The following is a 144,179-nucleotide window of genomic DNA, read 5'->3' on the forward strand; positions in this document are numbered from 1 at the left end:
TCCCCAATTGTAGAAGAAAATTTCGGCCAGAGGTAATTATTTAGCCAAATCCTAGTTTAGCCTCTATGACTGGTCCTGCCACTGAGGACCAGCATGTTTAATTTCCCAGTGTGCATGGTGTCTCCAGTTACCGTGATGGATCTGGGCTCAAGTGAGTATGTCACCACACATCAATCAAACCCTATAGAACACACATTGGGTCACATTATGGCCCTTTTTTCTTCTCTCTCTCTCTCTCTCTCTCTCTCTCTCTCTTTCTCTCTCTCTCTCTATCGTTGCTTCCCTGCTGTTTCTGGCTCAGGATCAGCGATTTGTGCCTCCAAACTCAGCGCTATTTAAGGCCATTTAAAGTACGTCCCTGACCTCTGAAATGGACCTGTTTGAAAAATCAGCCACACTTTAGAGACACAATTTAGTGGAAATTATGAGACAAGGAACTCCATTATGCAAATCGTGAAGAAGTGTGGCCATGCAAATGCCAGCACACACCTAACCCCCGCCCCCCTGTTTCTACTGCTGGTCCTGAAACACACACAATGTTTTGCAGAGCAGTATGTTTTGACAGGGTGAAGTGGATGTGGGGCATTAGAGAGAGAGAGAGAGAGAGAGAGAGAGAGAAAGAAAGAAAGAGTGAGAGAGAGAGACAGAGAGAGAGCACTGTTTTGGAAGGAGCATAATGCATTGGTGTAAAAGATTCCTTGCATCATCATAATCGCGCACGTAAAAGTGTGCGTCATAAACATGATAAACGTTCACTGGCTTTTAATATCATAATAAATAAGTAATAATGCATTATCACGTTACATATAAAGCACCGATTTGCTCCTTGTGCACGTCCAAACAATTACTGGTGTGAAATGTGTTTATGGAGGTTTGTAATTAGGTACACAAAACAATAACAACAACAACAATAACAACAACAGCATGTTGTTCTTGTTCTTCCTCACTCTATTATTATTATTAAAAATATTTCTATATATTAATATACAGCTATCAATGCAACCAGCAACAACAAAACAACAATGATGATGACAACGACAACAACAATAATAATAATAATTTTAAAAAATGGAATACATAAAAATTTTATGCTTTTTCTTGTTAATATTATTAAACACAATAAATCATAATCATATACAACAAACAATACCACCTCATTAGTAATTAAAAATAAATAAATAAATAAAACAAAATAGCAAAACAACAACTATAATAATAATAATAATAATAATAATAATAATAATAATAATAATTATTATTATTATTATTATTATTATTATTATTATTATTATTATTATTCGTTTATTTTTATCATCTGAAATGATCTCTGCCACCTTTCCGTCACAGCTGCATGTCTGAATAAAGACATTTGCCTGAACGAATACATGATATTTAATACGAAACAAAGGATTTAAAGCTCACTCTCTGGCTCATAAAGCGTGCGGCATGTACCCAGCAAATGAATTTAAATTAATCAGAACCCTGTGTTTAAATTAGTAGTGTAGATATATGAGCGTCTTGGGCCTTGCAGTGTTCTTAAGTGAATCCCATTGCTCACTCTTTCTCTCTCTCTTCCTCATGCTCTTAATCATTTTGGCAGATAATAATGAACTCTTTTTAATTGTCATTAGATCTGCTTCTTAAGGAGCATTAATGAGGCCTTGGGACTCGAGAGCAACACATACAGACGCTAGTTTTCCGACTGATCCGTGTTGCACTTTACAGTGTCAGAGAAACCATTGGTGGCAAAGAAACCTTCCCAAGTTTAAAGCCGTAATTAATGACACGAGAAACATACAGTAGGTGACAAAACAATGTAATAATAGGTGTGTAAAACACGGTGGTCTACAAGGGGTTAACAGCAGGCCTCTCGCTGCAACCATCATTGATCTCTGAAGACTAATTAAAGCACAGCTGGGTCTATTCAATTAATCTAACAAGAGTGAGATGCCTTGGCTTGAAATGCATTGTCCCTTATGACTCTCTTACATACAGTCATATACAACAGAAACCAGTCAGTAAACTGAGGATGGACATGGAAAAAGGACATAACATTTGTGATATATGAAGGGCAAACCTCCATCATGAATAGTTTGCCACTACAAATATCTTTAAAAGTTTTTACCTCCACCATCACCATCAGCCTAGGCTTACTGTACTGGTCTGGAAGGAGAATTCTTTTATTGTTCTTTATAACCAAGTCTTAAAGTCTAAAAATCATATTAAAACCAGAAAAGGTATTTATAACTTCTCCCAAAATACTTTCTGGCAATATGTTGCATGTAATAGGATATAATAGGGTGCCAAAATTTATGGGTTAGCCATAGAGTTTGTGATATCTGTTGGTCAGTGATATGGAGGCACCTGAAAACAAGGGGAAAGGAGAAAGGGCGTACATTTAATTTTTATATTTACGTACAGTTACTTTTGCTTTATGTCTATATATAAAGGTGAACTTTGACCTGATCAACCAATCAACTGGCTTTGCGAAGAAATACAACAAAGGATCGGTCTCTAGACACAAAAATAAGCGAGTACTAAAATATCCAGTTTGAGCCTTTCACAAAACCTCCACCAAGAGTAGTTTGGAATTTTAAAACCGAGCCTGCACAATAAATAATGATGATTACTTCTCAAGATAAAAATAAAATAAATAAAACATTAATGGTGCTGTGCTTTACGTAAGATGTGCTGAAAAAGTTTTACTCAACACGCTGCTTTTCAAGAAACAAAGTAAAAAAAACGATGGACACAAATAACTGGAGCACATAACAGCAAGTAATAAAAACAACTGTATAAAAAAGGAGCTCCTTTTTTGCCTCCTTGCAGAAAAATGTCGATGCACAGACATGTTTTATTCTCAGAGCCTTCATTTTACATGCTGACAAATACAACGTGTGCTTTTTTTTTTTTTGTAAAGAAAAAAATCCCTTACAGCCGCTTTAAGCTCGATCAGCCTTGTGTTGTTTATTATGTCAGACTTCCTGCAGCTTTCGTGGCAAACCACCGGCACACATTATTGTGAGATGTGCACATTAATGAAATCTCAGACTGGGATGTGGAATGAATACCGAGCGCCGGCGAACGCATAAGGGCCGGTAATACGTCCCTCAGTTCTAACAGGTCTCCATTCTCCTGTATACCCGAACAGAGTGAGTGGATCCTGAATGTCTGGCCCGGTCATGCCCATCCCCCCCTATACGCCCCATTTTCATCAATAATGCATTGGGCAAGATGTAAGGGAAATGCTCTCTTATCAGCACTGCCAGGCCACGGCCCACATCTCCTATTTCCTACGTAAAGCGCTTTAATCTGAGGATCCATTCCCTCTGTGCATCAGCCAGCAGGCCCTGCATTTGCTAGCTTTCACTTCCCTAGGCCTCTCTCTCTCTCTCTCTCTCTCTCTCTCTCTTCTCTCTCTCTCTGCTTTTCATTTTGGCCAAATCCTCACAACCTGTCTTCCATATTGAATCTAGCCGTAGTGTCCACACAAGCATCTGTTGTCATAGTTACACAATTGAACTGGTTTGGTGATGCCACACAGCAGGTGCGAGCGTTATTGCGGGTGTAAATTGGTTGGTTAGGCACACGAGCCGTAATCAATTTGAAATGTCATTGAACCTTTCAGTAGTTGATGAACAGGCTATATGAATATCAGTGCATGAATGTGCTTTGGTTACTTTCACGCCAGTCTTATTTGGCCCACAGCTGCATATTTCCGCTACGCGTCACATCCAGTGTGCATTGAGATTACATTTCGAGACATTCAGAAACACTTCTGGCGTGCTGTAGTTAACAGAGGCGCCAGGTGGAAAGTGTTTTCTCTGACAGGATACTCAAAAAAAGCAATAAATAAATGCATACATGTGTTAATATATAAATACTTGCACATGTTTCAGTAAGATACTAGCAGTACAGTTGTGCCTAATGCTGTAAATTTATATCCTATATAAAGTCTGCTACCGTAAAATAAACTCTTTACTGGCAAGAGCTGCCAAAAGGAAGCTATACTGTTGCTAGGTTTATGTAAAATATACAGTTAGATTGTTTTAAAATATACAGTTAAGTTGATGCAAATTCAACAATAAGGTTGTAAAAAAAACATACAGTTAATTTGAATATACCGTTAGGTTGTTGTAACATAAACAGTAGGTTGTTTTAGAATATACAATTAAATTGAAGCAAATTGTACAATTAGCTTGTAAAATATACAGCACATTTAGGTTGTTCTAAAGTATAGTGTATTGTTAGAATGTTGTAAAATACATAGCTAGGTTGTTGTACAATATGTGGTCTAGTTAAGTTGATACAATATTGTTAAGTTCTAGTTAATCTAGTTAAATTGTACAATATATGGTATAATTAGGTTGTTGTTCAATATATAGTATAGTTTGTTGTACAGTATATAATTTAATTAGGTTATTGTAAAATATATAGTATAGTTAGGTTGTTGTACAATATATAATATAGTTTGGTTGTTGTACAATATATAGTATAGTTCAGTGGTTGTGCAATACAGAGTATAGTTTGTTTGCTGTACAATATACACTACAGTTAGGTTGTTGCACAATATACAATATAGCTAGGTTGCTGTAAAATATATAGTATAGTTTGTTTGTTGTACAGTATATAGTTTAATTAAGTTGTTGTAAAATATACAGTATAGTTAGGTTGTTGTACAAGATATAATATAGTACGGTTGTTGTACAATATATAGTATAGTTTGGTTGCTGTACAATATACAGTATAGTTTGTTTGTCGTAAAAACATTCAGTATAGTTAGGTTGTTGTAAAATATACAGTATAGTTAGGTTGTTGATCAATAGTATAGTTTGTTTGTTGTAAAAACATTCAGTATAGTTAGATTGTTGTAAAATATATAGTATAGTTAGGTTGTTGATCAATAGTATAGTTTGTTTGTTGTACAGTATATAGTTTAATTAAGTTGTTGTAAAATATATAGTATAGTTAGGTTGTTGATCAATAGTATAGTTTGTTTGTTGTAAAAACATTCAGTATAGTTAGATTGTTGTAAAATATATAGTATAGTTAGGTTGTTGATCAATAGTATAGTTTGTTTGTTGTACAGTATATAGTTTAATTAAGTTGTTGTAAAATATATAGTATAGTTAGGTTGTTGTACAATATACAATATAGTTTGGTTCCTGTACAATATACAGTATATCTAGGTTGTTGATCAATATATAGTATAGGTAGGTTGTTGTACAATATATAGTATACAGTAGGTAGGTTGTTGCACAATATACAGTATAGTTAGGTTGTTGTACAATATAGTTTAGTTCGTTTGTTGTATAGTATACAGTGTAGCTAGGTTGATGAAAATATATAGTTAGGTTATTGTACAATATACAGTATAGCTAGATTTTAGTAAAATAAGGTTTTTTTTTTTCAGGCTGATAAACAAACTCTGAATGAAGGACACTGTTATATATGGACAAGACATTTCAATCACAGGACCTGTAGAAACACAGTACAAAAAGTCAAAATGTTTGTCTTCAGGGCTTTGCACTTACTTTTTAAACATGACCAAGTGCATTTTTGTCTTTTTAAATTCAGAAGAAAACAAAATAAAAATAAAAAAACGACTGGTGGAAGAGTGAATGTTAGCTGTGAACTTATTTCACGGATGTTCAGCAACAAAGAAATGTTGTTCATGATTTAATTAACACAGTTTTGTAACGGAAGCGGGCCTTGATTATTTTCCTATAACAGCATGTTCTAAAGTGTGTTATTCTTTACATAGCCGCTATGCTTTACAGACTAAATAAAGCAGGTAAATTGTGACTAGCTCTCCACAGCTGGACGTGTCTAATCTGGGTTTGAGCATACAGTGATGAAGGCGGACTTGATGCATCCTCCACACTCAGCCCTTCTTATTTCTTAATCTGCTCTCCTCGCTGTCAGTCGGACAGAAACATTTGCAGCGTGCATGAAAAGAAATTACCGGGCACACGGCCAAAGACATGCATCGAGAGCGATGCAGGAAGAGTCGGCGAGACAGACAGAGATTGGGCTTGTGGCTCGGTGTGGAGCGTGACAGCGGGAGAAATTGCCTTGCACACTGCTGTGTCGAGCGACGATGATCAGGAGCGAAGGATGATCCTGGCGGCGTCTCTAACTGGAGAAAATAAGTCATGACAACATCCAAATCACATGTACGTCCGTTCTCAGCATGTACGTTTATGCCAATTATATGTCTGAGACGGAGAGAATGCATCTCTATTTAAGAATCATCTTCTACCAGCAATCGCAGGCCACATGCGGTTCCAGTGAAACAATATTTCTCTCTTTCTCTCTCTCTCTCACGCTCTATTCTTTCTCTCTCTCTCTCTCTCTCTACACAGCAGAGAGAATCATGTTCGGACAGGAAAGCCAATGATCACCTAAGAATAGCTTGCTTTGTAGTATAGCATGGACAGAACAGGTGAACTTTTTAGAAATATGTGAGAAAAGTATTGGAGTGAAAGTGTTCAGAAGGAAAACCAAAGATTGGAAAAGAAATGAACAAGACAACGATAACAGGCCTGGGGATCTGTTACGCTGTAAATATTTAATACGGGCGAAAAGATGGAGAATGAGAATAGACTGAATAGAATAGTTTTGCTTTAAATGGCATCCTAGACCCTGCAGTCCTCCTCCAAGTCCAAGTTTTGTTGAAGTTGGGATCTGCAGTTGCCAAGTCCTCAGGGCCAGGATTGTTTTTTAACATCTTACTCAGCTTTCATTTGGTCCAAATGCTAATAATATACCAACATATTTCTTTCCAGCAGCTGAAAAATGTTAGTTTCTTGCTAGCTGTTAATGTTTGTTAGCTTAATACTTCCTTTTCTAAATACCTTCTAATGGCTAGTTAGGCATTTTCTGCTTATCTGATTTAAAAATCTTGGTAGACTTAAGTGCCAAAAACAACCCTGGTTCAGTTTGTAAACATATATTGAAATGCCTGTACTTTCTTGTCTTCGGTGTAGTGCTTGTGTGATGCGTCACCGTTTTAAAGATATTGCTGGAGAACATCACAAACTCACACCACCATTACTCACTAAATAGCTTGTGTGGATGTGTCATTCTGAGACAAATGAAGTTCTGAGTGAATTTCATTTGTCCCATCACTAAAACAGGAACTAGACAAGATCAATACAAATGATGTACCATCATCATGTGGAAAGAAGAAGAAGAAGGCTGGTACTGTATACACCAACAGTGACCAGACAAAGTGGCAAGAAGTTTATCATTTCCAGTGAAAGCTAATAATTTCTGGTGGACCTTTTTTTTTTTTTTTTAAATAAATGTGTGTTTTTGGTTTTTACATCACAAGAGTTTTCACTGCTTTATTTGAATACCTTAAACTATTTAAACCCACCAAATACGCAGCAAAAATCATGAAGAACGACACCTTAAGCTTCTTCAGACCTTGTTTGTCAAGCTTGTTTTTCTTAGGCTTATCCTTACAGTAATACACTGCATACATACATTATATTCACAAGAATTTCCTTTCAGATCTTATGTTTTTTGTAGGATTTGTGGTCAATATTTTGTATTTATTTTATAGCTAATTGTCTGTGTGGATATTACTAGCCTGGTGGAAGCATGACAACGTGCAAAAAAGCTAAACAGAATCTCAAACAATTTGCTCAAAACAATCTAAAAAAATAATTTGTTACCTGAAAACCTCAGGATCCAAATACGGCGGAACCTCAGCGTACCAATTTAATCTGAATTGGCATACCAATTTCCAACGCTATTATCATATTTTTGCAAGCATTCCATGTCAAGGATCCTCACAGGAAGTCGTGCAACCAAGCTTGGGCTAAAAATAGAACAGACCACCCATGCCACCAATCTGTCAACAAATAAACGCACGAAAAATCACCTAGCTTTTGAACGCATGCCGAAGGCAATGTTGGTATCGTGGGTTGACTCGCTTTCTCTGACTGAAAAAAAATTGTAAAATTCGTAAACTTGCTTTGGTTGGCTTTGCTAGGCTCTTCACTGACGCAAATAAGTTTTGAACAGCTCCCGGACGTACCCGCAACTTAGCGGTCTCTCGATTCGGTTCGGTTCTGGTTTGTATGCCAAGAATGCTTCATATGCCAATGCAACTTTCTTGCAAAATTTAAAAAAATCATAAGGGGCAGCATTCGTATGTCCACTGAACGACCTATTGGTTAAGTAGCCATTTTTTGCATCTATTTTAAAAATCACATGGCCCTCTAGTGAGGACCTGAGTGACCGTCAAAGCAAAACCAACCCTGCTTCAGAGTGTAAATGTGTAAAAATACCTGCCTCCATACAGTATTCAGATTTTTTTGTATGTTAGAGGCATTTTAGGTTCCAATCTGGAGTTCTTCATCTGAGAACATGTTTTTACCTGGAATGTGAGTAGAAATATTCCAAACATACAAATTACTGATGTTACCTTTAATAATGAGCACAGAAAAAAAACGTGTTGTGTATTGGATGAACTCGTGCTCTGTACACAACCCCGGCTGACACACTACATCAGCAGCCCAAGCAGGGTCAAAAGAAGTTCAGCAGAAACTTACTTCTGTTAATATTTAGAGCACATTTACAATATACGCAAGCCCTAATATTTCAAAGTGATGAAACATACAGGATCCACACAGCAACCAGAGATAGAACAGCACACATTTGTGAAGAAATATGTGATTCAGGGTAGCCTTGCTATCCCTGCATGGTACACTTGCGGCACATTTTATTGCTTACCGCACTGTGTTTGCTTATTTATAGACCGCAAGTCCTTGGAGTGGAGATTTTACAGCAGTGCATGTGTCAGGCTCAGCATGTTTTCGCGTGTCATGCCAGTCAGCCTCGCCACCTCCCACCCCTCACATACATGCCAGAGTTAGGAGACAGGCACACAGGCCAACTCAATCACATGAGCTGAAATGTAAAAGCTTATCCCTTTATTCTCTCTCATCTGTCACAGAATTTTGAGTGAGCCATTGTAGGGGGAAAAAAAGGAGGAAATGTCAAAAAGTCCATTGATCACTGTGGATTTCGACTCATTGTTTTCTCGCTCCCCTCCGTTTCACACTCTATCCTCTATTTCCTCCTCGCTCTATCCGTGTGGTATCGGCCTGAGCCCAAATCGCTCAGACGACACCTTTGAAATGCAAAATGGTTTCCAGGTGAATCAGCCTGGCCTTTTTTCACGCCTGTCTGCCACCGATAACAGCTTCCACTGTGCCCCCTGAGTTAACAATCTCAACTAATAGACTTCTCTCCCGTCAATCAGACCTCAAAATGCCTGTAAAGTGCATACAGACCCTGATATACACACACCTCATACACGTACTTATTCTTCACTCCCATTTACTGATCAGAGCTTGTCTGAGGTGCTGAAAAATTGGTACAAAGCTTATGAAAAGTATCTATCTATCTATCTATCTATCTATCTATCTATCTATCTATCTATCTATCTATCTATCTATCTATCCATCCATCCATCCATCCATCCATCCATCCATCCATCCATGTCCTCTTTTTTTTAATTTCATAATCACCCATAATCCATTCATTATATAACATTCTTATATAACCACAGCATTGCTGCATTCTCGAATATGATTGGTTACAAGGTTGGCGACTAATTTCCTAGTAGTTGTTTATAGCAACAGGATAATTATTAAAATGATATTTTATAATTTCTGCAGTAACAGCTAAATCATAGTTGCTGGAATTAAGCCATATAACGATAATCATTAAAAATGATTTAGTGAATATAGTGAATATAGTGTATTTATAGTGTAATATATACACTATAAATATAGTGTATAGTGAATTTTAGTGTAATATGTTTATTTTACGTTCATGAAAAGATTCAAGACGTAAACTTGGTGGAATTTTCCGGTTCCTCATTAACATGACAAGCTGTGTTTTGTTTTTTTTTTCCTTATCATCTTCAGAGAAAGGAAGAATGAGAGGTGTAAATAAACCATGACTAAGGACAGGACACAAGCGCATATGCTCCGCATGTGTTATATTTTTGTTCATAAACCGAGGAGAAAGTATGGGTTGAAATAAAAAAGGAAACAAGAAACAAGGAAAATGGAAGGCTCTTTAACACGAAACAGGTGAACACATTCAAGTAACACACCAATGACAGGACCAGAAACAAAGACAGAAATTGAAATACAAGCTTGCTGTACTGTTTTATGTTTCTACCACTTGCTCCTCAGACGTGAGTATGATGTTGCCTTTATAAATGTCAATACAAGGAGAATGGATTAATGAATTCATTTATTAAGATTACAATGTGCATTCTATATATATATGCAATGTGCATTTATATATATACACATATGTCTGGGGTAATCAGGCATTATTTGCTTTCGTGTCAATCTGTTGACTGCAATTAAAAATATCAAAGAGCAGTGTGTGATTCCTACGGTGGAGAGCAATACCCAGCTGCACGCAGTCACCCCAGTCAAGCATTTCAATATTACAGATTAGATTATCTCGGCTAATGAAATGAGTTTGGGAAGGAGAGGCATGTGGTGGTAGACAAACATGACCTGCTTTAAGTACTGCATGAAGCATTCCCTCGTCTCTCTCTCTCTCTCTCTCTCTCTCTCTCTTTCTCTCTCTCTCTTTTGCAGAGGACAAGCTGAAAGTTTTGTCCACACCATATTTACTTTATACTCCAAGAAACCAAAATCAATCTAATAGGGTGACTGAGGTAGGAGATATATGAGGCTCACAAATCTCATTAAAATCCTAAAAGTCAATTCCGAACAATGATTCCTAGTTCGGATTTAGAATCTTAAAGTTAATTTCCTATTAGTCCGTTGCATAGGACTATACCCACATTGACAGCTAGGGACAAATTAGCATAGCAAATCCACCTACAGGCATGTTTTTGGGAGAGGAAAGGAAACTTGATAACTCTTTTTCTGATGACCGCTGGGATAATAAACCTTTTATTGATTTATTTTCATAGTCAAAATCTTTCGCAGTGATTTTACGTGCCTAATGCTGGCACGGGATTCGTCTTTTAAACTCCTACCAGTGTAGACACATATGTAATTACTTCCTGTGATAACTGTACTCATGTTTGACACCCATGGATCGAGGAGGGCTTTGTCTGAATGCGTGCTGTGATGATGTCTACGATGAATGATGAATATTCAAAGACTTTTGGAAGATTTGGGCCAATATGCATCATGTGACGTCATCAACAACAACGCCTTCAGCTATAACCCTCTTCAATCCACGTGCATCAAACATGAGTGCAACTATCATCGAAGGTTTTTACGTACTGTATGTACCTTGACTGGTTTTAAAGAAGAATCACGTGCTTGGATTTCTTATGCTAATTTGTCCCTCAGTAGCAAAAAAACATATGCATGATTTTATGTAGATTTCTGTTATTACCTGTTATTATAATCCTGTATTAACAACATAAGTTTACCTGAGACAGTATCTCCAGCGATGAAACTTCTGAGCCATTTTGCCATCTCGAATCTTAATATCCGAATAAAAATCAGGTGTAAAGATCTTCCTCACATCATGCACATTGTTGTTGTCATTATAGTTCCTCAAGTTTCAGCTCAAAATTGATTTAATATTGAACTTTTGTTCACCATATGGGGCCTTGGTTGGCTTGCTGTGCTTTACACATTGACTAATGACAGATTCCCGACACATTCATTAATAATCGTGCAAATGGATCTGTAGCTGATGTGTCCTCACTAAAGAACAACCATTTTTTATGCAATAATGGAGCTTGTTTGGGGACGAGCAATAACACAAAACAGAAATCTCCTACACTATCATCAAATGTTTTGGGTTTTGTACAAGCTTGTCTCTTTCTTTATATTTGAGCATAGTATCCAGGCATAACATTATGACCACTGACAGTCGACGTGAGTAACACTGATGATCTCCTCATCATGGCACCTGTTAGTGGGTGGGATATATTAGGCAGCAAGTGAACATTTTGTCCTCAAAGTCGATGTGTTAGAAGCAGGAAAAATGGACAAGCGTAAGGATTTGAGCGAGTTTGACAAGGGCCAAAGTGTGATGGCTAGACCACTGGATCAGAGCATCTCCAATTCTTGTGGGGTGTTCCGGGTCTGCAGTGGTCAGTATTTATCAAAAGTGGTCCAAGGAAGGAGCAGTGATGAACCGGCGACAGGGTCATGGACGGCCAAGGCTCACTGATGCACGTGGGGAGCGAAGGCTGGCCCATGTGATCCGATCCAACAGACGAGCTACTGTTGCTCAAATCGCTGAAGAATTTAATGCTGGTTCTGATAGAAAGGTGTCAGAATACACAGTGCATGACGGGTCAGAGCTGTTTTGGCAGCAAAACAGGGACCAACACAATATTAGGCAGGTGGTCATAATGTTATGCCTGTTTAGTGTATATATAAAAAAGGATAAAGTGCTACTGCATTGCTTTCATTTAGATAATAATTGACAAAATGCTCCTTTTTTAAAAACTTGTGTTATTTTTTTCCAAGATTATTTCCCCACTGAACTGCTGCTAAATTCTGTTTCCAAATCCGAGACGTTTGAAAACTTTCTCATTCTCCTTCTCGTCCTAAGCACCGCTGTAGGTCTTGCTGAGATGGTTTTATGCCAAATGTTTCAAAGGATATGCAGCTGCATCAGAAGCCACCCACTGGTCTCTGTGGAAAGCTGTGCAGTGAAGCGTCCGTGGCTTCAGATAAGACTGAAGGGAGGATTCGGGGTGTGTTTGGAGATGGGACGGCAGCCGTTTAGCTTTGAGGTTGTTTACACACAGAACAAAGAGTTATGTGCGTGACCATGCCATAGTCCAGGAGTTCTGTATCATTTATTTCTTCGGCAGAAGTCTGGAGGAAGACTGGAAAAAAAGAAGAAAAAAAAAAGAAGCATAAAATAGAAAGGCACATTTTGGACTAAAGACCCATAAATTCCCATTGTACGGTAGTCATTTGTGCCACTTTTCCTTTACTCGGTCCTATGAGCACAGTCTATCCCTAAAGCCATTTCACTCTCCAAAAGCTAATGCACCGAGAGATTTATGATGCAGTAGATATAGATGACAGGATTTTTTTTCTTCTTCTGGCGAGCTGATCCTGAAGGATATATCAAGGTATATCAATAGGAAAGAAGGTAAAGAAAAGTTTGCATGAAATCCTTTGTGAGTGTGGCTGTTTCGTTGTTTAAACACTCTTGTACCGTTTCTGCTTGAGTAATATTTGGCACACGGGTGTTTTGACAACCCAATTCTCCAGCTGTGAAAGGGTTTTATTGCCTCACCAAGATGCCAAGGTACGTACAGGAAGAGCTTATAAAACTGAAAGAGTTTATAGAGAATATATGGAAAAAGGAAACGAGGAATATTGTCTATGACGCTTTCAATGAAGGTGCAGTTTTTTCGTCAATCTGTGCCCAGTGTAGCTTCAGATACATGTTCAGACAGGAGTGGAAGCGGATGCAGTCTTCTACTGTTTTAGAACATCAACATGTTTTGTGATTTGTGACACTTTTCTGCGCACCGTGCTTGTAAAGAGTGGTTGTATGAGTTACTATAGACTTCTGGTCAAATTAAACCAGTCATGTGACTTCACGTCAACAAGTGAGGTCTGATCTCTTTCTCTTCAGAGAGATTCTTATATGTAAAAATCCCAGGAATTTCCAAAATAACTAACTAACTAGCTAACTAACTAACTAACTAAATAATTAAATGCCTAAAAAGGTAGATTAAATGAATATATGCGACACGTTACTTCAAGCTCAGATAATTGTTAACAACTTAACAACAATCAACAGCCGTGAACTTATTTTGTAACATATTGCTATATTAAAAAACATCTGCACAGCTGTTACATAATGTGCTAAGCAAATAATGATTTTATAAATGCATTATTAACATTGCTATAAACCATACGACCTTTTTATGAATAATAATAATAATAATAATAATAATAATAATAATAATAATAATAATAATAATAATAATAATAAAAAACACTATACTGTAGAACTGCAATATTAAGGGTTAACAAAGATATTTTATTTGATATAATAAGACAATTTATTTTTATTAAAAGCCAATTTATTTTATTAGCAACCAATGTATTATTATTATTATTATTATTATTATTATTATTTATTTTTTTTTTTTTTTAATTAATTAATTAATTAATTAATTTATTATTTTTGTTCTACTCATCTGTGAGGTAGACAAATGATCATTCCTCACTGTAAGAAGGAAATAAAAAGAGCACAGTGTGTATTATTTTGTATCCACAACCCTTGAACACGCTACGCCATACATGCTCACGTTTACCTTTTTTCTCTCAAAAAAAAAAAAAAATTCCTAGCCATTTTGACAACAACAACGGTGACCTTTAAGTTGGCAGAGGCAGCATGGCTCCGATCACAGGGACTGGAAACAGAGCCAAAGTGAAATGTCAACCGTCCCTGTGGTTCCAGCGCTGACGCAACACACCGCTGAGCTACGGCAAAACCGAGGAGACGGAGAATGAGAGATACACGTGTGTGTGGGGGCGCATCCGAGAATACCTAGTGTGCATGTGAATGTGTTCGCTGGAGTGTGTGCATCTGCCCTGGGCATTCATGATGTCTGTGAATATGGGTTTTTTGGTCAGTGTGTGTATGCATTTGTGTGTGTGTGTAGTACAGGGACTCACCTGGCATGTCAGAAAGCATTAAAGTAGGACTACGGTTGGAAGAACTGAGCTTTCCCAAAGCTTTCCACCAGAAAACACACACACACACACCATACCTAACCAGCCCTGTGAAACACACACCAAGCATTCACACAGAGTACAGCATACCACCATTTACATCCAAATCAGGAACAGAAAATGCTTAAAAGTCATTATAACACCACTTTCTCTCTCAAGACCATGATATTAATATTTTACATTAATAAACATCCACAGCATGGTTACACGTTACACCTCCTTTCTGACTGGTCAGCATAACGGAATAAAACACAAGAATCAATGACGAGGTGTAGTGATTTGGGTCAGTGCATGACCACTGTTGTTGTTGGGTTTTTGTTGTTGGGAACAGGACATATAAGACGTGTATTCCTCATATAAAGCTTCAATTCTATTCAATTAATAACTCTAGGCACTGGTGGCTTAGTTGTAGGTTTCTCACCTACCATGCGGAAGGCATGGGTTCAATTCCCAGCCACTGGATGCAGTGCCGGTCCCAAGCCTGGATAAAATGGGAGGGTTGCATAAAACCTGTTGTTGTGCGGACCAGTTGGTCTGCTATGGTGACCTCTCACACAGGGAGCAGCTGAAAGATCAACAATGTATTCAATTAAACTGCCAATTTCAGATTTGCTCATAGAAAATGACTCAACACTCTCTAACCAATCAGATTCAATCTTTCTGGATTGAGAGAGAGAATCGCTTGATTGAGACATACCTTTATTAAATATCAACATACACGTCATCCCTGTCTATGAGGCGTTATAGAAACGATAACGTATTGAATTGAACTGCCAATTTCTGATTGGCTTATAGAAAATGACTCAACACCTTCTGACCAATCAGATTCACTCGTTCATCCATCATCCATGCATATGGTACAAGCCGTATTAACGTCTAACATGCAGCTTATTTGACTTGTTCTTGTAACAGTGTTCATTTAATACAAACAGTATCTTTGACTGATCGTTTCATTCCCACCATCTATATCGCAGCCTGTCGTTAATGCGTTTCACACTGCACTTCTCCACCTGCTTCTCACCTGTCTTGCAAAACCTTGAAAATGTGCCGAGCAATTGATTACAGGCTTTTTTTCTTTTTCTTTTTTTTTCGAAAGCAAGCATCCCACTGATGGCTATTGTTAGTGTCTTTTCTTTCCGTCTTACCGTCATTCTCTCCTGGCACGCTACACAACAGCTGCACCTCTAATGAAGCAAACTGAAATGATGGAGCGACAGGGAAAGAGTGAGAGAGGAATGCCAAATGACCTCAGTGCTTAGGTGGAGAAAAGAAAGGTAAAATAATAATGTAATAATATTAAAAAATAGCCCTGTATATGCATTATACATGTATTGAATGAGTGAGTGAGTGAGTGAGTGAGTGAATGAAGGAATGAATCCGTTTTGCTCTCTGGCATGTTAAATGGGAGGCACTTTTCTGTGCTGTTAAGTGGCTGTGAACATAATTAATGCCTCTAGTGCTGTGTGCATTAGTGTATGTTTGCATTAGTAATGCAAGGTTGTCCTTACAGTGGTTCCCCCACCGGGCTTACACCCACTGCTGCCTGCGGCCATGGGAAGCGTTTCATGAGCTGTGTTTTAAACAGGTACTATAACTCGATTAAGAAAAAAAAAGTATGCTGGCCACAGTGGATGCCATTTTAGAATTACTGCCGCAACTGAAGTGAAATTTGATTTAAATCAAATGATTCGGCTATTTTATTTTATTTTTCATGTGAGGATTTTTCTACACATAATCTATTTATTTTCATGTGAGTCCCTCCAAATGATACATTTACTTTCACGTGTGATTCCCTCCTAATGATTAATTTATTTTCACATGTGATTCCCTCCTAATGATTCATTTATTTTGACATGTGATTCCCTCCAAATGATTCATTTACTTTCACATGTGATTCTGTCCAAATGATTCATTTACTTTCACATGTGATGCCCTCCAAATGATTCATTTATACTCATGTGATTCCCCCAAATTATTCATTTACTTTCACATATGATTCCGTCTAAATGATTAATGTATTTTCACATGTGATTCCCTCCAAAGTATTCATTTAATTTCACGTGATTCTTTTCAAATAATTCATTTATTTTCATATGTGATTCCCTCTAAATGATTCATTTACTTTCACGTGTGATTCCCTCCTAATGATTCATTTATTTCCACATGTGATTCCCTCCTAATGATTCATTTATTTTGACATGTGATTCCCTCCAAATGATTCATTTACTTTCACATGTGATTCCCCCAAATTATTCATTTACTTTCACATATGATTCCGTCTAAATGATCAATTTATTTTCACATGTGATTCCCTCCAAAGTATTCATTTAATTTCACATGTGATTCTTTTCAAATAATTCATTTATATTCGTATGTGATTCCCTCTAAATGATTCATTTACTTTCACGTGTGATTCTGTCCAAATGATTCATTTACTTTCACATGTGATTCCCTCCAAATGATTCATTTACTTTCACATGTGATGCCCTCCAAATGATTCATTTATACTCATGTGATTCCCTCCAAAGTATTCATTTAATTTCACATGTGATTCCTTTCAAATAATTCATTTATTTTTGTATGTGATTCCCTCTAAATGATTCATTTACTTTTACATGTGATTCCCTCCAAATGATTCATTTATTTTCACATCTGATTCCCTCCAAATAATTAATTTACTTTCCCATGTGATTCCATCCAAATTATTCATTTACTTTCCCATGTGATTCCCTCCAAATGATTCATGTATTTTGACATAGGATTCCCTCCAAATGATTCATTTATTTTCACATGTGATTCCCCCAGTGATTCATTTATTTTAAACTTTTTAAATCATTTATTTTTATTTTCTTGTGTTATTTTCTTTTTCAAATGGTTCATATATATTTGCATCATTGTCTTTTACAGGATTCACAGGAATCTCTTATTTCCACACTTGACTTTCCTTTTCACAATTCATTTTTCCCTCACACGATTTATTGATTTTCTCATATATTTATTTTTCACATGCCGATTTATCACTTATTCACGTGCCATGTTACAACAACTGTAGAATCTCATTTCTGATATTTTTGAAATCCTCCTTGTCCTCTGTATCTCCTGTTTGTCCACTTGTTTCCTTTCTATCTCTTTTTCTCGGCACGCTTCGGCTGCCATTAGCGAGGCGTCCGCTGTGGCCAGCCTGTTTTGACAGATGTTTGTTCTGTCCAGGAGCATCTCACAGGACGTTATGGCTCTTGTCATCCTGATAAGAGAGGACGAAAGCGAAAAAGAAAAAGAAAGAGAACCGATTAAAAAAACAAAAGCCCCTTTACTTACCAAGGCCACGTCCTTTTCTTTCTTTCTTTCTTTCTTTCTTTCTTTCTTTCTTTCTTTCTTTCTTTCTCCTTCTTATCCTCGGGGCTTATTAAAATTTTAGCAGAGTGAAAGAGATAACAGTAATACACTGAAAAAGAAATGGACAGTGTCTTCCTTTGTGACAAACGATTCTTTATCAGGGTGATAAAAAGTGAAAGGTGTGTGTGTGTGTTTTGTAAAATGCAGTCTCTTACCTTCTTTTCACAGTGAAGGTTCACTAGATGCTCGGATCCAGATCTATATGAAAAAGTGCTTTATTGTCTACTTATACAACAGTCCACTAATTTGATTGGACGAGAGATGTTCTAAAAGTGCCCATATTTAGTACAACACTACTGGAACTTTCACTCCGCAAACAGCGCTTACAGTTAAATAAATACAGTATAACCTGTGACCAAAAATCTCAAAGCTTGTCAGATGACAATGTGAAGAAGAGGAAGAAGGGAAGCCAATTTCACTGGAAATTTGAACACAACCATGGTAACCATGGATGATGGACTATCCTTTTCCTTTCACATGCTCATGTTCATTTTTGCTTTACAGCATCAGAAGTCTTCGTCCACTCAGGTGCTCGATCAGCAGCTACCACACAACTACTGTAGCTCATCTTCTGAGCCCCATTCAGAGTAGTGTGTGACAAAGATCTCCCATACCACCACATCAGGTTTAAAAGCCAAAAACAGACCAGTACCCACTTACCTCCACGCCCTTATCACACCCTGCCCCGCACCATGCTGGTCTGATCCCATTGCCTCTCAAGGTACAAGATTCTTCTCTGTTCTGGCACCTAGGCGCTGTAATGATTTTCCCCTAGATGTCCGAAGAGCCGAGTTCTTCAAATGACATCTAAAAAGACCTACCACTTCTGAGAATACTTAAACTAGCACTAAAGAATTGTTTTGTCTGTGTAGTTTTTTACTGTATCACCTCCTCAATAGAGTTTTTAGAGACTGATGGTACTCTTAGTCCTCGACCTACTAAACCAGTATTCACTGAGAGAGAATTCAAAGTACTTCTGCACATCGCTTTGGATAAGGGGGTCTGCCAAATGCCATAAATGTAAATGTAAATGTGAATGTGAATGTATGCAACTCACTGTTACCACTTGAATGCTGATATTGTCCTGAGAAACCGGTGTGCTTTTGATCACTGATTTGGTCGTCTGTCCCAGTTTCTGTGTACTGATTGTGTTTGAATTTGTGTGTACACTTATGCTGTACATGTGTGCCTCAGGCGAGGTTTTCACATTTGATTCCCTTCAAATCGTTCATTTATTTCCACTAGTAATTGTCCCCAAATGATTCATTTATTTTCACATGTGATTCCCTCCTAATGATTCATTTATTTTCACATGTGATTCCCTCCAAATGATTCATTTATTTTCACATGTGATTTCTTCCAAATGATTCATTTATTTTCACATGTGATTCCCTCCAAAGGATTCATTTATTTCCATATCTGATTCCCTCCAAATTATACATTTACTTTCACGTGTGATTCTGTCCAAATGATTCATTTATATTCATGTGATTCCCCCAAATGATTCATTTACCTTCACTTATGATTCCCTCCTAATGATGCATTTATTTTCATATCTGATTCCCTCCAAATGATACATTTACTTTCATGTGTGATTCAGTCCAAATGATTCATTTATATTCATTTGATTCCCCAAAATGATTCATTTATTTTCACATCTGATTCCCTCCAAATGATTAATTTACTTTCACATGTAATTCCGTCCAAATTATTCATTTATTTTCACATGTGATTCCCTCCTAATGATTTATGTATTTTTACATCTGATTCCCTCCAAGTGATTCATTTACTTTCACATGTAATTCTGTCCAAATTATTCATTTATATTCATGTGATTCCCCCAAATTATTCATTTACTTTTCTTGTGTGATTTTCTTTTTCAAATGATTCATATATATTCGCATGACTCTCTTTCACAGGATTCACAGGAATCTCTTATTTCACTCTTATTTTTGCAAATGATTCATTTTCACATGTGATCCCCTCTGAATCATTCTCTTTTTTTGCTCAATTTTTTTGACTCTCCCCAAATGATTTATTTATTTATTTCCATATGTGATTCCCCCCAAATGATTCATTTGTTTTCACATGATTCCCTCCAGATTATTTATTTTCACGTGATTCCCTCCAAATCATTCATTTATTTTCGCTTGTGATTGTCCCCAAATGATTTATTTATTTTCATTTGTCATTACCTGCAAATGATTCAATAATTCATTTATTTTGTTCTCTACATCATTCATTTATTACATGATTCCCTCCAAATTTTCACAGGTGAGTCCCTGCAAATAATTCATTTATTTTCACAGGTGATTCCCTCCAAATCGTTCATTTATTTTCGCTTGTGATTCTCCGCAAATGATTCATTGTCTAGATGTGATTCCCTTCAGATAATTTATTTTCATAGGTGATGACCTCCAAATCATTCATTTATTTTCACATGTGATTCCCTTCAAGTGATTCATTTATTTTCATGTTATTCTCCCTAAACGATTCATTTATTTTCACATGTGATTCCCTTTTAATGTTATCTGGAATTTCAGTCATGTCAACTGGACTGGACTTTTTTCTAATTAGATCGAAACATTTCACTAATTATCTGAGCAGCTTCTTCCCTTAAATAAATATATGATATATAATATAATAAATAAATGATTCATTCATAGATATATATTCTTTTTAGTATAGATAGATAGATAGATAGATAGATAGATAGATAGATAGATAGATAGATAGATAGATAGATAGATAGATAGATAGATATGTGCATGGCTTCTCTTAGAAATCTATTATTTCCACACTTTTTCAGATGATTCTTTTACTTTTACAAGTATTTTCCCACACAAGATTCATTGATTTTCCCAATTTGTGTGTACTCTTATGCTATCTACTGTATATGTGTGCCTTAGGGGAGGTCAAAGCTATGTGTTCTACCAGTTTGCACCCCAATTCTCGCCCGAAGCCCATTCACACATGACACAAAGGATCTCCATGACCGGCCTCTGGGTTGAAGGTGAAGCTGGTAGTCATGTAACAATCTGTTACATCGAATCAGGACACAGGGGATGGTTCCACTCATATACCTGGACACGGCTGGGCTCTGTGGAATACAGACCAGGCAACATGGCTTTCTCATAGTTTCACAGCTATGTTAAGTAATATGAATGCATAATTAATGACTGGTGTCCATCTGTGGTCAATTAAAGTGTCATGTGAGTATTAATCTCAGTAGAAATAAAGCTGTTCTTTAGGTTTACTTCATAAAAACAAATAGCATCATGAAAAACAAGGAGGCGTCAAACGGTCAGGGTTTAGTTGTATGGTAATGTACAGAGCAGGAAAAGCTGTCATTTAAAATGGGAAGCATTACATGACATAAGCAAACGTCGGTGTTGGATAAGGAAGAGGTTTGTAGAAATGAATCATGTATACAAACAAACAAAGAAAAAAATAAACATAAATAAAAGTAAAAATGTGAAAATAAATGAACTTTGTAAAAAAAAAAATCCCTTGTAAAAATATACATGTAAATATATATAGGAAAATATGTGAAAATAAACACATCATGTAGAAAACATGATCGATGATTCATGAAAAAATGTGAAAATCAGAAATTCATGGAACAAACGTGAAAATAAGTGAACTGTGAAAATCCTATGTGAAAATAAACATGTAAAAATTCACAAGTAAATAACTGAACCATGTCTATAAATAAATAAATAAATAAATAAATAAATAAATAAATAAATAATGTACAAAAAAAATCACAGCAGAAAATATATGTGTTAAGAAATCATGACTACACATAATGCAGAAATATTTTTTGTGTGTCAAACAAAAATCAAATGAAAAGAAAAAATGAATCATGTATAAATGAGTAATGTGATTATTCACACATAGGGTTCATATGACTTTTTTTCTTGTTTTTAATTTTGATAAGATCCCTACGACTGAAAATTCCTTCACCCACTGCTGATCTATAGCTCAGTATCCAACATGCAAACACACAACACACACACAACACACACACACACACACAGGGCAGAGTGGGCTTGGCTGTGCTTCAGTAACGCTGAATCACTCAGTCTGGGCATCTGTCTAGGGGCAGAGACAGCCCTTTATGCCTGAACACACACACACACACACAGACACACACACAGACACACAGTGAGAATGAGAGAAGAGAAAGCAGGATGAAAAGAGATATAGATTTGAAAAGAACACTCTCGGTCCACACTGTTAAAAGTACTTTTGCGGCGGCCAGACAAAAGGAAGTTCCGTTAAGATGGAGGGCAAAAATGAAAAGGTGCAGGTCAACTTCATCTCTAGCTCCTACTCTAAAACCCATTTCAACTCAATCTGGCCAATTCAGGCTGCAGGCCAAACACTCCCATTCAAATTCCAAAACCAATCTCCAATAGTGAATTCCATCTCAGCGGGTTCTGCCGTTCACAAACAGGTTACCGGTTCACGCCGCTGCACTCGTGCATTCGCTTCCATGAAGAGGAGAATCTTCACTTCTCTTTCTCTCTCTCTCTCTCTCTCTCTCTCTCTCTCTCTCTCTCTCTGTATCTCTTTGTTCATATTCGTATTATTCTAGAGCAATAAGGCTAGTCACACATTGTGTAAATCTTCTATAAAGCAGTGCTGAAGGATTTATATCAAAACTGGCGAGGCACGTGAAAGGAGCACACTCAAGGACTTTCAATCATGAAATTATTATCAGCCGTATTCAGAGATGAGTTACACATCAGTAGTGAGGAGTTTCGATCAAAAATGTGCATATCAGATCTTATCCAGGGTCAAATGTTGAAGTCGAGACCAAGTTCAAAAACGATGCGAGGAAAATTTCTCACATTCAGAGCTTACGCACATGCTTAAGCTGAGTTTCTGTGAGATTAAAATCAGCTGGGTGTACTGCACACCTGTGAGGTTGCCAGATATTTCTTTAGATGTTAGAATTTGCAATAGGTTTTAGACCACCACCTTTACGGAAAGTACTTGTCTTTAAAGTGGGATAGAAAATACAGACCGAAGAAGAAGGAGATCATTTATTTATTTATTTATTTATTTATTTATTTATTTATTTATTTATTTATTTATTTATTTATTCTGCCAGTTTCTCAACCTCAGCACCATCCCTCGAGTTTATAATTTGTCCCAGCTAGCGATAAGAAAATTGCTCAACACAGTTCGATTTTGGTGACTACCTAACCAATTTCTAAAATTCTAACTTTCTATGCTTTTAAAATCTCCTGTGTATACTTCACACTTTCAAGGTTGCCAGATTTTTCTTGAATAGAGGTGAAAATTTTAAATAGGCTATAGACCACCACATTTAAAGAAAGCACCACTTTTTAAAGTGGGATAGAAAATACAGACCGAAGAAGCAGATTATGTTTTTTTTTATTTATTTTTTTTTATTATCTTTTATATTTATTATTTTTTCTATTTGTTAATATGCAAACACAAATGGTAGAAATCGAAGGCACTGTCCATATAATGTGTAAAATACTTGTTCTGACAGTTTCTCAACCTCAGCTCCAGCCCTGGAGTTCATAATTTGTCTCAACAAGTAATGAGGACATTTTGGTGTCTCCATAACCAATTTCTAAAGACAACTTTCTATGCTTTGAACTTCTATCACTTGGGTCTACTTGAGGTTGCCAGATTTTTCTTGAGCAGATGTGAGAATTTTTAATAGGTATTAGACCACCACCTATAGAGAAAGGATTAGTCTTTAAACTGGGATAGAAAATACAGGCCGAAAAAGCAGACCATGTTTTTTTTATTTTCTATTTAGACAATTTAAAAAAAAAAAAATAAACATGTACACACAGACAGTAGAAATCCCAGCACTTTCTGAATAATATGTAAATACTGGTTCTGACAGATTCTCAAACTTAGCTTCATCCCTCGGATTAGTAAAATATGCCTATGGCTTAATAGTTTTTTTTTTAATTATTATATTATTATTTGTAATCATATAATAAGTATTAGTAGATATATTTTGACACAATCCAATATATTATTAATTGTCAACATTTTTTGTACTATTCTAACAAATTCATTTGCTTTCGTTTCCCAAAATATTAAGACGAATGAATGAATGCTGTAAATGTGTGTTGAAAAGTGTAGCTGATATTTGACATATCTGTCTTTTTCCTGACTTTTTCCAATATATCTCACAGGATCTCAGTCCAGTTGTTCACCTCTAGACTCAACCAGATGTCTCAATCCTGTAAAGCTTTCTAAGCAAAAGAAAAAAAAAATATATATATATTGGGCCTCCAATTCGAATCTGTTTTATCTGTTTGGACGTTATCTGTACGAATGCAGTCGTACTTGGTTGCATGGTTATCTGGCAGGATTCAGGCATCTGTGGCATGAATTAATGTAAAATGTAAATGTGAAAAATGGCATCGTATAGTGAAAGCACTCGCGATAAAATTGGGATAAAGAGGGGTTTATAATGACTGTAATCATGTCAGGGTTTTAGTGCAAGCTGCTGTATGGAGGCTGCACTCTCCGCTGCTGCAAATCACTAAATCTATCTGCTACAGTCCGGCATGTTATAGCCATTTTCCCACTGGTCACAGTGTGATATAGCAGATAAAGGCAACACACTCACACACACACAGACACACACACACACTCGTATATATATACAGACATTCTCAAATTCTCTGCGGCATTGAATCCCCCGCCGGCGTATATCCACCTCCCTCCGAGGGGAATAGTTGATGCAAAGTCAGGGCAATTCCATTTCTTTTCTCTTTTCCGTTTTGCCGGAGTTTCAGGATTCACTGTCTGCCTCATAACTCAGGATGATGTATCTGCAACAGATCTGCCCGTGTATATGGTGTGTGTTAGATAAACTGTTGCAGCCGTGACTGTTCTGTTGCTTTTTGATGAACTGTTCGCTTACAACCTCCACCTTCTCTTCTTCTTACCCCCCCACTCCACCCAAATCATCTTTGCTCCACAGGATGAGATGTGCCAATCTCGTTCTTTAAGTCTCTCTCTCTCTCTCTCTCTCTCTCTCTCCCTCTCTCTCTCTATCAGTGTGTGGGTGGCTGGTCTTTGGTGCAGCGCCTAAAATAGATGTTCTTTCCTCGTAAAAAGAAGGCTGACAACAGTTCAGGAGGGTGGGGTGTATGTTTGTGTGTGTGTGTGTGTGTGTGTGTGTGAGATCTGTGTTCTGAGGTTAAAAAGAATTATCAGAAGATGAACGCTGAGATTTAGGGATGAATATTTCAGGCTTGGGGAGAGGAAAACTCCAGGGGGTAAAGAGGAAAGAGCAAAGCGTGTAAGCCTCAGCACGGATGACAGAAAGACAAGACACCTGTTTTGACAGAATGAGGCAGGGCTCAGATCAGGAGGAAACACGTGGGAACCCCTTCAGAGCAGCACGGAGCGCGGTAGCATGCATGAAAAAATGCTAATCTGACGATAATATAATGCGAGCGAGTATGACCGGTGTTAGCGTTGCTGTCGTTGTGGTTATTGCTATCATTATTGTTACGGCAGCAGTTTAATATGGAGTGGATTTCCAAACTCGTGTTTATGTGATATGATAAATCTTGGTTGATGGTTTGGAAGAAGTGCTTCTGATATCCTGATGTTTTATTTGTTTATTTGTTTGTTTGTTTAGTTATCAGTTTGTTTGTTTATTTATTTATTTATTTATTGCTGTTTTAATGGCTGTCCGTCAAGCTAGAGGTCGCATTTTGTTATTGCCTGCTCAAGGAATGCTAGAAACCTACAGTTATTAGATGTTTAGTAGCATTAAGTAACTTTCATTAAGTTACTTCAGCACTGTTCAGTTGTTTTAATCATTTTATGATTCATTTTTATGACAGAAGTTCTGATAATAATAATGCTGTAGTTCAGATCACAGGTTTATAATCAGTGTTAGAATTAATACGCCATTGTTTCTATAGTAAATACTAATCCACAGAAACTTCCATAATAAAAAAATATGTGAAAAAAAAAAATACTTGTTGATGTAAACAAATGGAAACATCTATTGAACATCACAGCTGGCCCGTGTGATCCGATCCAACAGACGAGCTACTGTTGCTCAAATTGCTGAAGAAGTTAATGCTGGTTCTGATAGAAAGATATCAGAATACACAGTGCATGATGGGTCAGGGACCAACACAATATTAGGCAGGTGGTCATAATGTTATTATGGCTATGCTAACCTAGATCCACAATAATAATAATAATAATAATAATAATAATAATAATAATAATAATTGTAATCTGTGCTGCTTACAAGACATGTAACGATCGGCAAAGGAGTCTCCCTAGCAACTTATAGACAGAGTTGGTTGGAAAAAAAAAGATGAGATAACAGTGCTACAGCTGGAATGGAAAAGTGGAATAATTTCACAAAAATTGAGAAAAAACCCCATAAATTATCCAAAAATGATTGCCTTTTTGACTGCTGTTTCTCTAATCCCAGAAAGTTTAAAAAGGTTGAAGATATTACTATAGAGCACCGAATGTATATGGTTTAATTTTTTTTTTTTTCCTGCTTCAACTTTTTTCATTTTATGTTTCAGTGTAAATTTGAAATATAAACATTAAATATAAATGTTAAAATTAAATGTTATATATAAATGTAAATGTTAAATGTAAATGTAAATGTCAAGTATTCAAAAAAAAAAAAGTCAGATAGTAAAGAGAATTAAACTTTTGAGAATTAAACATTTGGCATCTCATAATAAAATGACCTTTACGGCCTTCGGATTTCGCTGCCTGCTATCACACCAACAAATTAAGCTTCAGGTACAATAGATTAGATAGAAAATTCAGCACAAAATCTTTCTTAATAGTAAAACGCAAGGTACAGAAAGTAAGTTGTTACTGATAGAGAGAGATTTATACATAAATAGTGGGAAAATATATGTTTTTATGTATTAGACTTGAGTAAAATAGTTAGAGGGGGATTACTGGTGGTAACTAAGGCTTTGTAGAGTGCAGACTACCCCCCCCAAAATCCACTATTTTAATAAGGCTGAATATAAACAGCAAAAAAATCATTACTTTAATAGGGCTGAGTGTAAACTAAAAACAAACAAACAAACAGACAAACAAAAAATGCTACTTCAGTAGGGCTAAGTAAAAAAAAAAAAAAAACTAATTTACTAGGGATGAGTATAAACCCAATACCACTTAATTAAGTCTGAGTATAAACCAACAAAAATAAATAAATAAATAAATAAACCATTATTTTAATGGGGTTGAGTATGAAACAAAAAAAAAACAAACAAACACTACTTTAATTGGGTATAACAAAACAAACAAACAAAAAACACTACTTTAATAGGGTTGACTATAAACAAACAAACAAACAAACAAAAACACTACTTCAATAGGGCTGAGTATAAACAAAACAAAACAAAAAAACACTACTTGATTACTTGCTATGATTACAGACCCCCCCCGACTCCCCCCTTTTTTTAAATAAAAAAATAATTAATAAATAAATAAATAAATAAATAAATAAATAAATAAATAAATAAATAAATAAATAAATAAATACATAAATAAATACATAAATAAATAAAATAAAAAAATAAAAACCTAACAAACACTGCATTAACAGGGCTGAGTATAAACAACAACAAAAAAAAAGAATACTACTTTGACATGGGTTCTGAGTAAGGGTAAGGGCAAAACAGTTGTGACATGTAATGTAGGCAAATGCTGATTTAGGTATAACTTCGACATTACCAAAATATTTATTAGGCATTAAGAAATATATTGGCCAAAAACAGACAAAATGTCCAATTAAATTTTCATCCAAACAGAAAAAAATAAAAATAAAAATTTTGCCTGGGAAAAAAAAAATCACAGCATGGCTTTAGGGAAAGTGTCTCAGGAGATGAGAAGACTGAGAATAAGCCTTGAGCTGCTCCCTGCTTCTCATGCTAGAAGCCCCATTGGGATTCACACCTAATAGATACTTCTGTAATCACAAAAACTGTCCATTTTGCTTTTAAAGCACACAGAAAAGGAATGATTTGTAATCACATCACCCAGAAGAGAACAGCTGTCTTTTTCTCAATCCCGAGGTTTCTTCCTTATCTTCACAGAGAGTCACGGGTAAGGGATCTGACTCTATGTTTGGATTCCTTTAAAGCTGCTTTGTGTCAGTGTCTGTTGTAAAAAAAAAAAAGTGCTGTATAATAATTCACACTGAATTGAATTGATTACAGGAAAAAACAAATGACCAGATGGAGGGAAATAGCCTTGGTCCTGTGCTTCACTCGGAGTGTAATGAGACAAAACAAACGAAACCGAGAGACTAAAGCAAAGTCAGATGACTAGACGAACGTCAGGAAGAAGTGAGGGATTATAGGCCATATGGTACAAGACAAACAAAGTAATGGAGCCTATAAATGGAGTATAAATGATGACTAACTTTATCAACACACTCCACAGTCTCTGGTGAGGGAGGCTAAAAGTGGCTTTTAATGGACATGTATTCACACACTCCATAATAGGAGCTTAAGGCTTCACTAGCCTGACTTAATTATCAATCAATGCTCATTGTGTCATCAGGGAGGCTGCAGTAACCACGCTTCTCTCAGCATCACACCGCTTCACATCCCTTGACTGGCATCACATACTGTACGCTTTCCAGCTTTTCCGCATGTTTATAATCCAATAAAACAATTGCCTTTCCAGGATCTCTTGGGTGTTATCTCCAGAAATTTTGGCACCCTTTGACAAATGATTAAAAATTATTTTATAAAACAAACAGAAAACAAACAAAATAAAACAAAAAATGGATTTAAATATACTTTAAATATACTTTAAACTGGATTTAAATATATAATATCTAATAAATAAATAAATCAGTACATGTGCAACAAGCTTTGAATTATTTATTTATTTATTTATTTATTTATTTATTTATTTATTTATTTATTTATTTATTTATTTATTTATTTATTATTTTAGCTCTAACAAATGAGGATATTATAAAATTAAATCCATTTTTTTTTGCCCCTAAAAGTCCATTTTTAAGACAATTCTAAATGTGTAATATTCAAGGTCTTTTTCCTGTTTTCACCATCATCAGGACTGTACAGGAGGACAGTATGCTCATGCTTCCATGTCCTATGAGATTTGTGCTTGATGGCATTTTTTCTTTTATCCGTAACCGGATTTGTTTATATCAGTAACCATCTTTCTGCACTGAGAGTTCTTTCACATTATGCTCTTTCGTTTGCATCTCCATGCGTCTTTTGTTTTTGCCCTGTCTTCTTATTGCTTTGCTGCTCTGTTGTGTTCACCTGTATCGTGTGTACAGTAGTAAAGCATCTTTGAAAACATATTCCGTGAATTTGTTACCGTTAATCTAAGTCTTATCTCCACATTCTAGTTTCTCTTTGAGTTGATCTATACTTATGTGCAGATTTACCTTGTCTGCTTGATTAATATACAGATTATGATTGGCCTAAATAAAGCACACATTGGATTTACACAAACCAGGCATAACATTATGTCCATTATGTAACATTTTGCTGCCAAAACAGCCCTGACCCGTCCTGCACTGTGTATTCTGAAACCTTTCTATCAGAACCAGCATTAACTTCTTCTGCAATTTGAGCAACAGTAGCTCGTCTGTTGGATCGGATCACACGGGCCAGCCTTCACTCCCCATGTGCATCAATGATGCTCATCATTGTTCATTCCTTGGACCACTTTTGATAGATACTGACCACTGCAGACCGGGAACACCCCACAAGATCTGTAGTTTTGGAGATCCAGTCCAGCCTATAGCCATGACTTGTCAAACTTGCTCAAATCCTTACGCTTGCCCATTTTTTCCTGCTTCTAACACATCAACATTGAGAACAAAATGTTCAATTGCTGGCTAATATATCCCACCCACTAACAGGTGCCATGATGAGGAGATACTCAGTGAAGTTATTCACTTCCCCTGACAGTGCTCATAATGTTATGCCTGATCGGTGTATATTGATACACCAAGAAAACAGAACATAGTTAATCAGATAAATGGACTTTGTTTTCGTCAAGAATGATTTGTTTGCATATAATTTTTTTTTTTTTTTTAAGATCTAATGGGAATGATTTTAGATAGAGAAAAGCATAAATAGTTTATTCTATGGTTCAAGTAGAAAATCAGAATTTAATGTACTAATGTTTATTTTATATAATCATTTTTGCTTACCTTTTTAGTTGGCAATAATTTTAGAGGGCACAGCATACGGGACTACAATAAAAACTGACTTGACCTGACTTTCAGATATGGAATTTCTCCTACACTGCAGTTTCCTTTCTGTGAAAGAAAAAAAAGAGAGAGAGAGAGAGAGAGGAAAGCCATGTTATTACTTCTCCACCCGCTCTCTATTTATTTGCCTTTTTTTTTATTACAAATGTTACCCAATACAAAACATTTTCATTTGAATTATATAATCCATGACTAATGCTCCCATTTTTTGGTGGAATATTCATAATGCATTTGCATTTTCATACACAAACACTGTTTAGGATTTAAAAAATAAAAAATAAAAAATCAATGGAAATGTGAACATTTCTGCCAGTGAAAGGTCCCCCTTTTTTCCTCTGCGGAACAGATATGCATATATTTTATGCATTTCTAATATGGAGCGCTTTTAAGCAACACCCCTGCACAATAATTGAATGCATTTTTCATGGTCAGGGGTTGAAAACTCCAGTGCGGCTCACCTAGAAACCAAGATGTAAAGTCGTCAACGTTCGGGCACAGGGTTCATATTCAGAATCAACCGGTGAATCCGCAGATCAGTTCCACACGAGACATCATATTTCAGACATGCCTCATGTATTCCCTTTGAAGCATATGATTACACTGGGTCATGAATATATTCCTCATACATAACAAAACACAGTGAGCTACTGTAGGTTCTGGGATAAAGAGAGACTCTTGCTAGTTGCTCCATTCGAATCTTGGTTTTAGGACCTCTGCTGTATGAAGACAGACATAAAGGTTATCTAACGGACTTTATCTTACACTGATAGTCCATGTCCTTTTGTGGTTTAGCCGACAGCTGAACAGTTGTTCAACATTTTCAGTGCTGGAATCTGAGGAGTTTGTTTTGCTGTAAAAGCATTATGTTGCAAAACTGCCATATATATTTATTTACATCATTAAATTAATTGATTTATTTAATGCCCTATTTATTATGTTAAATCATTAATAAATTAATTAATTTATTTAGTTTGTTTATTTGCAACTAAATGTATTTAATTATTTCTCTTTGCAAATGGTTTTATTAATCCTTTCTTTCTTTCTTTCTTTCTTTCTTTCTTTCTTTCTTTCTTTCTTTCTTTCTTTCTTTCTTTCTTTAGTTTGTTTATTTGCAACTAAATGTATTTATTTCTTTCTCTTTGTAATTTACTTATTTATTTATTTGTTTGTTTGTTTATTAGTTTGTTTATTTGCAACTAATGTATTTATTTATTTTCTTTGTAAACGGTTTTATTAATCCTTTATTTATATATTTATTTATTTATTTGCAAAATAGTATTTATTTCTCTTAGTAAATAATTGTATTCATCTTTTCTTTCTTTCTTTAGTTTGTTTATTTGCAATACTAAATGTATTTATTTCTTTCTCTTTGTAATTTATTTATTTATTTATTAGTTTGTTTATTTGCAGCTAATGTATTTATTTATTTTTCTTTGTAAATGGTTTTATTAATCTTTATTTATTTATTTATTTATTTATTTGCAAAATAGTATTTATTTCTCTTAGTAAATAATTGTATGCTTTCTTTCTTTCTTTCTTTCTTTCTTTCTTTCTTTCTTTCTTTCTTTCTTTCTTTCTATATTTATTTATTTTTTTTGCAAAAAAAAGTGTTTATTCATTACTTAATATCTTTATTTATTGATTTAAATGACCTTATTTACCCCGCATACCACGTTTATTTATTATTTTGTTCCTTTGTTTGTTTGTTTCATTGTTTTTTATGAACAAAATGTACATCAGCTATCGAGCTTATTTTAACAAATCTATGAGAACTTTTAGTTTTAAGCCTCAAGGTTGCCTGTGTGTGCTGTTCACTTTCACTTCAAAGAATATTTCATATTCATATAAATAATGAAATTAATTGGTGTTAGATTTTCTATTTGCCAGTGTGTGTGTGTCCACGTGTGTGTGTGTGTGTGTATGTGTACATGTGTTTGTGTGTGTGTGTGTGTGTGTACATGTGTGTGTGTGTGTATGTGTGCACGTGTGAGTCTTTATGTGGGCTACTGTACGTGTAAATGATAATAACAGGGCTGCAAATGATGCTGAGTAGACACCATTAGCTGCTACTTTTTCTTTCTTTTTTTAACTTGGAAGGGTTAAAGACACCTTCATGACTACAAAATGCATGTAAAGCAGGATCTATTTTTATAAAATGCAAGCAAATCATTTTTGTTTCAAAGTGCCTGTGATTATGTATGTAACGAAACTGATAATATCTACTATTCATGTTTAAGGATCATCCACTGAGTGAACAAGGCTATTTTTTCAAGGCTGAGGTTTTTTTTTGTTTTGTTTTTTGAATGTGATGGGGGGAAGAATAAAAAAGACGAGAGTACAGTAGTACAGTACAGGCATTTATTTTGAGCACATTTTGCATCCAGTTAGGTTTAATTCCTATTCTTTGCATATATGTGCAACATTTATTAATCATTTTTTTAAACACATAATATTTTAATATTGTGCATTAATATAATAAAAAAATTTAATATTTTTTTTCTTTCTTTCCAGCTAAGGCAAGAAGAGCGATGTGGTCTTTAATATATATGTGTGAAAAATTGAGATGAGAAAGGAAGAGAAAGAAGGAACAAGGATGTACCTGTGACAGTGTGGGTGAGAGAGAAGAAGAAGTTAAATGGAGAGAACAAGAGCGGCGAGAGGTGGAGTGAGAGAGCAAAAAGGATAGAGAGAGAGAGAGAGAGAGAGACAGACAGACAGATAGAGAGAGGAAGAGCAATTCAGCAGCGACTGGAACATTTCTCCTCCCTTCAGATAATGACATGGCACCCTGTCAGATTCTCGCTGTGCGTCGAGGGAGCAGCAGAAGGAGGGGACACATGGAGACGACTGAAATGAAAAAAATATATGTATATTTCCGTGGTTATAATATACCAGGATGTATCCGAAACATTCCACTGTTGTTCATGCGGCTACAATAACAATAAATAAGGAAATTACATTCAATTCAGTTCCACTATATTTGTACATCCCTTTTAATTTTAACAATAGAAACTGTCACAAAGCAGCTTTACAGAAATCTGGAGTAGATTTATATTTAGATCCCTAATGAACAAACTAGAGGAGACTGTAGATGAGATGACATGTTGAGGAAACCTTCGAAAGGAAGCAGACTTCGAAAGAAGTGACAAAAACTTGGCCAATGAATGTACAACTTTATGAAATTAAATAAATGAACTTTTTTTTTTTTCATAGGAAACACAGGTACAAGCCTCGGGGCCTAGGGTCTCTCGGAACGATGGCACAATAAAGCGCAAATACTGTAGAAAGGTCGAGATTTAGATGATAGAAGACACATGGATCGAGGCTGGTTTTTGCTTCGGTCTAGAAGTCTCACAAGAAAGTTCTGGATTTGTAAAGATTGATAAATAAAATAAACGAAATAATGAATGAAAAAATGAATAGCTATCTATCTATCTATCTATCTATCTATCTATCTATCTATCTATCTATCTATCTATCTATCTATCTATCTATCTATCTATCTATCTTTTTCTATCTTTTATTCTAGTAATGGTAAGCTATTTTCACATAGCTGTCACCTTTCTTTTTGCTCACATTTTTTCAAATTTAGTTTGGATTGTATTCCAAAAGTAAAATGCACACACACACACACACACACACACACACATACACACACACACACACACAGCCAGAATGGGAATAGTGCATTAAAATGTTTCACACCTGAGTTTATCTACAAGAATCAACTCATTTAACCTTCCACAGATCTCCTTTAAATGAGTTTGTGTGCGTGTTTGAGAGGGAGAGAGTAATATACAGACCTGCTGTGTAGGTATTAGTCATTCTCCCCTGCAGTGAACAGTCTGCTCAGCACACTCCAATCCAGTCTACAGAAGAACAGAACAGATGTTTCTGTATATGCAATGCTGTCCAGTGTGTGTGTGTGTGTGTGTGTGTGTGTTTAAGAGTTTGTAAGGACCAAACAAATGTCCTCATAATTATAGTGTAGTGTCACATAGACAAAAAGTGTTTTAACAAACAAACAAGCAAGCAAAACACAATAAGTTTGATAGATGCTATTGTGTGTACCTGTGTGTGTGTGTGTGTCTGTGTTTAAGAATTTGTAAAGTCCTTATAATTATAGATTAGTGTCACATTTATGAAAAAGTGTTTTAACAAACAAACAAACAAACAAAACACATTAACAGCCAGGTGGATAGGTACATTGTGAGGACCTGTGTGTGTGTGTTTAAGAATTTGTAAAGACCCAACAAATGTCCCTATTATTATTGTGTAGTGTCACATTCACAAAAAAGTGTTTTTATAACAAACAAACAAAACACATTAACAGCCTGTTGGATAGGTACATTGTGAGGACCTTTGTGTGTGTGTGTGTGTTTAAAAATTTCTAAGGACCAATGAAATGTCCTCATAATTATAGTATAGTGTCACATTCACAAAAAGTGTTTTAGCAAACAAACAAACAAACAAACAAAACACAATCGGAGCCTGTTGGTTAGGTGCCATTAGATGCGTTTACATGGACACTTTTTAATCAGATCGGACTGAATTCAATCAGATTGACGAATCCGATCGCAGCGTTTACATGAACACGGTATAAAGTAATCAGATTGTTATGTGCGTTTACATGACACATGATTAGAATCGGATTAGATCTTTTGACATGCGCACAGTCAACGAAAACAGGATTCCCGCCATTTTGCTTAGCGCCCGCCATTTTACCTACGACAACATCCGTACGTCATACGTCATTCTTGCGTCATTGCACATGCGCAGAACTTTCCAGGAACATATTCCCTCCGATTAAGTGTTTACATATCCTCTCGATCGGACTAAAAATGGTTTAAACCACCCCTTACCATCCGATTGAAATTTTAATCAGATGTGGCAAATTCCATCCGATTGACGTGTTTACATGACACTTTTTTAATCGGATTGTGCTTCTAGTCCTGTTACGATCGGATTACGAGTGTCCATGTAAACGCATCTGTTGTGAGGACCTGTGTGTGTGTGTGTGCATGTGTGTGTTATTTTGTAGTTGTTTATTTTTACCACATTTGTATGGAGCAATACCCCTGAATGTCCTTACAATTATAGTGTATTATCAAATGTCCTCACAACATCAACAAAATAAACCAACACTAATAAGCTAATAAACACCAGGCCTGTTAGTTCTACAGCATTCAAAAACATTCTACACATTTGTGTGCTTTGTTTGGTGAGAGGCTTACACATGAATGAAGGATGTGAAGGTCAGGTGTCCACGAATGTCTGTAAAGTATTACACTAATTAGCTATACAATGAAACATCCTCACAAAGATAGCAATTATATTTAAAAAATCTTTCAAAGGACCTCTCTCTCTCTCTCTCTCTCTCTGTGTGTGTGTGTGTTTGCGCACCAGTGTAGGATGCCTGATTAAATCAACTCAGCAGTGTGCCATTACAGGTCTATGTCATGTAAGTTAATCTAAAAAGTCAATCAATGACAATCAACATCATGAGTGGTTATATCTTCTTCGTGTCATGTCCATGGAAAAATCCTACTTTCTGATTAGTAGGCGGTTCATGCTAGCCTGTGGGAGGCGGGATACAAGTGCTAACTAAAATAAAAAAAAAGTGAGTTTGTTATAGATGCTTTGCGTGCATCTCTTAATGTCATGGATATCAAATATAAATGTAGCTTAAATTGTGCAACTGTTACGTTCAGCAGACACTGCCTGAAGCGGGGCTCAAACCCGGCTCGCCATTGGTAGTTGCTATGAAACGCACACAGTTCATCAGAAGGAGAAATTAAAAGCGCTGCCTTATTAACACAACTAAAACAAGACTGACACAGAACACTGGACAAATACAACGCGAGTAACAAAACATAACGATAACATGGGAACCTGGAAACACAACGGTGTCTGACCAAACAACAAACAATGACTGACAAGGACATATACAAAAGGGCTGGTATATATAGGACAAAACATTAGGGTAAATAGGGAACAGGTGACATGGAGGGAAAGCAGAACAATTGAAAGGGAGTGGCACAACACAAGTGGGGAATACAAAAAGCAGTCTATGGTGAAATGCCTGCCAGCACTCCCTCTGGTGGTCTGGCAGGGAACTGTCCCAGTAGCTCTTCTGAGGCATGGCTCCTGAAGCACTTCCAGCTTAGCTGGGCGAATGGCCCAGGAGAGATCGAGAGGCGTAGCAAGGCGCAAAGGGGGAAGAACGAGAATGGCAAGGCCATGGGGAGAACCGAGGGAAACCGTAAGCCAATAAACAGGGTCCCATGCGATTTATTCTTTATTATAAATCGCTTCTATTTATTTATTCTACTTATACAGCAACAATTTGCCAGTGCTTTTCAACTCATCATACTGTTTTTATTCGTTTATAGATACATTCAATGTCTAGTTATCACTTATGTTATAACCAGTTGTTTCTTCTCCAGACTGTCTTTGTTTCATGTGTAGAATAATGAACGCAGAATTACTTTTAGTATCAGAAAACTTTACTTCTGACTATTATTCTGACAGAGATCTAAAAATGGAGACTCCTTCCGTAAATAAAAAAGTTTTTAAATGAAATTTACTCATATGGAGCGTTCACTTTACCTTTAAGCTGTTACTACAGAAATTATTGTATTAGAACGAGGACTTTAAAATCTAGCCCTCATAGCCGAAATTACTCAGAGCTTCTGTTATAGCAAATTATTCAACACCTTCTGACTAATCAGGTTCAAGAATCCCAACGCACTGATTTCTTATCCATTTTGCCTGGTAGCATTAACAATTCACTCCAAATACAAGCACACATAGTGGGTCAGAAAAAGCAAAAACGATTTAAAGGAAAGAAGAAAAGCCATTTCGGCAGCAGCTCATAAATATCACCAACCAAATAGGGTTGTTATGGAGGCAGTTAGATCTCTGCAGTCCATGTCACCAAGACAACTGGCGTCGCTCCTCCGGCTCGGAGTACGACCGCCGAGTGCATTATCACTTTTCATTCGCTCTTTTTCCCTTTCTGTCTCTCTGCTGCGACTTCATTCCAAAGTGCTTAGCCTCTCGTTAGAGCCGTGCCATTAGAAGGGGCATTAGAGAATGCCTGCCAGCCATCTTTTCTGTAGTGGAATTGTGCCCAAATAGTGTGGGTGCTTAAGCTCCCTCATGATCTAGTGCTCGGCTAGAACTGAAGATATTGTTATCGAAGTGGTCCCACTGTGTACGGGGAGGGAGTGTAATGGTTTTAGCTCTTTAGGTCGCAAACATCAGTTATCTTTATTAAGGGGACAGTCAGCCAAGCAAACCGCATAGATGTTTATCATTTAATTGTCGAGCATAAGGCGCAAGACTCATTCACTCTTCTTTCTTCATCAGCTGCGAAGCTCTAAAAGCCCATTGTGTTATATTAGCAATAAAACTGTATAAAGTTACTAGTAATTATTCTCAAAAGATTGCTATCTATCTACCTACCAAAATGTACTATATTGGATAGAGTGTGTAACTGATATATTTAACATATTTAACAAATGTATCAATGACATGAGAAAAATTATTCTTAATCAAACAATTAAATTCCGCTCTTCTCCGTGGAAGATTTTCTTTCTTTTTCAATTTTTAATATCTGGAATTAAACACATATTAAAGAAGACAAGGTGATATGTTTGACCTAGGATTTTAAATGCATTGATTGAATTGAATCAATAAATCAAATCAACAGAATCAATCTAACCTGATTCTGATTCTTTTCAAGGTTATATGCTTGCTGTAGGAATTATATACATTGATTGAATTGATTCAATATATCAAATCACCTGAATCAGTATAATCTGATTCTGATTCTTCTTTATGGTGATATGTTTGTCCTAGGAATTTGTATACGTTGATTGAAATGAATCAAAATAAACTGATTCCAATTGTTTTTTAAGGGGATATGTTTGCTGTAGGAATTTATATATATTGATCGAATTGAATTCGATATGAATTGATTCTGTTTCTTTTTAAGGTGATAAGTTTGCTGTAAAAAAAATATATGCACTGATTGAATGGAATCAATATATTGTGTCAACAGAATCAATACAAACTGATTCTGATCCATTTTAAGGTGATATGCTTGCTGTGGATATTTATATGCATTGATTGAATTGAATCGATATATTGAATCAGTTGAATCAGTATAATCAGATTCTGATTCTTCTTTGTGGTGATATGTTTGCTGGTCAGTTCTACAACTTTTAGCATAGACAACTGGCTTGCGTTTAACATGGCAACATTAAAGGTTAATAGCTTTTAATGCACAGTTGAAAACAAATTTTTGTGCTATTGTCTAAATAGCGGAGATGTGAACATGGTTAAGCTACTTGGATGTAGAACATTTTGTTCAAACTTTTTTTCTTTCCTGTGACACGGGCTTGTCATAGAGCACAGAGCGGACAGAGACAGAGACAGAGCAAGACATGGCACCTGCTATGCTGAAAAGTTCACCAGCGGTAAGCGATCCATCAAGACGAGGGACACGTTCGCTTCTTGAAGATGGCGTTCGCCATGAAGCTGTATTAAAATACTATACATAAAAATGACTCTAAAAAGCCTTGGTGACAGAGCCAAGAAGTGCCCTCAGCCCTAACAATAAAATCATCTTCTGCCTCCAGTCATTTCATCAAATGGCAGCTATAAAGACAGAGACTGCTCTTTATTGTTTTTAGATTGCAGGCACTTTGTGAGTGCTCGCCATCGCATGTGTCCTGGATAATGTAAATATTGCAGATATAGGCACTCGGTAATGTATAAAAACAGATATATAATGCCAATAAAGAGGCATAACACTTTGCGCGTGGCCCTTCCGAGACCCTGGCTCTGCCGTCGGGGCGGATAAAGCATCGATTCTCATCTCATATTGTGCTCGAAGGCAGCGAGACATTTCTGTCCCTGCTTTTGTAACCTCGGCATTGACGCAGGCCTGCCAGTTGCTATCGATATTGAGGCTATTGACTCGGTTTAAATACAAAATTCAGACGGAGAAATCAGCGGAGTAATTGACCTTTGCAACTGCATTCTGTTTATTTAGCTATTTGTTATGAGAAATGGATTGCTCTTGTTCGATATTAACATTTCACGTAACTCGTAGTGTAAAGATTGGCTTTGTTTAGCATTTGTTTCTCGGGAATACATGATTAATGCTGTTGTGTAAGGTCATTGTGAAGCACAATAAAACAAAATTAGTGATGTATGTATAGGTTACATTTAAACCTAGGTTAGATTTTGGATGCTGTATTAGTCTTAAAGACTGCAACGCAAATACGTGGCATGTTCTCAGTTTATAATCCATTATTAATGGACATAAAATGATTTACGGCATTTACGGCAGACACCCTTATCCAATGCGACTTACATCGTTATCTCATTTTATACAGCTGAGCAACTGAGGATTAAGGGCCTTGCTCAGGGGCCCAGCAGTGGCAGCTTTAGTGAGCCTGGGATTCAAAATCACAGCTTTCGAATGCCACATAATGTAATATATTTACATTCATAACATATGAAACGTATGTTGTCACAAGTATATAACTGCAGTCATGTGACATAAATGGATTATAATAGCTGTTCATATGGACATGTTCATATCACTAGCACATAAGTGTAATGCTGTTTTAGGAAAATAATCAACCATTAACAGGTTGGTGTGACGCAATCACACAGGAGCATTTCTAGTTATTTTTAGTTTTGAAACAAGTTAGTTGCTGTTATTACTTACTTTGTAAACTGTGTAAAGACAAGTATCTTTTAACACTTGTTATTGCCAATGTTATATTATGTCGAGCATCTGCCATGGAATTATGTACATGAACTGTTACTACAGAAACAATAATGACTTAAAACAATTCATATAATTATTACATTACTTATATTAATATAAACTTGTGATTTACCTCGCACCTGCTGTTATAAGAACATACATTAACACTTATAATATTTTATACAGATTTTGCCAGGTGTTATAAGACATTATACATTATGCTATTTATGACATTAAGGCATTAAGACATTATAATACATTATAAATGTGTAGTTGTTAGTGAATCCAGAATGCTATTGTAACATTGTAAATTCAGTGTGGTCAATATACGGGAGGGAAAGTTCAAAACAGGATAAGCCATAATCAAGAACAGAACAGAAAACCTGAAGAAACAAGAACATTTATGGCATTTAGGAGACACTCATTACCTGCATAAGCTTCATAATAGTCTGGAATCTCCAGCTTATTCATCAGGGTTGTTTTTGTGAGTTTCCTTGAGGAGAGGATGAAGGTTCAGGTCTTGTTAGGGTTAAGCGTTATCACACCAACCAAAGGATACTCATTACAGGAGCCTCCTTAACAACTACAGCTAAACCAGAATTAGTGATGCTTATCAATAAGAGTCATGTCTTCTGGCCTTGAAATTGCCCAGCCAACGGTTTAAACAAGCGTACTACAACGAATATGGAAATAGCAAGAGTAAAGAGAGTGGCAGACAATGCCGAGCGAACAATCCACAGCTGAACAACACAATGACAAATTGCCGCCATCAGAAGCCATTACGTGTGCTGGCATCAATTTCCAGCTGATAGAAGAAAAAAGGTGCATATAAAGAAAATGATGATTGAGGAGAGTATGTGGACGGGTTGAAAAATAATGACTAAACAGACATTATCAATTGGGAAAACGGCGACAGGGGACATTAATACTTTTTGTTTGTTGCTTTTGTTTTTGTAAGTGTCACTTTGTGCAGCTTTTCCTTTGAACAAACTTAATAAATGGTATATGATCTGACATCAATTATACATGCCGCATTCGCAGAAAGAAATAAAGACACAAATAGAGAGCGGTATAACTGAGTGCTCATGGCATTTTAGCGTTTCAGCGAAGCCCAGAAATTGAAATAATAATAATAATAATAATCTACGCTTTCCTGCAAGATTGATAAAAACATCCCCTTATGCTTACATAAGTAATGTGTTTTTTATCATACATATATTACATATACAAATATACAAATATTAATATTTTTATTACAATCTTGAATGCATCATGAAACTATTCAATCATCAGCTTTATATATATATATATATATATATATATATATATACATATATATATTTTTTCTAGAGGAAATAATATCAGCTTGGATTACTGTAAATACAGGTATCCCTCAAGGCTGTATCTTATTCCCTGGTTTACTTGGTTTTAATATAAAGAAACAAAACAAAAAGCACCTAATATTAAGAAGCCTTTATTTTTATCACATAAACATTACAGCACAGTGAAATTCTTTCTTCACATCTCCTGACTTTGGACCTTGGGGTCAGACATGATACAGTGCCCCAGGAGCAGAGAGGATAAAGGGACTTGCTCAGGGGCCCGACAGTGGCAGCTTGGCAGTGCTGGGGCTTGAACCCATGGGGATGTGGAAGCTTAAGGTTTAAGGTGTTGGGCTACTGATTGGAAGATTGTGAGTTTGAATCTCAGATCAGGGGCAGCTTTGTGGGCCCTTGAGCAAGGCTCTTAACCCTCAATTGCACAAATGAGATAAATTTTTCAAGTTTTAGTGCAGGTATCCCACTGTTATCCAACACTCCCTATTCCCACTTTGGGTCATATCATACAGTGTTTAGAGAGTAAGATGGTTGAAATACTAGCTAGAATTTTCCATTAATTACACTTTAATCACATAACCTTTATGTCCGCCATGGAGGTCGTGTATGCCAAAGCCGTGTCAACGATAATTTCCGGTCCTCTTTTGTAACAGACAATAAAGTTTTGCTGATTCTGATCTGTCCGGAGTAAATCTCCTCTCATGTCGAGAGACTTAAATGATGTGAACGAGAAGCCGAACAGGCAGGTGGATTTACAGGTGTATGACCCGGACGTCTATTCTCTTTATCTATCTCCTCTTTATCGCTGTGACCCTGAAATTGCCCGAATCGGCACTCGCTGGAGAGGATATGGTGGCAGGAAGGCGAAACTGCAAATGCTTATGTTCTTCCCCCCTTCTGTGAAAGCGAGGAGAGAAAAAAAAAATCCTAATCTCCAGTGTCTGACAGGAGGCTTAACCACTCGATTGCTTTTCTGCTCACGTTGCGCTCCCATCATCTTTCCTTTTGCGTCTGTGAGAGGGAATCTGGGCCACAACACACACACACACACACACACACACATTCACATATACATATAGTAGGCTGCTCTAGAGTAATAAATGATGCTTGCTTCTCATTGGCTCCCTGTCCATGCATGTTCAAGAAGATGCGCTTGAATTTAACCAGAGAAATGACAGACCATTCTTTCACGAGGGCCATGTTCTAAGAGCAGGCTGCGGTAACGAGGGCTTCATAATTTATGACGTGCACAGAGTTAGGAGGGATTTGTGGTGAGCGAGAGGGAGAACGAGAGAGTTATAAAGACATGCTCACTATAAACCCTCACAGTCGTACGCAATCTAGCTCAGATCATAAATACGCTTGGCTCTTTGAAAGCACAAAGACGTTTAGAAACACACTGCCTGCCCTGCACCAATACATTCTGTAAAAACCTTTAAAGATTATATCTAGACTAATTGCAATTTGGCACAACACCACCTCTCTGAACAACATATTAACTTTCACATCCACTTTAAATCTATAGACTCCGTTCAATATGGGCTCATGGATTGCTGAAGTGGTTCTACTAGGGACCATCTTCAATAAAGAAAACCTCTACTGTTTATTATTATTATTATTATTATTGTCACTGCGGTTGCCGATGCCATACAATGCAAAGCTGAACGAATTGGTAATTCTCACTTAGTGAGTCACAATTAGTTTGAATGAAAATGGAATGCACTTTAACATCTCTGGCAAAATGGTGAGGATTTTCAATGAGCGTAATGATGCTCATAAACAAGCAAGTATGTTAAAATAAAATCAAATAAATAAATAAATAAATAATACATTTTATTTACGGAGCACTAGTCATTTTAAAAAAGTAAATAGTTATAGGTCAGCAAGTCAGTTGCAAAAACAACAAGAAGAACAATTTAAAAAAAAGCACAGTAAACCAGTAGCAAACAGAATTAATCGAACATTAAATCCAATCAGGAAAAGATTAACTTTGAGTAATGTTTTGAACTTGATGAGACTGGTCCAATCTCGTTTGGGAAGAAAGTTCTGGCAACAAGTTTTAGCAGCAGAGAAGGAAAGTGATGGATGGAAATGTTTTGTAGGTGTAAAATGTCAGATCTAATGATTTAAGCTAAGGTTACTAACACATTAGCAAACTATAAACACTTGTTAAACTGTTTATTGGAAGGCAGGCCAGTTTTTTGATTCCTTTAGTTTTATTCATTAATCACAATAAGCTAACGATTCATAATGATGATAGGATGAATCTCAAATTTTGCCAATGGGGTTCATTGGGGATCCCACAAAGGTCCTTCCAAAGATAGAAAGCTAGGATACAAAGGGGTAGCTATGTATATTTGCGTTCAGAGCCAACCCGTTTGCGAGATAGGACACAATGGAGTAGTTATATTTTCTATGAATGCTGATTCATATTTTGAACCATGCCATCCCAATAAAATCATTGGGCATAGCGTGAGCACTGATTACAAACTGGATCTGAAAATCATTAGCTGTCATAGAAAATGACTTCCAGTCCCTATATCTGATGGTGTGAAGACAAAATTCGGGGTTTATAGATTAAACCTCGGCTCCCAATAGACTGGTGTCCTATTCACACCCAGCGTTCCCAGGACAGACTGTGGATCCACTCTGTCCCTGACCCTGATAAAGTGGTTACTGAAAATGTATGAATCAATGAATTCATTTAAAAGATAAGATAAACCCCGAAGAATATTGCAACAATTTAGACACTTCTTAAAGAGAACATAATCTTCAAATCACTCCTGGAATAAAAGGACTGGTCAAACACCTCATCTGGTGGAACAAAAAAGAAAGAAAGAGAGCAGACTCCACATTTCAGACTGAATCTCCCCTGCGATAAATTGGCAGATGACACAACTAAGAGTTCAACAAAAGACAGAACATTGGACTGGGATCCTTCAGAAAGAGGCAGTGCAATCTCTCCCATGGGAATTGTGTCTGAACCATAAGCCATAGCCAGTTATCCATGTGGCCTGAGATTAAGAGGGGAAAGGTTTAACACTTTCAATGGGTCCAATGAATAATGTGCTCCACATGAGATACATGATAATCCTCTAGGATGGTGGGATGGTTTGGAATGCTAGACAACAAAATCCGAGGATGGATCTGTAATCTGTAAAGGTAACTTGGATCCATGAATAGAAATCAAGTGAACCGTAGTAAATGCTTTTTATTGTCAATCTTACGTTACAGTTGTCTTCATAAAGTAGTGTGTTGGGTTTTGGTAAATCGGTTCAAATCTATTGACACATTTCCATGATTTTGGGTGTATGAAAAATTCCCAAATTCCAATTTTATGTCTTTATTTGAATTTCAAATCTTGTAAGAATTCAACTACTAAACTTCACTTACAAATTCAACTAAAGTGGATGATCTTCCCATTGGTTGAATTCCACGGGGTACAAATTGAGTGGCACTGATGTGAGCCCTGTAGATTCAAAGGCTCATCAAACTACAGCCAAGATCCTCCTCGAATGCAGTGCTTGATCTTCATGTTCATTGACACCTTTTCCCATTTGATTCCTTTTTTTATCTGTATCAAGACCATCAAAGTGAAGTGTAACATGCTACAGTATAGGAGTGTAAATACAGCATGTCTGTACAAATGACATGATGAATTCTGTTGGATGAACATGATAATGAAGGATATCATTTCTTACGTACAAAATCGACTAAAGAAAATCAAAATGATTTTTGGCTCACCAATTGGATATCAGATCAATTTCTCTTCTCACCCCAGAAAGTTCACATAATCCCATTTCCTTAAATGACTTATTTAAGGAAATGGGATTATGTGAACTTTCTGGGGTGCATTTTCTTGGTCAAAAGAATATGTTACAATTAACATTTTATTGGCTATTGGCTGTTATGGTTAAAAAAAAAAAAAAAAAAAAAGACTATCCAGTCAGGATCTTGCATTTCTACCATTTCTGTTCCTGAGCTCAGGAATTTTGACATTTTCCATTATCAAACCTTTTTCCACAAGAACATGATTTTTGGTGAAAAAGGACCTTTATTAATCAACGTGATGCCAAGATTGATGGTGATTGTGCCTTAAATATTCGTCCAAATTACTGCTATTACTACAAATGCAAAACTATATCAAGCTTTTCATTTCAAGTATACAGTTAATGCTGTGATTGAATATTTTGTCATCTCTCCTAAACACAACTTAATGTGAACCTTATTTTTGGAGAATCTTGCTGTTCTCATGGTCCACTGGAGGGGCAGAACATATACATGCAACATTAACGTCAGGATAATACATAACTGTAAATGAATAAAGCAGGCCAAACTATAATGATATAGATATAGAAACACAAGGATCAGAAAATCATGATCATAAAACAATGAGCAAGTTTTGTAAAGCTATTAAGCCACAACAAGGTATAAACAGACAAACTAATAATGGTCTCAACACTGAACAGGTGAACACAATAGGGTACAGAGACTGGAATAGAACCAAAACAAAGGCACATGGACAGGCAAATAAAAAATATGCAAGATAGATTAATTTGACTTCTTAACACAATACTGCTTGTTGTCATCAAAGGTAGACCTGGAAATTCACCCAGATATAAAGGCAGTCTTTCCAAAGCTAGCAACAAAAATAAAACTTTTACATTTTGCAGACTTTATTATCCAGAGCAAGTTACGGTTGAGCAAGTTGCCCTTGCTCAAGGGCACAGCAGTGGCAACTTGGTGAACATGGGATTCAAACTCACAACCTTTGTATCAGTAGTCCAACACCGTAACTACCGAGCTACCCCCCCCAAGACATAATAGGAGCAAAATTAAACTAACCAGATTTTCCATTAATTACAAAACACTCTGATAAACTCTAAATGAATTGTAACCAAGTTATATTATTTCATGAACGTTGGTTTAATCAATCGACTCAGATTAAGGGGAAAAACTATCAAAAATACCAGTACTAATTTGTTCACTGGGCATACAGTATGTTACGACGATGAGTGGTTTATATTAAAATACATTCAAAGTGTACATTTAAATAGTAGATATAACTGCTACATTTACAGCACAAGGCCTTTAAGACATTTTGTGTGGGCGTATAGAAAAAAATATCTCTTAAAATTGCTGTCGTATATGAGACGTAGCTCTCATAAATCAACTTTCAAGGTTACGGATATTTAAGGTTTTAAGGAAAGTACGATTACTTAATCACATTTTCTAAAAAGCCTTTCTTCAGTCATGCTGAATGCTTCGAATTGAATTTAAATTGAAGATGGCCATATACATGGCTGCTATGTGTCGAGGGAGAAAATTATGAGAAATTGGAGATGAGTTTTTTTCGCCACTGCTGAAAAATCAGCCTTGACACGCTCATTTCCTGTTGAGTTGACTTCAAGACCCTCATTATATGTTGACAAAATTAATCTACCTTTAAGAAAATGGCACTCAGCTATGGAATTCTAGAGAATTAGACCTCTAGAAAGCAGAACTTTAAAAAAAATAAAAAATAAAGGAGGACATTTAACAGATTAAAGACTCAGGTAGGAATTGCTGTGAATGGCCGGTCAGCAACAATTCCCTATAGCCGTGCTAATAAAAACACATCAATACACATCGTCCCTCTATATTTGCAAACTCTTAGCAGCCATGAGCGTCTGGGGTCAAAACTGAAATTACAAATAAATTAGTCCCGTGTGAATGAAAAGAAATGCTTACTATGTCATACTGGTTAATTGACTTCACTCAAATAGATCTCAAACACAATGCCACTACCGCCATCTACGTAAATTTGCTTAAGGCTTAAAATATTCATGCCTCGAATCATTATCAGAGGTGGACGTCATCTATAGAGGAGGATTTTTTTTTCCTTTTACCACTAAACCCCAAAAAACAACACTGAAAAATATGAAAAAAAAAAAACAGGGATGCTGGGGAAAAAATAAATTATTTCTTATTCATAAATTATAACAACTAATAGCAGTTTACGGTGCATAATTATATCAACTCCTGGACCAGAACTTTCTGGCGAGCTTTCTTTGATCTTTGATCTAATGTAGCTGAGTTAGTAAGTTAGCTATGTTTTTTCATAAGCAGCAAAGTCACCCCCCCCAGCTAAATAAAATTATAATAAATAAATAAATAAATCTTTACAATTGCTGTTGTGTATGAGACACATCTATCACAAGGGTATTTAAGGCACTAAAGAATGTAAGCTTATTTAATCTTAAACTCTCTCTCTCTCTCTCTCTCGGTCCACATGTGGCATTATTTTTGCAATGACTGTTTAATTTTCCAGGATTTTCTTATAATAAAATCTGAGATTGTGAAATATAGAGTGATGAAAAGATGTGCAATGGGTTTACTAGTGAATATACTGTATATATAAAAATTTGGGCCGGTTTGTACAGGAAAAGTCAGGGTACAAGGAGGGGCACAGCAAACTATTCAGCTTCTATACATCTATTTCTCCATCCATCCATCCATCCATCCACCCATTCAACTATCCATCCATCCGCCCATCTGTCCGTCCATCTGTCCATCCATCCATCCATCCACCCGTCCGTCTGTCCGTCCGTCTGTCCATCCACCCATCCATTCATCCATTCATCTGTCCACCTAATCCATCCACCCGTCCATCTCCCCGTCCATCCATCCATCCATCTATCCATCCATCCATCCATCCATCCATCCATCCATCTACCCGTTTTCTCTAGGCCATATCCTACACAGAGTTACAGGGAGCCTGGAACCTAATCCAGACAATTCAGACACTCCAGACAATTTAGAGTCGCCAATCAACCTACAACACACGTCTTTGAATTGGGGGAGGAAACCAGAAAAAAGCACTGGGAGAACATGCAAACTCCGAAGACATAGGGGAATGAATCAAACCCCCTATCCTGGAGGTATGAGACGATACATACTTAGAGTACACATACTACAGTCACTTTAAAAAGTACAAAAATTGTCATAATGGATTACTTCATTTAGTCATAAATGAACCAAACCTACACATGTTCCCGATGTATAGCACATGGATTAAATCTGGATCCCGGTGTCTTCGATCTGAAAGGACTTGTTGATTTACCACCTGCTTCAAGCAGCAATCAAGCAAGTAATGTCATTCCATATATATTGCGCTCACTTCTTTGTTTTTTGTTTTTTTTGGTTTTCTGGGCTTCATTACACAGAGTGTGCTTGGAGTGTCACTTAACACAAATTGCTGAATACTTTTCAGACACAAGGGAAAAGAAATCACACTGAAATCCAGGCTAAGGAAAGGACTGAGGTTTGTAGCAGTGTTCCCTCGCCTCCTAAAGGACCTTGCTATCCATTTCTGTTTATATCACATAATCAATTTTTTTTTCCAAGTAATCAATTCTGTTAAACACACTGGTGTATCAATCAGCCCAGTTAATTGGGCTTCAACTCCGAAGCTTATATCTGTACTACATGAAATTACATTTTCCACCAGGACACATTAAGTTCCGTCAAATTTAGTTGCAGTTAGATGGGCATCAGTGAGCTCCAAAATTCTGCTAATTTCAGGGGGGAAAGGTTTCTTTGTGTTTTCCTGTGTCAGCGCTTTTTTAGCAAGTGCACTTTTGTTTTTTTTTTTACCCTTTTCGTTCACTGGGTGCCTCATTTGCTCTGCCTGATTGTGCAGGTCCTCAGGACCCTCTGCTTCATTTAACTGTTCTGATTTCTCAGGGTATGAACCACAAGAAAAACCTGCTAATAGGGCAATCGGTCTAACCAGACACACACACACACACACACACATTTTTTCTGAAATTCTGTGATATGAATATGAATTGCTTTCAGATAGGAAATAATCTATTCTACAGATTAGAGAGTGTGCAATGGTGCTGTACAGGTGAGGAATAAAACAAGACAGCATGCTGAAAAAGAAAAATAATCACTGTCAAGGTGATATGATGTGGCCAGATCTGAGGCAAAGTTACTATTAACAGCCTAATGTTCATTATTTCTTGTCACGCTATGTCCTGAATGGTTTTGTTCCTCTTGTAACACAGTAGTTTGAATATGTTCCTTATTACCACATCATCCATGGAGAATTCCATTTACTTTGCGGAATGTCTTTCTTTAGATTATGTGTCTTTATTTCCTTTAACCACAGAATTTAAGACATTTCAACTTCGAAATGGAAGTTCACCTGCTACCTTAAAAACGTGAGTTAAGCTTTGTTTTACTTCATAGGTAGTCAAGCTGATGGATTACTTAAAGTTTCGTCTTTGAAAACTTGACAATTGGTGTTTAAGACATGAATTAAATTAATTAGGATATCATGGTTTACATTACAAGAATATGAAGCCCCTATGAATTAGCTGTATAAACTATAAGCTATAGAAACAGTAATAAAGTGTATACAGTAATGGAACAATTCAATAATCCAAAAATGTATTAATATAAACCTGTGATTTGATTGACAGGCCACACATCAGAATTCAATAGTGCTGTGATATACAGTTTAATGAATAAAAATACATATGTTTTTCAGAATATAAATTATTTAAAAGTGTATTTAAAAACCATTTAACACTACAGGATATCTCTGACAGAATCAGAACACTCTGGCGCCCTATAGACCTAATACCTGGTACAGAAATAGAAAGCCTTTCAGACCTTTCAGATGCCTCATTAGCAATACACAGTACATGCAGTCCTTTCTACAGTATATATTATGTTTTGCAAAGCTGCTTGCTGCACCAGTTTTATAACAGTCACATCCTAAAAACCCCCTTCAAACTGTCCCCCGTCTTTCTGATCTTCCTGGGTTTAAAAAAAAAACTAAAAGCGAGACACTGAAGTGCTGTTAGAACCCGAAATAAAAGCGAGCGAACAGAAAGACTGGCGAGCGGGGAGATACCGAGACAGAAAGATGGCCCTAGGCAAAAACTGTCAAAGTGAGACCTTTAGCGTGGTCCTGCCAAACCAATCGGCAGAGCGTTCAAAACAGCTCCATCTGAGAATTAGACGGACAGCCGGCTCCGGCTGGAATATACAGCACTTTATCTACAGTATGCACGTTTGCTTCGATCATTATGTAGGATCAGAGGTGACAAGTAAAATATTACAGACTCCTTGGCAAAGCTTGTATTATTAATGTGCTATTCCTCAAGTGGGCTCTAATAAGAAAGCAATTGTAGCTTTGGTAGCTTTAGAATTTAAAGACTGACCCAAGGGATAATTATATTTTCGAACTTTCCAGATAGCGTCGCGACATGAAAATGTTTGTTAAGCTGAACGCTCTGTTGGGTAATTTAAATGGCCGGTGCTTTTGGGGGATTTTCAGCTCTGGGTGTTTTTTTTTTTTTTTTTAATTACTTTAATAAGACATAAACAAATAAGTCACGTCACCTAGAAACTACCAAACTCAAAAAGCCCACAATCCTGATAGCCGATTGCCAATTTAAACAGCTTTACCTCTGACAAATCAGACACTCAATACTTCCATCCTTCCATCTGTCCATCTATCTATCCATCCATCCATCCATATCCTACACAAGGTCATAAAGAGCCTGGAGTCAATTCCAGACAATTCACACACTCCAGACAATTTACAGATGCCAATCAAGCTACAACACACGTTTTTGGATTGGGGAGAAAACCAGAGAACCCAGAGGAAATCCCATGGACATAGGGCGGAGTCTGGAATCAAACCCCCTGTAGAAACCTGGAGTACCTGGAGGAAACCCATGAAACCCATGAATCATGGCAGAATCGGGGTAAACCCCAAACCCATCCATGAGTCAAATGCTCAAGGAAGTTAAGCAAACCAACCAATGGTTTTCTAGCTATCATGCACTTTTTCTTTTTTACAAATAGACACCAAAGCTAATTTGTATGTCTTAGGCTCATGCTGTGTAGTATTATCAGGTGCAGTTGCATCCATGGGAACAGAATCAGACTCAAATGCAGGGATAAAAGGCAGGCAGGGGAAATTATTAACATTCACATTATCTTATTATATACAAATGATCAATTGAGGGTTAAGGGTCTTGCTCAGGGGCCCAACGGTGGCAGCTTGGTGAACCTGGGATTCAAACTCACAACCTCCTGAGCATCAGACCAGAACTTTAACCACTAAGGAATTAATCTGGCAACAGAAAATACAGAAACACGAAACAGGATCCAGGAAACAGAAAATAAAAATCCCCAAAACAGACAAGAGAAACCAAAAAAAAAAAAACAGGTCTCAAGAAGTAAGAGCTCAACAGCAATTAACGCAAAACATCAGGTATGTGTAGGGGAGGTAATTAGAGACATGTAAGGAACAGGTGTGCAGAGGCGGAATCGGGATGAAGATCAGGCGGGGCAAACACACGTGAGAACATAAACAAAAGCAAATGGCATAGGATATGATAACAAACAGAAGCATCCTCTGGTGTTATGGCAGGGAACTGTCCCAGCTGCCTGTGACAAGTATAGATGACTTAGAAAAAAATAGATTATTAGATATATCAAACACTGTGGAGGTGCTTACACAGGGTTGGTCAAACCTTCTGCAAGGGATTGTGGGGTTTTCAAGAACACAAAAGTCTATAGAAATGGCTGGGATTGGGTTAAGAGATGCTTCGATGGATTGATCCTAGGTGCAAAGGGAAATTGTGAATCTACAGCATACAAAGACTTGGAAAATTTGGTGCTTCGAACATGGTGGCAACAGTTTGGTGAAGAATGTATGAATGTGATGAGTGTGCTGGTCAGGTGTTCATTCACTTTTAGTCATTTGGTGAGTTGGAATGAAGTGCAACATCAGTTCTAGATGGTTCTTCATCAGGTCCTCGTGCTTCATCAGGAATAACTAATTAGAAAATTTGCCTGGTTGAAGTCAGAACAGTTTACTTGCAGGTTTTGAGCAGAGATTTTATCCTTCTTTAGCGATATCTAAAAGTTGTATATTTGTGTTCTTATAATTTCAGAATAAACAGAATTTATAAGTAGGCATATAAAGATGTAAATATTTTGAAATCTGTGGATCACTTTCATTTTTAGTGAGTTTTTTTGTACTTTATTTGCTTTAACACAAATCCGGAATTGGAGCACAGTACACACACACCCACATTAAAAACCCTTGTGTCACCCACTCACGGTGCAATTTTTACAACCCAGTTTGCTAAAACAAGCACACGCCTCCTACATACTGCTCTGCATTACATCCTTGTTCAATTTGCAGCCCATTGTGTGGAAAACAAAGATAAAAACACAGAAGGAAAGAATTTATGTCTTGGATTTTGGGAGAAATTCTTCAGTTTGGGTAAAATGTGATAAGATGCATCTGTGCTTATCAACCTGCTTATTATCCTTTTCATCTGAGCTGCAGTTTCAGCTGCCTCTCATTTTCAGAACTTTTTTATTTTTATTTTTTTTAGATGTTAGAAGCTAGAACATATTTTCTGCTCCACATTCTCACACCTCCATGATTTAATGTCTGTATATCTCAGCAAGGGTTTCTCTTAGTGTTTGTTTGTTTGATTATTTATTTGCTTATTTGTTTCTTCTTCTTCTTTACTTTTGGTTTTTGTTTTTCTTCATCGTTATCATCATCCTCATAATCTTTATCCTCCTCCTCCTCCTCCTATTCCTCCTCCTCCTCCTCATCTCCTCTGGTTCTTCTTCTTCTTCTTCTTCTTCTTCTTCTTCTTCTTCTTCTACATATTTGGTTTCTCTTCTTCTTCTGCTCTTTTGTTATTATTTTTCTTCTTCAAATTTCTCTCTTTTGGTTTTTCTTCTTCTGCCTTCCTCTTCTTCTTATTTGGTTCTTCTTCTTCTTCTTCTTCTACGTATTATTATTATTATTATTATTATTATTATTATTATTATTATTATTATTATTATACCTTTTCTCCTTTTTATTTCCGGATTTTCTATTACTCCACTTGTTGTTGGCATTGTTCTTCTTTATCTACCTTCTCCTCTTTTATTTCCCATTCTTCTTTTTGTTGTTAACAACTCCTTCTTCTTCTTCTTCTTCTTCTTCTTCTTCTTCTTCCATACAGTACTTGTACACATCACACATTAATCGTTCTCTTGTGTTAAAGACTTAATTAACACTTAATATCGAGCCAATTAGCACGGCTCCTCTCACCGTTGGATGTTAGATGTTATCTCTGCTGTATTTTCATGATTGCTATAAAGAACTACTTTCACTGTTAACTCCTAAAAACAAACTAGCAAGAGTTTATGTTGTCTCTTGCCATTTTTTTTTTAACAGCTGATTAATGCAAACGCTGGACTCAAACTCCCAGAATGCAGTGTGTAGCCATTTCATTGTATTGATTGTCTTTGGGGACACAGGAGCATGAAGACAGGCTTGGTCAATGTCACAGATGTGAGAGATCTGAACATTTACTTTGCATTTACTTCTGAACCTAATCAGAAGGATAGTGACTGGGATCATGGGAATGCAGGTGGCTTCTGGGATTGGGAATTCAGGGCGGCCATGTTTCTAGGCCATAGTGTGACATAAAAATGTAATTCTAGATTTTTTAAAAAATTGTGTTTGGTCAAATGACCTTGCACTTATTTCACAGATCACATTTCTGGAGACATGACAGAGGTTTGATATTTTAAAAAAGAAGTCATTCACATGCTCATATTGCAGGCTCCATTTTAGTGCTAGAAATAGCTCCAAATAAATTGGTTTATAACACACACACACACACACAAAATAAAAATTACACCAAAATAAATTTCCTTGGATGGACTTTGGGATGCTAATGGAATCATTGCTCAAAACACACATGGGTTGTGTTCCACAGAGGGAAAGAGAGAGTCCTGGAAATGTTTGATAAGACTCTATAATAATAATGACAACAGTTTTCAGGAGCTGGTTAATTGAGACTCTTGGAGTAATTGCTTCTCATCCCGCGGGCTGACGCCGTCGTTAATGCCGAGGACTGTCAAACTGACAAACAACGAGTTGCGCAATATGGATTTTTTTTGTGTGTGTGTGTGTTTTTGTGTTAATAACCATTATCAGAGCATGGCCACGGGAAACTGTCAAGATGGCGTCAGTGATAAAAATGTTAACATGTGACAAAAAACACCTGGCTGTGAGAGTGACATTTCTATTTGCGAGCGCATCGGTAAGACTTTCATGAAGCGCTGTTAAGCTCTGCCTGAAGGAAAGGAATATTGATTAATGTGAAGAAAAAAATGGGTTTCTTATAAGTTTTACTCCTTCTTCATGTCCTCAGCTGTATACCATGCACTTTACAAGCTTAGCTATTCATCATGATGCAGACAGCCACATCGAGTGGATAAAAACATAAATAATAATAAAAAAAAAGAACAATGGACCTTAAATTGACCTGTGAAGACATCCAAGGGTTTAAATTAAAGTTACAGTGAAACTATACAACATGTAGGTTTATTCTCATGCCATAATTAGGCCAGGTATGAAAGGACAAGGTCCGCTTGATCAGAAGATGAGGAACCTGACAGCACTGTCATGAAGAGCGTCTGATGGAATGCTGGAGACATTTCTTCCTCGTCTCCCCAGACACCAGGTGTTGTCGAGGTGATCTAGAGAATGCAAATAGGCCCCAACAACTGCTTCAGATGTAAGCCTTCTTCATTTGTCATAGAATATGTTCATTACCCACTGCTCTGGTCCTAAAATTAGTGTCAGAACAAAACATCCTTGCTGGGTGATGAATTTATTTGCCGCACGCGTTGCCGGAGCTTTTCAGTTCCGAACGTGATGACGCCTTCTTCTCTTCCTCCTCCTCCTCTTCCTTTTTCTCCTCCTTCTCCTCACGTGCCTCCTGCATGTCCTTCACATCTCTCTGGCTTCGTTCTTTTTCTTCGTAGAAATATTAGTCAACAAGTCAGACGCCGAAGCCCCGACCGTGCGGCAAAGGACGCCACCCTCCAGATGGTGTGTTAATTTTTGTGCTCAATATCAAGGTGTTTCATCTCATAATACAAGGAGGAATATCCGGCTTTAAGCGAAGCGTCGCTCTAACCTTGCTGGTTAATAAATGAATAACAAGTGCGATGTCATGTTTCTCCAATGTTTCAAAGACAGTCGAAGATAATGTGCCACTTTAGTTTGCATATTAAAAGGAATTCTGAGGTGGATGAACTACGATATCATGCAAAAGAGCAAATGAAAGAATTAAATGGAATACAATATGGTGAAAAATGATCACAGATGGAGTGGCATGACGTGAAACTATCCCAAAGTTCTCAATAATAATAATAATAATAATAATAATAATAATAATAATAATAATAATAATAATAATAATAATATTTTATGGTTTATGGGTTTTTTTCTCACACCCAGATTTTTTGTAAACATCCAAATGAAAAGTTGCTTCCTGTTATCACTTACCTTATGTCAGCTATAAACACTTGTTTCCTCGTCAGCTTTTGAAATTTGTTCTGCTGATTTGTTGAGAAACAGAATCACACAAAAAGTACAATTATTGCCTGATTATTGCACTGAGACTGGAGACTCCTTCCAAAAATATGCATCTCCATATGGAATAATTCACAATATAACACTATTATGTTTATGTTTATGGTAAACATTTGTTTACAATGAGGCTTAAATTGTTTGCCATGCCCACTAAACAAGATCCTGTGAATTAGTCATTACTATAGGATGCTATGATAAGCACAAGAACAAAAAAAGAACTAATTTGAGAGATTTTTGATTAGAGATTTATAATACGATATAGATATAATATATTATAATATAGTTTTTCTGTGTTTCTGAGTAAATGCCCTTTACATAAACTAAGGCGAATGTTCCAGACTGACTGAAGGACTGAAGTTTACAGTGCAGTAAGAAAATAGAGGACGTTAAGCACACAGCTCCTCCTGCCAATCATGTCTCATCCTCCAACACACCGAGGCATCCAGACAGACATCCAGACTGACTCATAGCAGCCAATTCTCTAACGATTTTTATGACCTCTGTGGGCCCATTACAGTCTGCTTCCCACACCAACACCTGTTCAACAGCAACACTAATCAGTGCGTCCAAAGGAAACATCCCTACAACTCCCACCAGTGATCAACTCTCAGCAACAATCCATCTGTGTGCACATTACAGCCTGGTGGACAGCCAGTGATGATGGAAAGTACGCAGTTACAGCATGTAATGGTAGCAGAGAGTGATTACAATGTATATTCATATACCTGATCAGTGTTATAAATCATGATCATAATTAATGTATAGAATATTAGGGAGCATGCGGGTACATGATAATAATTCATAATTTTATCATGTGACAATACACAAATAAAAATAAATTAATAATATAAAATAAAAATCAATCAATCATCATACTCTTATTCTTCTACAAGATAGATCAATGAATAAATAATATGCTTTTTCTTTTCCTTCTTCTTAATAATAATAATAATAATAATAATAATAATAATAATAATAATAATTGTAATTATAATAATTATAATAATAATAATTATTATTATTATTATTATTATTATTATTATTATTATTATTATTATTATTATTATGATTATCTTCTTCTTCTTATTTAAGGTAAATAAATAATTTTAAAACATAATATTTCTTCTTCTTTTTAATAATAATGATGAGTAAATAAATGTATAAATAAATAAATAAATAAATAAATAAATAAATAAATAAATAAATAAATAAATAAATAAATCATGTCCTGAACTGTTTTAGTCCTCTCACTACTTAGGCTATCTATTAATGATAAAATGACAAATAATAAAACTTCAGTCACACACAGTTTCACCTCAGTGTCACGGTTTCCATGATAACAAACACAATGTGCTGGTGTTTGTTTCAGTTTCTGTTCCACCCCTGTCCTCTCATCAGTTTGTTACCTGACTGTGTTCACCTGTTCCATGTTAGTCCTTGATTATTTCATATATTAAGTATTTATAAATTCATATTATGCATTTTGGACAGAGCCTTGATTAACTCATTTTTTGCTCATGTTAAAAGATTATGGTGCATTCTTGTTTGATGTTGCCTGATAATGTTATGTCCCATGTATTAGCCTCGCTTGCATATTCTTAGTATTCTCACTTACATTTATGGAATTTGGCAGACGCCGTTATCCAGAGCAACTTACATTATCTCATTTATACAACTGAGGTTTAAGGGCCTTGCTCAAAGGCCCAGCAGTAGCAGCTTGGTGTTCCTGAGATTTGAACTCCTAACCCAATACCTGAACCATTGAGCTACCACTTCTACCATAATCTTCTCTCATACTGGTGCACATCATAGCTCTCAGCTATAGGTCACCTTATGGCTACTTACATATTGTTATGTTTGTATATCCTGCCACATTTATTTTGGCTTATCTCCATATCCCCAATGATGCCTTATCATTGGTTTCCTCCCATATTATGATTAATTTCACTTCATTTTAGTTTGCCTCTTGATTAGTTTCTGTATTTAAGACCTTGTAGTTCTATGTTTATGGTGAATATATGCTTCTTGTTATTCTGCTATAGCCTTCATGGACATGGCCACATTGATTCCTCTTGAATTCCTGCAATTGTGTCCTTCCTCTTGACACATATTACACCTCCAACTACTTACATATTCAATAATCAGTGTCATGATCATAGTTCTTGATCATTAATCAGTAATCTTATATTAGTATTTAAGCTCCAGCGATATTTTTTCCCCTTCAGATTTGACGGATGGTCCTTAGAAGAAATCCTATTGGCTGGAATCTTCATCCTGCGTACTTAATCTAAAATATTTTTTCAGTAATGGGAGGATGAAATTACAAGGGCATACAACCAGTACCGTAGCTGATTGTAAGCGTAATTAATGCAAAGATGATCACCGTGTAAAGGAGCGCAAATGAACACATTATTAACTATCGTAATCTTTCCTCTGTCACAGTTTAGGAAGAGATCCTTGGCAGTCTCACCAGGCAATTCGAATAGGATAAAACATTTTTGGACAGCTACCCAACCATTAAGTGAGATCCATTTCAATGCTCACTGGAGCATGTGGACAAATAGATCTATATAATGGTCAGGCCTAAAGTAAAAAAGAAAGCCTCTGCTGCAGGCCTGAGTTATTGCATTATAGCTCCGCGGCATTGTGATTTTACGCTCAGCCATGGTGCACATAAAGATCAGGCCACAAAGAGAGAAGGAGAGAGAGAGAGAGAGAGAGAGAGAGAGAGAGACTGCAGTTTTCCATTCCTACAATTCCACGTCTAAACTGGGCACAGTGCTGCTTTAGTTCAGCCTGAGGGGCCATTCAGTGGCAGGTGAAACACCTCAATGACTTCTTTCACACCTTTGGCGTTGCTGTCACAGTGTGAATACCAGACCCGCTCGAGCATTTCCACAAGACCTTATCTGGATAGCACAATGCATGCAGTACATGGATGTCTGGATGCCTTTGTCCCTCCATCTGGAATCCCGGTGAATGGTTTTTCTTATAATCAGTTGCACAAGAGATAGACTTTATCTAGTTCAGAGGTTTCACAAGTTGGAATGGGAGCCATCCCACATGTCAGATCTAATACCATCCATCAAACACAACAAATTTCATTCATTTCTCTAATTTCTAAGTTCTCTGAAACTAAAGTGTACAAAGAAACTTTACTGACTGCTAAGTCATTTAAACAGACTCCGACTCAGAGAAATGTTTCCTCTTTATATGTTGAATCAGTGTTCTGCCATGATCACACACTGATATTAATATTGCTGTTTCAAACTTTCACTAGCTCACTAAAAGTCATTTTACTGTACATACAAGTTACATAACCATGGCCATTGTTTGAGTACGCTATTTGAACAAACAATTTTTCACATTTTATGAATATTCAACGCAGTATCCATAGTGAAAAAAAACTCAACTGAAGGAGGGGAGGTGCATAAAACGCCTCTGAATAAGAGGAACTCATATTAAATAAATAATATTTCTTCTTCTTAATAATAGTAATAACGACAATAATCACATCCTGGAATTTTTCAGTTCTCTTTCTCCTTATCAGTTAAAAAAGTATTTTTTTCCATTTCCGTTTTCATTTCACGTAAAAACTTTCCCCGCAATAATGACATAAACCTTGACTTCAATTTCTAATTATTTGACATAAAAGTCAACTCGAAAGCTGCAAACATTTACTAATCGGTTCTAGGTTCTTTATTTGTTTTCAGTTTGCCTTGATTTTTGTTATTCTGTTTGTTATTATACAGTATATAGCATTCAAGGTCACAGCATCTTGAATCCATGCAATTGTGTCCTTACTCTTGACAGATATTACAACTCCAACTACTTACATATTCAATAATCAGTGTCATGATCATAGTTCTTGATGGTTAATCATATCTGTATCGCTACATGTATATGGCTAGTGCTCTAAATGTTTATATCCTTATCTGTAATCAGAGGGTGTGGCCTAAACCAGTCATTTTTTGCCCACTTGAACAATTCCTTCTCCTCCTCCTCCTATTACTAATATTGTATTATAGGGTTATTATTTATTTGTACATACCAACACTCTATGGCCATTACAAACTCATGATCATTAATATTGAGTTGTTCCCCACTTTTCCGCTAGTACAGCCTCCTCTCTTCTGGGAAGACTTCCCACTCAATTTTAGAATGGAGAGTTGAGTGTTTGTGTCCATTCAGCCACAAGAGATCAAGAAATTGGGAAGATGTCAGGTGAGCCATTATTCCTGTCCATCCCAAAGGTGTTCAGCAGAGTTAAGCTCAGGGAGCTGTGCAGGACACTCGAGTTCTTCCACTTCGCCCCTGACAAACCATGTCTTCATGGATCTCAATTAGTTCCAGTGACAGGAAACCTTCTAAATAATTGTGTGCCTACACATGTGATCATCAGGTTTCCACATACTTATAAATAAAGTAGAAGTTTCCACCAGTTAAGGCTCTGGGTTACTGATCAGGAGGTCAGGGTTCAAGCCCCAGCGCTTTAACCCTCTCTGCTCCTGTATCATGGTTGACCCTGTGCTCTGACCCCAACTTCCTAACAAGCTCACATATATGAAGAAAAGAATTTCACTGTGTTGTAATGTACATGTCACAAATATTTAATGTAGTCTTTCAATCTGACCCCTGACATGAGCTCAGCTGAAAGTAAAAACGTTTTGCTTATTTATTTTTTTTGTTATAAATGCACACAAACAGTATACCTCCTCTTCCTTTCTATATTTATATTTGTTCAATGTTTTCAGATATTTCATATTTTTCCTAATACAAACCCGGATGTATAAATGTGCAGAAATATTTGCATTTTAATTATTTTAATATTTGCTTAGAATTAATTTCAGCTCAAATATATTTGAATAACAATGGACATTGGGGCAAATATTTTTTCCAAAATTCAGAATACAAAATGAAGAATAAAAAATAAAATTTAAATTTATATTTATTCATAGTGAGCAAGCTAGAGGCTCACGGGCGGTGAGGAAAAACTCCCTGAGACGCTCTTGACCTTAAGAGACTCAAAAGGGAATCTGGATATTGTAATTATAATAGTGTCCTTTTTATAACTGTACATTATACTGTATAGTCAAGTGCAATTGTGTAACTAGGAGCTTTTGGGCATCTTATGAGTATGAGCACTGTCGTAAATTCTGAATGAATTAATTAATTAAGCTTAACATTTTTTGCTCTATATTTCTTTTGTAAAGTTGCTTTGAGACAAACAAAATTGAGTTGTATAGCGCTTTTATCGATTATAGCAGCTTCACATAGCACAAAAGTTAATATTAGACTTATATTTAAATTTATTTGTATTAACCCCCTAAATGAGTAAGCCATGAGTAAGAACCTCCTACCACACTGATTTCTAAAGAGGAAGATTTCTAAAGGGAATTAGACAGCAATCATTACTCTGCTCTGGATGACAGACGTTATATAGATTATAATTGTTCCTCTTTTTTTTTTCTATCTTTTTATTTTGAAGGAGGGGGAGACAGGGTTGTTGACACCAGGTCATTTCTTTTAGGCATCTTCAACCCCGCTTTATTGTTTCCCCAGGTCACGAGGGCCGACACATATCACAGCTATTATTCTGCTCTAACAAATGGCTCCCTGCTTCTTTGATGTATAGCTCCCTGTTTGAGTCACTCCCATAATGCCAGTGACAGATTTTTTATCCCTTATTTTTTATCCTTAGATGATAAATCTCCCTGCATTTATTTTGTCGCTGCATCCTTTTAAATCACAATATTATGTGAAGATGTGATTGATAATCACAGTTTCGACAAAGAATCATCATAAAGGGCGGCGTAAACACGTCACGTGCGCTACTCGGGTGACGTCTGAAATAACGCCTGATGTCAGTGTCGGTGGTGGAGGTAGGTATGGGTACTGTGTAGATTGTGAGATGGAGGGTTCTATGAGCAAACATGCTATAATGAATTGTTATAAATAAGTAATCAATTATACATGTAAAATGAATTGGTTATAATTATCTCATTTATTTAGTCCCTAGACGAAGTTATCACAGATTTCGTGACATCATTACAACATTCATAAAGGCAAAACTGTCTCTGATTCACCAAATGACATCTGTGTTTATACTTATAACAGTTCAAAAGAAGAATCCTCTGCGTTCACTTTCGACAATTCAAGTATTTTCTGCACAATAAATACATTTTGTTAAATTTCGTAAAAGAAACACAGCGAAATCGAACAATTTTTGTGACAAAACAAACAAACAAACAAACAAAACTAAAACAAAAGGGAGTGATTTATTTATTTATAAGTTTATAAGACATCATTGTTTGTTGCATTAATTACAATGAATTTAAAAAGTGTTAGCATCATGCAACAGTGTTTATAACACCAGTACCACAGAATCACCAGGTTTATAAGCTTTTCATGACATAAGCCATTGTAAAGGCATTGTGTATTGAAATTTCCTAATAGAAATAAATATTCAAATAATAATTAATAATATGTAAGAATTAAATAACAATGAAATAAGCAAAATAAAAATCTACAATAAAAACATTAATAAATAATTAATAATATTAACAAGGAGTTCTGGAATCTTGTTTTGATGATTTCTAGATTTAAAAATAAATGGATATTTATTAAACAAATAAACAGTAATTTTTCGGAAAAGTGAAAATAAATCTAAATCTAGATAAATCTATTATTATTTCCTGATAATCTGTCTAATATAAATAGTTAAATAACAAATAAATAAACAATGAATTGATTACAAATTTTTATTTATTAGTAAAATTATTTTAAAAAATGAGAGCGTAATTATATGCATATAATGTACAATTTATGTTAACAATTCATAATACATTGTAAAAAAAATATTAATAAATAAACGTATATATTAAAATTTTAATGTTTAAACCTGTGTGTGATAAAACCTTCATAGAAAGTGTTACTGAAATTTGGATTTGTCAAACAAAATGTTTCATTCATTAAAAAAAAGAGAGTTTTTCCTCTGGCAAGGATTTCAGTTGTGACTAAATTTGTCAGCTGAAGGGACATTTGGTCTTTAATGAGCTTCTCGTGCTGAAGTTGGAAGCAGGGATTTTGTCCTGACTACATCTGCCATTCAGTGAAGTGTTTTTTTATCTGAGCTTTTCATAAGAATCAGTTCTACCGCGTGGCGTGTTGCTCGGCTAACACGCCAGGGCAAACATTTTGAATCCTGCTCTACACGTGCCAGGCTCGGGCCTCACTAAGGAGGCACTCAGGCGAGTTTGTTTAGCTCCCTGCGGCTAGCTTTGAGCTCATTATTGAAAGCCCAAAATCGTACCCCGACTGGTGAATTATTTATGCAGCCTGCCGCATGGTCAAGGGCTCTTGTGCTTTGCCATGTGTGCAGGATTTTAATTAAACAGTGCCAGTCACCCTTACACGGGCCTCTATGACAGACAGGGGGATCTACTGAAATGTTACACACATATTCACGATGGACAAAAGGTGTGTCATGTGATCACAACGAATCCCAAAGATGTATTTTTAAGAATACATATTACAAAATGAAATCGAAATATTAAACCTTCCAAGCATTCTAAGGAATGAAGCATCTATGACAGTAAAATAATCAACACGATGATGGCATGCCGATGTTAAGCCGATTAGCATCTTATAATTTCCTGTAGCACTGTATAAAACGCAGCTACTTGCCACTGGTTACGTTTTTAATGATGTTGTACTTTTTTTAGATATGTGTTTTTATTTTTGATGCTGTTTAATAGCAACAAGACAAGTTAGCGCTTATGTTATAGCAGCTATAAACAATCCTTCCTCCACTGATCTTTTTTCTTTCTCTCTGAATTAATAATCACATTAAAAACAGAAAACACAGAAGACTTAAAGAAGGCAGAAAACTTGACACTTGAGATAGATTTCATTATTGATAATTTTTTTTTTTTTACAGAAATCCCTGTGAGTTGCTATGGAAACAATAACCTATTAGACTATACATATTATATAACCATTTCAAGTTCAGCTAGAACTATGAGCTCTGAGCTGCAGTTTTAAAATATTAATCAAATATATCAGTCAATCTTCCGGCCAATCAGATGTTGCCTTCTTGGAAGGAGTCTCCAGTTTCAGCATTTTGAACAGTCAGAAGCAAATCTATAACTTTTTACCACAGAAAAGTTGTTTTTCTTTGAATATTCTTAGTAAACTGGATTATTTATTGTATTATTAAGTTTATGGAACAACAATATACCTTGTTTCCCAACTTTAAATGTAAAGACAAAGAATATGACCTATCATTCTTCCTTTCATACACAACTGCATGTGCTCTGATATTAAACCGCATTTAAACCACTTCAGGATGTTCAGTTATTGAAAAATAATGAACTTCAAAATGCTAACAGGAACCGCTGATTAATTTTGATTATTTTCTATCATTTTTATAATGTAATTTAAAGAATAGCTTAACAGCTTAACCAGAACAATACAATACAGTATTTTTTCCTAATCTCTAATGACTTAGTTAATAAATTCTCCTCTTATAGACTCCATTCACAAACGATATGATTTCCTCTCAGCGCACATCATTTGGTCTAGAATATTCTCCGATGATAAAAGATGTTTAGTATTAGCTCTGAGATTTGATTGCCGCTGGATCCTCTCATTAGGCAGGAAAAACAAGCATGTACGAAATATATAAATAAATGCAAAAAGGGAAAAAAAAGCGCAACAAGTCATTAAATATTTATTCTGGCAGTAATTGGCAAACATCTGATGGAACAGCGTGAGGTCTCGCTCTTGAGTGCTAAACTCTCAGCTCATAGATGTTTTAAAGCTCTGTGAGTGTTTTGCCAATAATGGGCAATAGACGACTCAGGCGATTGCAGATGCTGTTTTAGCCGTGAAACCGACACAGACACGGAGGGGACGGAAAGAACAGGAGGCCTTAACTCGTACGTTTACCCATATTTACAATTACATCTCTGGCATTTGGCAGACGCTGTTATCCAGAGCAACGTACAAAAGTGCTTTGAAGAATACTTTTAACACTGGTTCAATAAATCACACACTTAGGATACCATCAGCCTAAAAACTGTGAGAATAAGACCTAGTTTAATTGTTTCAGGAAATATATATATTGTGGAAATTTCCCCACTGTGGAAATTTCCCCACTTATATATCATGAAGTGATTGCTCTATATACATACAGTACATACATGGTCCCCCTTTTGCTGCCAAAACAGCCCTGACCTGTTGAGGCATGGACTCCACTAGATCCCTGAAGGTGTGCTGTGGCACCAGATGTTAGCAGCAGATCCTTCCAAGTCCAGTCTGTAGTTTACGAGTTGGAGCCTTCATGGATCAGACTTGTTTGTCCAGCACATCCCACAGATGCTCGATTGGACTGAGATCTGGGGAACTTGGAGGACAAGTCAGCACTTCAAACTGGTTGTTGTGCTCATCAAACCATTCCTGAACCATTTTTGCTTTGTGGCAAGGCGCATTATCCTGCTGAAAGAGGCCACGGCCATCAGGGAATACCGTTTCCATGAAAGGGTGTACATGGTCTGCAGCAATGCTTGGGTAGGTGGTAACAGTAACATCTACATCGAGGTTCCCTGCAGAATATTGCCCAAAGCATGACACTGCCTCTGCCGGCTTGCCTTCTTCCTATTGTGCATCCTGGTGCCATTGTGTTCCCCAGGTAAACGACGCACACGCCCCCGCCATCCAGGTAAAGTAAAAGAAAACGTGACTCATCAGGCCAGGCCACCTTCTTCCATTGCTCTGTGGTCCAGTTCTGATGCTCACATGCCCACTGTTGGCACTTTAGGTGATGCACAGGGGTCAACATGGGCACACTGACTGGTCTGTGGCTATGCAGCCCCATACACAACAAATTGCGATGCACTGTGTATTCTGACACCATTCTATCAGAACCAGCATTAACTTCTTCAGTGGTTTGAGCAACAGTAGCTCTTCTGTTGGATCGGATCACTTGGGCAAGCCTTTTCTCCCTACGTGCATTAGTGAGCTTTGGCCACCCATGACCATGTTGCCGGTTCACCACTGTTCCTCCATTGGACCACTTTTGATAGATACTGACCACTGCAGAGAGCACACAAGAGAGCCCCAAAGAGCGGCAGTTTTGGAGATGCTCTGATCCAGATGTCTAGCCATCACAATATGGCAAACTCGCTCAAATCCTTACGCTTGTCCATTTTTCCTGCTTCTAACACATCAAATTTGAGAGCAAAATGTTTACTTGCTGCCTAATATATCCCACCCACTAACAGGTGCCATGACGAGGAGATAATCAGTGTTATTTACTTCACCTGGCACTGCTCATAATGTTATGCCTGATCAGGGTATATACGAGGAAGTGTTTCATATATACACCAAAAGGATGTTCATGGACATGAACATGGAATTTGGTTAATGCAAATAAAGTAAAAAAAAAACAAAATTGTAGAATTATCCGGAAAGAGATTAATACCTGATTTTCCTTTCTTTTTCTTTCTCTTTCCTGTACCAACAGCCCCCCCCTACCCATACACACACACACACACACACACACCCCACACACACCAGGCACATGAGGCTTCCGTATGACCTTTCGTCTGAGCGTATCATCACAAACCAGGATCCAAGACCTAATCCAATACCCAGAAGTAATTAGCATCGCATTAACGGAGTGCCAGATAATACCCAGCTCCATATGAGTATTTTTACAGAACTATGCACAGTGTGTGTGCACATGCAAGCCACTGGGGCCACGTATTGATCTTTCTAAAATGTTATAGACACATTAAGGACAGAGAGAACAACCAGGGAATAGTAGCAAGGTGTGAGAGGTGTGGGTGTGAGATCTTATCATGTCTTAATAACGACTGGTGTATTTCTTTGAGACGCTGGGGTGAATGAAATACACAGAGAAAGAGAGAGAGAGAGCACTAACGATCTGCTTGAAAACTTCGCTTGAATATCCAAGCCTACAGGAGGTGAAGAAGCTATTATATAGTACGGCAAAAGATCATGGATTCTCAGTATTCATTAAACAGTAAGTGAGAAAGGCACAAATGGTCTACTGCTTACATGGAGATTCTGCAGTATAGACACAATGCACACAATCCCATAATGCAATGGATCTAGCATGGAAAAGCTCAGTATAATTACTGTAGTTGGTCCTCGTGATTAAACCATACTTCATTAAATTCTTAACTTGTTGAAAGCTTAAGCAAGAAAAAACAGCTGTGTTGTTTTTATTCAAAGGAAAAGATTTTTCCTGCGGTTATTATGACATCACAGGTCACATGACAATACCAACATGGTGGACGTAGCATTTTCAGACTGCATTCACGCTACACACATGAACAAATCAATAAATAGGAACAGTAGAGACTGTCACAGTACGAGATTTTAGACGCATAATTAGTTTTCTCACATAATAAGGATTCTTGAATCTGATTGGTCAGAAGACTCTGATTACTTTTCTATAACAAACAGCTTGGACATTACTGTATAATGAGTTATGAACATATTCTTATAATGTTACAAATGTTACAATTTCTGCAATCATTTAACACCTTTAATATGTTTCATGTAGCGGTTTACATATAGGGGATGTGGTAGCTACTGTGGCCTGAAGATCAGAAGGTTGTGGGTTCAAATCCCAGGTCTGCCAAGCTGCCATTGCTGGCCCCATGAGCAAGGCCCTTAATCCTCAATTGCTCAGTTAATAAGGATATGAATGATATATATATATATATATATATATATATATATATATATATATATATATATATATATATATAAGAGCATCTGCCAAATGCCGTAAATGTTTTTTTTAAATCTGACTGTATTTTTTATTTTTATTTTTTAAATACAATGTCTACAAAAGTATGTGTGCCCGAATGTGGTGTACATCCAAGGTTAACACTGTCCTCCCACGTTGCAGAGCCCATAAAGGAGACAGAGTGAGGGTAAATGGAGATCAGGAGTCAAACACTCGCGAGCGTGCTAAATTATCTGCGGAAATCAACAATGTCCTCATTAATTACACAATAGGCCGTTAGTCATTTTCCCTCTCCCCCCAATCCCCCCCCCCAACCCTTCCCCAACGCACACCCTATCCTCATCTCTGCCTCTTCCTGCCACGTGTTGTGATGAAGAGGGCCTCCGGATGAAAGGAGGATTTGTCTTTGACTCTGACATTGCTGCTGAAATGAGCGCTGATAATGTAGTGAGTGACTCATACTCACCTTCAGCTCTCCCGATTCCTGATTGTGTGGGTGAGCCACTCCGCCCCTACCCACCGCACAACCCACCGCTACCATCCAGTCTGTCATTTCAATTATTTATCGCACCGGATGCAAAGAGAGGAGCTGTGTAGTTATATCACTGATATCCCTGATAGCACCATGATGCCTTTATGGTACTTTGTGTGGAGAGGTGAACAAACTTTTGCACATCAAGTACGAAAAAAAAAGAATAAAAAATATACCTGACTATATACACAGACCAGGCATAACATTATGACCACCTGCCTAATATTGTGTTGCTCCCCCTTTTGCTGCCAAAACAGCCCTGACCCATCCTGCACTGTGTATTCTGACCCCTTTCTATCAGAACCAGCATTAACTTCTTCAGCAATTTGAGCAACAGTAGCTCGTCTGTTGGATCGGATCACACGGACCAGCCTTCGCTCCCCACGTGCATCAATGAGCCTTGACCACCCATGACCTTGTCACCGGTTCACCACCGTTCCTTCCTTGGACCACTTTTGATAGATACTGACCACTGCAGACCGGGAACACCCCACAAGAGCTGCAGTTTTGGAGATGCTCTGATCCAGTCATCACAATTGGGCCCTTCATCAAACATGCTCAAATCCTTACACTTGCCCATTTTTCCTGCTTCTAACACATCAACTTTCAGGAAAAAATGTTCACTTGGATGGATTTTACAATCCCCATTAAAACCGCCTGTTATTTTCTTGCTCGTGTCACAAGGGGTGCCAATAATTTGAATAATTTGAAAAACACATTTTGGAAGATATTGTAGACTTGCTTGTAGAAACATCTGAATAAGAGCAAATAAAGTTCATCTCAGTGTGGTATCGCAGCGTGGTCTCTAGTCTTTAGCCACAGTGAACTTCAAGACCTTTAAGTCAGACATATTGTAATTTCACACACAATCACAAAGGCTGAATTGCATTTTCACTCTACCTGTGATATCTCACCACTGACACCCAGCTGCACAAGAGCTGGCTTTCATATGCTGGTGAAGTTACTTGGGTGGCTGGGTTGGTATTTTAGACCTTGAAATACATTACTGCAATTAAAACACATAATTGAAATGCATTCAACTAAAACATTGGCCATCTCTTACTGAGTAGAACAAGAGAAAAGAAGAATATTGTAATCTACGAGCACAAAAACTGATCTAACATTCCGCGGATACTTTTACAGCTTTAGCTCTCGTTCTCATGCAGAGCAAGCAGATATATACTCGCAAAGCCCATCCATTATTTCCCAGCAGTGGTGGATTACTCCTGACCCGACATGGTTTGACATTTACAATATGCATTTTATTATTGCGACTGATCTGCGAATTAATGCTGGTATTGCAAGCCGGCAAAAAGCAGCACAATCCAAGAGGCAGACTGACCCTCCCTGCTTCTCCGTGACCTTTATTTAACACACACAAATTCCACACACTGAGTCTTACAATGCTGGCAAACAGAATTGACAGTGACATATGGTAGTGTGTGGAGAACGTGCATAATTGAGAGCTTTAAAAAAATATATAAAAAAATCTGATGCCTTGCGGTGGTTTCTCTTTCAGAGTTCTATAAGGGGAAAAAAACATAGATAAAACATTATTAGCAAGAAAGCAAAATCTACATCATTCTTATTTTTTATTAAAAAAAATAAAATAGAATCCCCGACAAGGTTTGGTTATTAAATATGAAGAAAACAGGAAAGGAAAGATATGAAATGTTCTGGAAGGTTCAAATGGTTTGTCATAGTGCTGGCAAAGGGAAAAAAAAAAAAAAAGGAAAAACTTTTTGCCCATTAAAGCTGAGAAAAGCAATGGCTTGATCGTTTAAGCTGCAAAGCTGGCAAACCTCTTCTAAAGTTTCGCTCAGCTGCTTCACTTCATTTGGTTTCGGAAACACTTCCAGTCCTGCTGCCACAGGCATCGGTCATCGCGAAGGCCCGGCATACCGAATGCAAATTTCTATACGCCCAGAGCAGGGGGGTTAATGAATTGTGAGTAGAAATCCAACAAACAAACAGGCCTGTTTACCCAATAAGCTTTAAAACAAATGCATGAGGCACACTGATGCAATAGAGAGAAAACACACAGCAAGAATTTTGTGCTCACATTGGAATTCTAAAGCACTCCTCTGAAACTTTCCCCCCATAGCCACGATTAGACTGCAGTGTGAGAATGCAAGATCACAGAGCAACAAAAACCAGGGTGTTTTCATCAAAAGCCACTCCATATTTCACACAAGATTTTAGCTTAGAAATCCATAAAAGAGTACATTTTCAAGGATGTTCGGAATCTAAATTTGTGTCAGGCAATACCTTTAATGTATACTAGACAAGGGTTGGTTCGGTGCATGCAACTAGTAGCAATGATACACCAAAAAAATAAAAATAAAAAAAGATTACACTTTAAAAGTCATGTAGACTGGAGAATGTCTGGGGAGTCCTGCTGAAGAACTATCAATCACTTGTTACCGCATCAGTCAGATCTTATCACATGCTTCGCCTGCCCATCATCACTCCATGTACTTTGTGTTTATTATTTCATTTCTTGGCCAATGATCTTAGAGAATACTAAATAGAAGGTGAAACAAACCGCTGTGCTAGGCTGCACATTAATTTAGGTATAGTGAGCGGTAATCTTTATATTTAAATCAAGTTAAAGACATCTTTCGATTTTTTGGTTGTTTTTTTTTTTTTGTTATTGTTGTGTTTTTTTTGTTGTTGTTGTTTTTTCCCAAGATTATTCTGAAATAGAACAGAAATTCTAGGCATCAAAAGACATCATAATATCAAGCTGACAAGGAGAATCCAAAAAAAGAGGTCAAACTGGAAGTCAAGGCACCATGATGTAAACATAAGACAAGAGGTAATAAGGCTCAAGAAGGCATGTTCACATACACAACTAAGATGATTATTGACAACAGCACCTTGATGACCAACAGTGCCACAGTCAAAGGAGTCCACATCTTCAACTACCTTTGGCTTCATCTAACAGAAGACCTTCCCTAAACAACACACACAGCCTGATGACTGGGCCATGCCATTGTCTCAACCATCTGGCCAGGTTTAGGTCTCCCACAGTGTGTTGATGGCCGTCTATACTGGTGCTATGGAAAATATCTTCACAGGAATCATCCCCAACTGGTTTAGAGGTACCACCCAAATGCCAGTATCTAAAGTCTCTGTCCAGAGTGGTAAGGACAGCAGAGATGGACATCAGGATTTCTCTCCTGTGCATCACAGAAATCTACAACCAGCGCTGCAGGACCAGGGCCATGAGTATTGTCAAAGACTTTCAATACCCTAGAAACAGAATTTTTAGAGCTCTCCCATCAGGGATGTGCTAGCAGATCCTGAGGATTGACTCAGGAGGAGTTTCCACCCTCAGGCAATCAGGCAACTGAAAGAGGATGCTTGAGAGAGTCTGTGTAGACCTTCCTCACAGATACACAAACACAAAACAGTCAATACTGTAGGGAAAAGTTTTGGCACACTCTTATACTTCTGTGTATTACACTTTATTTTATACTCATTCCATTTCCTCTTTTCTGCTATATGTTACTATATGTTTGTTTTATTTTTCTATTTTTATCGTATGTGAATGTGCCCTCAGTTCTTGGTTGGTTCGGTTTGTTGCTGAGTAACTAAGGAAAAGCATTTCACAACATTACATCACATGTGTGTAATATGTCTGTGGTAAATAAAGAACCTTGAACCTTGAACCAAGAATTCTGGAAACAGTGACTTCTGCTGGTGAGGAGGGGAACTGTCCTGAGCTGGTATGACACAGTTACATGCAAAAGCCTTATTTGCAACTTACTAATTTAAAATAAATTATTGTATGAAAAATAATTGTATTTAAATAAATAAATAAATAAATAAATAAATAAATAGACAGTTTTCCAATTTTTTTCTCAGTCTTTTGGCTGTATGTATTTTTTGATTATTATTATTTTATTTTTATTTTTAGGACTCTTTGAAGATTGTAAACCCTGTTGGTATAAATCTCATTATTTATTTCCTCTCATGAATCATAACTTACTAAAAGACAGTAAATGGGGGAAAATCAAAACTGCTCTTCTTTCCAAAGTTATCTAACACCATCCTGTTCATGTGATGAATTGGATATAATATTTAAGTTTATGGTGTGAAATATTATGATAATTATGCTGCCATAATTGAAACAAAAGCAGCCTACGTTCAGAGGCTCTACGATACAAAGATCAGTGCTGCTGTTGGTATTTCTGGATCCAGAGACCTCCTCATCTGTGTGTGATAGTTATCATTGGAGTCACAGGGGACAAAAAAAAAGTAATTTAATAATTAACAAGAGTATACAAGAACAGCAAAGAAAATAAATGATGGTGGTGAAAGAGAGGACAATGAGTCGACATTAACAATCAGGTCCGTGGGTGACTAACGAGCTCGCCCCGAAACGTTTTAATTAGCAGACCACTGGACGGCAGAGTGATTAATGAACACAATTTTATTTAAGCTTTGCTCTGAATTAATACCAAATTGACATTTAATGAAAATTACTTGCCGGCATCAGAATTAAAGTTGTTTTCAGGCTTGGAAACAGTAGCCTGCATGGTCAATGAGCTGGCCACCATACAATACGATAAAATTAAATAAATAAATGCATTTTTTGAAAAGTACTAATGAATCCTAAACAAAGCAAACATGTCGGCTTTGTTTTATTTCACCCACTCGATAATCTCGCTCACTGTAAACTCATTTTCCTTTCCATATTCATGAATATGGAAATGCACGATTTGGCAAATCTGCATAACATTTTCTGGCACCCCATGCCATGAAGTTCATTTAGTAATCACATGACGCTGTTTGACAGCGACGGTATATGCAGAAACGGATTGAGATGCAAACCTTCTGATATCGCCGTCCTGCCGCTCCGTTCGTTTGATCTCTTGTTTAATATTCACGCTGGCGAGTGAGTGAAATAGCAGGGAGTCGGTCCAACTGTTTTTTGCACACATTTTCAATTTCCAGATAAGGAAAGCCTGATTGGATACCAGCAGATGTTTAAAGGGTTGAAATATATTGACCAAATAGATTTGACTCAAGTGTTAAATAGTGGTGAGTTTTTGTTTATCTTGTTTCTCTCATATTTGGGATAAACACATGACATAATGACAGTAAATTTCATATTTGGTTAGAATTAATGAATGGAATCATAGAACTAGATCGGGCTTCAGAGCACTGGGCTACGAGTTTGTCTAGATGGAGGTGAATGTAGAGCATCAGCTTTGCTTTCTGGTCCTCTGTAAGCTCTGCGTTGCATCAAACCCCAGACCCTCCTGACCGTAGCATGCATGAATCAATATTTCAATGAATCTGCAGATCAAAAGAGATCTGGAGCTAGGGTTTCTGTTCCAAGCAACTCTTTTTTTTTTTTTTTTTTCCTGTATACGCCTCCCAGCCTCCAGTTTCGCTGTCCCTCTGCTGTTCCTCTGTGGCCATCTTCTCTTCTCGTTTCTTCTCTTCTCTTGCAATAAAAACATCTCCCTCACACTGAAAGGTATTTGAGTGAAAGCAGTACAAAATATTGCACAAAAAAAGTGTTAATATAGAAAATTAGTCTTTAATTCTGTAATCAAACTATTCATATTCAATTATAGAATTCATACTGTAGTTTTATACAACAAGCTGTTTCAAAAATAAGCAGCTTATTTACTAGAGTCTGAGTAGAATTAGGGTATCAGTGTATTGCATTATTTCATTGGACCAGGAATTCATGCATCATATACCCAGTAGGAGACAAAAGTCCAGTAAGAAATCTCAGACACTCACGTTTAACTCCAAATGAGGAACTCAGAAAACTTTGGTTATTTGGTGCATCAGTGAAGATCCAAGTGATTTTAAAGCTGTTAAAAGGATCATTTTTTTCCAGGGGACAAAGAAAAAACACATTAAATAAACAAATAAATAAATAAATAATAAAAACTAGCTATCGAATACAGATAAAGTTAATAATAATAATAATAATAATAATAATAATAATAATAATAATAATAATAATAATAATACACAAAAATGTTTTTTAAACTGCTTGTTTATATCGAATTTTTTAAATAATTAATTAAGCAGAATAAAGCATAGATAAAATGTAATATTGAGTTGTATAGCTAGTTTTTTCACATTTTCATATTTGAAATATTTTATTATTTACTAATCCTGTACCTTACACACTTTTTTTCTTTACTTTCAGCTCCATGTAAATAAACCCATTTTTATTTCTCTGTAATGTTGTGAGAAATGAACTCTATGGCTAGCGTATAATCTCCTCCATTTTTTAATCGATAGCGCAGGAAAGGAGGCGGGGCCTAACAAATCAGCTTTACTTATTCTCCAGACCTGTACTTCACTTGTGTGTGTGTGTGTGTGTGTGTGTGTGTTTGTGTTTGTGTGTATGGGTGTGTGCGAGAGAAAGCCTCTTGAGATGGCTGATGATGACTGTGACCACAGAGCCATGCACACTCTTAGCTCAAGCGTCTTAATGCTCTCATCCTTCATCATGTTTGCGTAGCCAAATTCTGCCTGGGAGACGCACAGGCAATAAAGCAGCTCCAGCACTCCACCGAGCTCATGCAATCATTCCGCAATCTAGCGAAAATCAGTTTGGTCTGAGGTATAATGAAGTTTACAGTTAATGTCCCACAGCAGCAGAGTAGACCAGAGCACTAAGCCACGAAGTACCATCTCTTGTTTAGAATATCAATAGGCAATTACGAGACAATAGACTAATGTACTGCAGGTGAATAATGCTTTATATTATTAAAACCCTTTACTTAAGTCGAGAAAAGTAGGAGGAGACATCGTAACTTTGAGCCAGACACCGGAGTTTTACTGTTACGCGGCATGTTCCAGCTGGATAATTCCGTCAAGCTCATTTAGCCTTAGAGCGTTATTCTTCTTTATCCTTCACACAAAGGCTTTAATTAATTCCTGGCAAATGCAAACTATAAAAAAAAGGGACACCCAAGAGGCACTTGCTATTGTTATCAAAATTTTCAGAAGCATCAGCTTAACTTGCTGGTTATTACTGGCTGATTCGCATCCTGTCAAACCGAACCGCCTCCTCTATCTCTATCTCGACATCTATTTGTGTTCCACGTATATTTTACATATCCTGTTTTTGTCATCGTTTATCCGCTGTTTGTCATCGATAAAACTGTGCCACCTTTCAGAGGCATCCTACATAAACAAGCTGCCGCAGTGGTACTCCGATGCCGAAGTGACACTACAAGCCAAACGGCTCTGGGGAGAGATGTGGTGCGCAATAACAAATTAGACGTTGGAATAAGACAACTCAATAACAGCATGCGCTAATTGTATATGCGCTAGGCGATCGCCATCAGTTCCCAATGTACAGTCTCTGGCTCCAACGATCATCTCCTTCATTTGTTTAAATAAATAGGAAAGGAGGCTCGGAGGCCGGTTCGGGCGCAGTTTCAGAATTAGCATCTTTCAAACTGCTATCATCATCAAACATCATTAAATATGAAGGGCAGGATTTAATTGTGTTTCCTAAAAAAAAAAAAAAATGAATGAATTATGCAAGCCAGGGTGGGGTATGTTTATAAGATTGAATTCACATATGGATGCTTCAATAAAATGACCTGTATCTCCTATAATTAAGGCAGATGCTACACATAATGCTAGCGTACTGTACTTGTGTACATCTCCAGAGTTCTAGAGCAACCTCTGACCTGCTTGTCAGATTTATTTCAAAGTGAACTTTTAGCATTGTACTATAGAATACCGAATACTGTATACTGACATATAATAAACAAAGTGATCATCCCAGCTATTTTCTGATGCTTCAAATGCTTTATTTGCTTCATGAAAGAGCGCCATGTTGTTGTTTTTATCCATTTATAGTTACGATTAATGCTGTGAAACATCCGTTAAGCAAGTCGTAGCAGCTATAATTAAAGACTTCCTCACCAAAACTGTCCTTTTCTCTCTATTACAGTTAATAATACGAAAACATTGCAGCAAGCTTAAACAAGTAGCAGTGAAGAGGTGGTTGCTATAGAAACAATAGCATGATGTGCGACTGATGCTATAACGACATCACAGCTACAGTTATAAAAAATGAATCGGATTTAAAGGATGCTATGGTATAAAGTACTTTCAAAGATTTTTTGTTGTTGTTGCAGTTTCACAGTACAAATTTGACGGAAATTTAAATTGTAGACCACTGTGTTCTTTTCTCTATGAAGTCATTTTAGATGAAGTGTGTTGAACATGCATGTGCATGTGCAAGGAAGAAATCTGTTCACCTGAAGTCGTGTCTCATTTCAACAATCATATTAATTATTGCTTTTACACTATAAAAGAAAGTAAAGAAATCTAAATTTGGACATCTAATCAGGACATGTTTAAAACGGAGACAAAACACAAACACAAAAGATTTATTAATTTAACCAGCATAGAAATAGCAGCTTCCTATACAGTGATAGTGAGCAAGCAGGAAGTTACGTTAAACATTCAGTAATCGGGAGGAAGTGCACCTCTGCTGGCAGGGAGAAGGGATATCTGGTGTTTGTTTGTAGCCCTGTAGCCCTGTAGAAATGTGATGTGTTAGATAGCTGAATAAGTGAAAAAAAAACAAACATCCAGTTTGATATTTTAAGGTAGATATTTAGAATTATAACGTAACCGATTCATTTACTCAGCAGCAGTTCAGTGTTCCTGGTGCTTGCCTGAAGCGTTTCCGTGATTTTTGCACAAAACCTGGCGACTTTGTTTAGATTTTCTGACCAACACGTTTTTTTTTCAGCTCTACCCACCCTTCCTTAATCATTTTTATTTATTAAATCTGTGCTTAAGTTAATAATGTACAGTGTGAAATCAAATAAACAACAAAAACCAAATGAACCAAAAGTATCAGTGTCGCTCTGATTTCGTATTTATAAGAGATACAGAGACCAAGAGGCAGAAGGAGTGCATTCATTTCACTGCAGTCATTTATTTCGAATGATAGGTGCCAGAGGCAGGAACGCCCCCTCTTCCACATGCCTGGCATGTGTGCTGCCGCCTTAAATGTCAGCGCACAGAAACGGGCACTCACGGGTCATTAGAGAGGGCTGGCAGAGCCCTGATTTCACTCTGGCCCCGCTGAGGGAGAGAGAGAGAGAGAGAGAGAGAGAGAGAGAGAGAAATGCACTGGTTAGGGTAGGGAGCACCAGTGAGGCTCAAACACTGAACTCATCCATTCAGAATGGAGCAAAATTCCCCGGCAAACACACACTCCCAAGCAGTTGAATGCTCAAAGGCCAGTGACACGCTACACTTACAACACAGGTCTTGCATCATCTGTGAAGTGAACACACTTACTTTGGCCTAAAGAAAACATGCTGTTCACGCAGGCGGAAACACAAAGGAGGGTGTGTGACTCAAATCTCACGTCCGGTTTTGTGGATGCACAGTGTTTACTGTAGTGTGTGTGTCTGTGTGTGTGCTGTAGAGATGAAGATGTTACAGTAACTGAAGTATAAAAGAGAAGGGAGAGTGCATTGGCTGCTCACAGACCTTCAGAGAGAGAGAGAGAGAAAGAGAGAGAGAGAGAGAGAGAGAGAGAGAGAGAGAGAGAGAGAGGTATACGAGTTGTGTGTTGACGGCCAATTTGTCACTTCAAACGTGGAGGGCTGACCCGGGGGTGGAGACACGGCAATCTCGGTGAGACAGCACCTGAGCCTAAGCAGCGGTGACACTTCAAAGAAAAACGCACTCATCTCTAACTCATTTAATGCTCACAAGCCTCGGTGTGTGTGCTGGTACGTCCACCAGGTACTAAAAAAAATAAAAAATAAAAAATGAAAAAAAGAGACAGTCATTAAAATATGTATGTGCATATTATATAAGTAATTTATTATTAATCAAAAAAATTTAAATCAAACCGTTTTGCAAAACCTTACAGATTAATGAAAAAAAAAAAAGGGCTCTGAATATCAATAATATCCTTCCTCTGCCTTTTAGTTCTTCATGAATTCAGCTTCCAGTAAACACAGGAATGAATTTCTTTGGGCTATTAAATTTGATTTGCACATATAAAAGTAGCAATGCGTGTTTATACCATTATTTAATTCTTTACTATGAGAGAGAACAGAAACGCTGAAAAGGACGTTTACTGTAGATTGTGTAATAAATAAAGGTTATGGATGTGGATATCTGTTTCTGAAGGGGTTTATGTTTCGTTGATTGTCAGTAAACTTTCATTCATGTAACACTGAATACAGAATATATTGGATGTGAAGAATAAAACACAAGACATGTAATCAACAACATGAACATCCCAACTATTTTCCCTGGCTTCAAATGCTTTATTTATGAAAGAACGTCCATTTATAGTTAATGCTGTGGAACATCCGTTAAACAAGTAGTGGCTATAATCAGACGCTTGCTCACTAAAACTAGCCTTTTCTCTCACGTTAATAACGTTATTAAAGTTAATAATAAGAAAACATTGCAGGAAGCTTAAAGTACCAGCGAAGAGGTTGTTGCTATAGAAACGATAGCATGATGTACAGCTGACGTTATAACGACATCAGAGCTGCAGCTAAACAAAATGAATTAGATTTTGTTGCATTTTTACAGTATAGAACGACGGGAATTCATATTGTAGACAACTGTGTTCTCTGTGGAGTAATTTTAGATGAAGTGTGTAGAACACTGAGCATGCGCATGTGCAAGAAAGAAATCCGTTCATCTGAAGTCGTGTCTCATTCCCACAATCATATTAATATTGCTTTTAAACTATAAAAGAAAGTGACATTTAAATTAGAATGTGGAACATGTACATGGAAGTGTGTGTATTAGTGTGTATATACTGTATGTGTGTGTGCAGGTGTGTGTGAGGCCAGCATTTTGCTTTGAACAAGCAGCTAAGCTCCCTGAGGGTCTCCTGCACCTCATTCTGCAGCTCTAATCATGCCACTCACTACTCACTCTCCAAACCTGATTTTACCTCGGAGTGTGTGGGTGCACAAGCGTGTTTTCTGCACTAATGTCAGCTGATTGATGGGGTTTGTTTGGTTTTAATTACACTGTAGGTGACTGGCCATGTCTGCACACTCCAATAGAGCGGAAAGCTCCACTTGGTTAGAGCAGAAATTGGATTTCCGAAAAAACGAAACAACAGTGGATGCGAGGTTTTTGGGACAGTGCACACACACACACACACACACGGACCACCGGCACTCCAATTCAATGCTTTCCAGTTCAGTAAGAAGCTAGGAATAAAAGAATAAAAGTGTGATTCAGAAAAAAAAAACATTATTAAAAATATACCAGTAAAAAACTTGTATAAGACCCAAAAAAACAAGGAACAAACCTTCAATAAACTTAAACAGAACCATTAAAAAGTGAAAAAATTTAATCCGGAACATCCGACGTAACATCCTGCTTCAACCTTTTTTTTTTTTTTTTTAAATTTAATATATTTTAATTTAATTTAATAATCAATTAGTTCCCCCTAATGCTCACATTCTAACGGTGAAAACAGTTGCTACCTTATCAGCCTCTCGTTCTTTCCTCTATTTCTTTCTCTCTAGGAAGTTTTTCTTATTACGACCCATCCATAAGTCTTTCCTGTGGAGAAAAACCTTACCTCCGATTTTAACAAGGTGCTAACGCTGTGATTCCTTCCAAAAAATGCTAAACAAATTTCTATCTACTGAATAGATCAACAATTACTTAGAAATCTGATCTCTAAATCGTTGTGTAAGTTTTTACTACAGAAAATAATAACATATTAGAATGAATGCATTGATATAACACTTGATTTGGTTACAAAATTAGACCCATTCCCTATTTCTTTTTCCAAATTTACACTACATGGACAAGCATTTTGTAGACACCTGACCATCACAGCGATACGTTCTTGTTGAACATCCCATTCCAGATGACTTCACCCCATTAATCATGTAATGGCCAATCTTCCACTCTTTTGGGAAGGCTTTCCATTAGATTTTGGAACATGGCTGTGGGGATTTGTGTTTATTTAGCCACAAAAGCATTAGTGAGATCTGACACTGGTGTTGGGTGAGTGGGCCTGCAGTGCATTCAGTGTTCCAGTCCATCCCAAAAGGTGTTCAATGGGGTTGAGTCAGGGCTCTGTGCAGGTCACTCGAGTTCATACATAGCTAGATTGGCAAATCATGTCTTCATGTTTTAGGACCCTTACTTTGTTACCCAGTGAAGGAAACATGTAATGCTTCAGCAAGAAACATTCAAGCTAGAATAAAAGGAAATGTAAGGGATGGATAACTTAAACAAGCATTGATTTCTGGCCCAAGATTTGTGGACAACTGACCAACTCACACAAATGTGGTCCTTCCCCCGAAATGTTGCAGTAAAGTTTGAACTGTCTTTGTATGCTGTGGTATTACACCAAACCAAACAAGTTCAGGAAGATGTGATTTGCCAAGCTTGCTATATAAAAACTCAAGTGTCCTGCACAGACTCTGACTCAACCCCAATGAACACCTTTGGGATGAACTGGAACACTGAATGCACCCAAGACCAACTCACCCAACATCAGTGTCTGATCTCACTAATGCTTTTATGGTTGAATAAACATAAATCCCCACAGCCATGCTCCGAAATCTAGTCTTTCCAAAAGAGAGAAAGATTGGCGAATATAAGATTAATGGGGTGAAGCAATCTGGAATGGGATGTTCAACAAGAACATATCAATCAGGTGTCCACACATGTTCGTCCATGTAGTATAAATTTGGAAACAGAAATGGGGAAAGGAGTCTGATTTTGTAACCAATGACCAGTCAGTAAAATCTTAAGTGTTTTTGACTACAGCTATGGGGTTGATGAAAAGAACACTTACAAACAAAAGAGAAGCAAGATCACGTCTATATTTCCAAATGGATTGGAAAGACGGTCAAAGAAGACTCAAAATTCTGTCTTTGGGGCTGTAGTGAAATATTGGATCATTTTGTGAGTGGAAAAAACAAGAAAGAAGCCAGTCACAAGTCTTTTCTGTGTCTCTGAGATTGCTTAAACTCTAATATGAACCCAAGATGTTAGCATTTCTATGTTTTAAACACTTCCTGTTCTTAAAATCGTTATTATTCTTTTTTCACGCGCTTCCTGTTCACAAAAACCTGTGAAAAAAGGAGGGCAAAATTGTGGTGCTTTAACAGCCAGTGAGCTTAAAAGAGTTGCAATGCTGCTCAGAGCTGGATGCTGTGCAACAGTGGCGCTTGCTGTGTTTAGCTGGGTTCTGCTCAGTCGTGGTTATCTCTCTCTCCATGCCAGAGCTGGGATTTGCCGTGAGATGCACTGTGCCAGTATGGCACCGCCGGGCACTGAGGGAGCTGATGTGCTTCACCGAGACTGAACTGTTTTTTTTTTTTGGCTGTGATTGTGCTGATGAGCTGGTAAATAGCAGCGATCTGCCAGCGCCTACATCACCTCGCAAGTCTACCCGCCGTCGCCTTTACCTTATCTCTACCTTCTCTCTCTCTCTCTCTCTCTCTCTCTCTCTCTCTTTCTAAAATACGAGCCAGATGCTGTTTCCATCAGTGCTGCCACTCGTTCTTTGTGTTTCTCTCTCATCAAACTTTCTTTCTTTCTTTTTTTTGGCATTCACCACCGTCACCATTTTCTGTGCCTGCATCACCATATCTGGGCTGTAATGTATCTCAGCTCCATCTTTGTTTGCTCTCTCCATCTCTTTCTCTATCTTTCTGGATCTACATTTCCTTGGGTCAGTGACAGAGAGTGCAAATGGGTTCTGAATCGGTGCTCTTCTGACTTGTCACGCTTTAGAGGGAGAGGGACTGCCATCGCTAGTGACATGGCTCAGCGGTCACCGTGCCTGGTGCGCTTCATTATGTCCTAGCTCATGGATCCAGCCTCCCTCTCTCTTTTCTCTCTTTTTCTCTCTCCATCCAACATCATCTCCATCCCCCCACCGGCTGCGCTGAGACAGCCCCTGCCGCTGATGCACTTACTCCATCCAAGGCTTTTTAGGTCCAAGGGGCCACTTTTTTTTTTCCTATCGAGGCTGCATTTCATTGTCAGTCTGGCTTGCTTGAGCCCATGGCTTGTTAAGGGAAGCGAACTAGTCTGCGGAATTTCAATTTTTAAAAAGTAGATATGCAGATGGGAATGATCACAGCTCTGCGAGGCACAGATAGTCCATGTCCTGTAGTGAAAGACAGAAGTGCACCTGTCCATTACTGATGATATCTATCAGGGAAGATAGAGGGGGTTGGGTACAGACAAGCCGAGGTGACCAAGAAAAATAAAAGAGGCTCTTGAGTAGAGCATCCTGAGTAGGGATGTCACAGCATATGAGTACGTTTTATTATTTGTAATAAAAAAAATAAAATGGTCTGAAAGGAAGCGGATGTGATGTGCCTTATTGTATTTTTATTCTTTTGAAAGTTTGCCAGAAAGGTTTACAGAACAGAATTCTCCATCGAGACTGAGATCCTGTGGGATGCAACAACACATTTCTGTGAGCAGGATGTTTATACTTCCATGCGAGTGTGAACGAACAATTAGCGATGAAGCTCACGGGACAAAGAAAGATCACGTTCATTAACCAGGACATTCTACAGTCCTTTCTATCTGGCTGGTGAGGACTGATTTTAGTTTGCAGTTTTAATTGTTTTGTGAAATATAAGCAGTTAAATGTATTAAAACAATATCATAATCAGGTACAATTTTTTTTTAATTTTTTATCATAATCGCCCACCCATTTTTTTAACCATAATAAACTTTGACTTTGTCCTAATTACACAGCGCTAACAATGATCAATCTTTATTAGACGTCCTGCGTACTTAAGTTCTTCATGCACTGATTAATTTTTGTCTTACAGATAAAGTGTGTGTTGGATGCTCAACACATAGGAGCGCTTGCCACCGTCCCGCCCGTGTCTTTAGGGTACTGTGGTGAATAAACATCCCACCCTCACTGTGACGTTTGATTTATCTTCATTTGTCCGCCTGACAGCTGCTCATTGTTTCCGGTGACTTTGTCACACATGTCATGCATGTCACAGAATACACACACACAATCCACACACACACACACACTAAATCACGTCAGACCTTGACTCATCATGTCCGACGTATTATTGTTTCATTGCCAAGATGATGATCATCACAAGCACCGATCATCACATTTAATTGTGGAGATTGCATGGATTGCTTTGTGTACGCTTTTAGACGCAAGAAAAGAGAAAGAGAAAGAATCACATCTTGAATAAAAGGGCTTGCAGAAAGAGCGAGCGAATCAATAGCAGCACCCTGATAGATGCAGGCTGGAGGGTAATTATTGGCCATTGTGTGTCTTCGGCATGGGATAGCAGAAAATGTGACAGATAATTAGGAGGTGGTGATTTCAGAGGTGGGAAAAAAAAAAGTGTAGTCCTGCTACAGGCTACACAGTCGATGGACAGAATAAATAAGTCAATAAAATAAACAAAGCCACCGTGCTTGGAGTACTTATGCAGCGCTATAATGCAGCAAACTACCCAGACAGCGTGAGCCTCTCCGATTTATGCCTCCTTTTCCTCTAGAGAAATAAAGCATTCAAAAATAAATCCATTTTCAAACATCAGTCTATATAATATGGTGCTGCTTAATGCGGTGCGATTTTTGGCCATCAGCCAAATGAGGGATTAAAAGTAAGCACTGGTGTGTGATGTGGCTACTTACCAGTCCAGTGACTACATTTTTAACACTTTCTTTTCTTTTTCTTGGACAATATATCCAGATGATTTTCGGTGTTAACAAAATGTAACTCACATCTCATGCTGAAGCCAGAGCTCATCTGTACCTCAATCAGGTTAGCTCCACTCGAGAGACCAGCGCAGCCTTGCAGTCTTGCACACATTTACATAAGAATTTACCATCCGTGGATTGCACTGCTGTTACACCGACGCAGCTTTGATTTCAGTATGCAAGGTTTGTACTGTTGTTAGCAGCCCGGGTCATCCTGTTGTGTGTTGCAGTTCCGTCTTAATTTTGAGCCCTGCTAAACATTGTAAAAATGCAGGAATTGTATCTCACTCATGGTGCAGTTTTTATACTCGACGAATGCCATTTTGCAGGCCTGTAATGGCAGGAGAGGTGTCGAAATGTTCCCTTTTCCTAACCGAAATAGGCTCATGACTCATATTTAGACTTCATGTCAGACAAATGGGTTCGAGAGAGATGGCAAGATCCGGGCAGGTTGCCTCAAAGATGGTGATACTGGTAAAACTTAATAGTCGCCTTTGCTTTACATAAAGAAAATCGGTGTAAAATGATTAAAAAGAGATTAACGGAATTAGTATTAGCATAGGTATCTAGGTGACGCAAGACTGGTGCTAATAAATCGTGGCTGGATTCTGAGTGCCAAAAGTTACAGCAATGTAATTATACAGGGAAAGTTCCTTGTGTTCAGGTTTGGGTTATGTGCACGCTTAAACGCGAGATTTCGAATACGCTGCTTATTTCCTCCAAATGGATGACTAAATGAGTTTCTAAACAGGGTCTAAACATATCATAATGACTTGCCTTTAAGTCTGAAAGTAAGTAATACAATATTATACCATAATATCAGAAGACAATTCAAAGACTAATACAATAATATATTTATTATAGTGATCTAAACAATAAACTCTGTTTATACAGTTATCCAATCATCATCTGACAGCAGAACAATGCAGAAACTCATGCAGTTATAGATCAAGAACTTCAGTTAATGTTCAACATCAGAATGGAGAAAAAATGTGTTCGATATGACATTAATCCGTGGCACGGATGTTGGTGCCAGATGGGCTGGTTTGAGCATTTCAGAAACGGTTGATCTACTGGGATTTTCAGACACAATAGTCTTTAGAATTTACACAGAATGTTGCAAAAACATCCTTTGAGAGATCAGAGGAGAATGACCAAACTGGTCTGAGCTGACAGGAAGTCCAGAGCAAATCAAATAAAATGCTTTTTATAATCATGGTGATCTCAGAACACACAACAGAGCAAACCTTGTCATGGAAGAGTTTCTACAGCAGAAAATACTCCATCAGATTCCACTGCTATCTGCTAGGAAAAGGAATCTGAGGCTATCATGGACACAGGTTCAGACACAACCAAACTGGATGGTTGAAGGCTGGAAAAGACCCATGATAGACTCAGATTCTTGTTCTAGGCTGTAAGGAGTGGAACACAATGTAGTCTTCTACAGTTGGAGATCATTGTCCTCAAGGTTAGATGTTTTGTGCATGCTGAGATGCTTTTCTGCTCACCATGGCTGTACAGAGTGATTATATGAGTTACTATATCTTTTCTGACAGATTGAACCAATCAGGAAATTTTCTTCAAACTTTAGGTTAGGGAACCCTTTTTACCTGTACACAAGCTTCCCATTTCACCGGAAAAGAAATTGGTTAACAGGAAGTCTGATAGAAAGTAAGTCAGGACTCTGTAGCCATTTAGTGTGAGACGTGTGTTTTACCCTTTGTTTGAGAGAACCTTACACAAAAATTTAGTGGTTGAGGATAACACCTTCACGTTTTATCTGGATACTGTACATGTATATGGTCAAGCCAGTAAAGCTTATTGAAATTGAAATTGAACAAGCACATGGGGCATCTCAGAGCGCAGAAATGGATTTGATATAATCAGTTACTTTGAAGATTGTCTACATTTTATTTTTGGATAAAAATATTCATAGTGAACTTTTATGGATTGGACTTGGTCAGACAGCTAGTAGCTGTTTGTATGGATGCCATTCAACAAATCTGTCAAAAGGACTTTGTCTTACAAATCTTTTGATATTATATACCCCATTTTTTGTAAACAATTTAATAAATCTTCTGACTTTATTAAACATGGCAAATGCATTTGGAAGTTATAAAGCAAAAATAAAAAAATAAAAAGTGGCCATGTCTTGTAGTATATTGTATTATACAGTGTGATTTAGCTGTGAATTGAAATTAAATTGCGTATTTTCTCTATAACAGATTTAACAGTTATAGCTAGCCAGCGTGCTTGGGACTCATTGGTTGTAAATCTTTAATCTATACCATCAATATTACATTTCATGAGCCAGATGGTGTTTCCCTTGCTATTGCTTGTTGAGTTGTAAATACTGAACATTTAATATTTATGATTTGAAATTGGTAGCCACGACTGGACTATAGGGAGGTTAAGATTAGTATTCCCAGCATCATGCTCCAGATCCACAGCGACCCTGGTCAGGATGTTACCTCAGCAGTTACTGAAGCAGCAATGGACTGGAGTCTAAGCAGTAATTCCAAACAAATGGATAAAGCCAAGAGCAAAATGATCTAATGTTTAAAAGTTGGGAAGTGGGGAATGGAGACAGAATAATAGAAGAGAGAAAATAAAACTGTGAAAAGTGGGATTGTAGGAGCTTGTAGTGGCTTCTTCAAACAGATGTTCATGTTTCTAGCTCGGTTTTTATCACGAGACTTTATCTCAGATAATTCACACATCCCACTCATGTAAAGCCTTGAAAGTAACTTTAAGTTAATGGCACTGCTTTCCATATGTTTTTTACCTTGACGATGCTAATTAGGTTCTTGTGATAGGAGACATCCTGAAAAACACCTGCTATGTCTATGAACATTTTTTTCATTTCAAAATGAAAAAAAGAAAATGTTATTATCATTATTATTATTATTTATTTATTTTTATTAATTCATTTCGTGTGTTTTTTTTTTTTAATAATTTCTTTGTTACACCATCCAAATTCTAAAAATCAAATATCCATGAACCTAAATATGACATGAATTGACAAATTTCGACTGTTGGAAATAAACCATTTAACAATTTTATCCTCCCATGTCAATTAAAATGCTAGCTAGCATAAGTTATCATAAAAAAAGTCATGTTACCATGTTATTTATTTGTTTTTTTTGTTTTTTTTGCTATTTACATTTACATAGAAATATATTTCAGTACTTCAGGCCCTAACGCTAATCAAAGCTAGATTATTTTTATCTTCTACTTGCCAAGCAGAAATGATTGATATTTCCAATATCTGGGTCATTTCAGGATGGTTTATAAACATTTGCTAAAAGCTAAAATCTGTTTTGAACATTTAATTTGCTTATTATCTGAAATGAAAAATTTAAGAATAAATATGCTATAAATATGTGAAACTTTTTTTTTAGTAATATTAGAATTCAGAGAATGATAAGAAACCTTTGAAAGGTATAAATAAGGTTAGAAAACCATCTCCTAAATTCTCATATAAATTTTACCAGTTGGTGTTGGACACGTTGGACAAAGCAAGACTTTTGGGTAAAAACTGACGGGAGAAGATAGGAATATATCTTGTTGTCATTGCAGATCAAGTCCAAAATTAGTGTCTGATTGTTGCTGCGCCAAAAATCTCTGCACCACAATGGAGCACAATGCAATCAACCCTACTTTCTGATGACATTTAAGACCGATCCAGTCTCTTCCTCAGCAGCCTGAACATTGAATGCACCAATCATCTTGACTTGTTTGGACTCCCATTTCTGCGAAGATCTCAAATTAGCCTGCTGGAATTTGACTTGGAAATGAAAGGCAAAAAGGAATAAATAACAACAGGAGTAATATTTCTCACAGAAAAGTTTGCTGATTGCTCTGCTACGCATTCGCTGGATGGGAAAACTGGCTAACCTGTCACTTCCTTTTCATTTTTTTTAAATGTGCTTCGCATCAGCACTTCATCTCGTCTTCTCATTAGCCCAGGAAAAAAAAAGCAGTCCTTCGTTTTAACTTTGAAGATAATTAAACACATAATGGATATCACTGTCACTGAGCAACTCGTTGGCTCATTTATTGGCTGCAGTGTTTTGTAGGCTAGCCAAATTAAAGGGTTAGAAATGCACTTGTTACTAATTCATTTTGCCATTTAGAGTGTGGGGAGTGATGCACTACAGTGGGCGCCGCAATCTGTGAGGCAAGTGTGCTACATTTTGTTCTAATTTATTTATTCCTTTCTTCTCTCTTTGGACAAACTGCATCTACTGCAGCTATTTGGCTTGACAAAACAAGAGAGAAGCTCACTGACTCTCTCTCTCTCTCTCTCTCTCTCTCTCTCTCTCTTTTCCAAGGTAATGTTTGATGGCTAAGGGACTTTAAAGCAACATAGATTGCCAGAACAAGATTGCACGGTTGCATGCGTAATTTAAAGTGAGACAGGTTTGTGTAATGAAACATAAGAGATGGAAAATTGAGAGTTTGTCCGCCTGCAAATGAGGCTGGCAAAGTATGAATCTCATTTAGTTAAAGTGAATGTGCATCACTCCTACAATACCTCCTACCCACTTAGAGCATTTGCTTCACTTTCACTTTCAATAACAGTGGTCAGAGTGTATTTAAATCTGAGAATGGGAAGGATGGATTGTAGGATGGATTGGGCACAGTATCGTCATATTGTGAAGAACAATTATCGGTGGTTGCTTTGTAGTTGAACTTTCAAAGTTCAAGATTTTATTTGTTATGCACACAGTTACAGTATATACAGTAAACATCCTGCTGAGATATAAAAACCCGCCCTGATCCTCCGTAGATTGTGCATATGAATAATCGAAATTTAAGAAACTACATTAAAAGAACGAATACAAATAAGAAGAATTAATAGAATATAATGTGCAATATGTCACATGCTAGCATGATGTGAAATTATGTTACATGATATATACAGAATGTGTAAACATTTACATTTGCATTTCTGGCATTTGGCAGACTTTCTTATCCAGAGCAACGTGCAATAATATTTGAAGTCTCTATCAATGAATACGTTAACACTGGTTCAATAGGTTACAGACTTAGGATATCATCAACCTAACAACTGAGTTTTCTTTGTTCTCATGCAACATACAACAAAACATAAAGCAAACAGGGAAAATAAGAGCTAGTTTAAGTGTTTCAGGAAAAGGTAGGTGTTCATTCATCGTTTGAAGACAGCCAGTGACTCAGTTTTTCGGACATCTAGGGTAAGTTTGTACCACCACCTCGGTGCCAGAACAGAGAAGAGTCTAGATGTATACCTACCTGTTACTCTGAGAGATGCTGGGACCAGTTGAGCAGTGCTAGTGGATCTGAGGGAGCGAGGTGCAGTGTGTGTAATAAGAGCTTTGAGGTAAGAGGGTGCTGGTCTATTCTTGTCTTTGTAGACAAGCGCCAGTGTTGAGTCTGATGTGTGCCAGGAGGAAGAATCAGTGAGATAATTGTAAAAGATTTAACCAGTTATACATGGACTTGAATAGTAACCCAAATGGATCTGATTTAAAAATCCTGAAGAAGTAGTCCTATATGATATTCATCGCTTGTCCGATTCATCACTTGTCCGACAGTTCCGGTCGTAATTTTAAAGAAATGGTTCCAAAATATGATAGAAATTATAATTAAAATCATGTACCAGTTTCTTATTGGAAATTCTTTTTTCTTTTTTTTTTGATTTTGTATTCCCTTTGTTAAGATAGTAATTTATTTATTTATTTATTATTATTATTATTATTATTATTATTATTATTATTATTCAATTATTATTTATTTATGTATTTTTTTTACCCTTGGTTAATCTGTTTAAAGTGCCTAGCACTTGACACAACAAGCTTCCAACAAGGCAATGATCTCCCTCACGGACTAGTAAAATTTTACTACCCCCATAATATGCCCTTCAACCAGGGAAAGGTAGCGTTTAGCTCTATGCTCTTAATGGTAGCATTAAAGCCACACATTTGTCTACTACAATGATGGATGGGCAGTCGTCAAAGCGTCATTCACAAGTCCAGAGAAAACTTGAAGCAAAAGCTTGTGATACTCACTGTCGAGAAGCTTCGATTTATTTCCTTATAAACCTTACTAAATATGTCTTATGTATTATTTATGCAAAATGAGGGTGTATAAAATTTTATTACCCACATTTAGCATAGCACTTTAGCCCCGTTCCGGTAAATTCACTAATCAGTTTAAAAAAATAAATAAATAAAGCGACATCCTGTAATTTTTAATATAATCATAAATGATTTGTGTGGTTGAAATAATCCTTAAGTTTCCCTTCTGTTTGAAAATACTTATTAAATATTAAAGTATTAAGCACTATTTGTCACATGACATACATATGCTACCAAAACACAGGTAAATGTACACAATGTAAATGGCTGCTATTTTTAAAAAAAAATGTTCATAGCCAGTATAATCAGTGCTTATTATGAGAATCAGTGCTTATTATGTCAGTGTTTATCACAAATGGAACAGAACAATATCTTGGGACTCTGAAATTAATTACTGTCAATTATATACTAAGGTGCTTTGTGTGTTGGGGTTACATGGACACATGAGCCAACGAGCAATTTGCTTTGTCAGAGCCGGGTTAAATAAATCGTTCACGTGTGTTTTTTTTTTAAATATTTTCCCAATCTCGCTTTTTAGAATTTCAAAAATTACCCACAGCTGTATCTATCAGTGGCAGCCATTATAATTGGGAATACTTAATGTAATTACTGATAATTTGTACCGCTATATATTGACACATCATGACTTTTCGCTCACAAAACATCCATTTGTACAATATTATTATTATTTATTTTACTTTATTTTTATTTTTTTTAAACTTTTTTTTTTTCATTTTACTTATTTTTTTATTTTTTTTATTATTTTTTTTTTTACCCCATGCACTCCATAGCACCATGATGAAGACCCAAAGTTGAATTATTTCATTACAGAAATAAGAGAAAATTGATTAAGGATTAAGAGTTTACACAGTACCGATAATCACTCATGGGCTTTACTGGAGTTTTAATTCATGTTGGAGTTATTGTGAATTGTATTGCGCATTTATCTGTTCTAAAATTTCCATGAATTTATAATATATAAGAAAAAATCTTTGGTGTTTAGCTATAAAGAATTCAATGAACGTTATTTAAAATAACAGAACGTTTTCACAAGTAAAGAGTTAGGATTAGAATTACACTCAAGTGGGATACTTAGCTTCCTACCCTTAAAAATGAAAAAAAATAAAAGTGCTAAGAAGAACCAAATAGGAGGATTTCGCAGTGATGCCATAGAAGAAACGTTTTTGACAACCCAAAGAACCGATCAGTAAATGTTTCTTAAAAGAAACCCTTTTTCTTAGTGCTATAAAGCCACTACAAAGACCCTTTTGTGCAATGGAATGTTTCAAAGATGCTGGTTCTACTTTCTGACAAAGAACCATTTATTTTTAAGACTGTAGACGGATTTTACTTAGAACCTATTCGATATTAATTACAATAAGAATAAGAACATTTATTCCATTAGGTTTTCAATTAAAATTTGTAACAGTCCAGCTAGAAAAATCCCTTCAGATCTGGATAAATGACCAACATGACCGAATTATGACAGCCTTGCTTTTTTTTTTTTTCTTAATCGTAAATAATTAGTACATAGCTATAAATGAGACAATTAGAAGTGATTATGTTTTAATGGGGGTGTTTTACATCACACCCTTTTTTTTAATAGTGATATCTTAAAGCAAAGAATTAAATACTTTCGTTTCCAGGTTTTCTTTCTAGGAAGTTCGAATTTACGAGTTTAAAATTTGTAATTATGATGTTAAGTTCTCTTAACTACAAAAATAAACACACAGCATGGTTTTTTTAACATCATAATCAGCTGAAATCAGCTTTTGAGTTTCAACAAGCTTGAACAGAAATTCCCACTTGTAATTACAAGTTCGCGAGGGTGTTTGTATGAGTTCAACTCGTAAATATGATCTTACCAAAATGACTTAACTTCTTTTAGTTCTTTTCTTTTTTTCTGAAAACATTTTTGTTCTGAACATTGACTCAAAACAAAATCTGCTTCATTTCAAACTGCCCAAAAGTTTCTTTTAGTTATCTGTGCCTTATTGTCTCTCTGAATACTGAAACCGTAAGCACCGCCAGGCCACAGAAGGATTCAGAAGGGCACGCAAAAATCTCTAAGTGCCATTTTCCATGTAAAGTTAAGCTTTGTTTCAGTTGCTGAAATGTCTCAGATGAAATAATGTACCTAATTATATTCAGCACCAGTAACACCCTCAACAACCCCAAAGCTTTCTACGGTTCTCGGGGGTTGATTTTCTCCAGCCCTTTACTTTCTGTCTTTTTTTTCCCCTCTGTCCTGCCATGCCTGGAGGAGCAGTGAGATGTGAGCCTCAACGTGTCTGACTGATTACTGTAATTCATACACTTTAATTAGCTGCACAAACCATTAGCCACAATTAGACTATTACAGAACACTCTGTGGCAGAAGCCAGCCAAAGCCTAAGGAGAATGTTTATCAGTTAGCAGGACAAAAAGAAGAAGCAAAAAAAAAAAAAAACCAACATAATGGGAGACAGAACGCAGAAGAAGATTTGGAGGAGATTCACTAAAGCGTGAAAATACTGGAGTGACTGGTGAGGCTCAATGAGATGCCACAGTTTTCGCATAGGCTGTAATTTGAATGGCATGTGAAATGTAAACAATTGGATATTAGGATAAATGTCTTCCACTTCAGTCCATGGAAATGGAGCCTGTATTCATTCAGTAACGTCAATGCCTCAGGCCTACATTTCTACACTACATTTTTTTTTTGACTAGCGATAAATTGTAATCAAATTTGTCGTTTTCATACCGAAAGCAAATGTTAAACCAGACATCACTACTTCAAGAATCTTTTAGTTGTTGAGTTCAATTCTGACTAAAAACAGCAAAAAAAACATCTACTTCCACATCTAGTCTTCCGGTGCTGCTCCGACGTCGCTTTTGTCACACGGATTACTTTGAAGGACGTCGATCACGTTAAGAGGTTGGCATCTGTCACTCTGTCTAGCAAAGGGATTTAAATTGTATTTTTCGAGTTATATCCACAGCACTGAGGGCAAGATTTCTCAAGATAGCTAGCTTTGAAAATAACAAGCTAACTAAAATTATCAAGCTAATTTAGCTTTCTTTGTGATAGTTCTTACATGTTTAATTTTAACCTTGTGCAGTGGAAACACGGCAAAGCAATTTAATTTGTCCTGGAGGTGATTTCTTAAGACAGAAATCTGTATTGCGAAACAAATTTTCCCATAAGAAATAATGTAAATGCAGATAATCTGTTCCAGCCACCCAAAAATATTACAAATATCACCATAACGAAGCGTATGTAAACTGTACGGCTGCATACAAAGAACTGACCCAAGCCAGGCATTTCATGTCAAGGGTCCTCACAGGAAGTCGTGCTACCAAGCTTGGGCTAAAAATAGAACAGACTACTTACTACTTAAATGCACGAAAAATCACATAGCTTTTGAACACATTCCGAAGGCAACGTTGGTATCGTGGGTGGACTCTTTCGAAATAGCTTTCGCTGAATGAAAAAAAAAAACTAAACTAGCTTCGGTTGGCTTTCCCCTGGGGCTAAAAACTTTTGAATGGCTCCCTGACGTACGTTCCACTTAGCCGGCATTCGTTTCAGTTCATTCGCATGCTGAAAATGCATACTTTTATACACAATTTCTATGATTCTTTAGGAATATAAATGTAATGTTGGGCATTTTTTTCTGATAAGGATCAGGTGACAGGAGAGATGAGCCTGAGGACAACTTGTTTCAGATCTACAATGAAGTCAAAGAAGTCTTCAAATCTGGAGGATGGTATGTCTATAGCAGCATCTTCGAGGTTTTTCCAAGCTTAGAATAACCCAGGCATTGAACAGCCATGTTTACCTCCAGCCTCAGTGGTGCCTGAAAACATGTCTGGTTTGGTTTTGCACCGCTGACAGCCTCTAAACTAGCTGAGTGGGATTGGATAGTGATGTGATGCACTTTTTTTTGCACAGCACAGGTCATGATGGAATTCAGTATGGTGCATTTCAAGAATAGTTTACTTTTATACCACAGCACAGACGAACGCTCGAATCTGATTGGTCAGAAGTCTAACATGAATGTTAATATTATTGTAAATGTTGTTGTTTCTATAGTAACAGCTCATAGACAAAGAGCCCAAAATGTGGCATATAATCTACAAATAACAAACATTTAAAAATGAGTTTTTAATTTTTAGATACATTGATGAATGATTATTTTTTTACTTTGTCAGTAAACTGAAGGAAACAAAGGTGCTCATAATTAAATCTTTGCCTTTACATAACAGAATTCCTCCCAAACCCTACTATACCATAGATATCACACTATGTTTATGCTTTTATCAATATTTTCCATCACTCAAGCAGTAAAGAACACCACTTTTTGAATGCATGGCCTGTCATGGTGCAGAAATACCTGCAATGTGTACCTTCAAGGAGTCATACCTGTTTACAAAAGCCAGCTAATAATAGTAAGTATATATGAGTATTGTGTTGTGTGTCTTTCACAGACAATAAAAACCCTTCACTTAGCATCAGGAAACTTAAAACAGGACGTAATCAGACAAGATGAACCGGTCATATTACTTGGCACGCATTACACATCAGCAAACTCTTGAGGAAGCTGGTCCCAAGTCTGGGGAAACGAAAAATAAACAAAACAAAAAAAAAACACACAAATGTGAAAACGACCTTGAATACGCAAACAGAATTGGCAGTGGTATTCTGAATTACCACACATACCCCATGTTTACCTTCAGCCAAAAGACAAATATTTGTAATGGAAATAATATAACGAATATTTAAAATGCATCTCAGACCAAAATTTTATGCTTCTCAATTCCACTCTGTTTCCCTCCAATGGCATTTTCCATGGCATTCTTCAATTCTCCGATTCCGGTCATGGCTTCAAGTTGAACATCGCACCGCAGTGAGGACTTGGTGTTAGACCACTCTGGCTTTGCTTAAATGTGAGGGGAAGGGGTTGAAGCACAGGGCATTACACCAGCCCAGTGTCACTAATAAGCTCTGCCATGCAGGAGAGAGGAACCTTCTGTGTGCTCAGTGCAGCATTCAGGAATCTGAGCCTGAAGTGCACGCTCCAGTGCACTTATAAATTTTAAAAACCAATCCAGACCTTTAAAGGGCAGGACCTAGCCTTCTGTAAAGGGAAGATTTTTCCACGTTTGATTCTGTGTTGTCAGAGCCGGTCAGCTCAGGCATCAAGTGGAAGTGGAAAAAGTCGCTTCATTTAGAAACTGTGGAATAGGAATCTCTGGAGAGCGTTCCGACTATGCGTTCCATCGAACCTGCTCAAATTTGTGTGAATTTTTTTATGTTTGTGATGTCATAAAATTTTTTATTTCTTTTCAAATAATTTAGGGATTATTATTATTATTATTATTATTATTATTATTATTATACAAGTAAATATAGCAAATTTAAACAAATTTATATGAAGATCATTGTGTTATGAAAAATTGCATAATAATAGCATAGAATATTTAATTGTTTCTATTATTTCAGTTTAAATTATTTAGTCAAAACATGAGCCTCATACTGTAGCACGTTCTAAATATTTCAGCAAGAGAGTTTAGTCTCTGGGCAGCATTCTAGTTTTGGCTGGTGATTACAGACAGTGCAATCTGCCACTTGAACATGTCAGTCCCCATCAGCATCAGGAAAGCTGAGCTGTTATCCTGTCTGGACTGGAACTTTCCAGCCTGGTTTTACTGGCACTGAGAAACTCTTGAGAGTCTGTACAGTGCTTCTCCAAGGTTTTGCTAGGCTGCACTTGCTGAACAAGCAGGAGCTCTGGGAGCTTCATCACACACAGAGTGAGCCATGTCAGACCCTTTTGGCCTCCATACATCTGGCCTCCACTCGGTGTTCTATTCTTCTCCGCCAAGCCACTAGCGCACTTTATCTCCTTGCCCTGAAGGAGGAGTTTAATAACAGAACTGAGGAGTTGAGGCCCGCAATATATTGCCCCTGATTATATGGACTTAAAGGTGATGACAAATGGAAGAAAATCGCAGATGCTCGCGTTCCTACATACAGGCGAATAAAGTCTGCTAAGCTTTTCCTTTCTTTAAAAAAAAAAAAATCATCATCGAAGATCTCATGCATGTATCTTAAAAAATCACTTTATATTAATATCAGCTCATTTTCATTCAAGAGATATATACATAAATAATTGCATCCAGTTCAACATTTTTTAATCCTTTCTATGAGTCCAGTATTCATAATGCATTATGAATGCATTTATAACATTTTATATAGCATATATAATACCTTCTAATGTCCCTGTAATAGATCTTTAGACATACACATAAATCTGTATAAATTATACCATAAATATATTGTGGTTTAGTCCAGTATTCATAAGCTTTCTATAAGCTTATGAATTCCTATAATCCTATAAGCTTATAATGCCTGAAACAATACCTTATAATGACTTTATAAAATACCTTATAATGCCTGAAACAGATCTGTATAAATAGCTACAACTACAGAATATATTTATATAACTACCAAAATAAATAAACAATAGTTATAAAAGTAGAATAACACTTTATAACGCTTTTGCATATGCCATTTTAATATCAGGTTACATAATGCATTATAATATGAGTTCATAAGAATAATGTTGCCATGAACAGGTGTCACCTTTTCCTAAGTGATAAAGTCAAAGCATGTGTTAAAATTATGTTATAAAACACTTGCTAAGAATCCAGAATTCCTAATTATTACAAATGCAGTTATAACTAGTAATAACGCATGTATAGTGCCTAATAATAAGCTTACAAATTCATTTTTTAGAAATATAGCATAGAATATAGCATATCTACTGTCTATAAACAGTAACTTGAATAATGCTTTAGAAAGCATGAGCATTTGTTAAAATAATGTCAGGTGACATAATGCATTATAACTGTTGTTCAAGTGATAGCTGTAGACACATTATCTGTTCATAAGCACACATCTGTATGGTATTGTAATGCCAGAAGCAGTGCATTACAACAATATTGTCTACATGACATGCTTATGAACAGTCATAATGTGTTATATAAAACAATGTAGTCTATGCTTAAACATGCATGACTACTTCTAAGGATTCATATAGTCATGATGAGGTATGATTTTTAGTACATTTACATAAACAGTAGGTAAAGAACATTAATAACTCTCTGTAAAGCATAAATGTGTGTCTTCCTAACGTCAGTTTAAATAACGTGTTATAATATCTGTTCACATAAACATTGCAAACCCTAATGTCATGAACTGATGTTATTATACAAGAGCCTGTGTTATAGTGCATTACAACGTTGACGTTTACATGAAATGCTTATGAGCAGATATAATGCATGTATTTATATGCTTATGTTTTATTGAAATACTTATACACATACTTATATCTTCACTCCTGAAACTTGTGTGCCATGTACACAGACCTATGTCAGGGTTAATACGGAGACATACATGCTATATAACACATTCTATGTGTGTTAGAATGTGTTAAAATGCATTACAACAGGTCTGTGCTTATGTACAGCTTATGTAACTAATTAACTATGTACTGTACACGCAAAATAAGGTGTTACATATCTTATAGAACGATGTCTAGACTGTGGAATGAATAAAGGATGCATTTTTTTCTATTGCTATATCCCAGGTTTTAAGTTTTTTGTTGGTTTCACCAGCCTGTATTAACCGCTATTTGCACCTTGACCGTATTCCTGGTTCGTCTTCAGTGGTTTGAGTGGGAGAAGTGTATAACGTAGAGTCGTTTCACTCTAACAGGCTAGCAGTTACAGATCTACCAAGATCCAAGTGGGCGCCTTGGCAGCGGCGCTCGTCAGAGCGGCTCCTGCAGATGAACATGACTCCACCTTACCCTGTTCTCACTTGGCTACATTGCAATTGTCTGCTTCACTAGAGCCTGTCGCCGTGTGGGAAAGGTCTGCTCGTTGATGGACAGAAAGCCTTGAGCATCGGGCCGGTCCGTTCTGCTGAAATCCACAGATCCAGCGCTCACAGTTTATCTCGACTTATAACACCAGCCAGCGCTCACGGCCCAAGCTTGGCCTTTAATGCCCTAATCTTCACTCTCTGCTCTACTACTGCTACTTATGCCAAGGAAAGAAAAAGCCTGAAATACATGGGAGATGTTTCTGATGTGGCTCAGAGGAACAAAGTTTTCGAGTTGGCGGTATTATTTCTCAGTGCAGGGGAGGTCATGACAATAGCTGGATAAAGCTCTGAATCTACTGAGTTCAAAAGCAGCTTTAAACATGAAATGGTTTCAGAAAGGGGAAAAAAAAGCAAAGCTTGCCCCTTTTACTGACATTTTACTGCTAGGATTTCACCAAAAATACTGGCCAGTCGTTGACATTTTCGGTTCGGAACGGATCATCATTTTACACTGTATAAAAAGGTCTCTCGACTCATGGACTTGAGCGTGGATCTTTCTTTAAAAAGCAACCTGAAGCGGTTTTGGACAAAATATTCCTCAGTGGATATTGAAATGTAGGTCTTCTGTGGATCTGTGAGTCAGGGTTGCCAGGGTAACATTTTTTTTTTTTTTTTTTTTACATGAAATTGGGCTAGTTTTAGATTGCAGGTGAAAAGAGTAGGTCTGAAGGTGGCAATGTTTGGGAGTTAAATTAGTGGTTATGTAGCCATTAAGATCTTGTTTTAAACCAAATAATCAGAATTAAACTGAATTCATCTACAGAGTGGAAGTGCAGACAGGTATAACCATTTGAAGAGATAAAAATGGGATTGTGAAGTAAATAATGGCTGTAACAAGTGATAAATAAGATACTGCAAGTTAGAAATGCGTGCACATAACTTGTCTTCCATGTAAAGACTGAGCAAAAGAAAATAAATACATGTTCTTTTTTCCAAAGGCCAAACTTTTTGGACTAGTTTCAGGTGTGTGTGTGTGTGGATGTCTCTTTCTTTTCCTATATATATAGTTGGGCCAAAAATATTTCTGACACCTGACAAGCATGATGTGAACTCGTTATATTCATAGCCTTCATTTTACCAACACCCCGTCCTCTGCCCCAGAGCAGGTAAACAAAGCCAAGACTTTTACTAACTCTCAGAAAGTATTTTAGCTCTGGGCACTGTCTCACATTGCTCTGAGCAATCAGGTTTAGGCTGGTAAACACAGCAGCATGCCGCTCGTACTGCTCGATGAGGTGCTTACTGAAGTGTGATGCTCTTTGCCAAGGCACAGGAAGGTGTTCGGTGATGGTGTGCATCATGGCTTCCAAGACACGCCTTAAAAAGAAGACAAAAAAAAAAATAACAATAATAAACAAAAAAAAATCTTGAAAAATGCTTGAAAATTAATAAAATAAAATAAAATAAAATAAAATAAAATAAAATAAAATGAAATAAAATAAAATAAAATAAAATAAAATAAAATAAAATAAATTTGCTTGTAATATCCACCCAAACAACTCGAATACAGTGTAATAACATTTTAATTTGAATTTTGACGTTTGTCTATTTTCAATTTGATTCTTATCTCCAAATAATAATCAAGCTTTTGCTTCATCTCTACCTAAAGAGCAATGCAGCAGCACTTATTCTTTTCTTTGTTTTATCTATATACTTCATCTAATTCTGAAAGTTGTCAAGCTTCAAATTGCCTGCAAATTCTGTGCACTCGTCTTATAGATGGCTGACTAGACGAGTCGAGTCTCAGGACAGTGGATAAGTATACGGTAATTGCATTGCATTCTGGAACTTTGTGTTCAATGTTTGGCCTCTCCACTACTTCTACAAAGGTTCTTTCATTAATAAGTCATTGGTTCATGAGTAATGAACTGCGTGCTTTTTTTTGGTTTTACCATTTTTCCTTATATTTGAAAAATGTACGTTTGAGAAATTCTTTTCTCCTGCTAAGCACCACTGAAACTGAGCTAGCAATATCCTCGTCTATTGACAATGAAGTAGAAATCTTTTTATATGACTAAAAAAGCATCATAGCATCAGAACTGCTAAACACAAAATAAATATTTCACTATAAACATATCTAATGTGTTTCATAATGATTTATCTTTTCTGACAATGTAATTCTCATGAAATCAAATAAACCCCCCAAAACATCATTTTTCATGAAGTGAGGAATTCAAGGAAAGTGAAGTGAGGAATTGAGGAAACCCAAGGCTTCCAAAAAAAACACAAGGTCCTCTCGGCATGCTCAGCGTTAAGGAAGACAAGTTCGTGATCTCAGCGCCGTCCTGTTTACCAGACGCCGCCTTTTGCGGTCAAGCGAAGGACAGCTGCTACTGGGGAGGGGGATAATTGGTCATGAGCTGTCTGAAATGTGTAATTAGATGAGATGAGATACTCCCGGTTTCTTTCTGCTCTCTCTTTCTTGTTCCTTTCCAGCAGCTGATCTGAGCTTCTTAGCGTCAGCTTTGATCTTCACTGAAGTTCTCTGAGTACCTTTCAGATGAGATCAATTTGCTGTTACAGACATCACTCTTAGCGCTTTCTCTCCCCTGGCTATGCACTCTTGATTGGAGACACTTTGCTTGCATGCAAATTACTGCAACCGGTGCTTAATTTGTAAATCATGAAGTCCCTGAACACCAAGAAAGTAATGATCCAGAGAATCAGTAAAAGAGGAAATATGTTGCAGAACGTATGGACAACTGCAGTGCGTCAGGCACCTCGCATCATATAGGATGGTTCCATGCTGCTATATATAGCTAGAGCCTATAGCTTTAGGATGACGGTGATGGTACAGTGAGCGATTGCAGACATAACGTGTTGCTAGCGGGAGGCTTTTGCGAAAACTGTGGGAGGCCAGAACATTACATGGTAATTATTCAAAACAAACAAGAGAGGTGCAACACGCTTTACAGTGTGCTACACTCTACAATACACCAGTTTGGTCCAAAATAATAGAACTTACAAAACTACATTATTGACCTTGAACTGTACAACAACCTCTCTGGTCTGATTAAAGAAGTGATGGCTGGTTCAAAGGAAAAAGGTCGATAAAGAAAACAGGATGTTTAAAGATGAGTGGACTGAGATGAATGTGTTCATTCTCTACTTCAAGTTCAACACAGATGGCCAAAAGGGCACTAAGCAAAAGCGGTTATGTGAAGTACCAAAACATTGCCTGATACACGAATTCATCATGAATGGTTAAGCATTAAAAAAAAAAAGTTTTTTAAAGCCATTTTTCAGTCTTTTTATATCTATTGTAAGCAAAGAATTTTATTTAACTGTATATTCACACATTTCAGCTGAATGCTTCAGCTATAGATTATAAACTGGTTCCTTTTGTGTTGTTTCAATTTTTTTCCATTTCAATTTATTTGGACACCCAGTTTAGAGCTATAAATGGTTATTAGATATTATCAAGTCCCTAGTCCTGTAACAATGTCCCACTGGATTAGTCTAAAAATAGACTGAATACAAGAGACTGCGTTATATAAAAGTAATAGACAATAAAATACAACTAGAAAAACAAATCTATGGACTATCAAGTACGTCACATCCTATAGATGGATTGTCTACAATAGACTGTCTAAATAAAACCTGTCTAAATACTATATCACAGAAAAATAAATCTATATACTCACCTTATCAACTTGTCCAAGGTTACATTTGATTCATCTATAGAAGGACTGTCTATGTAAAATCTGTCTATATACTACATCATAGAAAAATACAACTAGAGAATTGTCCGTAGTCCTTGAACAATGTCACAATTTGGTTTGTTTAAAGATGGATTGTCTGCAATGGATTGTCTCAATAAGACTTGTATGAGTACTGCATCAGTAAAATGCTGCAGTAAAATATATCTGTCAACTAGATAAACACTAGACTATCAACAATGTCACATTTGCTTCATCTATAGATGGATGGTCTACAATGGACTGCCTAAATAATGCATCAGTAAATGTAGTATAGGACACTATACTAGTATGTTTACCAGAAGATATATTCTCCAATTCTGAAGCTGATCCACTAAATTGTCCCAAAGAATATCACACAGAATGATTTGGAAATACAAATAATTAATGAATGTAGCTTCCTCTCTATTATACAATCCAACTTAACTTCAATGGATACAGCTGGCTGGTGGCTTTACATAAAAGTGGCACTACATAATAATTTGCTGGAACCCATCACCTATCTAAGCATGGCTTGCAGCCAGACAGGGCATCCCCTTGCTTTTCAAACACTACTGAGAGCAGGAAAAAAAAAACGACAGAGCAGCCAAGAGAGAGAGAGAGAGAGAGAGAGTACTGAGGACATTAGGCTGATTACTGCTCATTACATAAGAAGCCAAGGATGTGTGAGAGAACCAGAGCCGAAGTGATGGCAGTAATACAGCAGGGTTTTGTGGAAGGGCGCACAGGGGAGACCTCGAGGAGTTAACGACTTTCTGCTGTGACACTTAGGTGTCTTTCAGAGTCCTTGTAAAAGTGCATTGGCAGTGCTACTCTGATTCATTGGAAAAGTAAAGTTAATGCATGTCAGAAACATGCATTTTTAAAGAGCTCGGCAAAGTGCGTCGCTGATGGAGCTGATGGGCTTTTGTTCCAGTTAACAAGCTCATTCTTTGGCTGCGGGAACGTCTATCAAAGAGCCGTGCCAGACGTCGTAGTTAACTGCTCTGACCACCCGTGTATTCACTAACAATGCAATCAGACAGCTCTGTCTAGTCTCTCGTGTGTTCCCGGAACACATGGCTACTAGCATGCTCCTTTACCCATCTGTTCTTTTACGTACAACCTCACACGACATCCTGCGTGGGATTTTATGCGATCTCATATTACTGAAGAAAAGATATGACTGATAAACCAGCTATTAACCCTACACCCATAAATTCTCAGGATTTTCTAGGATAAATCAGTCACCGGAGATACAAACATTATTCATAATGTAGTCCAATACATACATTAGAGATTTTGAAAAGTGAAATATTTAGCAATAATTATCAGTGTAAGAAAGCACAGAAATTAACGCTCCACTTTTTCCGCTTTTGATGTAAAATGGGCTAAAAATATTATGTAAATTGTTCATCTGAATAAAACCAAAAAAAAAAAAAAAAACTATTTGTATCATTGGTATAATTTATTATAATGTATTTATGTGAAACAAGATTCAGTGCCCTTCAGAATATCAAATTTAAGTTGGCTGGATGTAATGACTTTGATACACTGCAGTGTGATGCACAATCCCTGTCCTGTGTGAGCAGAGTCCATGTAGTCGTGGGCTCTGATACTCAATGATTCATTAAAGCATTCGTTAGGACACTTTAAATCGCTGAATAAGAACTTTTACCTAGTTATAGTAATAATCATTTTTTAATAAATGACACTATCGAAATTAAAAGGATGGGATGGTCAGAGAGATTTGGGACCTTAAAATGAGGTCGCTGCAGTCCTAACCTACATCCATAAAAGATTGCTGATGCAAATTACAACGCATTTGCAATAAAGAGGCCACACTGCTACTCCACTTCTCTCCAGCTTCTCTCAGCATGTATATCCTGCGAGGGAACAATCCAATCTTTGACTAGTCAGCCTTTATTTATGTCCAGAATTTGTTGTGCTTCAACAAAGGGGGTAAAACTATGTGAAGAGGCAGATGGAGAGAAAACTGAGCATATTAAATCAATCCGGAGAGGTGGTGTAATGAACTGTTGTTTCATTGTTTCAAAAGCCTATTAAAATCTATTCTCATTACCAAAAATGCAAGAAAAAAAGAGACAGGTGAGAGGTCATTTGATTACAAGTCTTTCTGATGCAAGGTAGTGCCCTGAACAAGGGACTAGCTGCCAATCAAGCGTATGTTTGCTTTGGTTCCTGGTCAGTTCATCAGCTAAAGCCCTGACCTTATGCCAATTGTAAGATGAGATCTGTTTGTAAAGAGACAGCAGGCCTTATTGAGATGCAGGAAGCATATACAGCCTTTGTAAAAATGGAGAATTATTAAGTGGCAACACCACTGCAACCACATATAATTGATCTGTCGGACTTGATATGGGTATCATTTCCAAAAAATAAAAAATAAAAAAACTACAGACTTGGTTCAATGGTCTTAAAATAATGTTTATACAGCGCTATGGATCAATTGAGTCCAAACTCATGAAATGGCAGAAGTTATATGCTCAGCTGGGAGCTATGTAAAGAGAAAATGACATTCTTGGTAATAATTCCGTGGTGCAATTGCAGAATATTTCTGCGGCTACATCTTGTCCCTTGATGTTTTGTACATAGAGGAGACGGTTGCGGAATTCTAATACGCTGTTTCAAGACAAACAACTCTGCTAATGAACGTTAATTATTCATATCTCCAAATTGCAGTACAAGTCCGTAAGTGCCTCTCCACTAAATCATTGACACCCCCGAATGCAAAACTTACTTTGCCTTTGTGATTGCTTACAAGGAGGAAGGAACTATTTTTCCCAAAGCGAGTCGAGAGCCAGTGGCTTCATTCTGCTTGACCAGCCATCTGTAATGTAACGCACAGTGACTGATTGCCCCCGTGAAGCTGCGCTAAAGGAGTCAACCCTTTCAGATTTTCTATTTGTTACCATTGACGCAAAAAGCTCAGCGGAGTAACAAAACCCGCCAATGCACTGATTGACATTTCCTAAGGTGATATTTGAACATACATGAGCTTTCAATGTTACAGCGCTTTCACCACGTTAGCTCTCCTGCTGACATTCCCTTGTATCCTGCAGGGCTGGTCACACTGTTTTGCTGCCATTCTTTGTTAAGGTATAATGCTAGGATCCCGGGAAAGACTGAAGCGCTGACCATAAAATCATAAAATCATAAAAGTGGAAATAGTTTTTTCTGCAGTTCAGCCTGGCCAACCCACCAGTCTACGTTTGTCAGTTATAGCATTTCACTCTGCCTTCACAGACAGAACATCATGTAGATTGGCAGCCATGGCCGACAACATTCATTTCGACTTCCCGAGCAATGGAAATTGCTTTTGCTGTCCACTAGTGGTTTATTGCTGTGCTACTAGTTGTATTTGTTTAGTAATCCTAATAGTATATTTTCAACCCAAAGTAGGTGTGGCCTAAACCAGAAGGCTATCATGTTGTTGTAAATTCTGGCTCTGGCAGTTTCTCAACCTCAGCTGCCTCACACCAGTTTAGAGTCACTGTTCAGAATTTCAGTCACCCCAAATCCCTAGCATACCTTTCTGACAAACTTTTTCACAAACGTTCTGCATAAAATGCATAACACATTCTTTATTTAAAGGGCATAACAATTCACATCATTAACCTCACGAATACTTTTTTGACAGCAGACATCCCGAGCACGTATAAAGAAATCATTACGACTTTTCCAACAGGGTCTGGAATGGTATTTTTCAATCATGTTTTGGCCTTTTGAAGTGCACTTGAAATCAATCCTAGCCTTCAAAGTAAAGTGCATACATTAAACAATATGTCTAGAATCAAGCCAGGATTTCTGAGTTCGGATTACACTTTTATCTAGAAAAAAATTTGATGCTTGATGCTTATGTTTCATGGAACTGGTTCAGTACCCACATCCTATCTCTAGAAGTGGTCTCAAAGGCATGCTTATCTCACATTTATTACAGTAGAACATGTAATAGTCTAATAATCGAATATTATTAGTGCACAACCAGCATGCTGGACATGATTTCTTATATCCCAGGGCAACACTTTTGGCCTTGCTTGACTGAACCAGTGAAAAACTCCATGTGGGCTACAGCCATATTGTAGCTATAGAAGCAAGAGGGTAGTTTTTTTTTTTATTCCCCCTCACTCTTAATTGCCTACACTTTGAGACTGCTTGATGAACTAGGTTATGACTGAAGTTCTTACCTAAAGTGTGCCAGATTAATCAGTCACCAAGAGAGATGTGGAGCGTGGAGAGTGAGAGAGAGAGAGAGAGAGAGAGAGAGAACGAAGCGGTGTACCAGATTGGAATTTGAGGAGACAAATAGCATCTGAATGATGCCATGCATTATTATGTCATCTCCATAGTCATCTAATGGCTGTATCGCATTAATAAAAAGCGGAACATTATACAGTAACAGATGGCGAGAGTACATCAGTGGCTCAGGAGCTATTTATTAAATGCGTTATTAATTATTTTCAACATGATGAGCTTTTGCGGCTCCTTCTGGCCCGGGTTAAGCCAGGAGCGTGCCATTTGCTCTTCACACACACTGACTGCACACACAGCCTTGCTAGCCACAAGGATGAGCTAGCATCTCTGCTCTCTCTGGAAAATGAAACATACATGTAAATCTGTCCTGTTTAATACAAGAATATTAACTAGTAAGTTTTGTTACATTCATTTACACACTTTAATTGAAAGTAACAATATTGATGTATACATCTAATTTAAAGAAAAACTTACTTATTGGTCACAGATGCATTGTCTGTCTTTATGTAATGTAGGAATGTAATGCAATAAAACACAATCTGTATATGTATCTTTAAATGTTTAGTGACCAGTTTACCAGTTGACCAATTAATTACTAAGAACGAATGCATCCTTAATGTTAATCAAAGCTTGTTTGTCTCACAAGCTTCATACATGACCACTCGCTCATACTTGCATGACAGTTAAAACCTCCATCTGGCAGAACATTTTTGTTGCATCCAGTGGAACCCCAGTCTCGGTGCACAACTCTAGTCTCAATCTGCCAAGCTTTAAAAAAAAAAAAAAAAAACACAGAACAAAAAAAGCACACCTCCTATTCGGATCTGCTTAGAAGGTATGATGTATTCATTAAGAATAGAGCATTCGTGTTTTTATAGATGACTTATACTGTGAACGTGAATGTGCTTTCATTAGGAGCAAAAATCTGTGGATCCTGTTAACCAGCTGAGCCTTCTGCTTCAGGTCTCAAGGCAATCATTTTTTTCTTCCTTTCTCAATGGGGAGCAGGTGTATGCTTAGGGAAGAAGACCCACCACATACATACATCCTAACCTAACCTCTAACCTTTTAACCTACACCCTCCTCCCCTCTCTTCCAGCTGGAAATGCCTGTTTCTTCACCTGCTGCAAGCAGCCCACCACCTGCCAGCACTTTCGCCTATCTGTACAGCAGGTGGCTGGGGACAGAGGAGTCAAGAATCCACATCTCATTCCCTCCTTCCCTCCCTCCATCCCTCCCTCCCTTCCTCCATTCCTCCAACCCTCCTCCCGGCCGGCTTCACGCTCCAGCACTCGCACTGCAAACTCTATCTCATGCAAACACCTTGTGCACTATCACCGGTCTCATTTGGTGATTTATAAGGGCCAGGCATTCTCGCCTTTCAAACACCGCTGCTTGAGCGCAGAGCGCACTGGCTGTGGGACAAAATGAATCCGGCCTCCATTTTTTATTGGGTGAAAACGAGAGGGAGCAGCGTGCACCTTAATTGAACACAAATGCAGGAGTCTTTATTGTTTGAGTACAAGGAAAAGAAGCAGCAGGAAATAGTGCCAAAACACCCGACTAATGTTTTTTAATACCCCAGCTACACTGGCCAAGTTCGGTTGTTTCACAAATAATATTTTGTCTTGCTTTAATACATAGTTTTTTATTATTGCTCGGTAAGCACAACCCCAGAGAGGACGCCATACTTCCTGCCCCATCCCTTTAAAGATGAGCATCCTGACAGCGTCTCTACGCCTTAATGTGGGTGTTTTATCACGGCATGTAAATAATAAATTGGTTACAAATTGTGCTGCCAGGCCACTTTAAAGTAATTATATGGCATAAATAATGTGTATGCAGGATAAAAGGATAGATGAATAAATATAAAATCGCACAACGTCCTCACAAATGGTTTGCAGGCATCATCCTGTCATCCTCGTCAAGATTTATGTAATGGATTCATCGCAGACGGAAGAGCAGGGTTTGATGTATTTATTGCATTTGATGGAAAATGGCTGAAACATGCCAGTATTGACAAAAATTGTGGGCTGCACGATGGAAAGAATGGCAAGGAATAAGTGGGCGTCAGTAAAGATGTCACATTTACTAAAGCTGCTTTTATAGCCCACGACTTCAGTGCTTTCATCGTTAAATGGTTGAAAAAATCAAAATTGTGCACGGGAAAGGCATACCTGTTACAAATCAAGTACTAAATCAGACAGGAAGGTCTAGAAGGCTTATTGGATGCAGACTTGCCAACCTTTTTTATGCAATTTGTATACGATTACACAAATGGGTTATCAATAAAAAGGATTTAAAAAAAAAAAAAAAAAAGATCCTGCTTTTTTCCTCCCTATGCCTAGAAACCCCAAGTCAACATCTAAGCCTGTAAAGATTGACAGGTGTTTTGAACTCTGGAAGCTCCAACCCTTTCCCCAACCCTCAGAGTCTGTGGATATACGCACAATTTGTTTTCAAGTGATTTGGAGAATGTGTATGGAAAATGTGCTATGTTTTTTTAAGCAGGTTCTAGACCTGAACTCAGTTTGAACCCCTCTAGAGAGATCTGGATACTGGAGATCATTATCTGGCTGACCCACTGCCGAAATGGTACAAGTGTGGAAAAAAAATAGATAGAAAAAAATTTCTTGTCGAGATGCCTCTTCCCCGTGTCTCTTCCTGCCCTCCTTTTCTATTCCCAGTCTTCTCACCTGGGCTGTATGAGGTTTCGCTTTCATGTAAATGCTGCTTGTGAAATATTCATGAATGACCAACGGTTCCCTCTCAGCTTGGCTGACCGAGCATGCTAAGCTTAATAAATAAATACAATTAGCTCTTCTACTCAGCAAGACACAAGGCGATTCAGTGGATCTAATTTGATAGTTTGGCTCCAAGCACACCTCTCAGGGACAACACGAAACTTTCTCCCAGCTAATGTAAGCCTCCAGCCTAATGGCTGCTTGGGGGAGAACAGAACATTCTTCTTTTTCTTCATGCCATGCACTCATGCTTTGCAAAACCTGGCCTCTCAAGACAGCCAACATGTCTGCTATTCAAGATGCCTCAGGCTTTGCAGTCATTTGCTTTCTTTGTGTAGAAGATGCAGCATCTGTTCATGGATATATCATTTGACTCTTGGAGGTTACATGAACCAATTTCTTTGAAAAAAAAAAAAAACATTTAGATTCCCAGACCTGGTTTGAAGAATGCAGAAGAACTTCACCCAACAAGGACGTCTGTCTAGTGCATCACTACCGGCAGGCATAGAGCCAAACTTTTCCTCAGACATGACAGTTCAGCCTCCAGTGAGGAGAGACCTTCTGTTGTCCTCATATCAGCGGGGGAGAGGTATACAGCATGCACAGATGAAGACATGAAAATGCTTTAAAGGCAGAGCAGGGCCAAATGTGATGCAACCCACAGCTTGCTATGCTGCTTTTGAACTCAAGAAAGCTGAACACACACAGACCAGGAAATAACAACAGGGGTGCTCAGTCATACCGACTGCTTGGAAAGATCCCGCCAACTTGATATGCAATGAATGTGTAGGTGCTTTAACAAGCACTCGTCAAGCGGAGCCTGTTAGCTTCCGGATGCATCCGAAAACAAGCGTATGCGACAAGTCAGAGATATGTCAAGAGATTTTTAGTCTGCACAAGCACCTGTTAGCTTGTGATGGAAGCAGAACTTTCTTAAGACCTGTCTTCAGATTGGAAGATGGAACAAATTACGATAAAAAAAAAAAAAGAGTGAGAGACAGGGCATGACTGAACTGAAGGTGGTGCCTGACATAACTGAAAAACAGAGACGCGGATGGTTAGCAAGAGAGAAAAAGAGAGCGTGAGAAAGGAAAGGGCAAGGAAGACTATGGAGGATGGGCTGAACCACAGACAGAGAATGGTGAAAAATAAAAGAAAGGGCTGGAGGGAAGGACAGTGTAAAAGTATGCAAGAAGGTCATACGAACAGGGAAGGAGCAGGATAATGGCGAGCAGAACTGAAGGGCCCATTGAGGCTAAGCTCACTCGCTGGAACACGGTTCTTCCGTCAAGCCCTCCGCCTTATCCACGCACACACACACACATGCCCCATCTTCTGCTTCACAGGTAATTAAATGGATTTCCTGTCTTGTACTCAGCAAGAGAACATGACCCAGCACTCTCTGAGTGTATGTCGGAAGGCACTCTAGGACAACTCTTCGAACCATAGGCTTGCCGGATTCCGAGCATGGTCCAAAGCAAACAAGAGCCACAGTGGGACTTGGTGGACAGCGGGGTCTATAGAGATCCGATCCTTTACATTATGCTGCTGATTTAGGAGCATGCTACCTGTCCAGCTTTTGAAGGAGAAGGAAAGGAAGGAGGGATCAAGGGATGGAGAATCTTTCCATCTGCATGTACCATAGTGTTTCCCAGGGTGTTGCCATCTATAGTACCCAAATGGAGTCTCTTTATTTTCAAACAGGGTCATGTGACCTAGTCTTTTACAAATTATTATAGGAATATCACTCTCTGGTTATGGATTGTGGGTGGTAATTTCTTGAAACACTTCAACAAGCCACATTTAAATCAGGAATTAAATCTTGACACACTGCACCAGCAAAGGAATTCCTTTCTCCGTTGACCCCTGCTAGTTCTTCATCAACATCGAATGACTGATCCAGTGGAAAAGAAAATGAACAAAGAAACCAAAATTTGCCTGAAAATATTTTCTACAGGTCAAGGAAACTCATTGTTGATGAGAAAGGTCTGAGTCTGATTCACGCTGAAAAGGAGGGCTATAGTAACTCTTTATAACTGTGGTGAGCAGAACAGCATCTCAAGATATTCATCATGGAAAAACTTGAGGCTGACAGGCTACAAGAGCAGAAATGCCTGTTTCCACGTCTGTCAATTAAGAACAGGAAATTGGGGCTACAGGCGACTATCGAGCGTTTCTGATAAGCTAGGGACATATAAAGAAATGCCCGAATGTTACCGTAATTCTGAAATTTCCGATTAAATTGAGGAACTGTCGCATACAGCCTTGTCTTAGAAAAATAAATGTTTTTGTATATTGTGACAAGCTCCATGCTGGCATTTCTCGTACCCATTTTTATTACAGATAAGCACAACCTTTTAAGACTTCACTCCACAAGAGTTGAACGGCGTCATCTTTTTTCTCTCTCTCTCTCTTTTCTCTATTAGAAAACTTGCTCAGAAAATTCTCAGCAGAACATAACAAGCCCATCAGACAGGAGCGTCTGCAATTACAATGCCAGAGGTGCTGCATGCAATTTCGCTGCGCTAACAAGCTTACCATCAACCCGCAATCTCAATCACTGCTCAGGTTCCTGTATTCATTAAGGGCCAGCGCCGGTCGCGAGTGGCTATGTGAAAGGAAGTGCTAAGTACCGACTGATTGGAGTGTACAGAGGGAGGGCTGGCTTCAGCAGATTGTGGGTAAACAGACGTGGGAGGTGGCCATTCGCATAATTCCGACCGATCGAACAAAAGCGCATGCAAATGTGGACCTTGACCCGAATCAAATCCTTGACCCATTCACTAATTGCAAATTACAGACCTCGGCACCCCAATCAGTGGCCTTTTAGTGCAAGATTCCAGACTCATTCTTCAGCACACACACACTGGGAAATAATAAGGAGGGGAGCAGTTTTGCCATCAAGTGCAGGGATTTGTTATTCACGATCGGTCTTGATTAGAGCGCATTTGACCCTGGATAGAGCTCTTTGAATCCTCTAAGAAGGGGCAGCACTTTTGTACTTTTTGATACAACTGCGGTCAGGGATTGCGGCCGTGCTGAAAATTGGGGGATTTACACGGACATGGTGTTTGATGTCAGGGCGTGCGAGACTGTCATCTCTCCATAGAGCGCCTGCCATTGCTACTCTCCCAGCAACCCCCAGTGTTCCATTACAGCATTAAAAGCAGGCAGAATAGCGTGGTCCTCACAGCCATAAATATTACATGACAGGCAGGGAAGCATCAGTTTGTAAATGCAAATCAGCTCGACGTTGCTTGTGTCTCCAACATTGTTTTGTCAAGTGCCCCAGGGCCTCAATGTGGAAAATGAGCCTGCATTCAGATATAATTTTTTTCCCCCCTCTTTTTCATACCCCCGCTGTTCTCCTCCTCAGCCTTCGTGCATGTTTTAAACATATTCCCACTCCCCTTTCCACCTGGATTACTTCTTTATTTATTTATTTTTTTAATAGAAGTTCCAGGGACGACTTCTTTTTGTGGCATTGCGATATAAATGCTTTCATATTGATTGACAGTCTTGAAGAAGTGCATACATCACCCTTATATACATAAAGCAGTCATGCATGAAGTACACCACCTAGCAAACACACACACACACACACACACAAACACTCCATGAGAATACTCAAGCACCGGAGCTGTGAAGGAGTCGATATTGTAACTTTAACCTATATAGCGCTTTTGGCCCTTCTGCAGCTTCAGCTAACGAATTATCCTCTCAAGGAAATCCTGTTTGGGAGGATAATCCTTTCCTCATCATGTGGACAGACACTTTCTGTAATGAAATGGCCCAAGGGTGTCCCTGTCACCTGCTTCTCTGCCCACATACACACACACACACACACAGACAGACACACACACACACAGGTACACAGAAATATCCGGCAGCATCATCTCCTCTATGTACTGTATTCCAGATCGATGATCAATATTTTACACGCAGAATCTGCACTCATCACACTGGGTAAACAGTGGCTTGTCTCAGGGTCACAAGGTAGCGCACCTGCTTGCAGAAGTGGGAAAACAGCCTTCATGCAGCCGGAGAACTGATGGCCTCGGCAGCAGCGTGACATTTGGGCAGCAATCAATTTCCAAAGACCGGACCGCCATAGAAAGGAAAAGACAGCCAACCGCAGGGATGCATTCCAGCTGCATTTCAAGTAGTTCAGCTCAGAATAGATCACCCTGTCGCTGTTCTAGATAGATTTCAGCATGACAATGTTCAGTGCAATTAATAAAATACAGCTTCAAAAGTTTAACACTGTATAACATCTGCTGACTAGAACGGGTGGCTTGGAATTGTCAGGAATATAATCACCTGGGGTTGTGCTTTTATATAAAATTAACCAGCGCTTTGATGATTGGATGTACCACAGTGCGAAAAGTTCCTGTTACACCCCAAAGTTGATTATATCTACATAATGGCACATTCTATAGTGTTTAGATATAACTGTAAGATTTAATTTTTTTTTATTTATGAAAATTTACATTCTTTCATAGTCACTTTTTTTCTTTCTTTTAAAGTTAAAACACAATCACAAATAAATAAATAAATAAACAAACTATGTCTTGTTGCATTGTCTTGTCTTGTTGGAGAGGCAATAAACAATGCGGAAATCTCTGAGGACTTTCCTGTGGAGAAAAACCTACTGACACTAGAGACTCCTTCCCTGATTGTTCAATCTTCTAATTTTTTAGCTCCTACTACAAAAACTACATTTAATGTAATTCCGCAACATTAAAATGTAATGATAAATGGTTAAAAACTACAGGGTGTGATTTAGCAAAATTTGAAATAGTAGTCACTGGCAAATCTCTATGCCATAAAAAGAATAAAAACCTAATTATAGGAATATTACATCACTGGTTATTTTGGAGAACAGCACTTCCTGTTTATTATTGTGTTTTGCAAAGGGCTTTTGTTAATGTGTTAGCATTATTAACCAAATGAAACAAGCATTTTTAGCACTTACACACACACACACACGGATACATGCCTGTAAAAGCCTAAGAGAAAACCACAGCCTTCCCCGTCCCACTTTGTTGATTCATCATGTCAGATTACTCGTCCCCTTGCCGGAGCGACCTTAAAGTGCCTTGTTGTGCCGTAATGCTGATGGCTGTTAAATGCGCACTGCTGAACTTAGGCCGTCCTCGGGCCAAGGACCTGAGTGGCACTGATGACACACTGCTGGGTAAATTTGCGAGCACGGCCATCACAAGGACACATCTACAGCGGCGATGATTACTACAGGCTCAAATATGATGTCCTAAACGCCGCTCTAAACAACCTTGCTCTGCTGATCGTAGCACGCTGCTTTTTTAACAGCCATATCCGAACACATTTCTAGTGTGGCGAGGCATTAACCACAGTTAGCATACCACAGCTTGGACCACTCGGATATGATGACAAATGGTATTGCAAATTCCTAAATTTAGCATGTGTTAAGTAAGTATCCACTACTAATTGGTACACAGTGCTTGAGGCGGCTGCGAGCGGGTCGTTGATGCTGCAAAACAAATGACAACATCGTAGAATACCCGCCCGTCCTCCAGGTGAGGCGAAGTGCACAGAATGCTAATTTCCTGAACGTTCTCGACTGTTTTCTCTTAATTGGTGTCATCAGTAAAATGGCTGACAAATTGACAAAGTGGCTACACTGGAAAGTGGTGTCCTCAGTTTCTCAATTAACTCACTAAGCAGTGATTAGTGACCAAAAGTGTGCATTCCCGATCACTTACAGGTTAATGCTCTTTAGTCGGCGCTCATTTGAAATTGAAAATATAGAACGAAAACAGGATTAACGTGATATATACGGAATGAGTGATGCATGATGTGATATTAGAGGAAAATAATTTACACTGGTGTGAGATTTTATGGTGATTTTTTTACTTAATTAAAGTATGTTTTTTTCCTCAAAAAAAAAGAAAAATTTCTTTTTTAAAAATAAAAATATATTTTGTAGGTGTTTTATGGATCAGTGTCATTAATCTTTTTATTTATTTATTTTTTTAATTAAAAAATTCATACCTGATTTTCTCAACAATACAAACTTACAAATTGCTTGGATATTATTGTGGCACAATTTGTGCTGAATATTGTGTAATGAGACTTTTAATCCTTTATATGTTACACGTCACTTAAATAAGAATAATACGAAGAAATGTTAGGGCATCTCAGGAAAACAAAACACAAAACACCACTTCAGACTTAAGCAGTTAAAAATAAATAAAATAAAATAAAATAAAATAAAATAAAATAAAATAAAATAAAATAAAATAAAATAAAATAAAATAAAATAAAATTTAAAATGCCTGATTTATTTACAACACTCACAAAACACACTGTTATTTACTTAAAAAAATATTACAAATTGTACATGTTTTTTTTGTTCTTACCTTAACATAAAACCTTCCTAGAAATTTAGCCATTATAATTAAAATTCTGATTAAACAACCCTATTTAGACTGGCAGCAGTACTGTGTCAGAGCATCAAACAGTACAATAGAGTCTGATAACGTGTCCAGCAAACTTTTCCCGCTCCATCTGGAATGTCGGAATACTGTAAACGCAGCACTGAAGTGAAGTGATTAAAGTGATTTTTGTTCATTAAAAACAATAGCTAATGATTTCATTTGTAAACAGCAGCTTCCTTATAAAGGAAGAAACACAGTTCTGGTATAGACATTTCCACGTCTATATTATAAAAACGATAATGTTTTAGAACGAGGTTATTAATAAAAACCGGTAGAGCTGCTGTTACAGAAAATTTAAGAATGTACACTCACATATATGTGCTCTTTATTGCAGCTGGAATTGTCCATAGTATGATCCTAAGCAGCTCTGTATTTCATTCTGATCATGCATAATTCCCTATGAGCTCAATTAAACTGCTTGTTAGCGCCGCACTGACACCACGAGAGGGAGAGTTACTTATTTATGTCAGTGTAAGATTATAGCACGAACATGACAAAACCCAAACTAACAAAAACTACAAGAGCCTGAGTCCAATCTGTTGTTAGCCACCATATTTCCTCAAGGGTGTAAACAGGCACAGTGAGAATAGCTCGACTTTTCTTCTGGGGCCTGTTTTGGAGGATTTATAGAAAGGCTAATGACCGGCTCATCAGCACTGAATGTGATCTGATGGCTCTGATATATGAAGCAACAGAAAGGGAAAGAGGGAATAAAAAACAGGGACGACTTGCTGACGTAAACAAACAGAGTTTTTACATCATTATGAGTATTGTAGATTCCTTTGTCAAATCGAGAAGAAAACAGAGGCGGACGTCATGTTGGAGCATGTCACGTCAGGCCAAGTTAACACCCGTCGCCTCTTTGTATGTAGCTTTGTTGAAATTTGTATAAACACGACGCTACACAATTTCCAGTAAAATTTATGCTAGTATCTTGAATTGTGTTAGATCCAGTCCACTAATTTGACTGGTCAAACAGTGTTCCAAAAGTGTTTATATTTCTATTTTGTATAACTACACTGGAAAATGTTTCACTGTTTGTCTCACTCTTCTCAGAAAAACGACAAATACAGTATTAGCAATGGGGAAACATCTACAGAAACGAAACATGTTAAAAGAGCTCAAGCTCACACTGGAGTATAGTCACCCCGTTGTCTGTAAACTGCCAGATCATGTTCATTTTCTAATCACAGGTCTATCGGAAGAGAATCTTCATTGTATAAAGTGACATTGAGAACAGGTTATCATTCGAAGATTTTATTGGGATTGCAAATAATGTGACAAGTCATAATGGCTAAATAAATAAATAAATAGCTTAGAGCAAAAAAAAAGAAAAGATCACAGGGTACCAAGAGAGATACACACACACACACACATACACACACACACACAGAACTTTAATGCTGTTGTATTTTTGGTCTATCATGAGAATACATCTCTTTCTACAGCTTTGCTTTTCCAATTACCAACTTTAACATTGGGACTTCACACAGAATGACATTCACGAAGCAGAAAAAAATACACAGATAGTTTAATCAAACTGTGATAAAGCTCTGCATTCTCACTACACCGTTACCTTCCTAGCAAGTAGCATAAGATGAAAATCCTGCATGGAATAATATAATATAAAATATGAATTAAATCTCTGTGGAGCAATGCAGCGGTTCGATGACATTTCCAAACAATGCAATATTTGTTCCTCTTTTTTTTTTTTTCCCAGAAAGATAACACACACCTCAGCAGCGGAAAATGGTATCCTTTTGTCCTGGAGGTTGTTAGACAAACTCTGCATTTCATATCCAATCCTCTGGTTGAGGCTGTAGAGCCTGTGATAAAAGACAAAAGTTTATTTTGCGAGATTTGTATTGCGTCTGTGTGATATTTGCATTTGAATCTGTGTTTGCAAACATAAACGAGGAACTTCTGACTTTCCTCAGGAACCTGTCCAGATGTACACAGATATGTCTGAAAAGATAGCATAACATACTCGTCTGGTTTTATATAAATTCCTGTCCATACAAATAGCATTTTTAGAAAATATCTCAGACCAGACGAAAACACACACACACGCGCGCAAAAGATTTGAAAATGCCCAAATACAGTGATAATAAAGTGTTATCTCAAATACATCAGGAATAATGTTTAGAGCATGAGTAGTTTATTCCATATTAAATTGTATTAATATGGAATAAACTAAAAGAAAATAAATAAAAAATAAATAAATAAAAAATAAATTGGAATAAAAAAGAGCAACAAACATACAAAAAAAAAAAAACAACTGTTTCGAAAAATACAAAAATAAAATACAAATAAACACAAAATAATATCATTTCAAGTAAAATAACAAAAATACAACAATAATTAAAAATAAAATAAAAAAACCCGGGTCTGATTACAGTATCATACCATATTCAGAGGCAATATAATAAAGTTTTCAAATAAAAAGTTCCAGATCACAAAGTTTTAGCCCGATAAAAGAAGTCTTAACACATTAATAACATTTGTGACATTAGACAGCATTTTTTCCCATCCACATAAAAAGTTTTTCATTAACTCTGTCTATGAAGGTCATATATATAATAGATAATACACATAGTCATATCATGTTATGGAATTATACACGATGTTATCATTATTTATTTATTAAAAAATGAAGATACTTCAAATATCTCTTCATCATAAACTATTCACTGACACCATGATGCCTAAGCAGTGTTCCTAACATTATCTCCAAGCCCCACTTTGCATAGCACACAAGAAAACTGAGCTATAATGTGTTACATGTGTTTCTATACTTTCTCTTTACTGCATTTTCAATTCAATTCAATTTCCTTTGTATACCGCTTTTAACAATGGACATTGTCTCAAAGCAGCTTTACAGAAATCTAGAAACATGGAATAAAAATGATATAGTTTAAAATTCAATTAATATTTATCTTTAAGGAGCAAGCCTGAGGTGACGGTGGCAAGGAAAAACTCCCTGAGATGACATGAGGAAGAAACCGTGAGAGGAACCAGACCCCGAAGGGAACCTCATCCTCATTTGGGTGACAATGGACAGTGAATAATGTAAATGTAAATAATGTCAACTGTTTATAGTCACGTTAAATTATATTCCACTTGTTCTGCATTCTTTAAAAAAAAAATAAAAATGTGTTATAAACAGTATTACAAATTCTCTAGGCTTAGTGGTTAACATGTTTCACACCTCCAGGATTTTTGTGTCCGCCTCATGCTTTTGGGGTTTCCTCCGGGTACTCTGGTTTACACCTCAAGTCCAAAGGCAGGCTGATTTGCATTTCTAAATTGTCTGTAGTGTGTGAATCGGGGTGTGATTGTGTGTGATTTTGTCCTGTAATGGGTTGTATCTCAACCAGGATGCTCCATTAATCCAGTCCCCTGGGGTAAAATCCAGGCTCCCTCTGACCTTTGTAGGATAAGAGCTAGGTAAAATACATGGAGGGATGGATGGATGGATGGATGGATAGATAGATAGATAGATAGATAGATAGATAGATAGATAGATAGATAGATAGATAGATAGATAGATAGATAGATAGATAGATAGATAGATAGATAGATAGATAGATAGATAGATAGATAGACATAAATAATTTTATAACTGTCTATCATATTTTATATCATTGTAACATGTTATGACTGTATTTGTCATTATACATATAGCCTTCATTGAAAGTGCTACCAAATTTGGCATCTTGGAGTATGTTTTGAAATACTTCATTTCCAATTACATAAAACAATGTTTTTCTTTGGACAGGAGGCCAAAACACAGAGGAAAAAATAAACAAACTATGGTTTCCAATGTATTCATATACGTATGGATGGGTTTCAAATAGAGTCATGAAATATTAACAGCGGAGGACTGCTATAACAATTTCCAACTTCTTGCGCTTGGGACAGATAAAAAAAAAAACAACAAAGATTTTCTCTGGCTGACTTTTCAGTAATGTGAAAAACAACTATAAAAAAAAATCTATCTGAACTATGCATGAAGACTAAGGCAAGTTGAATAGAGGAAGACTTTGCAAACCAGACATACACACCAGGAAGTTGCTGTGTGCTTGCTAATGATAGCGGTAATAGGGGACAATGACACAGAGGACAGTCATTGATTATCTTAGAATTGCTCTCAACGTCACCTGATCTGATTTGCTACACCAGTCGAAAACGAGCGGAGAACGGAAGAGCAGAAACTGGTAAATTGGACAAGTCTGACCAGAGGGGTCCAGTGACCTCAAGATGAGCTGGGCAGCCAGGAGGCAGCAAGTTTCTGGATCGGTTTCTAATGATCATTAATGCCAAGTTTTGGTCCTGAAGCCCTCCTCATAAGGTGATGGCAGGAAGGATGGAGGAAGGGGGTGATAAAAATCTTTTTCTTTTTTCTTCTTTTATTTTAAAAAAAAAAAATCTGCATTTAGGAGCTTCTCTATAACCTGAGGGATTTTAGGAAATAGATTTAAAAAGCAAGCATTTTAAAAGGTCAATCAGTACAATTTAACAGAGTCCTCTTATTAGGGTTATTTTTCCACAAATCCTGTATTTTAGCTTGCTGGAAGCACATTCATATGAAGTAAGGCATGACTCTGTCAATGTCAAGCATAATGATGACTTACACTGGCAGCGTTCAATAGTCTGAAGGATTTGCCAAGCTTTTCAATGTTTGAACTTGAACTGCAAGTCCTAAAGCAAAGTGTAGACCGGATGGAGCGGGGACAATATGTACTATACATTAAGGAGAATTTGCAGGTCTGCAGTTCTTAGCTAGAGAAATGATGTAAGATGAAGGGAAAATGATGTTGCCCAGGTTTTTAAGTGTATGTTCTGTTTGCAGTAGCATATATTCAATTCTGCTGTGTTTGGAGTGACATCATTTTGTAAAACTTTCTATTCCAATCACATTGCATTATAGATTATACTGTCTCAGTTCATCGTACACTTACTGTACCTGCAAATGTAACACAATTTCTGATTACACATGAACTCATACACATGGGTTATGTAAATATATTTGATGCAAGCATGCAAATTTGGCTTGTTTTAAGTACTTTTTTTTTTTTTCAATTTAGGTAATTACTTGAGTAATGTATAATCCTGCACTAATACCTGAAATAATATTTATCTAAACATGAATTAATTATGAATTAAGGCATGATGAACTAATGAAGAGCTAACCTTAACTACGATGTGAGATTTATGAATTCATGCATGAATAACGACCTTCTTAAGTACATATTAGTACAAGTTTGTTATGTAATGTATTAATTAATTTTTGGTGGTTAATGTTTTTCCTTAAGTGTGATATAAAGCTATAAATATAGAGGTAAAATATATTTATTTGACTGCTTAAGTTCTATTTTGAAACCCTGAATATCTAACTCCTGTTGTGAAAAGAGAAAATCTGTTAAAAAAGCAAATCTGTCTATGTTAAAAAATAAAGAAAGATCTTACACATGATCTCATTCTGACACCCTGTTTTGTTGGTGTTGTTTTTTTTTTAATTCCTACACAAAATGTGGTTTCTCATTTTAATTAAAAAAAATAGATAAATAGATAAATAAACATAAAGCAATTTCCTGACAATTATGTAGCTGCTGTTGAAAAAATAAATTTTAATACAGAACAAAATTAAAATTTTGTAATTTATAAAAACAATAAAACTTATTTTATGCAGTTTTATCTTTTTCTATCAACTTATAATAAGTAATTGTACACAATGTGCTGGAAAGCTCAGCTCTCAGTAGCTAGAGGGGTTCCTGATTGCGTAACCTCCCCATTGATTTGGGTGCACATCAATGATTTAACTAATTAGTTTTATCTGCTAATATTTATGCACAGGGAAATTATTCATTAATGAAATGTCAGAATTGAAGGTGTTGATTTTTTTTCCCTTTCCTTCAGATATCATCTTGACGAGATAACAGATATTTTGGCAGATATTCTTTAAAAAGTCAGACAGCAAGTTTGCCAAGAACAAATCGCATACGGCTGTTATAATTAACACACCAGTCCAAGAACCTGATGCATGCTCTCTTGGGGTGCTGGAGAACGTCTCTGGAGTTTCTTTCCTCTGTTGAAACAATCCTTTCAACTGCAGAAATAAAAGGAAGAAGACGCTGTTTAGGTTTTTACAGGTGAGGTCAGGGATTTTTAAGTCAGGACACTTTTTATAGAATTTGATGTAGTTGGTGTTTTAATTTTTCATCACAATCTGATGGTTGTCAATAAAATATCAACTCAGAGGAAAACCTCTTCATTCAATCACATTTCTTTCAATGTGAAAAGAAAGGATGATCAGATGAAGCTGGACAAAGAGACATCTTTACATGTAGGAGAGTTTGAGAATTTGGAATGGTCCATTTCTTGAATTAGCATATTTTGTTTAGATTTTAAGCAGGGTTGCCAAAACTGGTGTAACAAAACCATCCCATCCATCCATCCATCCCTCCATCTATTCATCCATTTTTTTATCCATCCATCCGTCTTTCCATCTGTCCATCTGTCTATTCATTCATTCATTCATTCATTCATTCATTCATTCATCAATCCATCCATCTAGCCATTTATCCATCCATCCATCCATCCATCCATCTATCCATTCATTCATCCATCCATCCATATCCATGCATCCATCCATCCATTCATTTTATCCATCTGTCTGTCTTTCCATCCGTCTGTCCGCCCGTCCGTTCATTCATTCATCCATCCATCCATTCATTCATTCATTCATTCATTCATTCATTCATTCATTCATCCATTCATTCATTCATTCATTTATCAATCCATCCATCCAGCCATTTATCCATCCATCCATCCATCCATCCATCCATTCATTCATTCATTTATTCATCCATCCATATCCATGCATCCATCCATCCATCCATCCATTCATCCATTTTTTTATCCATCTGTCTGTTTTTCCATCCGTCTGTCCGCCCGTCCGTTCATTCATTCATTCATTCATTCATTTGTTTATTCATTTACCAATCCATCCATCCATCCCTCTATTCATCCCTCCATTCCTCCATCAATGCATTCATCCATCCATCCATACACAACCATACACTGTATGACGATGTGATGAAATGCTTTATCGTCTGTCTACATCCTATTAGATAGATAGATAGATAGATAGATAGATAGATAGATAGATAGATAGATAGATAGATAGATAGATAGATAGATAGATAGATAGATAGATAGGTGTATATATAAAAGATGCTTGATGAAGATGATTTTTAGATTTTTACACAGACACTGTTTTACCATTTTTTACATAGCCAGGTTATAAGAGCCTTTTTTTTCTTTCTTTCTTTGGATCTTTGTATTCCTAGACAGTATTTTCTTAGAGCCTTAGCTGCTCCAGTAATTTTCAATGCATTTTAAAATCTAAACGTCCATTAGGCATTTATGTTTGTATTTTTTTTAAGTCCTTACCTTTTGCCTGTTAAATAAGGAATAAAATACTTTTATTGTACTGTTATGTCTTATAAAGCAAAGTGACTGAAGTTGCCTATGACTGCAAGTCAGAAAGTGTTTTATTCACAGCTAATTTTTCATCATTTGGAGCACAAATCTCTCCATTTTGAAGACTTTCTCAGAAAACTGGCTGTAACTGACACAGCACTGAAACTGGAGTCTTCTTACAAAAATAATAATAATAATAATAAAATAAATATAATAAAAATAATAATCTAGTCTTAATATTGCAATATTAATATTATTTACATTTATTTAGTGATTTACTATCAAACTCTGATTTGCTTGATTTGGCACTCCTTTCAGAAGATCTGTAATAAATAAGTAAATAAATAAATAAGTTAATAAACACCTTTTGGCTTTGCTTTCCAAATTTATGCTGTGAATCCAGCACGATGGTCTTTTCTTCCTCCACTTGAAAATAAAAAAATTCTTCTTATTAAACATAATTTATTAAAAACCTAAAGCTAGCATTAGCAACTGTGTGCGCGCGTGTGTGTGTGTGTGGTTATGTGCTTTTTGATTACGAGCTGAGTCTGCAGATCCGTTTGCTCCTTAAAGCTAGCTCTGAGCAAATAAGAATATATGAAAGGATCTAAATCTACAGAGAGAGAGAGCAAGAGAGAGAGAGAGAGAGAGAGAATGAAGCAGCTCTAAAGTTGTGAGCTTTGCAGAAGTGACAGACAAGCGTAGCAATGGCTCGATCGTTCTTTAATCACCACTCTATTTGACTGATTACGGCTGATTAAACATGACATATATATGAGACGTTCTTCTGCGCGGCGATTTGACGCGCAATTGTTCACAATAAAGTGCACAGAAGGGGAGAGCCGAAGACAGGATGTGGAGAGAGAGAGAGAGAGAGAGAGAACAAAGAGAAAAAAAAGAAGAAAGAAACGGAAAGAAAAATAAGAAGACCAAAAGCAGTACTTTTCTTCTGACTGAAAGCATGAGAGCAGCCATTTATAGCGGAACAGCGATGCACTGTGTTCTCGTCCATCACTAAGGTCATGTGCGACTCCACAGCTCCGTGTGTAGCCTTGAGGGAGAAAGTCCGACAAGGACAGAACTGATGCCGCTGCTGACATATTGGTGGGCGAGATACATCTTGTTGTACAGAATTGCTAAAATGGTGTCTCATCGCTGAGAGATCCGGCATGTGAAAGGAGGCTATGGTGATAGGATCGCAGATAGATGTCCTGCTTATAATGAGGTGGTTAAATCTGATATATACTGATCTGTTATAGCACTATACACTAACAGCAGGAAAAGAAGCTGCCTCTCTGCTGGTGATAATCTTAGCCAGATAATATATTTCATTAGTATATAATTCGCTGATGGGGTAAAAGCTTCCCTGCTGCAATGTTCAAACCTTATAGCACATTAGTTAAGATGTATTCCAATATATTACAGTACTCATGCATTTCTTTTATTAGTGTTTGTTTTTATTTCTGCTTATCAGATTCCAAGGTAATTATAGCTTAACTGTGTAATATAGGTATTGTAAAGAGGTCTTGGCTTCTTATATTGGTTGCTGATATTGTAGGAAAACGCTGTAGTGCCTCCTCTAGATATTTTCAAAGAACAGTTTGTAATCTGCTTTGATTGCCATCATCATCGTTTGTAGAACACATCGAGATCTATTCATTAGTGCAGCAACATAAACTAGAATAAAAAATAATAATAATAATTCAGATCGATAAACGTATTGATGCATTCCTTAAATTACATACAGTGTTTTTTTTCCCCCCAAAATAATATTCATTTAAATTTTTCTCAGTACGGCTTCACGAGCATGTAAGCTATATTCCGACTCCTACTGAGACTTTTAAGAGGCCAAATTGTGTTGTCTCTGCTTGAAAGAATCGCGTTAAGGTCTCTGACAGCATGGGATTATGATGGCCATCAACAGCATACTTGAGGGCATGGGGTTACTTTCAGACACCAACGATGCAGAAAAAGCTGGAAAAGTGAAGTTCCAGGCATTTGGTGAGAAAAGTTCACATTGGATGAGGAACACCAAAAGTCAGTTGAGTGAACGGAAAGGAGATCATTATCATCTTTGAGGGTAAACTAGTTTTTATTAGAAAACTAGAAAATGTGAAATCTTGCTATGGAATAGTGTCTGCTTCACTGAAAACTGTGGTCTGGTAATGGTTCAGAGCACAATATGTTACATTTAGGTACATTTACATTTACATTAAAGTGGCTTAAATGAAAGCAGTCATGTTTAGTATTATCTGTAATCTATGGCAAAAATGACCAACCCTATGTAGATTCATGGTGGTCTGGGAAAACCCATTGGATGCCAATATGGCTGAAAAGAACAAAATCAAACACTGACCAAAAATTTGGGTTCCCTTCTGAAGGAATTCGATGTTGCATCACAGATGACTTTCCTATAGAATCAGACATGATGCAGCATCTCGTTCCTTTCTTAGGGAAGTGGGTTATATACATAACCTGGTATAGTTCCCTTTCGGGGGAATTCAATGCTGCATAATGATTGACACTATGAAAAAGTCAGCCATGATGCAGCATCTCGGTCCGTCACATACGTAACCTTCTCTTTATAACACAATACCCTTCTACATTAAGAACCCACAATTATATTTCACTAAATCAAAAAGTAATTTTTTTTTATTCGATCTTGATTATGGCTATTGTGCTGCAAAGTTCATGTTAGACAAGCACTGTGTAACCATTTTGTTAAAAACAATCAATCTGCCTAAACAGTGCTAAAATCTTACTATTTTCCAAGTCAAAGTCAAGGTCAAAGAAGCTTTATTGTCACTTCAACCATATATAGCTGATGCAGTATACAGTGAAATGAAACAACGTTCCTCCTAGACCAAAGGTGCTACACATAACAAAGACAAAGTACAGTGACGCAGACAAACATAGAGCTAAACATAGAGATAAAGTTAAACTTTACTTAAGGTTCACATTGTAGGTTAACATAATTCAAACTTCTCATACTAGTCATTGAGAGACATTAAGAGAAAAAAGAGAAACATATTTTAGTTCAACCATGTGAAGGTTTTCCCAGGCAAATAGAAGCATTTCTATTTCAGTCAGAAACCAGTCCAAAATTTAAGATGGTCATTATCCTGCTAGAGATCTGGTTCTGGCAGACAGTCTCGCTCGAGTTCATCACCATCACCAACCCACGGCATGTGGTATGTGGGCACATTGGAATAAAAGTAGTAAGTGTAGGCTGCCACTGATTTGCACCCTGGTCTTCCAAAAAAAAAAAGGGATTCAAATTCAAGCATCAATGAAACAGCATGAAAGACTATAATGGTTTATTTAGCATTACCAAATCTAGAATCGCTTTATCTCATGAGGAATTTGAGGAAGTAAAAGTTTATGTAGTTATATTTCGATTGATTTAATACTTGTTAAAGGTTTAAACCCAAACCCTGCATCTAAACGCAGAATTATGTTACAAAAGTAGAAGAGATCAGGGATCTAAATAAAGCTGCTTAGCTACTTGTGACTAATGTATTACTCATAAAAATGGCTCTGCAGCACAAATATGGTGCACAAGATCTGGACACTGAAGCAAGCTCTATTGTTGGTGATTAGAATCTTCTGCAGTGGTATTTATTGCTTTATATCGATCCCCATACCATGTCCCTTACTTGATGACTTATTCAGTCTGAATAGATGTGTTGGTTACGTGAAATACTGTTGTGGTTCTGCTCTAAAGAATTTTCATAAGGTGAAGTCCAGAGGTCAAAGAAGGCCATGGGCAAAGAGCAAGCTTTGTGGTGCAGTGGGGCAAAAGGTAGTACCGGGCCAACAGAGTCCAAATAAAGCTTTAATACATTCCTTATTGATCGTCACATTGAAATAAAGTCAGCGTATTGGCAGCACTGAAATCCCACTTTGAAGCAACTCTATAATGAAGCCGGTCAATGCTAAGCTGTCGGCAATCAATCTGGCATAACAGTTAATTACAGCTTGTACCCTTTTTTGAGAAGAGAAGGAGAAAGGCAGATGGTTATAGAGCTGCTGGGACCAACTGGGAGTAGTGTGTCATGGACGATCGTGTAAAGGTGTCACTAGTCAAGCCTGATGAAATATGTCTAATGTCATAAGGAAGCATTGAAATAAGTGCTACATAACACACACACGCTTTTTTATGACATACTGTAGAAGTGACATAAAAGTACATTTCTAAACACTCCGTTCACCCCAGAGAGCATCACAGTTTCATGTCACTTGTCATGAAGTGCTTATGTACTGTATATATCACTCTCAACACTGAAAGTAGAAAATCGTTCCCAAAATACTCTGAAAGAAAAATGACGAATGAAGGAATCCAGATTGCATGAAGGTACATTAAACAACACCATTGCTCAAATTGATGGGATTTATTGCTCAAACAAATCAGGTCCTATTCAGAAATGGCCACTCATTAACTGTTGTAATGTTTGAATGTCATTATCTATTCATGAAGCGCACACCTTTAGCTAGAGGCAAAAGAGCAAACTGCCCATTTCGTACCTCGAGCTTGCTGAAGTCTGCAGCTAATGGCATGCTAATAGCGTTTATACTGCTAGAAATGGTTAGGCTCTCACTTTGGTTACATATCATTAATTTATGCAGTTTATTCAGCTTCGTGTTTATCATGGCTGCTTTGAAAAGTCCCCCCCAAAAAATAGAGGTGTAAAGACAGCGATCTGACAGGTCAAGTCCCAGCGTTTAGCCTTCAGTTGGGTTTAGTTCAAGCAAACTAACTCCATGCATCTAATGTATTGAGCCTTCAGCCTGCAAACTTGTTCATCTCCCTCTCCTGCGATGTCACGCTAATGGATTTAGCAAAGATCACGCAGGCATTTATTACCACGTGTAATTGAACGCGATGATTATCGTTGTTGTGTAATGTGATTTTAATGCGGTGCGATGGTTATGTATAAGGCCTAATGACTTGCCTCCAAGGGTTACGGCATGCCGGAAAAAAAAGAAAGGCAAAAAAAAAAAAACTGAAAAAGAATCAGATTTAGATTTCCTCCTACTTTAACTTGACATATAAATAAAGAGGTTTAATTAAAACTTTCCTTCGGCAGCTTGATTTTGCAAATAATCGCCTGTTTTATGAGTTTTCCTTCTGAGCTATGGAGAGCGTTTGATAGAAATGAACAAGCTAAAGTGTGTTTAAAAAAAGAGAACTATCGAGGCTAAGGAAGGATGGAGATTTATAATGTTCGTAATATTCTCTTTTTTTTTTTAGAGTCATTGTCTTCTCCATCTACTCCAAAAACAGATGTAGTTAAAGCTGAACTCGTCTACATTGTTGACTGTGAGCAAAGGGCGAGGCACGATAAAGCATGATACTCGTTTCCTACTCATTTCCTAGCGAATATTGGGTGACAAATGCTTGGCTTTGCATAACGTGTCCATTAAGGCCACGTTTTACAAGCTAAAGCCGAACCAAATGGGCCTAAATGGGCATCAGTTTGACTATTACCTGTTATTATAGTTCAGTGTTATCGACCTTTCATTTTAGTATGCAGCAGGCTGTGGAGAGAAGCCAGACTTCCTAAATGGCTCCTTGAATGGCAGCCCACTAGAGAAGAACTAAAGAAATGTGCTCTAAATGTATGTTCACACACTCACACAGAGAAAAAGGTGTTTTTATTCTTTTTAGAATAAACATGTCTACACAAGTTTACATGCATCACTCTAGACACTATATAAAACCACATTTCTCAGGCATCCACTCTAGGAAAATCTGGCAACCTCGAAGACATGAACCTCATGTAGCTGATTTGGATAATCTGATTGTCAAGACCCCAAAAAATCAAATTAAGCATCTGCATAACCCGAATACGAAGAGTTTTCCTGCATAAATATTAATTTTATATATAGATTTAATCCACCGACTATCAATACATCCCATAGATTTCTTTTATGATATATACGTAGAATAATATTCTACCTGGGTTCCTAATAATTTATAACAACAACTTGTTGAAACATCTATTTCATCTACTTAGGAAATTCCATTTTAATAATATACTAAATATGACATATTTTTATACTGCATGTTAACTAGGATGCTTTTCTTATGCAGATATGGCAACCCTGCTTACAGCACATGCATCAGGAACACATCGATCAATTTACTTCCTATTACAGATTTTTCTGAATTGAATATAAAAGCTGTATGAGAATTAAATTCTACATTTTTTCTAACTTAAAAGTAGCTTGATCTGTACACATTTTCCTTCTCATTCAAACAATTAGTAATGAAATGGCATTTTCACTACATCTTTATTCAATTGAAGAACTTTATCCACCATTACTGCAGTGTATGCTTCACACACAGCATTTAGCAGGCGTTTCCAGGTGCAGGTTGCTTGAGCTACAGACTTCTGGAAGTGAACATTGTGTTCTGCGATGATATACAGTATGTACACCTGGCTGCAGCCTTCCTACAACCGTCCTGACAGATTTTCTATTCAGCGTATGCACAAAGTATTTTCTTTGTACTTTCACCCACAGTGCAGAAAAGAAAAGAGAGAGAGAGAGAGAGAGAAAGAGAGAGAAAGAGCTATAGCTTTGCTTAACCTTATTAGTTTTGCATTTGGGCTCCGTGCCCAGAATAACAGTATGGATTTTTGCCTAACTTCCTTATAATTGGATGAGTTAAATTTCTCCATTCATTACACAAGCACGTGACCCCATGACCCTGGCAGCTCCAGTGTTTTATTAGCATTCTCATCCCCTGTTAATGCAGACACCTCTCCCAGAAGACCTTCCACACCATTTCCACAGGAGACTTCAACCCCATCTTTACTGTTCCAGTCTTCTTCTTCATCTTCTTTGTCCACTTTCGTTATTTTCTGCACAGTCCAGGTGGATGAAAGATGGAGCACTGTCCACACTGATCTATAAACTGGTTGCCCTCCTGAAAGTGCAGCGTTGGTGTTGGTGAATGGTAATGTTCAATGAACAACAAAAGATAAATGTTTTAAATATAATCAAATATTATGTAGAAGTATTGATATGGATATCTGATATGGATAATAGAAATCCTGTCAGCGTGGTCAGTTAAAGTCATCCAAGGAATGTTTAAAGTACTTTTATAAGAAGTCTTCTCATTTCTAGTAGTAGCTGTGTTCCTTTTGTGCCAGTTCTCAGGATTACAGTGTGTTGCAAATGAAACCCTTTGTGCCATATTCTTTTAAACCTCCCCTACTGCATTTTAACGAGACAATCCCAATGTCTTATTCGCAGTGGCTTGGCCCTGGACTCTTCCATGAACAGATGATCTAATGTGGCCTGTGGGTCTCGACTAGGGGATATAAAAGCAATAATACACACACTAGGCGTGCAATACAACAATCTGTTGACTATTCATAAAAGATGCATGTGGCTAACTCTTACCGATCCCCCAGTGCTAGCCTTTGTGTATGCAGATGAGAGTCACTGAGACAGGTGTATCCTCATAATCTCTCTAATCTCTTTCGCCACATTTACCAGCAACACAGTGTTTAAAAACCCTATGCACTGTTTATTTTTAATGCACAGATGTGTTATTTCTCTTATCAGGTCACTGAGATTATATGATGTGATTAAACTGTTGTACACTGTTGGTTTATGGTGCTAATAAACAGCTTAAAGAGAATGGAGAACTCATTTGAAGTCAACAATGAAATTAGATTTATCTGCAATGTTGCTGGACAATGCAAGCTGAAATTATTCCAATAAAAATATATTGGTTGTTGAAGTGATTAAATGTTCAATAAACTAAATTATGTATTTATGCATTTCCTAGGACATGGGGAAAAAGAACCAAAAAGAACATGCAGCACCAAAATTTGACAAAAATGAACAAAAATAAATAGATAAATAAATAAATAATAATAAAATAGAAATATATTCAGAAAAGCACATGCTGATGGAAAATAGAACAGCAGAGAAACCATAAACACAATAACAAATCAGAAAATGCAACAATCATTTCAGAAACATTAGAGAAATGTTAAAAATGCAACAATAAATTTAGAAATATAATTATATATATATATATATATATATATATATATATATATAAAAAGCACAAAAGTAATTTCGGAAGTGTGTCTTCTTGGTTTGTATTTCTTGGTCTTGTCTTTCTTGGTCTTGCGTTTCACTCATCACGTAACATTTTACGTGATGTTTTCTCGATGTTTACTAACTTAGAGAACTAAAGACATTTATCTAAAGCAAACCTCAAATGAGGCAGAGTTGTGAGTTGTGGCATACAAACTTGAACAGCCATCATCTATCAAAGCGTCAATATTTGAGTATAAATAAACTTTAGATAGGTTTTTTCAACCCTCCCAAATTATAGAGAATTACCAATCATTCCAACATTAACTACAGGACACAGACATAAAGAGCTTTTAGCTGTCTTTTAGCTTTTGGGAATTTTAAAATGATCTTTTCACTGCAGTAAAATTCACTGAATGGCTTTTTCGTTTGCTGAAAAGGAAAACGACGCTTTAAACGAGAAGTGCTTCCTTCTTTCAACATTTCAGCCGAGAAAAATGACGGGGCTGTAATTACGCTCCTTTACAACGGCTGATAATTGACAGCAGAGGTTTGGAGGAAAAAAAAAAGAGCAACAGTCGCCTTGAATCCAACATGAACCATTTTGTGGCAAAGAAGAATGACAGTAAAATTTTAAAGAAGCATTTCCTGTCCTCAATTTCCCCCTATAAAACTCGAATCTAAGGTGGTAAACGAAGATGCTCCGGTTTAATTGCTTATATAAATGATCGTTGCAAAGCTATAATCCTGATCACAAATAAATCACAGAATGTATATCACTGACCTTCCAATCTACTTTCACCATTATAGCCAAATGAATGCTTTAATGTCAAAAACGTTAAGGTCGCTGGCTACAGAGAGGAATGGATCGGATTGTAAAACTTAACCACATCGCTATTTTCAGTGTTTAAGCAATAGACCTAGAAACCAAACGGAGCACTAAAGGGAAAAACAGCATTAGTTACGACCTTTGAGACAAAGTGCATAATAGATGCTTAATTCTCCAATTACAGAACCTTCTAAAAATGTTTCACTAGTGAAATTTTGTCATTATATTTTAACAAAGAATAATTGTACTTTTTTATATAGTGTATTTATAAGATACATAAGATCCCATGGTCTATTTGAACATAATTCGTTAGCTAAAATTAATCACAAAGCTTTGAAAAAAATATATATATAACCACTTTTCCCAATTGACTTCCTGGAAAATGCATTGGTTTAAATAGTACATTGTACTGCATTTCATACTTTTACATAGAAACATTTTGCATATTCAAGTCAAAAGCCCAAAAAACAGAAAGTACAAACTGACAGTAAATTAGCTTTCACATGTTTTGGTCTGATATACATTATGTCTTAATGTATGATTTTATGTTAAGTAGCCTCTATTTGTCACATATATATTACTGCACAGTGAAATTCTTTCTTCGCATATCCCATCCTTGAAGGGTTGGAGACAGAGCACAGGGTCAGCCATGATCCAGCACCCCTGGAGCAAGAAGGGGTTAAGGGCCTTGCTCAAGGGCCCAACGGTGGCAGCTTGGTGGTGCTGGGGCTTGAATCCAGATCTTCCGATCAACAATCCAGAGCCTAAACCACTTGAGCAACCACCACCCAGCATGTATGCTTAGCTAGTTTAAAAAGTAACTCTAAAAAATATGCTAATCATTTTTGACAGTAGGAAATGTTTTGCTAGTGTGATCTTTATAAAAGCGTAAGGTACGTTGTCACATTTCAAACAATTGCTGTCATAGAAGTCGATTTATCTGAACATCAGTCTCAAGTTTTCAAGAAAGTTTCAAAGAAAAGTGACACCAGTAGTGTAATCATATCACTTCAGAACAGTTTGATCATTATCATAGCATAGACAAAGAAAGGCTCCTTTCCCAAAAGGGTATAATTTTAGATTTTCTTTTTTCCCAAGCCCCCATCCAGTGGTGTGTTCTTGCCATATTTGCATTGGGGCCCTTAAAGGGCCACTTGACAAGATAATTCTAGCTGTAGAGAAGCACTAGGCCCTGTCAGGATGTAGGAACACGGATTACAGTGATTTCCTTAAGCAGGATGCACTTTGCTTCGCTGCAGATGAGCACAGCTGCTGTTCGTGGTATGAAGATGGGAAACAAAAGCTTGAGGGACGAAGAGGAAGAACACTAGGAGATGGAGCACAAAAGAAGGGCTGAGTCCATGTTCCCACAGTTCCTCGCATCACAGAAACCGCTTGTCTGAAAACAGCGACCCATACAGCCCACTCTATAATCCACCTCCGCACGCACAGCTCGTGGTTTCAGCCTGAATGCATCATTACAGTCAATAAATCGAGACGCCTCCATCGCACAAACTACAGGATGCCATGTACATGAGTGAGAAAGAAAGCCAAGCTGTTTTCTTTTATTGCTATCCTAGTCTAATCTACAGAGGAAAGAAATTGAGCATTTTCTGCAAAGATTCACTGAATTTCTTATTCTCTTTTATATACTTGTATTTCTAGTTTTATTGTTTATTTAAAAAAATGTTAAAAAATCAGGTTTCACAAGTGGGTTCAGTTCATCATTCACTTAGCAATTGGAGTTTAATGTTTGGTGAGGAAAACCATAAAATCATTGTTGAACAGCCTTTTTTAAAATAAATAAATAAATAAATAAATAAATGAAGACAATTACTCATCTATGGTGAAATGTAGACACATTTACAATTTTTACCCCTTCATTCCAATAACATGACCATCTGTCACTGGCCACTTGGAAGACTGAATGTATACTGTACCTCTATGTAACAACGTTAATGTTAAAGCTTTACTGTTGCTAAAACATGCTATGGTACTCCTAATCTGGCCTAGGTTGATTGAAATGCCATTATTTTTGTGGTAAACCATCTAGAAAGCCTTCTGCCTTAGCGCTATCATAACATGGTAGACGTTCGGATTCGAATAATATAAGTAAATCCCTCTTTAAAGAGTTTTAGAACTTATCATCAACAAAAAGCTATGCAAATTATTCTGACATAACATTTAGAAAGAAAAAAAGGTGGGAAATTAAAATGTTAGCTCTTTGAACATTTATTAATAGCCTATTCAGGGAAATTTGCATTCACAGCTCCAGGATCCCCAAATCACTCATGAGCTCGGATTGCTTTTTACTGCATGGAGTGACCTTCCCTGGTTCTCCTAGTAACGTTTTCTCCCATTTTCTAAAAGCATTCTGGTAGATGGATCGATGAATCTAGTTGACCCTAGGTGTGTGCATGCTGCCCTGGGATGGACTAGGGTTCCATCCAGGGTGTATTCCTGCTGCAAACAAGATGTTCAGGGAATAGGCTGTATATCCACTGTGAATAAGAGAACAGCTTTTCAGCAAGACCATCCCATAGAAACTGACCATTTACATTTCTGGCATTGGGCAGATGCCCTTATCCGGAGCAACTTACATTTTTATCTGATTTTACACAACTGATTGAGGGTTAGGGTCCTTGCTCAAGGGCCCAGCGGTGGCAGCTACCACATCCCCATCTTAAGGGCTTCTGTAACTAATACATTTTAAAGCCTTGAAGCCTTGGCTGAAATATCCAAACCTTGAGAATTCCCCTGAGAAAAACCAGCTTTATCATTGACCTCTCTTTCATTGTTTGTGGACTGTCAGTGATTGATCAGTATGTAAACATATGTTTCAGAACAAGACGTCAAGACAGGCAAACCACAACAGACCATGTGCAGCTTCCTAAATGACAACAAGGGCTTCCATCTTTCATCAGTCCAGACACAGTCTCTCAGGTACTTAACCACTCAACTTTCCATAAAGGTCAAATATGACTTGTTTCATCTCATCAGGACACGAACTTGCTCAAAAGTGCATTCAATTACCTGTATGTTGATGGCAGAGCAGGAGGTCAATCCTTACTCCAGGCTTTATGCTGAAGGTGTGTGGGTGAAGCACTGACAGCTGGTGATAGAAGCTTTTGAAAAGAACAGCTGCAAAAAAAAAACCCATAAAAAAACATGGTAATGACCACTTTTTGTCACAACAGCCAGTTTTTTAATGCTGGCCATCATTTGCAAATGTGCCACTGTTTAAAACCAAAAAAATATGCAGAATTTCATTTATTTAAAAACCACATCCCAGAAGCATTGTCCTAAAGGTGCAAACGCTCTCACATCAGAAATTATGCTGTGGCACTTAATTCATTTTATATCAGTCATAATCTTGGTGTTGTGCACTAATTAGTACATGCTGCCAGCATGCACATTTCTCTCCATCATTTGCTTTCATTCAGGGGGTAGTATGTAATTTTCATGATTCTTGTCCGATGTTTACTTCCGATAGTGGGGGGGGGCTACTTGGCAGGCTGAAATTCCCTACAGCAAACTGATAATACCTGGCCATGTGTAAAACTGAATCAATTCCAGGAAAAAACAACAGCATTTTCTTCTTAATTAATTTAAGGAAAGACCTCTGATTAGTGCCATTGTGAAGACATTTAATTTCGATTAACTCCTAGCCACCCAGGGTTTTAGGGCAATTTGTGGGAAATGTGATGACCCTTGGTTGGATACATGTATCAACTCAATTAGAGTGCACTTTAAGATCTGTGGTCTCTAAAGACCTGGCATATTGCTGCAGACCTTCAACCAAGAGAAACCACAAGTAATCTGTAGTTCAAGTTTCAAATCTCTATAGCCTTGACTTTTCTTTTTTCCCCATCTTTGTTGAGAGCTGAAGGTTCCTTTAAGGCCCAGGAGGCACATGGAATATTGTGAGTCAGTAAAAACATCTAGATGATAATCCACAGAGATAGAGGGCCATCAAATAATCAAGTGTACTTGTAAGTATGAAAAACAAGGCATTTTAAACTTACTATGTTCTAATCATCAACATTTTATGTAACAAAATGAGCCTGAAATTATCCTATTCTTATCCATATTTTTTGTGCACATCTTAGAGAAAGTCCTTGAAACACCCATGGTTGAGAAAATAAGATCCAGCTGGGTCCAATTAGAGGATGACCAGGGGTGTTATTTCTGTTGCTTGTCTCTCATCAGATCACAGGGACTCATCACACTTTCATTTGTTGATTTTTTTCAAGAAACATAATATGTATTAACCAAATTTCAGCACTACACCTCAACTCCCTAACCGTTAGTTTACTTGCCCACACAGAAGACCCAACTACTGGACAGCACAGCATCACATACTATTCTCTGCACACTCCACAGATAAAAGCTATTCAGTGAAGTTCTTCCCAAAAACCTTTGGGTCATTATGATATATTTAGAAGAAACTTTAAGACCCCATACTCATCTTCGTTTTCTTCTAACATGTTCTCTTTCCAACCACCAAGACCTTCTTTTTCAGATCTGCCTGCTAAGCTTATGCTCTTGCTCTGCCTTCTGACCTACAAGCCAGCACAACCAAAACCTTCAAACCCTTGCTGATCCGATATTCTCTGGATTGGAAGAACAGTGCTTTGCAGAAACTGGAGAAAATCTAATCTTTTTACAGATCTTGATAAGTGTCAAATGCTGTTTCAATATTTCTTTTCCGTATTTAACCTTCTTCTTTCCTCTTCTATAGCATCTTTCTCTGCTGAATTCATGAAATACTTGCTCAGAAGGTTGCTTGAATCCTTTGATTATCTATAGCTGATGCAGAAAAAACCCAGACAGACAATGCAGGCCCAACTTTTAAAACATTCATGCCTCACTGAGTAAGAACTGGCTATGCTGATTACCACAAACCAAATAATGACCTGCTCACTCATTTCCATATTGTTCACACTTCAAGTAACATGCAGCAACCTCACATCATTGGTGAGCACTGTGATTAGGTTTCAATAGAAAAAGGCCTTCCCCGAACTGTTCCTACATATTAGAAGATGTCCAAAATGTCTTGGTATGCTGAAGCATTAACAATTTCCTTCACTGGAAGTAAGAGCCTAGCCAAACCCCTGAAAAAACAGCCCCATACCATTATCTCTCTTCCACCAAACTTTGCAGTTTGCACAATGCAGTCAAGCAGCATCCATCAAACCCAGACTCGCCCATCAGACTGGCAATGAAGCATGATTGGTCATTCCACAGAACACATTTCCACTGCTCCAGGACCATGCTTGAATTCAGTGAGCACTTCTGAACAACCCATTTTATTCAGAAATGTTTGTAAATGCAAACTGCATGGCTGGGTGCTGATTTTATACACCTGTGGCAATGGGTCTGATTGAAACACCTTGATTCAATAATTAAGAGATGCGTTCCAATACTTTTGTCCATACGGTGTATCGTCTCACTGCTTTTCTGACATCTCTTCCCAGATGGCCCCATCATCTGAAGATCAAACTTGTCAAAACTGAACTGATATACCATACCAGTGAAAAACTGCCCTCTGCTGGACCTGTCAATCACAATTGCCACCATTACAGTCCATTCCACATGCGCGCACACACACTTAAGAATCTTATGTGGTCTTGGTGAGATTTTACAGGACTTCTTCAAATTGCATCAACCAGTAGATCCTACAGATTTCTTCTCCACAAACATCAGGAGGATACTAATTTTTCTTACCACAGAATCTGATCAGTGTCTGCTCGCTGTCCTTCCTTCTTATATCATTATCCTATCTACAGAGCATTTATAATTATGAGGAATCATCTCACATAACCACCATACTGTGTTGGAAAACTGTGTCTTACATTTTGCTGTAGCAAGGGGTCAAAATATTTACTTTCCTCTTGTAGCAAGACTTGATACAGTCTTTTCTATTTTTAATGCAGTGGTCAGACCAAACCAATAAAGTTTGCCTGGAAGAACAGGCAAATCACTGAAGAGGAAACTTGAAGGTGGTACATGAAACACACATTTTCTCCTAGTAATCATTGCATCCCCAACGATATTTAGCTTCTCTTTGTGGTAAAATGATTTTCTTACCTCTGGAAAATATACACAACTGTCATACAGAGTGCACAAAGAGTCGTGCTATTAAAATGACAATTGTAATTCATAATCATATAACAAGCAGAATTAGGGAGTCAATTTAACCAAATTATTGGATAAGTTATATCATATCGTATCATGCATCATATATTGTATCATATCATATAATATCATATATCATATTGTATCGTGTCATATATCATATCATATCATACCATCCTTGTGATGGAACTGTGATACTATACATCAAAGGTACAAACTCATGGCTCTCAAACATAAGTCAGTCATAACAAAAGGGATTCAGACGTAACACAAATTGTTAAACATCAACACTGAATCTAAACGTTTATTCCTGTCATGAAAGGCTTCTTAAGTAAATTATTACCAAAGCTCTGGGTCATGTTTTGGGTTAATGTGACATAGATGGTCATCAGTATTGTGATTGTTTGAATTGTTTCAATGTCTGTAGACAATAGAAGAGAAAAAGAAGTCAAAATCTATTTTGACTATCAGCCATAACATAAATGATGAATATAATTCTAGTCGAGATTACACCCCGTCCAGTGGCTAACCGGTGGCTGTGATCTGAGCTGGATACTAATAAAAAGAGTTAGATTTGTCACTAGGCTCTATCTGAAATGAAGTCACTAAAGGAGACTAAAAAGTCTGCAAATCTAGAAAAAATACAGTCCCTATAATTGCCATACTGGTCCTGCAGACACCTATAAACTAGCAGAATTAAAAAAAAGAAATCCATTTTTATTGAGCACATGAAATTTGCGATATTGAACATTATAAAGATTTATAAAGACGTCTTGGTCTCTTCTATTTCAGCAGATCTTTGATGGTCCGTCCCAGAATAACTCCGTGTTCTTGCATTGCACAACAGGAAAAAAAAAATGCATAAAACATTTATGCCCACCCCTCACACAGGGTTAAGAATACAGATAAATAAATGGTACGTTTGCCCACAGGACTTATTTGTCACATAAAATTGAATGCGAGCACATCCACTGTGCACCCTGAATAATGCATGAATGGACCAACATTTCCCAAATGGATGAAATACAGCACACCACTGATGAAATCCCAATAAATTAGAGAGCACGAGGCCACTGTGTTTCCGTCGCACACATTATTACGATCCATGCGGTCCTTAGATATTCCATGATACTATAAAATTCTCCATGTTGCATGAATTACAGGGTACACAGTGGTCGGTAGTGCTCATTAGGAAAGATAATGAGGAATATTTGTACGTTTTAAATTTCAGTTGCAAGGGCTAATGACGGATTATATAGTCGAGCTGATCCCATCAGAATCGCTTTAATATGCACAGCAGTTCTATATTACTGACTAAAAACTCAACGGTATTTGAAGAAGGGTTCGGGTTTGGTGATCTTTAAAAAGCACATTATTCCCAGATATCCTATTATACATGCTCGCTATATGCAGCGTCTAGGATCATGAGTGTTCAATATCGTGTACGTTCTACAAGAGCTCCATCCATCTCTCCCACGGAATAAGGTCAAATACCACCTAACATACATTAACGCAACAACCCTCAAAACCTTTGATTGATTGTCTATTTCCAAAGCCGGAATATACAGTATGAACTGATCCACAACATGTATATCTCCAAATATATATATTTTTTTTTACTGGATTTCAAAGTAGTGCAGCTTTACTTTCTTTTTGCGAGTGCATTTCAAAAAGAACAAAAAGCAAAAAAAAAAAAAAAAAAATCTATGCAGCAGAGTATTTTTTACCCTTCTTAAAATATCCAACTCTCTTTTTTTCCTTCTTCCTTCCAGTCCTCCATCCACACATCCATAGTTCTCTCTCTCTCTTTCTCTTAGAGCTGACTTGTTGTATTTGATTGGTTTTATTCCAGCAGCCTTCTCCCTATATGTCTGTGGTCAGAGAAGACGGCAGCATTTTGGATCACTTCTTTATTCAAACGCAGCCAAAGGGGACAGGAAGGCAGGTCTGTCATCTCCAATGTATTAAACTGCAAAAGAGTGCCACATCTACAATATATGAACTGCAGATCAACGGAAATGAAAAACGGCACATGGGGCTTTAACCCATTAGCTACTGGAAGGTATCCAGCGTCTGACCCAGGCACAGTGGAGCTATTGGATTCTGTGAAGCAGACAGACTTTTAAGACTCTTCTAAATGCATCCCAAGGGAATAGGAGAGGATATTAATTGGTCAGTGAGAAGATTACTCTAAATTGGTCAGCTCAGGTGCATTTGGTTTGAGCAGATTTAAAGGCAGGATGCTTGTGAGGTTCATGCCATTGACCTGCTGCAGTAGTGAGGGATGACCTATTGTCTAGTGAATCGATCAGAGTACAATGCAAGACAGCATTGCACGTGTGATTTGTGATTGGCCATGTAGGTCAGCACCAAATTTTAAATGGACCTTTCTGACCTCCTTTCTTTTTCACTCCTTTTCTACTACTCTTCCCCTATTTTTTTTCTAGTCATTCCCATAAGAATTTGTGATTTTTGACAAAATCATGAGAACTGTGTGTGATATTAAGAGGGGCTTGCAGTGTTTCAAAATTAATGCAGATTTTCTGTAGATTTGGAAAAGGACATGTCTTATGACATCAAAACACACATTCTTCCAAAGCCATCTTCAATTCATGTGCTTTGAACATGAGTACAGCTATCATAGAAAGTAATTAGATTTGTGTTCCATACACATAGACCCTTCCAACTTCAATACCTTTTAGGCTAGGACATTAAATAGAAAGAAAGAAATCAGTGCTATAAATGTGCAAACATGATGAATCTGTGTATTATAACACTTGGACAAAGCATAAACTCAACTCAGTGATTCTGCAACTGAGAGCAGAAAACAAGGAAGCTCATGTCCATCAATAGAGCCCTACTTATAGTTTTAATAAACAGCCTTTCTTGGATGGAGGATGCTATGTCTACTAAGGTTTTTCCATAATAATGACCTTGAAGTTCAACATCAACCTGAGTAGACCATGAAAAAGAGCTTGACTGGCTCTAACATAGCTTTGTGATTCAACATATAGGACTGAATGCGGTCATCAACACAGCACTGGTCACACCGGAATTCACTACACCACAATGCACAAATTTTACTTACATTTTAGCAAGCCTTATAAGTATAACCGAAATGACTTCAGGGGAATTCTGTTGGGATTTACAAAGCAAAGTAATATAAAAGTTATAAAGTTCCATTAAAGCAAATGACAAATGTAAAAATGGACTTTCCCCAGTGTAGTCTTACACAATGTCTCAATTGATTTGATGCACTAAAATATTTTCAGACTAACAAGGTACATTTAGCATTTACAGTCTGCCTTGCTATTTTATTTGGCACTTCAACTCGTCAGCATTACGTATTAGTCGACTAGTATACAATAAATAAATAAATATTTTTTTCCACCATGTCCCTGCTTTGGATAATCAGTACTTAGAAATGTAGACTTCAAATCTCTGACTGTTAATTATATATATATATATATATATATATATATATATATATATATATATAAATAGAACGCATATATAAATTAGCATCCTGTGTCAGTAAGGTAAGAAGCATTGACAGCCATACTGGGAATGCATACTTAAAACAAGGCCAGTAGAGAGAGATTAATAACCAGCAAGATCCAGCAGGTTCAGCGGGTCTACAAACCCCAAATGAATAGCGCATGAAGGTGGGTCAAGGGCAAGGAGGCATTGGATAAACAGTTTCTTATTCATCACCAAGTGTGAGGGATCTGTTTGGATCCAAGCAGCCACCTCCCGCTTGGATTTCAGAGCCTCTGGATGATGGGACTTCAGGTAAAAAATGGGGAATAGCTGTTGAAATGGTAGAAGGGAACAACCAAGGCCATGAATTCGATCATTCTTTTTTTATTATTATTATTATTCCTTTCTTTCGTTCACTCTTTGCCATCTGATCCATCCACAGTGAGATGTGGTCAGAATAATGCAAAATCAATGGCTTTCACCACAGCATGCTAAAACCAAGTGGATGCACCTTCCTGTCAGCTCTTATCCGTGCCCAATCACATGCTATCAAGGGCTTTTTAAATCCCTGATTGCATTTAACTCAGATGAGCATTGACTTAGATCAATAGCCACCCACCTACAACCCCTCATGTGCACTCAGGCTCACACACACACTTTGCGGTATTGGTCCGGAGATTATAGCCACATAGAAACAAAGGTGACGACACTTCTTTTCAAAAGGCAAAAGACCGGCTCGACGCAAAATGAGTGGGTGGCCGTCAGACGAACAAAAGGCAGCAGAGAGACTTGAGCAAACCATGGGGCAGCCCAGGCGAGGAGCAGGGCCTTTAATTAAAAGGATTATATGGTGGTGCAGCACGCCAGGGAGAGGCTGTCCCCGGCCTGAGATTGAGTACAGTAATGAAACTCATCACAGGCATCTGAGCAAGGCCAAGAGAGAGAAAAGGCTGAAAAGAACGCAGGGAGAAGAAAAGCGTAAGGAATAAAAATGAGGAAATATGTTATATTGTAGGTAGCAAGGCTGAGACAGAATATAACATGGAGCTGTGTGACTGAAGTGTTCCAGCAGGTGTAAAAGAAAAAAAAAGTTTATAATGGAGAGTCTGAGATTTGATTCTGTAACTCGAGTCCAAAAGATATGGTAATATTTACACAGGGAAAGTTTTTCGCATTCAGAATCGCACTAAGCAAGTACATATATTACTGAAATGATAAACTGTATACACAGTTATCTTCTTTAAAGTTCCTTCTCGCTGGGAGTCTAAACCACACCTTTAAAATAAGATCCCCCCCCCCTTGCTGCATAAAATAAAAACAGAAAATAACATTAAAAACACATTATTTTGCAAAGAATTTATTTGATAAAAATGTATCATTATTATTAATTTTCTCCATATTAATTATATCATTATAATGATTACCACAGCATTACAGTATGTTAGTATTATTTCAAAATCCACCTTTTTAACACTTTTCCTAGCCTATTCATTATGTATCATCTTGACATTAATTTCCCAAAATGTGTGTTTAGCTCAACTCTAAATACCACCCCATGTGAAATAGGGTCCAGATTTAGATCCTCTTACTTTGATTACTTTTAGTTTACTTTTAAAACTGTAGCTGCAGTTAGTAATGACTGCAACTTAGTATTTAGAAGCAAGAGGGTCTTGAACAGTAATTCACACCTTTAAATAGACAGACTGCTTTTTTCTGTAACTAAGAACAGCTGTTAAAGTAGACATTGAATGTACTGTATTTATGTCTGATGGCTGTGTTTTGAGTCTACTTTACTTTATACAGTAGGCGACTTTAATTGTGGCTTTTAAGTATAATAACCACCATTTTTCTATAGGTTACCCTATGAACAGAGGGTATTTTTATTCCTACTCTATACTCATTTTGTGGGAAAAGAAGCTTGTCCTAGACCTGCAGTTTTGTTCAGTTCGCTCTCCAATGGCATATTATTTAAACATAAAAAAAAAAAAAAACCTTAGTGTGAACAATTCAAAAGAGTCTAATGCCTAAAAACCTCAAAAAGTGAGTGTGAGGACAAGGGTAACACACCCTGTCAAACTAACTTTACATATCATTCCATGCAAATAAAATATTAACATTTTTAAAGCCATGGATTAATGATTGATTAGAATAAGACAAGTGAAATATTAATGACCAATGACCTTGGCTCTTTGGGTGCTAACTGTTAGCCAGGCCTCTGATTATACAGTGGCTTCTCTCATAAGCTCTATAATTTATCTTAGGAAGTATTTTTTTTCTCCCTCTCACTCCTCCAAGGTCAGAGCATTTTAAAGCTGTGCAGACTGGCCATGTGTGTTGCCGGAGAGTCAAGCTGGGGTTATACACCTGCTGGCTTATCCCGACTATTCTTACATGGTATTACATTTCCAAACACTAATCCTCATTATCCCATAATTATATACAAAAAAAACAGTGCAAAATGAATACACTAATATTATTGAAATGAGTAGTCCAGAGGAGAATGAATGTGCTGTGCTTTTTTTCTGAACAAATCTTTATATTTACGGTTTTATTCAATGAATTGCTATGCAACAAGAAATAAAAGAAATCTGGCATGACACTGAGCCAATAGTTGTGAGCAAGCTAGCTTATTATTCCAGCATAGTAGGGTTTCAACGATGACAATAGCAACTGGAAGGAAATACATAGAGAAGCCATTGGTGCCAGCCCAGAACAGAATCGGTTTCAAGCATCAAACAATTAGCAAAAACCCTCAAAAACCAAAAGAAATTGTTCTAAACCACATAGGTGAAGGATTCTCCTCTCTGCAACTAGAGCATTAGAACTTGATAACAGACCATTAATTACTGCACACAGTATCCACAGGGTCTCACTTTAACAGTTTTACTATAAGACTCTGATGGTCAGCTGG

The sequence above is a fragment of the Hemibagrus wyckioides genome, linkage group LG18 (genome assembly GCF_019097595.1).
Source record: "Hemibagrus wyckioides isolate EC202008001 linkage group LG18, SWU_Hwy_1.0, whole genome shotgun sequence".
Lineage (NCBI taxonomy): Eukaryota > Metazoa > Chordata > Actinopteri > Siluriformes > Bagridae > Hemibagrus > Hemibagrus wyckioides.